A 139757-nucleotide genomic window follows, 5' to 3' on the forward strand; every position below is an offset into this window, starting at 1 on the left:
TAGGTTCATCGGAAACTGCAAGGAATCTGTTTTTATAACATTCAGCCCTAGCTTTCTTGAGGTCAGAGTTTAACTTGTTTCTCACTTTCTTACACTCGTTAAGAAGCGCTAAGTCTTTTGATTAATAAATTGATGGTACATATCTCGTGATTTAATTCTCTGATGTAGCTCTTGTTACCCATGGTTTTCTACTTTTTTTGTGTATTTTCGCATAACGTTTAGGGAAAGCTTCCTCGTAGCAACGCTTGACCTCTTTCAGAAATATATCGTATGAGATGCTTGGGTTTTCTTCCTCAAGAACATTTGACCAGTCGACAAGCTCGATCATTGAGCGAAAAGCAGAGAGAGATGTTTCATCAAACCTACGATAAGGAATAGGAGCAGTACGAGTTCGGCTTATTCTGTTTTTTCTAGCAGGAAAGATGCAGAAAATGGGTAGGTGGTCACTCAAATCGCTCGCAAAAATTTCAGAAATAACATCACTTTAATCAAAGTTAGTAACACACAAATCAATCAGGGTTTCACTTAATCCTGTAATTCTAGTTGGCGAATTTATTACATTTCCACAGGAGTATGATTCGATCAAGTTTAATAATTGATCCGATTGTGGAGTGTTTCTCAATATGTCAATGTTAAGATCACCAACAAGAACAATAGGCAACATTTCTGTAGACACATATTCAAACAGGGAAGTAATATATTCAAAAAAAGGTTTAGTATCATATAAAGCGGGGCGGTAAACCGAAGCAATACCTGTTCCCACGCTCTTTACAACAACGGATTCATAATTTGCCGTAACACCCGAAAATTCACCCAACACACCATAAGTAATACCATCCTTAATGTACAAAGAGGTTCCTCCACCTCTACGATCGAATCTATAAACACCTTCTGATCTATAACCAGAAAAGTGTACGACATCCTGATCATTCTGAAACCAAGTTACCATAAATGCCATGAAGTTAAAATTGTAGTCAAGCGACTCAAAAAATGAATCAATTTCTAGTTGTTTGTTCTTCAAGCTTCTAATATTTACATGGAAAACAGACAAGATATCATTTCTACTGCTCACGTAGAGTGACATTGCCTAGTTCCTTCTTACCATGGCTGCAGTCTAGAAACTCGGGAACCAATGCCTTTTCCACTATGCTTCCTAAAACGGTACAAGCTGCCTAGTTCCTTTTTACCATGACTGCAGTCTAGGAACTCGGGAACCAATGCCTTTTCCACTATGCTTCCTAAAACGGTACAAGCTACAAATCAACACATTAGGGAAAAAAATGGTGGGGTTGGGGGGCTGCCTGCCACTGTTGGTCCTGGCTTGCCAATCAGGTCGCTTTGACTTGGAAGCGGCCGCTCCTTCAAACACTGCTGTCTAAAATATGCATTTTGAGCATTACCACATTCACAAGCTCTGGATCATGCAGGGGATGATATTCACAAAGCCATAGTGCGTATAACTTAATTAGCACAGCAACTGCACCATGTTCAAAGGCGCGTAACTGCAGTGAGCACCATGATGCACCTCGATGCTGTCTAGCCCAGCCCTAATGGATCAGCTGTGATTGATCCACAGAGCTGAACGGATGGGTCGCGCCAGTGGGGCCCTGGAATAGGGGCAAAACCCTGCCGGACAGACTTCGCTCTTCACCCTGTATATTCCTCGGGGCACTGGAGTTCAAGCCTGTTTGGATTGTGTACATAATAAAGTTTTCTATACTACTGCTACTAATTCTGTTCGCTAGTCACGCCAAACAGGAGCACAAAGAAACGCTAGCCTGCACCGGCACTAATGATATTTAATGCAAGCGACGCGAAACGCGCGGATTTTACGTTTTGCTGGCCGAACTTGTTGCGTAGCTTCCACAGCGTTGCACCTGGTGTACGAAGCGGATAGTTCGTAGCCATTGATCGTCGGTTTGGCGACGTTCTACGTTTCCGTGAGAGGGAACGCTTCTGCATTGGTTAGCACGGGATCACGTTCGATGTCTCTGGCGTGTGCAATGAGTGACCAGCTGTCACCGGAAGCGTTAGTCAGGTAGATGTTCTGAATGGTGGGGCACCTGCTTATTAAGGTGACGTAGACTAGTTTCTGTGGGTGCCGTTCACCATCTCCCCGCTGCTTCGCATCCACTCATGGTTTTCTTTCGCGGAAGCATAGGGTGTAATTTTTTTTACTGCATTTTCTTTACTTGATTAGCTGAAATTCTGAGCTTTTAATACTACATGTGCGGGGAGAACAGCATCGACATGTACCAAAAGTCAAAGAACTGGCAAGATTTTCGTAAGTTATTTATTTTCAGTGCACATATTGGGCATTTTAAAACATTGGAGAGGGTGGGGTGGGGGTGTACTTATGTGAAGTTATGTACAGTGTATTCATTTCTGTGGTTTCACATGTACCGCGACCACGATATGAACATGTGGCCTGCCGCAGTGGACCACTCCGGAAGTTTCGACCCCCCGAGAATCTTTGACGTGCATCAATCGTTTAGAATCCGTCTAAATGCAAGCAGCGCTGGCATAAGTACGGCGCTCGAGACTCAACCCGCGGGCATCAGAGCACTGTGCCACCGCAGTCCATGGCTGCGTGAATGTGCGTTTATTTCTTAAAACAAATACACTGCACCGCATCTACTTCCTTTTTTTTTCAACACGATAGCGTTAAAGAGTTCGTATCGCAGAAAGTCTGGTCTTTTCGTCAACTCTTGTGAGCCAAAAATCATCTTATGCGTGACCGAAAAATCTAGAACGATGCAAATAAAATATATAAATGATAAAAAAAAAGTCCTGGAGCAGAGTGGGGACCGAGCCAGGGTTGTTTGAGTCCGAGTGAGGACCACACCCGGGTCGTTTGCGTGGCCAGCGGATGTTCTATAGCACGGCCACGCCTCTGCTTGTGATAACAGGGAAAAGAACTTAATCTGCTTGGAAATGCACATAAAGTAGCTTTCATGCTTCTCAAACACGCGCATTCTGTATACACGCTTCACAATTGCAACGTGAAATATTGCAGTAATGCGTGCACAAGCGTCCAGTGCCAATGGGCATCAGAATATGTGATTATCATAATGGCTCCGTGGTTGAAAGCTGGTACCCCACTACAAGAGGCACACACACGATGCGCCTATTCCCTTAAGGCCTCGTAGAGTGGGTGCATAGCAAACTCGAAAAGGTTTCATGCCCAAAGTGTTTGAAATACGCACTAGAAACAGGATGTCACTATCGTGGAATTCAACTCCTAAAGGCGACGCTTTAGGTTACGCTAATTTTTTTTCCGGCATCGTAGTTGCACGTGTTCTGCAAGGTTCATTGTGGTAAGCTGCTGGTGCATATAGCTTGAAAGCACGATGAACCCAGCCTGCGTACATAAAAGAAGAAAATTTCACGAACACACGGGCTGCGACGAGCAACACTTGAATGAAGCACCGCTCGAAAAGGAAACGAAGGCGCACATGCACCGTAACTTTCTTCTCCTTCATTAGGCTAATGAGTTATTTAAGAACTATATATTCCTAAACATCTTGAGAATATAAAAATAATTCATACAACAAAGCACCACCCGTTTTATGACTGATCACCCGTGATGGGTTGCGCCAGAGTAATAAGGATCAATAAACCAATGTGAAAGTGCTGTGCGACAATCCATCAATTTTTACCAAAACGCCCACGTAACGTAAAATTCGTATAGATAAAAACGCAGCGTATGATACCTTAGTAATGTTTCTCTAAAAAGGTTCAACCTCTTTTCGTGATAACGATATAAAAGGTGCACGATCATGACCATTTCCCCTTTAGTATGCTTCAATCGGTGTCCTCTCGTATTTCATGACTGCGTATCATTAAAAACGGGTGAGCAAGCGCAAACTCTGCAGTGAGCTAACAAGTCTGCCCCATCCGGTTGTGATGGACGTTTCGTGTATTTTTAATGCCCGTCGGTCCTACGTACGCTCTCTACAAGAAAATGACTCGTGACACATGACAATAACCATATTTCGAATTCATTCAGTGAATATTTGGTGAGATGGAGAGTAGCACAAATGCTCCTTGACTTCTGCTTTTCAGTTAATCAGAGATGTATTTAGCCATTCCACTTGCGTGAATGTTCCTCACTTTCACGGGCACCTGAACGGGAACCATGAGGTGTGTTTTTTTATTGCAATTATATGCACACTCTCGGCTGGATTCTGCCGCCGGCGTCACCGTATCTCACCGTATACGTATCTATATATAAAAATGCAAGAAAGAAAAATGTTGAAAAAAAAGACTCCAGTGTGCGGAATCGAACCTAAGACCTTTCACTTGTGAGTGCGAGGCGATAGCCACTGAACCACGAAGGTTTTTTTTTTTGTTTTATTGCCTGTTTATAGGTGCGTACATAAAACCACAAGCACAACAAAAACAAGCAGTAACAGTCCGACAGAAATTAAAATTCCCTAAGTGCTGTCGAGGGCTCTACCCTCGACAACCACTCAGGTAAAATCTCCTGAGTTTTCTGCAGTTCAACAAACTTGGCCATACATTCACGGAAATACATTCGTGCAGGCTGTGCATCCTGATCGCGATAAAAATTCGCCATACGGGCCCGCCATAAGCAGTGAAGTCCACATAGCATAATCAAATCAAAAGGCATTCCCTCTTCGTCCACTATTGGCAGAAATCTTATACCATATGAATTTAAAGGCAATTCTTTCTTTAATGTCATTTCTTGGGACGTCAAACCCCACATATCTTGAACGTCACTTGAAGTACATCACAAAAATATACTCCCCCCCAACAATGTAAGAAAACATGGTCAATAGTTTCCGGTTTTTCACAGATAAGGTAATTTGTCCCCCAAGGTGAGTAAAAACCACGGTCTGCTTCAAATGTCCTGACAGATAATGTACCCGTGTGCAGCTTGAAAAAGAAAGACTTCGCGGCAGGAGCCACTTGCGTTCTCTTCACTCGTTTAAGCACATCTTTCCCTTCACCTCCAGCGTACAAGGCACGGTACAGGGGTTCAGGTAAAGCAACATCACATGCATCTTTGTACAACTTCTTTCTAGTCACTGAAAACAAATATTCATTGGAAAATCTAATAGATAAAAACCGTACACTTAGAATAACCTCCTTAAGATACTCGCGCACAGCACCGGTCATGTCATTCGTGCTAACCACATATCCAGGTAAAGCCCGCATCAGCCTTATTTGGCACGCTGTACGTATGAAAGGGTCCCTTGTGTAGCGAAAAAAAAAAAAAAAGAACCTGTTTACGACTTGGCGTATGAAAAGATGTGTTAAACCCAGCCCTCCGTCTTTCACTTTTCGAAACAGATTAGTTCGACTGCATCTCTCCCAGTTCGTAGCCCACATGAACACTGCAAAAATGCGATGGAGCTTCTGTATGTTTGCCCTTGAACAATGCAATACTTGCATCACATACCAAAGTTTTGAGGCACAGAAAAGATTACAGACAGTCACCCTAGAAAACACTGACAGATGATTACCGTTGCATCTATTGGCTTTCGTCCGGATTTCTTCCGCTTGTTCTTGCCAGTAGTTCTCATTCTCTTTATAAAATTCCAGTGGCACCCCAAGGTACTTGACAGGTGTGGTCACCTATTAACAATTGCAAAATAGTCTGGTCTTGACGACCACACTCCATGCTAGAAACCCAGACACTTTCCCCAGTTTACTAGACTGCCAGTTGCATTGCCGAACCTTTTAACCACACTGATGGTAGTGGTAACACTATCTTGATCAATACAACAAACAGCCACATCGTCGGCATATGCCAAAATTTTAACTTCGGATTCTTGTAATCTAAAGCCACGAATGCAACTGTTTTGAGTTATTGCTAAGCACAACGATTCTATATATAAACTGAAAAGTAGGGGACTCAGCGGGCAGCCCTGACGGACAGAACGCTTTATGTTAATTGTATCTCCTAGCATTTATTGATTACCAGTCGGATTGGGCAGTTCCGGTATGCCATAGACTCCATCTCTGATTACAAAATCAACGTTGACATGGTCAAGAATGGCAAGCAGAAGGTTGTGGGAAACACAATCAAAAGCTTTCTCGAGATCAATCTCTAGAATGGCTACCCCTACTTGATTGGCATAGCTACACTCGAGCACGCAGCGCATCTTGTGTATATTGGTCACAATGGAACGTCCCATAATCCCGCATTTAGTGAGGCCCTACTAATTCTTTGATTACCCTTTGAAGTCGCCGTGCTAGAACTTTCAGTAAAATTTTGTAATCACCATTAGTTAGTGATATAGGTCTATACGAAGAAAATAATTTTAACTTCTCCGAGTGTTCTGTCTTAGGTATCAAAACTGTATACGTGCTTCATTAAAGGACCTAGGGAGACCATTCAGTTTATATCTTGATTGAAGACATCTGCAAGTACTTGGGATAATTCATTTTTAAACTGCTTATAAAACGAAGCACAAAGCCCGTCCGGCTCCGAAGATTTACCAAGATTCATTTTATCTATAGCCCTTTCTACTTCCGTTGGCGTTATAGATAGCTCTAAAGCTGATTTGGTGTCATCTGGCAACTTCGGCATTCTGCTAAAGAACTCTTGCTTAAATGCCTCTGAATCAATGGGCGTGGCAGCGAAGAGTCCTTCGTAATGTTTGCCAAACGCTCGTCCTATGCTCTCATTGTCTGAAACTTCGATACCGTTGACTTCAATGGCATCTATATGATTTCGTCTGGCATGACTTCTCTAATCCAAGCGCTCGCTTCGCTGGGCGATCATCCACAGTCATTGATGTTGCTCTTTCCCGCACTAGCGCTCCGTGATAGCGTTCTTCCTCGTATACCTCTATCCTCTGTTTGATACTCCGCAAATCGTCACCATATACTCCAGGTTTTTCACATTCAAGAGCTGTTAGCCTCTCAAGTGTTCGTCTAAGGTCTTACTCATTCTTTTTAGATTCAAAAAATGAAACGATAGATCTCTCTATTGCTTTTATTTTGATTCGCTGCTCGAGTAGCTCCCATTCTTCTCATATTTTGTCCGTACACTATGTTAATATTGCCAATTTCTTTAATAACTGATGTGCTAAACGACTCATCCCTTAAGAGGTTAGAGCTCATTTTCCACTGTTTCCAAGAAAAGGCGTTCCTTTCTTTTTTTTTTTTGACCCGATATTTCATTTTACAAGACAGTGATCAGAAAAGGAAACAGGGACAACATTATAACTGCTACACTGGGCTATCGCATCTGCAGTAAGGTAAAGTCGATCCAAACGGGCATTACTTGTGCCCTGACAGTGGGTATACTTCACATATCGGGAGCTATACAGACAGTCCGCTACATCTACTAATTCGTGTTCAATAATCACCTGTGCCAGGACATCACTGTTTCTGTCTTTAACGTTGTGACTGCTTGATCTATCACTTTTGTTCAAGACACAGTTGAAATCGCCCACCAATAAGAGTTTGTTGCCGTAAATTGGAAAAAAACAACAACGATCTTTCCTGGCCAATAGTTGGAGCATAAACACATATAATGTGCCATTAAATGTCGCAATAAACAATATCACACCATACTACTCGGCCTGACGAGCAAGAAAAGACTTTTATTATGACTAATCCTGGCAGTTTTCTAACAAAAAGAACACATCCCCCAGATGTGCCTATGGCCGTGCTCACAGTGGTGAAATACCGTGGGAGCACCATGCTCCCAGTCTCCCCCTCGCCTTCAACTTTGGTCTCCTGCACTGCAAGTACATCCAGATTTTCTTCCAACAACAACTGATAGACTTGGCTTATATGGAGGAGTTAGGCCCGGAGCATGGCGCTTACCTTGCACGTCTAGCGCTACGCTTACGCCTCCAGGACCGGCCGACCGCCCGGTTTCACTGCACAGTAGAATTAATTTGTTCACAGCTTTCTTGTCCGTGGTGCCACCAGTTCTTGCTCTAATGCTGGAGCGGAACAGAACGCACATGTTCTGTTCCGCTGCAACACAGGCATTGCATAGGCCGACCTGGGGCTACCACTAAGGCTAGTTCACCGGCAACTCGTATCTGGTACTCGTATCTGATAAGGCAGGTCCTCAACTTTCATACCGCTTTTCAGCTCAATGAAAACAGTGCGGGTCGTCGAAGTCTTCTCATTTACTCCTTCCACACGCCAGCGTTTCCGGGTCACTTCTGTAACTTTCCCGAACGCTGCCAACGCCGTGTAGCAGCCAGTGAAGCCGCAGCCTCACCTGCTGCTCCTGAGGGTCGATAACGAGGCAGTGGCGTCCCTTGACCTACCTGGAGTTCTTTCAGTTCAGTCAACCCCTTCGTCGCCTCCTGGCTGTTAAAGGTGACGGCCCACACATGGTTGATCTGGTAGGCGCCCAATGCAATTACGTCGGGAAGCAGTCGTTCCTTGTCCAGGGCATCCCGGAAATCTTCGACCTTGAAAGGCCTCACTCGACTATCACCGTGCGAAAACACTGTGTTCAAAACAACACGTCCTGTTGGCAGATTCGGCAAGATGATCTCAAAATCCTTGTCACTTTCGTCTGTAATCCTGTTTCCGCGGCCACCATGGCAAGAACCGCCTTTGCCGCTCCGCGGGAGCCCATGATTCCTGCGTCCGACATGTGCGAGTGCCGGCGAAAGAATGACTGACCCACGAAGATGCGCGTTGATACGGCAAGCTATTTGTACTTATACCACTCATGGCTTCTGCCGGGCATCCCGGGGGAATTATCGTGTTTTCAGCATTACCAGCAAGATGGCACAATGAGCGCGCGTCACCACATCGTCATGACGCGGCGGTGCGCGCTCTCATTTTTCACGCGCACTTTTCTCTGCAGAGAGGAGGAGGGGGGTTGGACGCTCACTCATGCATCTTTATCTCGCGGTAGTGAGGATCGTACGTTTTAGCCGGCCTTGGCATTTCACCGGAACAATTCTGTTATAATTACCGGGCCCACAAAGGTCATTGCAATTGTTGCACAGTCTCCGTTTGCGAAAATGGCGCGCTTTTCAGACACAGCAATGTAACTACTGAAACGCTTATTCACGTTCATCTGTACCTGTTAGTACGTTTTGTGCGTCATTTGTGGGTGAGAATTTCGGGGCACGTTTTTATATGCTTTCCATTCTGCGCGTGACCTTTCCATTTGTTGTTATCGCGTCCATTGCTTCGCCTTTGCGGCAAAGCTGTGACTTTCTTAAACTTCAATTTCATTACGGCTCAGCGCTGCATCCTTTAAACGACGGCCTCCCAAGTGCCGCCTCATCCCCTCCATGATGTAAAATGTGTGAACCTCAAAAAACGCACTGCGAATCGAAGCAATGACCAATGACATATTACTTAAATTATTTATTTATTTATTTATTTATTTATTTATTTATTTATTTATTTAGTATACATTAAAGGCTCCCTGCAGAGGGCTTTACATGAGGAGGAGTGGGTGGGCAAACAATATAGAGTTAATAAAACAATTAAGTATTCTATGGAATTTCTAAATTTATCTGTATTGGTATGATGGATGTGGTGCAAGCAGGAGTTGGGTACACGACATTGTGGTGGTGTTTGTGGGCTGAACTACGATGGATTGGTTGAATGGGGAAGTTATCATGAAACGCATTATACATTTCGTAATACAAAGACAGTCTAAAGATTTTACGGCGGGGAGGGCCTAGAACTATACCTTGTGGCAAAGCGGATGCTGGCGTTAGAAAGGATGAGGACGTATCGTTAGCTTTTACAAATTGCTGACGGTTAGTGAGAAAGTCCTGAATCCAATTGTAGAAGAGTCGTTTAAGGCTTAATTCAGAGAACCTAAGTAGTAGGTGGTTGTGGGGAGCATTGCCAAAAGCTTCCTCAAAATCAATGAAAATTGTGTTAACTACTATGTTTAGCCTACGCCAGTGTTGTACACGTTTCTCTAAAAAAAACGAGAGCTCATTCCACGTTCCTTGCTCATTTCGTAACGAGTTCCCTTTAAAATTTCCTGTAATGTGAATGGTACTCGTTATAGCTACATCTGGAAAATTAGAATTTGTCGTTACACTAGCGTTACATATGATTTTTCATTAAAAATGTAGTGATAAATAATGGTCGGGAGAAATAAAGTGAGCATTTTAAAAGTGACATCTATAGACGGTGTTGTGACTTTCGTCCATGGGCGCCATTCTGTCCATGAGCAGCACAGCCGGGCTGCGTTCCCACGTCCTGGAACCCCGGTGCCTTTCTGTCGGAACGAGCGTCAAGCGGCGGGAAGGAACAAAGAGTTCAGAATGTGACAACCTCGATGGTCCGTGAGCGAATGTCTCTGCATTTCCTCGATGATGGCTTGTTTGGAGAGGCGGTGCGGCCGACCCACCGCTCAGGTCGTTACTAAGCGATTATGTCACTAATCCTTTGCTGCCCTTACAGGGTGGTGGTTGGTGGTTGTAGTTAGAAAGATAACTTCTGCAGCATCTGCCACCTTCCTGTAATTTACGATATTGTTCGTTTAGTGACATTCACTGCTGAAAAAACTAATACATTTATAAATGGTAGCATATTCAAAAATTACTTGGTGTCAAAAATTTCTTCATTATCTGATGCTTCTGATGAACAAAAGTCAAAGCGAATTTGTGGTGTTTTAGAAACTTCTATAAAAAAAGTCGAAATTTACTGTTCAATCAAAGAAATATCATTTGTTTAAACCTTGGTGGAACGCGGATTGTTCATGGCATTATAAGAGAAGGAAAGCAGCCTGGAAAAGCTCACTACATAACGAGTGTCCGAAAAATTGGAGTGACTATAAATTTTACCGAACCATATTTAAACAAATATAGACCTTTTCACTCAAGGCTCCCATGCCGCCGCCATAGGCCTCTCTGGGCTGTTGTTAGGGCGCGTGACCCCCCGAAAATGCACTGTCCAGGCTGTGACGTTGGTTTTTGTATTCTCATGCAACAGTCCAGAAAGGAAGAAATCCTCCTCTCCGTAAAAAGGTCCATAATAACTAAAGCAAAAGATGCGTACAACACTAAGCATTATGATTTTCTATCAAAAGCCAAAAATAAGAGCGCGCTTTTCAAATTTATCTGCAGTAGAAAAATCCTTTCTAGTCCAAACATAGATTCATATGTTCTAACTTACGAAGAAATATAACAAATGCTAATTGATAAAGCGAATGATCTAGAAAACAGATTCTCATCTCTCCTATTACCTTACACTAAATGTAAAACACGGAGTGATGATTAGTGAGATTTAATGACTGAGATATCCACTGTTATGCAAGGACTTTCAAATTCTGCACCAGGCGGTGACGGAATAATTACAAAAATGTTCGAAATTCTTTTCAAAGAGGCTCCTAATATTTTGTTACTATAATTAACAATTCTATGAAATGCTCATGCATTCCTTTTAGTTGGAAAACTGCTAAAATATTTGTAGTTTTTAAAAACAACTGCGCAAGATACACCTTGGATAATATTAGACCAATTATGCTAACTTCTAATCTGGTTAAATTATTTAAAATAATTTTTGATGTTCGTCTTAATACATTAGTAGAAGACAAAGAAATTCTGAGCTTCTTTCAAATTGGTGTGTGACTTGGATGCTCTATTTGGCATGCCCATGTGGTCTTGGAGAGCCCAATCAATCTAGCGCGCCGTCGCAGACAAATAGCAGCCATGGCAACATTGGATATTTCAAATGCCTACGATAGCGTAGAACATAAAATATTTTTGTATCAATTTAAATATGACATCCCTAACTACATGGTGAGATGGTTTAGTGAGTTGTTAAGTGGAAGGGTGTTTTATTGCTCACTAAAAGGCCATTACTCAAATATACATCCACAGTCACGAGAAGTTCCTCATGCAGCAGTTACTTCACTTCTTCTTTTTAATATTATACTAAGCACCATTCCCAGCCATGATAGAGTATGTACACATATTGTTATGGAAATGAAGTAAAGGAAGAGGAAGGGACCACCAGCTGTACAGCGCAAGGCACCGATTTTTGGCTTTTCTTTCTGCATAATTTTTTTTCAGTCCAAAATTACTTTATGTTTGTAAAACCACAAGCCTTTTACTTGAAGATCTTGCCGCCCAGTTCTTGGCCGATCCCCATTTGTGGGTGTGCGCCAATGTAACAAGAATCATCATCGTCGTCATCATCATTATCAAGGCACCGGGTCTGGTCAAGGTCGAGTGGCAGGATCCTTTTAGCTAAGATTTGTTTGCTTTTGATTTTTGTGTTCCTTGTTAGTTTCTCTCAATTGAAACATTGTTGCAGACCTTTGGAGGTCAGTGGAGACAGCTACGTCCCTGTGGCTCTGGTTTCTACAAATGGGGGTTTCATTGCAATGAAGAATCTTAAGGTGATACTAGTGGAGCTTCAGAAAGCCTCGTCGCTCTTCCAGAAGATCACTGAGGTCCGCCAGTTCGGCTGAGGGGGTTATCCTGTGCTGCTCTGCAGACCAGGATTGAGTCCGAGAGCTTCTGAATTGCTCTGAATTTGCTGCACAGCCAGTGAGCCCGTTTGTTCCAGCTCATCTTGCATGTACGAAGGACATAGTCCATTGGGTGGATACGAGTCTGGCACCTCAAGGAATTCTGGACTTATTTGCTGTAGCTAGGGCAGTTTCAGTCTATCGGTGCACCCGAACGACTGATAAAAGAAAATCGCCTACTGGGTCGGTTATAGTAACTTTTCCAGGAAGAATCAGACCAACAGAAATTAAGGCATGACTTTCCCCGAAACCTTTGCAGTGCTCGAAATGTTGGCGATTTGGCCACAGCATGAAAGGATGCAGATCAAAGCCTAGATGTCATCTGTGCGGAGAGAGTCATGACAGCCGCAATTGCAAATCAGATGACCAGGAGTGCTGCTTGTGTAATAGAGCGCACCCTGCAGACTCTGCTGAATGTGGCGCAAAAGAAAGAGAAATGGGTGTTTAGAAATCATAGAACACAGGCGTTGCTCTAGGAGGGAGGCGGTAACAGAAATGTATGAAAGATCAAAAGGATACGCAGGCATAACATCCCGGCACACATCTGCAATGGATGCATCGCTCGCAAAGTCGATGACTGAGGCTATTGAAAAATCTACTGAAAAGGCAATGCAGCGTCTGGCAGCTTCTCTTTTTGAAGCCTTAACTAATATGTTAACACAATAGCTGAGACAAATCATTGGTACAGTTTGTGTGCGAAATAGGGATTCGCAGGCACTGTTGATTTCAAGAAGTACAGAGGAGGAAAATCTGACAGTTAATCATAGATCTATCTCTCCGAAAGCAGGACCTTCTAAAAATATAGTTCAGGCTGAGTCAGAACCTGTGACAGATGATTCAGGAGACTTTACAGATATGGACACAGAATCTCAAAAGACTTTGAAACGTAACAGATCTCTCCCTTCAAAAAAGTCTCCCCAGAACCCAAAATCCAAGAAATACTTGTCAAAGAAAGACTTCTTTGAGAACCTTTCGAAAATGATTTCTTGAAAAAAGATATTCTCGATCAGGCAGTTTCTACTGCTATCGAAATAGGTTCACTAAAAGTTCTGCAGTGGAATTGCCGGTCTATTTGGTCGGCAACTACAGATTTACGATATATTTCTTTGCAAATTTCTCCCGATATAATTGCCATTCAGGAAACCTGGCTTGCTAACGGTAAAAAAAATTTACATGAAAAATTATCGATTAATCCGGCTGAATCAGCTGAGTAGAGGTGATGGTCTGGCTTTCTTAATATCAACGAAATTTAGTCACAGAGCCAAGCTATCGTATCAGTGTATGGATACGAATTACGAAATTCTGGTGTTTGACATAGCACTACCAGACTGCTCGCCTTTTTCTTTTGCAAATCTATACTTTCCTGCAGGAGTTCAGGACACGAGATTCCTCGATATTGTGTTAGCTTCATGCAGTAAAGAAATATTACTGTGTGGGTGATTTCAATTCACGCAATGTGTCTTGGGGCTTCAGATCTGATGTATGTGGAAGACGTTTGTGGGAATGGACACTTGATAAGAACTTTTCCTGCTTGAACTCGCACGTTGCTGCTTTTGTAAGAGGTAACTCTGAATCGACGATTGATTTACCATTTTCCACCTCCACTTTAAAAGCATATCCTTGTGGAATATCTTAGATTGTGCTACAATCAGCGACCACCTTCCCATTAATTTTAAAATTAAGTTTGCGAGGTTTAGTTTGGCCGGGAAAGTTGGCTCATTCGTAAATTATGCTAAATTACATAAAGACTTAAAATCTACGTTAATTTTTTGCGAGGAAATGCAGGAAGACCTTATAGGCCATGAGTCTATGTGCGGTATTGAAACTATCGTTAAAAAATTCAACGTTTACTATAAACTCGAACACAGCGGGATTTTTTAGCCCGTGTTGGAATGGGTCAGGGGGTATAGAAAGCGAAAAGCGGCTTGGAAAAAGCTGTTAACTAACCAATGCTCCCAAAATTGGAGTGATTTTAAATTCATGGCCACTGATTTTAAGCGTATAGCGTGCAAAGCAAAAGAAGACTATGATATGAAAAAATATATTATCTGTCTAAGTCTAAAAATAAGAAAGCGCTTTTCAGGTTTTTGCGTGCGAGAAAAATGATTCCACAGGCAGAAAGCATTCATTCCGCCATTATGTCTCCTCGCGAACTCTCTGATTTCTTGGAAAATATTGCTTAAGGCTTGCAAACCAGGTTTACGACAATTATGCCAAAGCCCATGGTGAAATTAAGGGTGGATGACGATTTCCAGGAGGTATCTTTAGCTGAACTGGCGGATGTGATAAAGAGCTTACCGCCCGCTGCTCATGGGCCTGATGGGATGACCTCTACAATGATAAAAGTGCTATACGAAATATTCCCACATGAAATAAGTTATATAGTTAATTATTCACTGAAAATTTTTGGATTCCGGCAGATTGGAAGCTTTCCAAAATAATTCCGATACTAAAGAAACAGGAAATGGAGTTTACTCTGGATAACATAAGGCCTAATTTATTGACGTCTAACCTGGTCAAACTTGTAGAGAGAGTCTTGAATGCCTTTATAATGAACTATATCAATGAACATACAATAATAAACCCCGGACAAATTGGCTTTAGATCGGGATACTCCATTCGGTGTGCACATGTGAATTTGGAAAGTCGCATACAGCTGGCTCGGCATCGGTGCGAATACTGTGCACTAGTCAGTCTAGACTTAGCTAAAGCGTATGATAAAGTGGAGAATCCTATCCTAGTCCAGAAGATACAAGACTATAGCTTTCCAAAATATATAATATCATGGATTACAGAGATTTTGAAAGACAGTGAATTTTATTGCTTCTTGGGTGGATGCTCTTCAAATAGATATAAGCAGACACTAGGGGTAACTCAGAGCTCAGTATTATCCCCTGTTTTATTCAACATATTACTAAGTTCCATTCCAACTCATCGGGTTATTCAAATTTACGTGTATGCAGATGATATTTATTTCTTTGCAACAAACAGTGATCTGTACTTATCGTATCAGGCATTACAGTATTACATGAACATGCTAGAAGCATGGCTTGACAATATCCATATGTCATTGAACGTCAAAAAAGTGCGCTTCTGCCGTTCTCTTTTAAGGATCGTGTCAACATTTTTCTGATGTATCGTAACAAGCTCATTCCCCAGATCGATTTCCTGAAATACCTAGGCATCGTATATAAAAGGATGCTATATTAGAAAAGCCATATTGACGAGGTTGGCTGTAAAGTGTCACGTGCCTTGGGGTGGTAACGAAAATTGGAAAACAGAAAAACAGGATTGCAAAAGAGTTCGTTGATAATTATTTACAAGATTTATGTGCGGCCTATTATGGAATTCGCGTGCGTATTATTTTCTGGCAGCACGGCATACAAGATGAGACAGGTAATATTATTAGAAAGAGAAGCTTTGCGCTTGTGGCTTGGACTCCCTAAATTTGTTGCAAATGATGCTTTGTATGTGGAAGTGCGTCTTCCACCTTTGTTAACTCGGTTTAGAATACTTGCAGTTCAAACTTTCTTAAATATATACAATTCGCCTCTGAGACAAGTGTCTTACGTTTTTATTCAAGAACCAACTGCATTCTTCGGAACACAATGGTCTAGAATACACTCCCCTCAAATTAGGTTCGTTCAAGCACTGATAGAACCTCTGAATGTAAATATTTATCAGATTGCCTTAACGAAGATGCCTAATTCAAAACTCGAAATTAAATTTGATGATATTTTTCTCTCTAATGCGAAACAAATGCCCCTTCGATATTTAAAGAATCAGTTACAAGATTACTTGGCTCATCTGTCCATAAACAACATTATTGTGACGGATGCATTCGTATTAAACGAAAAGGCTGGAGTAGGCATCTTCTGTACTTCTCTCGACTGGTCTTTTTCAGTTGGATTACCAAATTACACGCCTATATTCATCGCTGAATTATTTGCCATAATTCTAGCACTTCGTAACCTTCCCCCAAGCGAATCAGAAGCAGTCATACTTACTGATTCTCTCTCAGTATGCACTGCACTATCTACAGCAAAAAATTTGACATTATTGAGTATGATTAGCAGTTTATTACCAGCAAACCTGAAAAAATTCCATTTGCTATGTATACCTGGCCACTGCGGGACTTGTCCAAATGAGATGGCAGACTCGTTAGCCAAAGCACCTTTAAGCGGACCACTCTTATTTATTTTTCCTGATTTCACCTATGTAACAGCACTCGGATATAGAAATGCTTGTTTGCACAAGGAAATAGAAAAATTATCATTGGCTAAAGTCAGAGACTTCGTACATCTAAGATTTTGCTGGAACAAACAGTGGTGTGTATCGCGGCAGTTAGAAATTACAATCACCAGATCACGATGCAGAATTCCGCCCCTGAATTATTACCTACATAAACCTGGACTCACAGCATCTCCGTTATGTCTTTTTTGCAAGGAATTAGAATCATTAGATCATTTCTTTTTATTCTGTCACCAATATTATCAAAGGAAGAGATACCTGGTCGAACCAATTGAGAAGCTAGGTTCAAAAATAAACGTGGCAGTAATTTTATCCTTCGGAGGGATCACATTAGGCTAGCCACAGGGAGGTTTGCTCTGCCGTCTGTGCGCACATAATGGCAACAAAAAGATTACCTTGTTAGTCTATTGTTATTATTAGTTCCGGTTACGAGGCTACCTGAATGCCTGACTCATAACTAACTCACTCGATGATCCTGCCGCCCGGTTCTTGGCCGATCCTCCTTTGTGGGCGAGTGTCAGCAAAGCTAAAGGATCAACATCATCATCATTCAAGTAGCTGACAGGCGCGTGGGGTGCCAATCAGCCATTATGACTCTTGCCTGTGGTTTTCCTTCTGTAAATGCTTTTTGTTCAAAAGTCACCAACCCCGAAATATATTGGTGAGAGGTGCTGGGTAACCAACAGGCGACGGAGCTCCGCAGCGGACGTCGCGTCGGTTTTCCAGCTAATGCTGAGCCCTCCGCGTCAACGTCAGCGTCTCCGACGAACACGGCGTCGCAACAATGCCTTTTCACGCCACTTAAGGATCCCAGTACATTCTGCGTGACCGATGGCGTCGACGTTGACGATTGGTTGGCCATGTTTGAACGAGTGAGAGTGCCGAACCGATGGGATCCCGCACTTCAGTTGGCTAATTTGCGGTTTTACTTGAGAGATACGGCCAAGGTGTGGTATGAAAACAACGAAGAAGAACTCACAAGCTGGGACCAATGCAAAGAAAAGATGCGAGAGATGCTTGGCAAAACCACCAGTCGTAAGATCGCCGCCAAAAAGGAATTGGCCTGCCGTGCCCAATCCCCCACGCAATCATACCTCGCATACATTCACGTGCTGGCCCTCTGCCGAAAGGCTGAAAGCGACATGACAGAAGGTGACAAGGTCGGGCATGTCCTGGAAGGGATTGCCGACGACTTGTTCAATCTCCTGATGTGCAAGGGCTGTTCCATCGTGGACGCGATCATCCAAAAGCGTCGTCAGTTTGAGCAATTGAGAATTCGCTGCATTCTGCAAACATTCACCCGACTTCCAAACACCGCTACAACATCGACTTGCGAGGACCAGTCCGCACCACAACGACCGTCGCCGCCGGGAGACCTGACACGCATTGCTCGTCGCGAAATGGATGCAATGGCGCCTTCGGCGTTCTATTCGTGCAGTACCGATACCACACCTGTAACTCTTCTTCTTGTTCAAGGCATCGTGTGCCAGGAGCTTTAAAACACTGGAGTGCATTCCATGTGCCATGTAACCGCGCCCAGAGTCAGGGAACGCCCTTTCGCGATGCCCTACTCCGACCAACCAGACGAAGTGTAATAGACGTTAAAGTAGGCGGCGTACCTGTACAAGCACTTGTGGACACCGGCGCAAGCATTTCGGTCATGAGTTCAAGCCTACGCACACGTTTAAATAAAGTTCTGACACCAGCGGCTGCTCAAATGTACCGTGATGGTGGCACGCCGATGGTTCTCGGTTTGTGCACTGTCCGCTTAAGTATAAAGGACCACACTATTTCTGCCATTTTAGCCGTGATTGACCACTGCCCTCATGACGTTATCCTTGTTCTCGACTTTTTGTCGATTCATTCTGCCCTTATCGATTGTGCTACCGGCGTCCTTCAGCTAGAGCTGCCTCAGATAGTCGCTGAACCTCACACTGCCCGCCGCGCCAGTGCTCTCTTCAGGATGTGCGACTGTCACCTCGGGCAGCCACCTACGTCGTTTTTACCGCACAGCCACAGGTTCCCGATGGTCAATATGTCATCTTTCCTCTCGCCGACGTCCTTTTGAGCCACTACATTGCCATTCCACATACGCTTGTGACTGTCACTGACAACTCTACCTCGCTCCCACTTCTCAATTTCAGCTTGTGCCCTCAAGTCTTCCTCGTGGCATGTTCTTGGCCAGCGTATCTAATGCTGACGAATTCCAAATAGCGGCTCTCGCCAGCGAGATTGATTTAATTCAGTCTCCTGTAGCTAACAGCGCCTGTTCTCTGCCAAATCGTTTCTCGAAAATAATTGCACCCGACCTCAATCCTGCGCAAGCCAACGACATCCATCGCCTTCTCGCGTCATATACCGACATTTTTTTATTTCGACAACAGACCTCTAGGGCAAACATCCACCGTTCAGCACCGTATAAACACTGGTGACGCCAGTCCTATTCGCCGACGCCGCTATCGTGTCTCCCACACTGAGCACAAAGTTGTCCAAGCGGAAGTTGACAAAATGCTCAACAAAGGTGTCATAGAACCATTAATTAGTCCTTGGGCCTCCTCTGTCGTCCTCGTGAAGAAAAAGGACGGTACCTGGCGCTTCTGCATTGACTATCGCCGCCTTAACAAGATCACGCGAAAAGACGTATACCCGCTACCACGCATCGATGACGCGTTTGACTGCCTGCACGACGCTACATACTTCTCGTCTATTGATGTTCGATCCGGCTACTGGCAGATTTCTGTCGATGACATGGACCTCGAGAAGACGGCCTTCGTTACACCGGATGGTTTACACCAGTTTAAGGTGATGCCTTTTGGACTATTTAACGCCCCTGCAACATTCGAACGAATGATGGACTCTCTCCTGCGTGGTTATAAGTGGTCTACTTGTCTCTGTTACTTAAACGATGTCATAGTCTTTTTATCTATACTTTCGATAGCCACACGATCAACCTCGCTGCAATTCTCGCAGTCTTCAGAACAGCTGGGCTACAACTCAATTCCAAGAAGTGTCAATTTGGCCGCCGTCAGATTGCCGTTCTGGGCCATCTTGTAAACGCCGATGGCGTCCAACCAGATCCCGAAAAAATCGGCGTGGTCCGTAGCTTTCCGGTGTCCCGCTCTATATCCGACTTCCGGAGCTTCATCGGCTTATGTTCTTACTTTCGTCGTTTTGTGAAAACTTCGCTGACGTTGCCAGGTGACTCACAGATTTGCTGAAGAAGGATACCACATTCTCATGGGGCCCTGAGCAGGCTCAAGTGTTCACCGCTCTCATCGGCTACATAACTATGCACCCCATACTTGCTGTTGTGACTCCGGGTCCCGCGGGTCTCAGTTTGGTAGCGGGCCCCCGTCCTAGGACCCATCGTCGAACATGTCAGGTGAGGCGCTCGTAAGAACGACAACAATTTATTTACATAGTTAGTAATTGAGAATTAGAAAGGAGGTAATCAAGTGATAAGAACTGTACAAGAGAACTGTTGAACTATAGAATTAAGATATACAAAAGTATTCCACTTATATAGCACCGCGTTGCCAACCCAGGGCGCATTGTCCGTGGCTTCAGCCAATACGGCGCTCGATGGTTTAGGTGCTCTACCCACGAAGGCATGGAAAAACACCACACAATGCACGCGGAGAAGGCACAGTATACACGATGCCCAAATATGGTCACAAACGCACTGCACCGACGTTTCGCACACGCCGGTCACCAAGATTTCCCGCACATCCGGTGATCTTAGATGACCTTGGTTTCCAAGAACTCTTCTGGCAGTTGGGTGAAGTTCGAAAAACCGGCTCCCGGTACACGTGCCGAACTTGCCTGACTGTGTTCGGGTAGTGGTCCGCCAGCTTATCGTCAAAGCATGCCACTTCATTCATCCGATTCTATAGAGAAAGGGGAAAGGAGGAGTTGTCAACTAATCCCTTGTTGTTGAGGCGCTGAGGCGGGCTCCCGCCAGTGCTTCAGCAGATAGTGCCCTTTCATTTCCACACATTCAATCCCTCGTTGTTTGCTAGAAGCTGCGGCTTAGCAGCGAATTTTCGGGGCTCCGCTTCTCCTCGCAAGGTGCAGTCACAACCAGTCTGGTTTTAGCTTTCAGCCCAAACTGCAAATACCACACTGGTTCCGTTCTTTTCAGACCCTCGGTGACCTCGAAAATGGCCCAGCTGCTTCGTTGTTTGCCTCGAAAGCCTTGCATAGAGTCGAGCTCACAATGGCCTTTCTTGACTCGTGGGTTTTCTTTGCGCGAACCGGTCCTGGACCTCTTGTTCAGGTTTTGCTGACAAGAAACCAACCCATCTTGAGGCACATCCTTGCTTGGAATGCGTCGAAATATTTTCGCCCCGTTCACAAAGGCTGAAAGTCTTCAATAATGATGACGGTCATAACATTGCCAACTTCAATCCCTTTACTGCCAAGAAGTTTGCACCGACGCCACTGACCACGGTATCGGCACAGTTCTCGCTCAGCGGCACCACGGCTGACAGTGCGTGATAGCTTACGCCAGTCGCCTGCTTTCACCCAGAGAGGAATTATTTCATCACCGAGAGAGAGTGTTTAGCTTTAGTTTAGACCGTCGCCAAGTTCCGGCCATATTTATATGGTCACATATTCTCCGTCGTTACGGACCACTACGCCCTCTGCTGGCTGACTTCTCTGAAGAATAACAGTACGTTATGTTGGGCTAGTTGGTACATATTAGGCTGGCGCGGGAGTTACTCGAAGCCTTTCACATAATGAAGACAAGTGACTTGTGCGTCAGCGTGCCTTCAGTTGTGTTGTATAACAGTGAATTCCTACTGTTGAAAAAAAAGGGGGGGGAATGGCGTTCTTTCTGTCTCGAATTTTTTTCCCTTTGTCAACCTTGCGCCACGTTTTTCAGCCTTCTCTGAAGGACCCGACTGGACGTCTGGGTCGCTGGGCTCTGAAGAAATATTTGTTTACCGTCAGCTACAAGTCTGGCCGTTTGCACAAGGATGCAGACTGCCTTTCTCGTCATGCGGTGGATCTTCCCGATTCTGTTGCACCTGACCTGGAGAGCAGTTAAAGGTGTTGACTGACATCAGCGATATGCGCATTAAACAACGACGGGATGAGTCAGTGCGCACTATCATCGACGCCATCCAGTCTGGCAGCTATGACGCTGAATCCCGTATGTTCGTGCTGCATGACGGCATCCTCTACCGCCGCAACGTCAGCACTGAATGCCTTGAGCTTCTGCTTGTCATTCCTCCTCATCTACGGCCTGTCATACTTGAACAACTTCAACTTCACGACGCACCAACAGCGGGACAATCGGTGTTTCCCGCACATACGACCGCGTGCGACGTCGGTTCTCCTGGCCAGGACTGTACCGCAGCGTGCGTTGACATGTCGCCACTTGCGACCTCGGCCAGCGCCGGAAAAGACCTTCTTTGCTGCCAGCTGGATATCTTCACCCAATTGAAGTTCCCTCTGAACCATTTCATCGCGTGGGACTCAGCCTGGCCCTTTTCCGACGACGACGCTGGGAAATAAATGGATCGCCGTCGCCACAGAATATGCGACCCGTTACGCAACAAAAAGGCCCTGCCAACCAGTTGCGCCACTAACGTTGCGGATTTTCTTCTTCATCACGTCATCATACACCATGGTGCACCCCGACAGCTGCTTACGGACCACGGCCGCTCTTTCTTGTACAAAGTTGTCGACGACCTCCTTCGATTGTGTGCCACAGCGCATAAGCTATCTACCGCCTACCACCCACAAACTAATGGCCTAGCTGAACGTCTCAACCATACGCTCACAGGGATCTTTCGACGTACGTTTCCGAAGATCACCGTGTTGGGACACCATGTTGGCCTATGTGACTTTCGCATATAATTCCTCTCGACATGACACCACGGGATTCTCACCTTTTTATCTTTTGTATGGTCGCGACCCCATATTGTCATTTGAAACCACCTTGCCTCTCAAGCCATCTGCTTCCGAGTACGCTCGCGAAGCCATTGATCGGGCTCACATGGCTCGTCAAGTTGCCCAGTCTCAGGTCACAGGATATGCAAAAAGCTCGCTACGACCACCGGTATCGTAATATAACATTTGCCCCAGGTGACCGCGTGGTCCTCTGGTAAACGCGTCGCCGTGTAGGTCTCTCCGAAAACTTTTGTCCCGATACGCAGGACCCTACCTAGTCTTACGTCAAGTTAGCGACGTCAACTTCGAGATAGCGCTATTGCACTCCAATACGTCACCGAGCACGTCACTAGTTGACATTGTCCATGTTTCGCGCATGAAATCTTACTTCTGTCGCACTTCTCCAGACTCGCGCCGAGCTGGCGCTCCAGCACCCGGGGGTCCTGTTACGGAGATAAAGTAAAGTAAGAGGAAGGACACAAGTAGCTGTAGTAGCTGACAGGTGCGCGGGCTGCCAATCAGCCATTGTGACTCTTGCCTGTGTTTTTTTCTCTGTTAATGCATTTTGTACAGAAGTCACCGATCCCGTAACAATATGTATATGCTAACGACATAGCCTTTTTCACTTCAGATACTGATATACATTCATTATATAATCACTTACAATCCTACATGTGTGCCATTGAAAAATGGTTAAATACTACTCATTTATGTCTTATGATGTTAAAGGGCCAGTAAACAGCTCCGACTTTTTTTACACCCCCTATACAAGCTCGGCAATTCGTAGATTATACTGCAGCGATCACATTTTCTGAATATTGCAGCGCTGCTTGCCGCGCAGAGCCTCTACTTCTAAAAACAATTCCCGCGCATCTTTCCTACGTCTGACCGACCCCCTTGCACGCGCAGGGACGCCAACTCTGCGATCGGCGACGTGACGTAGCACGCAGCTCGTCGATTGGTTTAAATCAGCTGTGAAAAAAAAAACAGTAGTGAAGTCAACGTAACTTTCTGTTCCTGCCAACAGCTACGAAACTGCCCGTTGTTTCGTGGCACTGCAGTGAAAGTTGTCGCGTGCACGTGTACACTCCTTGCTCAGCTACAGCGCCTGAGTGCACGTACGAACGACCTCCTTCAACCGTGTGGCAAACGATCGAAGGAGGTCGTCGACAAATTTGTACAAGAAAGAGCGGCCGTGGTCCGTAAGCAGCTGTCGGGGTGCACCATGGTGTATGATGACGTATGAAGAAGAAAATCCGCAACGTTAGTGGCGCAACTGGTTGGCTTGGCTTTTTTGTCCTATAACGGGTCGCATATTCTGTGGCGACGGCGATCCATTTATTTCCCAGCGTCGTCGTCGGAAAAGGGCCAGGTTGAGTCCCACGCAATGAAATGGTTCAGAGGGAACTTCAATTGGGTGAAGATATCCAGCTGGCAGCAAAGAAGGTCTTTTCCGGCGCTGGCAGAGGTCGCAAGTGGCGACATATCAACGCACGCTGCGGTACAGTCCTGGCCAGGAGAACCGACGTCGCACGCGGTCGTATGTGCGGGAAACACCGAAGTGTCCCGCTGTTGGTGCGTCGTGAAGTTGTTCAAGTATGACAGGCCGTAGATGAGGAGGAATGACAAGCAGATCAGGGCATTCAGCGCTGACGTTGCGGCGGTAGAGGATGCCGTCATGCAGCACGAACATACGGGATTCAGTGTCATAGCTGTCAGACTGGATGGCGTTGATGATAGTGCGCACTGACTCATCTCGTCGTTGTTCAATGCGCATGTCGCTGATGTCAGTAAACACTATTACACTGCTGTCCAGGTCAGGTGCAACGGAATCGGGAGGATCCACCGCATGACGAGAAAGGCAGTCTGCGTCCTTGTGCAAACGGCCAGACTTGTTGCGGATGGTAAACGAATATTCCTGGAGCCTCAGAGCCCAGCGACCCAGATGTGCAGTCGGGTCCTTCAGAGAAGTCAGCCAGCAGAGAGCGTGGTGGTCCGTAACGACGGAGAATATGTGACTATATAAATATGGCCGGAACTTGGCGACGGTCCAAACTAAAGCTAAACACTCTCTCTCGGTGATGGAAAAATTCCTCTCGGGGTGAAAGCAGGCGACTGGCGTAAGCTATCTCGCACTGTCTGCCGTGGTGCCACTGAGCGAGAACTGTGCCGATACCGTGGCCAGTGGCGTCAGTGCAAACTTCTTGGCAGTAAAAGGCTTAAAGTTGGCAATGTTATGACCGTCATCATTATCGAAGTCTTTCAGCCTTTGTGAACGGGACGAAAATATTCCGACGCATTCCAAGCAAGGATGTGCGTCAAGAAAGGTTGGTTTCTTGTCAGCGAAACGTGAACAAGAGGTCCAGGACCGGTTCGCGCAAAGAAAACCCACGAGTCAAGAAAGGCCATTGTGAGCTCGACTCTATGCAAGGCTTTCGAGGCAAACAACGAAGCAGCTGGGCCATTTTCGAGGTCACCGAGGGTCTGAAAAGAACGGAACCAGTGTGGTATTTGCAGTTTGGGCTGAAAGCTAAAACCAGACTGGTTGTGACTGCACCTTGCGAGGAGAAGCGGAGCCCCGAAAATTCGCTGCTAAGCCGCAGCTTCTAGCAAACAACGAGGGATTGAATGTGTGGAAATGAAAGGGCACTATCTGCTGAAGCACTGGCGGGAGCCCGCCTCAGCGCCTCAACAACAAGGGATTAGTTGACAACTCCTCCTTTCCCCTTTCTCCATATGATCGGATGAATGAAGTGGCATGCTTTGACGATAAGCTGGCGGACCACCACATTGTCCTAACCGAACGCAGTCAGGCAAGTTTGGCACGTGTACCGGGAGCCGGTTTTTCGAACCTCACCCAACTGCCAGAAGAGTTCTTGGAAACCAAGGTCATCTAAGATCACCGGACGTGCGGGAAATCTTGGTGACCAGCGTGTGCGAAACGTCGGTGCAGTGCGTTTGTGACCATATTTGTGCATCGTGTATACTGTGCCCTCTCCACGTGCATTGTGTGGTGTTTTCCACGCCTTCGTGGGTAGAGCACCTAGACCATCGAGCGCCGTACTGGCTGAAGCCACGGACAATGCGCCCTGGGTTGGGAACGCGGCGCAATATAAGCGGAATACTTTTGTATATCTTAAGTTCTACAGTTCAACAGTTCTCCTGTACAGTTCTTATCACTTGATCACCTCCTTTCTAATTCTCAGTTACTAACCATGTAAATAAATTGTTGTCGTTCTTACGAGCGCCTCACCTGACATGTTCGACGATGGGTCCTAGGACGGGGGCCCGCTACCAAACTGAGAGGCGCAGGACCGGGAGTCACAACAGCAAGTATGGGGGGCATAGTTAAGTAGCCGATGAGAGCGGTGAACACTTGAGCCTGCTCAGGGCCCATGAGAATGTGGTATCCTTCTTCAGCAAATCTGTGAGTCACCTGGCAACGTCAGCGAAGGTTTCACAAAACGACGAAAGTAAGAACATAAGGCGATGAAGCTCCGGAAGTCGGATATAGAGCGGGGCACCGGAAAGCTACGGACCACGCCGATTTTTTCGGGATCTGGTTGGACGCCATCGGCGTTTACAAGATGGCCCAGCACGGCAATCTGACGGCGGCCAAATTGACATTTCTTGGAATTGAGTTGTAGCCCAGCTGTTCTGAAGACTGCGAGAATTGCAGCGAGGTGGGTCATGTGGCTATCGAAAGTATAGATGAAAAGACTATGACATCGTTTAAGTAGCAGAGACAAGTAGACCACTTATAACCACGCAGGAGAGAGTCCATCATTCGTTCGAATGTTGCAGGGGCGTTACATAGTCCAAAAGGCATCACCTTAAACTGGTGTAAACCATCCGGTGTAATGAAGGCCGTCTTCTCGCGGTCCATGTCATCGACAGAAATCTGCCAGTAGCCGGATCGAACATCAATAGACGAGAAGTATGTAGCGTCGTGCAGGCAGTCAAACGCGTCATCGATGCGTGGTAGCGGGTATACGTCTTTTCGCGTGATCTTGTTAAGGCGGCGATAGTCAATGCAGAAGCGCCAGGTACCGTCCTTTTTCTTCACGAGGACGACAGGGGAGGCCCAAAGACTACTTAATGGTTCTATGACACCTTTGTTGAGCATTTTGTTAACTTCCGCTTGGACAACTCTGTGCTCAGTGTGGGAGACACGATAGCGGCGTCGGCGAATAGGACTGGCGTCACCAGTGTTTATACGGTGCTGAACGGTGGATGTTTGCCCTAGAGGTCTGTTGTCGAAATAAAAAAATGTCGGTATATGACGCGAGAAGGCGATGGATGTCGTTGGCTTGCGCAGGATTGAGGTCGGGTGCAATTATTTTCGAGAAACGATTTGGCAGAGAACAGGCGCTGTTAGCTACAGGAGGCTGAAGTAAATCAATCTCGGTGGCGAGAGCCGCTATTTGGAATTCGTCAGCATTAGATACGCTGGCCAAGAACATGCCACGAGGAAGACTTGAGGGCACAAGCTGAAATTGAGAAGTGGGAGCGAGGTACAGTTGTCAGTGACAGTCACAAGCGTATGTGGAATGGCAATGTAGTGGCTCAAAAGGACGTCGGCGAGAGAAAAGATGACATATTGACCATCGGGAACCTGTGGCTGTGCGGTAAAAACGACGTAGGTGGCTGCCCGAGGTGACAGTCGCACATCCTGAAGAGAGCACAGGCGCGGCGGGGCAGTGTGAGGTTCAGCGACTACCTGAGGCAGCTCTAGCTGAAGGACGCCGGTAGCGCAGTCGATAAGAGCAGAATGAATCGACAAGAAATCGAGATCAAGGATAACGTCATGAGGGCAGTGGTCAATCACGGCTAAAATGTCAGAAATAGTGTGGTCCTTTATACTTAAGCGGACAGTGCACAAACCAAGAACCATCGGCGTGCCACCATCACGGTACATTTGAGCAGCCGCTGGTGTCAGAACTTCATTTAAACGTGCGCGTAGGCTTGAACTCATGACCGAAATGCTTGCGCCGGTGTCCACAAGTGCTTGTACAGGTACGCAGTCTACTTTAACGTCTATTACACTTCGTCTGGTTGGTCGGAGGAGGGCATCGGGAAAGGGCGTTCGCTGACTCTGGGCGCGGTGACATGGCACACGGAATGCACTCCAGTGTTTTAAAGCTCCTGGCGCACGATGCCTTGAACAAGAAGAACAGTTACTGGTGTGGTATCGGTACTGCACGAATAGAACGCCGAAGGCGCCATTGCATCCATTTCGCGATGAACAATGCGTGTCAGGTCTCCCGGCGGCGACGGTCGTTGTGGTGCGGACTGGTCCTCGCAAGTCGATGTTGCAGCGGTGTTTGGAAGTCGGGCGAATGTTTGCAGAATGCAGCGACTTTTCAATTGCTCAAACTGACGACGCTTTTGGATGATCGCGTCCACGATGGAACAGCCCTTGCACATCAAGAGATTGAACGCGTCGTCGGCAATCCCTTTCAGGACACGCCCGACCTTGTCACCTTCTGTCATGTCGCTTTCAGCCTTTCGGCAGAGGGCCAGCACGTGAATGTATGCGAGGTATGATTCCGTGGGGGATTGGGCACGGCAGGCCAATTCCTTTTTGGCGGCGATCTTACGACTGGTGGTTTTGCCAAGCATCTCTCGCATCTTTTCTTTGCATTGGTCCCAGCTTGTGAGTTCTTCTTCGTTGTTTTCATACCACACCTTGGCCGTGTCTCTCAAGTAAAACAGCAAATTAGCCAACTGAAGTGTGGGATCCCATCGGTTCGGCACTCTCACTCGTTCAAACATGGCCAACCAATCGTCAACGTCGACGCCATCGGTCACGCAGAATGTACCGGGATCCCTAAGTGGCGTGAAAAGGCATTGTTGCGACGCCGTGTTCGTCGGAGACGCTGACGTTGACGCGGAGGGCTCAGCATTAGCTGGAAAACCGACGCGACGTCCGCTGCGGAGCTCCGTCGCCTGTTGGTTACCCAGCACCTCTCACCAATATATTTCGGGGTTGGTGACTTTTGAACAAAAAGCATTTACAGAAGGAAAACTACAGGCAAGAGTCATAATGGCTGATTGGCACCCCGCGCGCCTGTCAGCTGTCAGTAAAAGATACAATACAGTAAAAAGAATTATTTAAAAAATGCGCAAGACAGCCAATCGTAGCGACGTTTCTTGCAATATTTAAATAGATTCATAGGAAGTTCTCAGTTTCAGAAGGAAGGACAAAGTGTCAATGTCTTCGTGGTTTAAGGTGGTTAATAGGTAAGGTAGCCTGTAGGACAATGTTAATCCTGAACGCTTCTAAGAATAAGCAAAATTCACATTTAATTCTTTGTGACTAGTAAGACAAACATTTGGGTTTACGTTTGTCACACTGGTTACGTTTGCCAAATTAGTTCCACCTTGCGCTTCCAAGAATTGATCAGCCAATCCAAGCATTCCTTCAAGTGACTCAGCCTTCCTCTCTTTCAAGTACAGCGACAGGCTTGGGTGGCAACTAGTAAGAAATTGTTCTCTAATTAGGAGCTCTCTAAGCTCATCGTACTCCTGTGCTGTCCTTGAAAGTTCTATCCATCTGTCGAAATAATGGCAAAGTCGGGCTGCATACTGCGTAGCCGTCTCCCCATCAGCTGGCTTTCCTGTCCGAAATCTGTCCCGGAATCCTTCCACAGTAAATCTAAATCGCTTCAGCAAAGCAGTTTTCACCTTTGCGTAGTTGGCTGCATCGGTCGGCGTCAGCCTGCCGTACACACTGAGCGCTTCACCACTCAAGCAGGTACTCAAAGCAGTTGCCCATTGATGTTCCGGCCAATTCTGGCTCCTTGCAATCGTCTCGAATCTGTGAAGGTACGCGTCAAGGTCGTCCTTCCTTTCATCAAACGCTACGAGCAGCTTGCTTGGGTTCAAGCGGAAGCCATGATTTTCCCGTTCGCTGCTTTCAACTCTAACTTGGACGGGAGTTTCGCTTCGCTGTTGCAAACGGAGCCGCTCGAGTTCAATTTCGTGCTGCCGCTGCCGTTCCCTTTCAGCCATCTCCGCTTCTCTTTCTTCTCTCGCCCTTTCGGCTGCCAACTTTTCTCGTTCCAACTCAGCTGCTTTTTCTTCCTTGGCTCTCTCTTTTTCTTCTTTTTCCTTCTGAGTGACCCACTTCCGTAGTTCGGCGCCAGAAAGACCCATCTTCTCACCAAGAGCGACTAACTTTTCGAGATCCATTGTGTCTCGCAACTCGCAAATAAAACCTTGCCGCGTGCAAAAAGTATCTGCCTAAATCAGTCTATCGGAACACTCCCCTGCACTCGTTAACGAGAACACTGAACAACACACAAAATCGTTCCGATAGCACTATCAACAACTCGAGGCTCTTTCTCACTACTTTGGACACACTGTGCACCAAAATGTCCTGTCGTGGACGCCAGATTAATTGTCACACACAGGTCCCGATAATTAGGGAGGCGATCGCCGGGCTAATTCCAAGGGCCGAAGTATCAGCCCCCCGAACCGCACCACGAAAGCGTGGACAATATAGAAGTGGTCCTTTTTGGCGCGCCAGCGGACGCCGGCTGTGGCCCAAAGAACAAGTCAGAGCCGAGAGTTGATAAACAAAACAAATATTATATTCTCAAAAATGGCAGATCGAAAACAATACACAAGAATGCACACTCCACAATAGTTACATACAATACGTCACCAATCAAACAACGTACTACACAGTACAATCAGCCACACTCAAAACAACGGACACAGACAACGATACGCACTACAATGCAGTCACATGCATTGAACAACCAAGACACTTAAAGACTAAAAAGATAGAAAACCTATTCAGTCCAAAGTCCTTGGAACAAAAGTCTGAATGATATTCTTCCGAGAATCACTCACTCAAAGCCCAGCGTTGTTGCTGTTCCGCTGCCCCGAAGTTTCTCTTCCAGGAAACCTCGCGTCTTCAATTGGCCACTCTCCAAGCTTCCACTTCTTCGCCGGAAACACGTGGGCTTCACACACGCAGCTGTTGCCACGCGTCCTCGCTCGATTGCGGTAGACACACGCTCTTGCCTGTAGCTCGAGCCTTCACCCCTCAGGTGGAAATCCTCTTCATCTCCTGCTTCGTCCCTACGGACAAAACCTTCGCCGACTACACGGCGGGATCCCTTCGCACTCTGGCGCAACTTCCGTCTTCTCCTGCTCTCTCGTGTCGGCCGCTCGATTAAATACCTTCCGCGCCACATTCCAGAAAGTTCTCGTCATTTCGTCGGCGCGATACGCAGCGAAGGCTGGGGAGAGGCGCGAGACTGTACGGGGGGCCGTCCCCGACAGATGAGTCAACCCGGCATACACGCCCCGTTCCTTCTGGAAAAATCGAGTGCTTGCTCGGCGGCCGTTGTGGGGTGAGGAGGTTTGTCGGCGAAGCCACGCTTCTGCGGGGAGAGCGCGTGCCCGAAGAGCCTTGGATGTTTGTTTTCTTTTTTTTTTCTGTTGACCTCGCGGCGTTTCTCCCGCCCGTATCGCAAGAATTCGGCGGCGCGCCCATCTTTAGCGCTCGTTCTGTGACAACGTTTATATTAGCAAGATCAATTATGGTACTACAACCATGTAAAACGAATGCTTTATGACATGTCAATTATAAATACGAGGTTTATTAAAATGATATTCTGGCTCCCGCAGCGCGGACGCATTGATTCAAACTTCTATCTTGGAGTATAATCGATAAAGAACCCCAGGTGGTCGAAATTTCCGGAACCCTCCACTACTGCGTCTCTCATAATCATATGGTGGTTTTGGGACGTTAAACTAAACATATCAAGGCCTTTTCAAGAATGGTTTTCATAGATAAGACTTTAAAGAGCGTAGGTGTCATGTACTGCCCTACACTTGCTCGATCAAAATGATTTTGCCGAAAACGATTCACCACCACACAGCGTGGGAGCAATTTTTGTGAAGAGCGGTGCGTGCTGTCTCGTTTGTCTCCTCCGCAAGGTTACCCTGGATGGATGGATGTATATGGCTGTACTCTTTAGATCGGGCGGTGGCTAGCGCCACCAAGCCGTAATACTTAATGAAACAAAAACTAGATTTATTTTTTCCCTTAAATAGTTAGGTTGAAGATTCGTACTTTGCAGTGAAGGGTTTAATTTTCACTCGTGCCTTGACTTTAGCCACCAATCAGATAACCTCCTTCTAGTTAATTCTACCCGCATAAAGTCTATTTTGCCCTCACTGTCCCTAAACCCCAGTGCTTTGAAAAACTCTGCGCCATCATCCTGAACTATAGGGTGAAGCCCTTTACAGAACATTATCAAGTGTTCCGCAGTTTCTTTTTCCCCTCCATACGCACTGCATACCGTGTCTACCCCTTCGTATTTGGCCCGATATGTCTTGGTTCTCAATACTCCCGTCCTGGCCTCAAACAGCAGAGAACTACCCCGAGTATTATCATAGATCCTTTCCTTGGCAATTTTCTGCTTAAAAGTTCGATAGATCTCTAGTGCAGACTTCTTAATCATGCCAATTCTCCACACATTGGTCTCGGCTTCCTTCACCTTCTTCTTAATCGATAATTCTTTTTGGTTTGGCCCCCTGCTGTTTTCCAAGTATTTACCAGTCAATTTTCTGGTTCACTTCCGCCATTTTGTATCGGCATTCTCCATGTACAAGTAGCTGAATACCTTCCTAGCCCAACGCTCCTCCCCCATTTCTCTCAATCGCTTCTCAAATTTTATCTTGCTGCTAGCTTCCCTGCCCTCAAGTGATGTCCATCCCATATCACCTTGTACTCCCTGAGTTGGTGTATTCCCATGAGCTCCTAAGGCAAGCCTACCTATTCCACGTTGCTTAATTTCTAATCTTGCTTGAACATCTGATCTCATGCACAAGACCGCATTGCCGAACGTCAGACCAGGAACCATGACCTCTTTCCGTATTCCTCTCACAACATCATACCTATTGTAATTCCACGGTGCCCTGTTTTTCATTACCGCTGCGTTCCTGTTACCTTTCGTCGACACGTATATATCGTGTTCCCTTAGGTACTCGGCCCCATCGCTTATCTATACACCCAGATATTTGTATTTATCTGTTATCTCTAGCGTGACCTCCTGTATTCTAAGCTCACTATCATTGTCATTAAAATCATGACCGCTGATTTTTCCTTGCTGAATCTGAAATCTAACCTATCTCCCTCATTACCGCAGATGTCCAACAATCTCTGCAAATGTTCCTTGTTGTCGGCCATTAGCACTATATCATCTGCGTACATCAATGCTGGTAGTGCCTGTTCAATGAGTTTTCAATGAGCATGCACCTCGCCGGTGCATGCAGCGCCCCAAGCTGCATCGGTTCGCTTTGGGGACCGGTTTCGGCGGCCGCTTTTCACACTTCCCCATTCTAGCCACCCTAACCACGTGGCACACCTCAAGTTGCAACTGGTTGCAACCGCCCAACGTTGGCAACCGCCATCGTCTAATCGTACACAGCTTCGTCGCGTGTGCTCTACGTTTTTTCGACGAGATGGTGACGCGACGGGCCGATCATTGGCGTTGCCAGAAGGTGACACACAATGTTTTTTTTTTTTTTGCATATGGCATACAGCATAGGCGTATATGTACAGGGTGGAAGGTGCTGGGGGTCACTCCAGGCTGTTTCACGAGGCCCCTCTATTTTTCAAAGGTTGCACGAATAACTCCTCCTTTCAGAGCAGTTCCCTCCTGGCCCGTCACTGTCAGCCGCCATTATCGGGCGAGACTCGCAAGGCGCGTCCGGCCTGCAAGCGGCGCGTCGAGGCCTTTGCTTGTGCTTTCTTGGAAACGCGACAATAGGTGACCAGTAAAAGAGCGAGAGATTGTGGGATACACAGTCTTTTGCCGGCTTCCGGTTCGAGAAGAGTGGACGATTGCGAACCGCCCTGCCGCAAGCCTCAAATTATTCGGGATCCACGCGCGCGGTCACCCGTTTATCTTTGTCCTGATAAACCATGGTCGGTTGTTGAGACGTTGACTGCTCCAACTCGAGCGTGAAAGGCAAACGCATGTATCGATTTCCATGGAATGAAGAAAAAAAAAATGAGGTGGGCCGCGGCTGTGAAGTGAGCCACAGCGACAGGTAGCCTTTGGGTACCGAACGTTGAAGGCAGAGTGTGGGAAGACCATATTATTGCACGAGCGTGTGCATTCCGCACTAGTAAAAACCTTACGCATGAATTTGCTATATTATATCCAGAAATAAATTGTCACGCAGGCGTGTCTAGCAAAGATATTATGGGAACGTGCGGGCAAAATCTATCTGCCATACGAGATGAGCGCCGGCCATTGCACCCATATATATGACAAAAAACGCGAAAACTTCACTCAAGAGTAAGTTTACTCGAAGCGCTGGACGAGTCCGTTTGCGTTTATTTTGGTCAAACTGGGCGCCAGGACAGCACCCAAAGGAAGAAGCGCGTTAAACAAGCAGAGCATTTCGGTTATTCGGCGCCATCTAAGTCTGACTGTATTGTTTATGTGCCGCTGTGCCGCGCAGCTTGACCAAGATCAGCGTTCAAATAAGCATCTGGCTTTGACTAAGAAATTCATCTTATAGCGCGCTGAAGGCTAGAAAATAAAACAAAGATATCTCAACGCGCTCAATAAGTGCTGCGCTTCATGTCGATCGACCGACAATGTCGGCCGAAGCAGCGATCCCAAAATGAACTCTTAGCACACTGCTACAGTCATCCCCATCCCCTGAGATATATATGGTAATTTTTTATCTGCAGTAACGTATAATACAATGAAAACTGTCTTCTGTATTGACTGATCTGCTAACCAAACTGTCAGCACCACCGAGCAGCATAAAAGCATTGCAGATCATTTTAGTGCGATAAAAAAGTTTTCCTACAGTTTATGGCTTTCGTAGCTTGTCATCGTCGCAGTCACGGTTAGCAAAAGCAAAAAAACCAACTTCTAAATCACTGACATTGCGCGGAGAGGTGCTTTTTTCAACGGAGCGGTACAAGTGTTCGCACATGCCAAAGTCGACCTCAACAAATGCAAAGTTGTCTTTGTTACCACGTAGGACGACGAGTTGGTGCTTAAGTACCCCATGCACATACGAGCATCCAGTCTTTCGACTGCGTTGGAGAGTAATTGACTGTCATTAAAACAAGCCCAGTGGCTCATGCGGCTGGCGAAAAAATTGCCATCCATCATGCAGTAGCATCATGCAGTAGCATGAAACTCGCACTCCCTAGCGTTAGCTAAAAGGACTGACAATTTTTACTCATTGTGCGAGAGGTCGCGTAGGTTTTTATACCGTACGTGACGCTAAAAGTGGGAAAGCGGTGCTAGTGTTTTTTTTTTTTGTATTGAGTCAGCCTTGCCCGATGATCATTTCAAGTATGGCGCTCTTTGGCCAAACCTTGTCATTTCGCCATGAAAAACCACATAACCATCATGATTGTCAGGTGTGTTCCATGGTTAGACAATTATTGAAAAGAAATTTTGTGGCCTTTACCCACACACGTTACAAAAGTATATATTCATTTTCTACTCCATGTCACTGGTATTTAATCACAAAGTAGCAAGTACTGCATGTCTAAAAGGTATACCCCTGCAGCTTCACCACGTTTTACATGTATACGAATGGGTATTTTTATGTTCCGGAGCACAACAATCATACATGGCGCCCACCAAAATCAGGCTATAATAAACCAGCGTCGTTGGTGGGCATGAAAATGTCGAGTGGATGATGCTCGCAGTGAAGTCACTAATTATTGTGTTTTGAATATTGAGCTCCTATCTCAGATTATCTCACTTCCTATCTGACAGTTCAGAACGTCTTTGTATCATATGCTAACCAAAAAAGTACGGACCATCTCCCCCGAAGGAAACCATGATGGGATGCGAAGCAGCAGTGGTGCGCACGCCATAGGCATCGCACACTGACCAGAGGGATCTGCGTTGCTCACACTGCCCCGTCTCGAAGTCTTTAACATTCGTCGTTAGAGGCACGCAGAAAATAGACGCGTGTGCGCGTCCCCTATGTATCCCTGACACAATCTGCCGACAGATGCAGGGCGCGAGACGCGCGCGTCGCGTTCCATTTTCGCCGACGCCGTCTCAAGGTTGCTTCTTTTATCCGCTAGACTATGTATTCTGGCGCTGCAGTCAGACTGGAAAACTAGAACGAAACGGACGTCGACGCGGGGTCTGGAAGGAAGGTTTGAAGTGACACTCATTGTTGCCTCTACTCGAGTAAACGTTTCTGTGAAATGCAAACACACGGGAGGCGGGTAGGGTTTCACGCAAGTTTGATCGCATATAAACGAGACAAAAGGGTGTTTCCCCTTAACGTGTCATCGAGCGTTGCGGGCGGCGGACAGGGTGAAGCGAGGGAGAAGTGTGTTGCGAGTGGACGGAGGAGCCGGCTGCTGCGGCGTTACGGCGAGCGTGCTGCGGGTGAGGGAGAGAGTGACGTCAATGCGCATGTGCGACTTGACCTACTGGCACAGCAGGAAGGACTTTGACTTTCCCACTGTGCCATCTACGTCAAGCGGGACTTGCTGCAGGCGGAGGTATTCGTGGCCGACCTGGTCGGAGGGCCCTTCGAGTGCTGCGCCGTCCGGGTCCGCCTCGACGGTGTTGACACCACGGCGGCCAGCGTCTACATCAGACCCAAGGAACCATGGGACCCCGGGTGTCTTCGGCAGCTTGCGCACCAACTGGGGAAGGACTTCCTGCTGTGCGGAGACGTCAACGCCCACCATCCAGCTTGTGGCGGCCGCAGGACCGACGTACGAGGGCGAGAGGTGCAAGACGTCCTGCTGCAGTTGGGCCTGGTGATCCTGAACACAGGGGCCGTCACCTACCTGCGTCGCGGAGCAAACAGCACCACCACAGCCATAGACCTCAGCGCGGCTACGGAGGGTTGCCGGTATGCCTGGACACCTGGAGTTCGGACCACCTGCCCATCCTACTCACCCCTTTCCGAGGCAAGGCCACCAAGGATCGAGAGTACCGTGTGGTAGACTGGCGGGTATACCGGTAGCTGCTCAGGCAGGACACCGGTGACAAGGACCTCATGCAGCTGGTGGCTGGCAGTGCCCGGGCTGCAACCGTCGCTGTTAAGGCGCAGCAAGGGCAGCCTGTTCCAGACATCCGGCACCTAGTCTTGAGAGCAGCACGGAGGCGGGCAGAACGCCAGGTTCTGAAGAATGGACAACCAGAGCTCTGGACACTGTTCCGGAAGGTCGACGCCACCTGCAGACGCCACGCCCGAGCGCGCAGGAAGCAGGGCTGGTTGGGCGTCTGTACCTCCATCGACCGATCACGGGATGGCACCAAGGCCTGGCGCCCGCTGAAGTGCCTGCTGATGGTGCCACGGCCGTTCAACCAAGTGATGTCCCTGGCCGTCCACCTTTCCATCCAGGCAGCGGACCTGGCAAAACAGCTGGCCGACCAGTTTTCTGCGAGGGACATTGCCCAGCTGCCTGCTGCACCTCCCCTTGCTGCGCTGCCGTATCCTGCCACTTGCCACCATCCTGGGTGGACAGCCACACAAGTACAAGAGCTGCGCTGCGAACCCATCAGTAAACACGAGTTAGAGGCTGCCCTTGCAGGATCGAAAAGACGAAGTGCCCCGGGAGCTGATGGTCTCACCTTTCAGATGCTCCGTAACCTGGACGGAGCTGGCCGCCAGCACCTGCTCGAATACTACAACGACGTCTGGAGCAGTGGGGTCGTACCGGAGTCATGGCGCATTGCGGTCGTCGCCCCGATCCTGAAGCCCCGGAAGAAAGCCATGGCCCTCTCCTCGTACAGGCCAGTCTCTCTCACCTCGGTACCCTGCAAGATGCTGGAGAAGGTGGCCTTGGAGCGACTCGAGTGGATTGCTGGCCAACTCGAGTTCTTCCCGGAACAACTGACTGGCTTCAGGCGCCACTGGTGCACAGCCGACTCCATTTCCGACATTGTCGCCACCCTTGAGGATGCCAAGAGCTGTGGTGACGTGGCCATGCTGCTCCTGCTGGACGTGGAGAGTGCCATTGACAGTCTCGCACACGAGGTCGTCGAGACGTCTCTGGACCGACTTGGCGTTCACGGGTGCCTCCGCAGCTCCGTGACTGCCTTCCTGACCGGCAGGGACCTTCCGGGTTCGAGTTGGAAAGGAGACCAGCAAACCCAGGGACATCGCTGCAGGTGTACCACAGGGCTCCGTGCTGAGCCCCTTCCTGTTCAACCTGGCGATGGCAGGGCTCCCCGCTTCTCTTCCGACAGGCACCAGGTTTCCGGCCCACTGCTCTGTCTATGCCGACGACGTGGCACTCTGTGCCCGGGGACCGAGACGGTCCATTCCAGCCATCAGGACGTCACTGCAGGCGGCCCTGGATGTGGTGTCCGCCTACCTGAGTGGCATCGGACTCAAGGTCTCCGCAACCAAGACCGAGGCCCTGCTGATCCACCCGCTGGCCGCAGCACGACGCTACGTGAAGCAGCTGAGGGTCGGCAACCACAACCTGCCTCGGAAGCTGACGGTCAAGTACCTGGGGCTCACCATCGACCACCGTCTCACCTGGGTCCCAGCTGCCAAGGTCGCCTGCACACAGGTACGGCGTGTCCAGGGAGCCATCAGCAAGCTGCAGCAGCGTGGATGCAGCTGCTCAACCAAGCTGGCGCTTCGACTCAACCAGGCTTCAGCGTCCTGCTGTACGCCTTTCCACTGGTGGCCCTGACGCCTGCCAGGAAACTGGACCTGGAGGGACATCACAGGAGATCAGTGAGGGCCATCCTGGGGCTCCCCAGATACTCCCCCGTGGCAGCGACCCTGGCCGAGGCTGGAGAGTGGCCCCTGTCCCTGCACATGCTCCAGCGTGCTCTGGGGCACGTAGACCGCCTACACCCTGCTGCCGACGGCAGAACCCTCCTGGAGCGACTTCGCAGCCAGCCGAGGTCACGGATGGGTGGTCTCTGCGCACTCTACCACCAGATGGTCCCGGACCCGCCAGTCCCGGTGGCCCCTCCACCACCCCACCACCAGCCGCCTGAGGTCCACCTGTACCTGGACGGGGAAACCAAGCGCCGAACATCTGCTGCAGCACTGCAACAGGCCGCCGTCTCCAAGCTCTGGCAGCAACTGGCAGGGCGGCTCCAGGTCTTCACTGACGGATCCGTCAAGCCAGACGGTTCAGCGGCGGCCGCCTGCGTCATCCCATCCCGGGCCATCAGCAGGCAGTGACGACTACCTTTTCCGGCGAGCTCGACGGCTGCGGAGCTGGCAGGGCTACACCTGGTGGCGGACCTGCTGGCCGAGGACGTTCCGGCTCAACTGGTCGCAGTCCTGTGTGACAGCAAGGCAGCCCTGCAGACACTGGCCAACCATCGCCGTGCCGGGCTCACGGGAAGTCTCCTGGCAACCAAGTACCGGGCCCTAGCAGCAGCTGGGACGTCCATCTCCTTCCACTGGCTGCCCTCTCACGTGGGCATAGCTAGCAACGAGGAGGCGGACACGCTGGCCAAGGCAGCACATCAGCTGGGAACCCCCATCACTCAAGCCGTGGCGGTGAGAGATTACTCGCAGGCCCGTATCAAGAAGCTCCTCGCCTTGGTCCACCTGGACCAGAGGGTGGCCAATGGGCGGGGACCCAGGCGTCTTCCTGAGGCAGGCCTCACCAGGAGAGAACGAGCCAACCTGCTGCGGCTGCGGACCGGATGCGTGTGGACCGCGGCCCGGCGCTACCTAAAGGGATGCTGCGCCTCCCCAGCCTGCAGCCGCTGCGGCGACCCCGAGACCCTCGAGCACCTCCTCTGTGCCTGCCCTGCCTTGGCCCAGGAACACTCGAGGGTCACCGCAGCCTACCGGAGACATGGCCTCCCTGCCACCACCCTAGAGCACCTACTGTTCCCATCTCGTCCCCATCTACCAGCGCTCCGGAGCCTGGTGGAGTTCCTGGACGAGACGGGAATCGTGGCCTACTGCTGAGGACGGGCCCCTTGCCACCCCTACCCTTGCTTCTGGACTGCTGCTCGTGTTGATGACGACCGTGCCACTGCTCACTTAATATTTCCTCTTCTTTCCACTTTTCTCCCTTTTCCCTTCCCCACAAACACTGCGCCGTGCTCCCGACCGGGTTGCAGAAATTAAGTGCCTTTTCTCATCTTCTAACCACTACCACCACCTACTTAGCATCGGTTCCAACAACTGCGGCGGGAGGAACGTGGTGCGGCGCCTTCACACGAAGACACGGACGGACAGCGTTACACAGTCTAGTCAAAGAGTTGCTTCGCATCTAATATAGAGTTTACTACCGAAATCTGTCTGAAATGTTCGTGTCTGGCACAATGTTCTGGAGACAATCCGCCTATTAATTATAGCAGAAGGCTGTACGTAGGTACATGTTTATGTGGTGGGGACTACGCGGATCCACGGATGGCATATGTATGCACTGTGTGGAAAGCGACGTGGTGCACTCGCCAACGATGACGCCGGGGACCCTGTCCTTTCTAAAACAAGTGCGCTTATTTCAGAGCTTCACCAGAGCATTCGGTCCGTAAAGAGTGAGGCCACACGTTCAGTTAATGGCTTCGCAACGTTTGCACAAGCACTGTCTTTCGAATTTCTCGTTGCGGGCGTTGCTTAAGGCGCGTTTACACTAGAGCGACACGACGCTGACACAAGCCCGCCGAAAACACGAGGTAGACGCAAACCATCGGCCGACGAGTCGCACGCCGACGAAGTCGCCAGACCCCATGGTCACACTAGGCCGACGACGACGCCTCAAAAGACAGCATTTCATCGTAGTGTAACATGATGAGAGACCGAAAGCACCCGCAAAACGCATCGGTAGACCTGTCGTCGGCGTGTCTTTGGGAGATTAGCGGCTGAGCGAAAATTCACCCTATGTCCTTGCTCCAAACGACCATGAAGGGAGCAATCTTTGGGGAGTTAACAATGCCCTCTCCGAGACTTCCGCGGCGTCTGAATAGGCAGCTCGGGCATCCAACGGAAGTCTTTTCTTCGCTTCCCTATTGTGTGCACCACCCCCGTCCCTCGTTAGCATGGATTATGGCGGGGGCTGCACCGCGTAAACGGTAAGGGACAATGGCAGAGCGGCGAACATGGCTGAAAAAGGTGCAGGTATGCAAGTTTAGTCGGTGTCGCTGCGTGTTCCTCCAGTGTGACTACAGAATTGGCCAAGGAAAGGCTGCGAGCACGACAAGGCACGGACGGGGTCTTGGAGAGACCACCCGCGGACTAATTGTCTTTGCAGTGTACATAGGCCGACGACAAGAGAAAAGACACTTCTAACGACAGCCCGCAGACCAAAATCGGTGTCTTGTCTCTTTAGAACAAACGCGCCTTAACCCACATGGTGCATCAAACCGGATGCCGTCGTCTCCCACAGTTCCCTGCGATTGCCCATGTTACCGGTCACCTATTGTGAGCGCAGATTAACCGAGTTGTTCGTACGTAAGATGCGTAATAACCATAGTTTGCGGTTAGGCGGTACCTTAGCTCTCGACTCATGTTATACATCATGGCACCGGCGTCCCAGGACTTGGAATTTTTCATGCAGCAAGGTGGCAAAAAGTGGGCCAGTTGGTTTACATTCACGTTCGAAAATTGGGTTGAACAGCATTAAAAATCACTAGAACAACACTAGCAGCAGCAAACAGGAGAGCGCTGTCCTGTCTGCTTCTTCTAGTCGGTGTTTCTGGTGCACTTCTACCAAATTTTTTAACATGAATTCTTCGCGTCTTTAAACCCAGAGCTTGTTTGAATTGATCTTGGGTTTGCTCGCCATTAAATAAAAAGCTGAAGCAAGGGCACATTCAACGCATCGATTTTCTGACAGGTATCTTGCTTTTTGTTCTCGTTGCTTGCTGCTATCCACTTATGCAGCTTAAAGCAGACCTAATGAGAAAAAGCTAATTTTCGCGAATAATAAATTACCGTCTTGCAATGCGGCAACACCACTCTAGCAGCGAGAAGACACTTCGTGAGCGAGAAAACAGTCAACAACAAAAAAAAGCAGCTGTCGATGCCACACTGAAATTTCTGCACGAACTCCCACTGACATCATAGATGATAGTTAATCAGCAAACATGAAGAATATGGTCCTCCGAGGTGTCCAGAGGCTTTACGTACCAAGTTTGGGGAATGTGGTGAAAATACAAAGGGGAAAAAGGTATATTTGTGACCTCGCACTCAAATTCTAATCTAGATTTTTTTAAGTGCTGCGAAAATAAGTGACCTGTCGTCTTCTACGATGAACTCTGCATCGAGGTGAAGTACTTACCCACTGCTAAAGTTGTACTGAAATGACTAGTTAAAGCATGTTTACACCATAGAGAGACGACACCTAGTTTGGTCTGCGGGCTGTTTTTAGGAGTATTTTTTATTTTGTCGTCAGCCTATGTACACTGCAAAGACACAAACAGTTCCCAGGTGGTCTCTCGAGGACCCCGCTTGCGCCTTGTCGTGCTCACAGTATTTCGTTGGCCGATTTTGTAGTCAAAATGGAGGCACACGCAGCGACACCGACTAAACTTGCACACCTGCAACCCATTTTCAGCCATGCTCCCCGCTCTGCCATTGTCTTTCTACGGCTAAGTGGTGCAGCCCCCGCCATAATCCATGGTAACGAGGGACGGGGTTGGAGATACACAATAGGGTAGCGAAGAAAAGACTTCAGTTGGGTGCTCGAGCTGCCTATTCAGACGCCGCGGAAGCCTCGGAGAGGGTATTGTTAACTCCTCCAAGACTGCCCGCTTCGTGGCTGTTTGAAGCAAAGACATTGGGCGAATTTTCGCTCAGACGTCGACGACAGGTCTGCGAATGCGTTTTGCTGGGGTTTTCAGTCTCATCATGTTACACTACGATGAAGTGTCTCTTGAGGTGTCGTCAGCGTCGTTGGCCTATTGTGAGCATGGGGTCTGGTGACTTCGTCGGCCGATGGTTTGCGTCTGCCCCGTGTTTTTGTCGGGTTCATGTCAGTGTCGTGTTGCTCTAGTGTAAACGCGCCTTAAACAAACACTTTATAACCACCTTATAAATCACCAACTTGAAGATAGAAAATTCATTAAGAGGGGGTAGGTGCTGGAGCCGATATTTCGACAAGTGGACTTGTCTTGTTCAAGGCTGCAACTGATTCCTTTAGTCTTGGAAGGGCAGCGCTAGTGAACACAGACTAAAGGAAGATGCACGAACATATAGACGGAAGAGAGCCTGTGTGCCATCCTTTAGCCCATGTTCACAAGACCAAGAAACAGAACTCTCATTTCCTTAACGCTTTTGTGTGTATGCTTCGCACCCTCTCCTCCAATCCAAACGAAGCAGATGAAGGCAACTGTGAAAGTAGAGGTGGAAGAGAATGAGAGACCACAATGGCAAATCGGCTGAATTGAGTTCGGTGGGTGCACCTCCTCTCCCCCTTTTTCTTCCTTCCATTTTTTTTTTTTTTGCAGAATACCTTCTTACTCACCAATTGCCTACATAAGTAAAGGTGCGAATCCTTAAATTTACATTACACTCTCACATAGTAGCACAATCACCCTAACAACCATGCTGAACACATTTACTTTCTTTTTACTACATACCATATTCGGCCCGAGGCCCACCATTGGAGGAGCGAGCGCTGCAATCGCGGTGACGTGCAGGGTTGGATCACATGATATCGCCTCGCTCAGGCGAAGGAAAGCTGGCGGTTCGGTGCATTGTTTTTAATGGCGAATTAGCGGTGTGTTCACTTTTGGACAGCGTTGCTCTGCCCTCACTTCATGTGTGCCGACTTCTACAGACTACAAAATCCGGAAAGTTGCAACAAAAGTTATCGGCGGTGCGCCACAGCGCGCTATACGTACGCGAGGACACTGTCATGGCTGCTGGTTGTACCACTGCCACCTCTATCTTTTTATGATGTTGTGGCTGTTAATTCAAGCCCATAAGTTTAAAATGAGCACCGACCACAATCGTTCACTTGAAAACAGAACGTTTCAGCTGCTGCACGGGAGCCTCGTTCGCAAGGTAAAATGAATGCTCAAACAGTCCGATTATGTATATTTTAAAATATGACGTGCGTGCGTACATGTGGGGGAAGTTGCCGTCATTACATTTAAGAATGTGCATCGTCGTCTCAATTATCAGTCAATATAAAGCCCGGAATTCGAGTTCTTTCCCTTAAGTTTAGTTGACCACATTGCAGTCTATATCGTGGCCAGTTGCTTCTGCGTGTTTGGCGAGTGCGTTCGTCGAAACCTCCATTCTTGCATCAACATCATACATGTGCCGCTTCAGTGTGCTAAAGATACTTCTCTCTTCAAGGTAACTTCTAATACAGTCTGCGCCACCCCAACTCTCCTCCCCGACTGTCGGTCCCCGCGTGTGTACTCGACCACACGGGTTTCCGTCCACCAATGGTGTAGCCAGGGGGTGGCACACCGAGCCCGTTAAGGTACTCGGCTGCTGACCCACAGGTCGCGGGTTCAAATCCCGGCTGCGGCGGTTGCATTTCCGATGGAGGCGGAAATGTTGTAGGCCCGTGTGCTCAGATTTGGGTGCACGTTAAAGAACCCCAGGTGGTCGAAATTTCCGGAGCCCTCCACTACGGCGTCTCTCAATCATATGGTGGTTTTGGGACGTTAAACCCCACATATCAATCAATCATCAACTGCCCATCGGAGGGACACAACGCCTGCTCACTCTTTCGGGAGGAGGGAATGAGTGAGCAGGCGTTGTGCCCCTCCGGGTGGCATCATTAATAATTTTCACCCATATGTGAACTTAATGGCGTTCGAAAGCGCACCGTGTGACAACCGTACGTAATTTTCGCAATAAATATTACGATCATGCTGCAGATAAACTTTTCCTTTAGTGAAATTTCACCTTTACTTACAACTCTGAATGAGGCACGCGTGTGCGTGTGACTCACTCGTTTGCCCGGTATCTTAACAGAAAGATTGCGGTTGTAAGAACGCTGTGTTGCAGTTCACAAAGCGGGGAATACACTTGCGCTGTGCTTCGTAAGGCTATGTGTGCTAAACAATAACGCTAATTTGCGTATCCTTGTCGCGTCAACTGTGACCTGTCTTTAGATACAAACCTATACAATGAATGGAGAAGCGTGGTTGCGCGCCTTTTCTTCAGCAAAAAGAAGTCTCTTTGCCGCAAGCACGCGTGGATATCCATTTGATGCTTCAATTCGGCACAGATTGAGTAGTTACCTTTTACAAAAGCAGCACGCTCGGCCACCGTGGTTTTCACATATGTGGCCATAGCAGACGACGCTGGCCATCGGGTATTATGAGAAGCGTGAAACTTTTCCGGAGCAGTTATTTAGCATTTCAGACAGTCAGTAAAGAAGCTGTGCCAGAATTTTTTGATTCCCTTGAGTGAAGTACAAGAATAAGAATAAAAAAGGAGAGGCAAAAGCGGCTGCGGGCTGCGCGCGAAAGGGCTGGCGGAGCAATCCAACCACGTACGTCACAGGGATGCGTTCGCATAATGGCGCCACGGTATGTCCTCGCACCCAATTGTGGAACAATGATTATGCTAAATTGAATGTTAGATATACTCGTGCCAAAGCTGCTGTAATTTGCAGATAAGTGAAAAAGCACAGGACTTGGGAGTTAATGAATATAAGTGGCTAACACACAAGCGAAACTGCTAAATAAGCCCCCAACATTTATTATCCCAAGTTTTCCTTATCTTACAAAGTGACCGTGTGCCCAGCAAGCATAAAACCACATTCATTCAAAAAAGAGAAGGGGGAACAGTGTTCCTGGCCAGAGAACCACAATTGCAAGCCTCTTTTTCTTCACCACACCATATAAATGGCCAATAGAGCCATACTTAACACTGGCTACATATACAAAATAGACGCAATCTGAGATGATGTGACCACCAAAGCATCAAGTCAGACTTCTAACTGCGATAAGCCATTCTCTGAAAGCAGAGAGCCAGAGCAAGCTATGCTCATTTGCCTTCTCATAACCAATGCTGGGCAGTTTTAATTTGTAACACCTAAGACAAGGGTGGTCACCTCTAGACCACTACAGACAGTGCAATTACTTCCTTATATTACTATTTTGAATTAATACAAGTTGGCATGAAAACAAAAGTCTCACTTGACCCAATGCAGTTTCCTGCATCGATTTGTACATTACATAAAGTCATTGAGAAGTGACAGTAGATCCCCGACTGTAACAGCATAATAACTGCTTTGCAATAGGAATCTTTATCCAAGCTCCCCTTCACAACTGTGTCAGATATTCACTGCGCATTTGGCAGATGAAAAATCTTGCTGTAGCATCTAGTTTTGCTTATGCTTTCTAGCACAAGGCCACTGTGGCCCTGAAAATTGAAAAAGTTCAAGAAAATGATAAGAGTGCTGCTGATAACTTAAACTACGTCGATCAAAAAAAGGTGTTGGGGTTTGTGATAGAAAGTACTGCATATAACTATACTGTTTATGCTCGAGAATAGTCTGTGTACAAGTGAAATGATTAGTTTTGGTAGACGGAAACTAAGAAATCGCTTCTATAACAGGAGAAGACAGAGCTACCTAATAACAAGCCAAAGCTGTCAGATGAATTCTTACAAAGCTCTAATGAGTGCCTGTTACACATCTTTAAGATTAAAAAAAGAAAGAAATAAGAAGAATGAATGGATAATGATATGTTATTCTGTTACTGCAAAGAAACAGTCGTGCTTTCTCACAAAGAAACACTGAATGGAAGCAAGGCAGCTTTGGTAGGCTAAACGACTCCTGCCCTATGCATGTGTGCACCTGATCTCTTAGACAAAAAAAAAAAGAAACTATAAAGAATGAATAACCACCAATAATACCACTGAGTAATCAATATTCCAATGCTACTGAACAGCCCAGTATTAGATCGAAACATTCATTATTCTTTTTTACGTGCAAATTGCAAAAGTACATCACTTGTTTCTTTATCACTATTACATTTCACGATTTCATTGCCTATGCCGTGTATCAGAATGTTAAAAGTTTGCTGTAAGGAACAAATAATACATCCTAAGCCTCCATTCAGCACAGCCTAAACTGGTGCACTAGAAGTATAAAACACGAACTCTGTACAAAAACAAGTACAGCCTTTCATGCTGCTTGTTTTTCTGTTTTTTACAGTGTTTTGCAGAGTCTCCGCATGCTTTATATAAATATGCATATAACGACAGGTTCGCTAACAACAAAGAGAGAAAAAACAGGCAAAACGGCGCAACTGACATCTGCAACAATAACCCGAAATTAATAATAAAAAAATGCTATGGACGCAATGTGGTTCCTGCACTAAAGTATAAAAACCAAACGCCTTAAGAAAACCAAAGTGCAGCCAAATGCTGCACTTTATAGTAACGAGAATAGCCATGGCTTCCTATCATTTTGCAACAAATATTGCACAAAACAGACACATGCGGCCAATTCAACAACTTCAAAGGAGATGTATTCAACAAAACTCTTTAAAAATGAGCATGAGCCAATGGAATTGAAGGAATGAAACAGGGGCATGTAGTCCATGAGTACATTGCCAAAATCACACTATCTTAATCACAGCACCTGTCGGCAGTAGTAAACATAAAAATAATTGAAGACAACACTCTAAAACATGATTTTCTATTTCTCTTTCTAAACCATTTTGTGCTCAGTGCTGCAGGCCTGTAATCAAATCTCTTAAAGGAAAGAAAAAAAAATATACAAAGCACTAAGAAATGTTTACTGCCATAAGCTTAGCAATAACCACACTCCTCACATCTCATGACCCTAGAAAAATGCAGTGACCATTAGTCGGACTGTACAGTTTCTTTCTGATAGCTCTACTACAGTTCATCCTTCAGTATAGTGTATCGTTGCCGAGATGGAGCCAAGTTCTTGAATGTAGACTCGGGCGGATCAGTAGCCTGCAAATAAACATTACTTTGTTGAACAGTGCAGAAAAAAATGTTGCATAGTACGTGTCGAACATCACTTTCTAGAATCTAGAACACTCTGTGGCAGTTTGCACATCAATGCACGAAGTACGAGCATACAGAGAGATGTCAGAGCAAAAATCACACAAGAATACCAAGCAAAGCCGACTTCAATATAAGCGGCAAGGTATCACCATGTTGACATCCGCACTGCACTGACAGAGTTTAATGGTGACGTTCTGCACAATGCCCATTTGATAGAATAATGTCCCAAAGATTTTATAAACCTGCCAAACGCTACAGGCTTATGCATTTTTTTTTCTTTTTTCGATTCTTTGACAGTTGATGCTACCTCCTGACATTGATAAAGAACACATTTCAAATTAAAGTGTATGGCAAAGTCAAAAGACCAAAGTATGCTAAGCACTAACCAACTTAGCATCATTCACATATGTCATTCCATGTAACATGTGATATCACAGTTTTGCTTGAAGCAGATTGGGAAGCACTGCAGTACATCAGCGCATGAGTGCAGTCACACAATATTATATTTCGCAGGCTTTCTTTAAAAGTAGAAAAATATTCACCGTGCAGCATGCACACCACCAAAAAGAAATTATGTCAGTTCTTTTTAAATGCGCAACTGGCCAAAAAGTTAATATTAAAAAATTCGGCAGATCCCACGTACCATGCCAATCGATGTCATGTGAAGCATGTAGAGGAAAGGTGACTGAAGTGTAATTTTTTGGTTGAGCTTAACATTACGAAATGACGCTAAACATATGCACTAATGTTTGTTGTATGTACAGACATATACTGTAAACATCCGAGCAAGTGCCCCAACCTGTGAAATTCCGAGCAAGCCCCCCTCCTCAATCCAATCCAATCCAATCCAATCCTGCTTTGCACTGCAGCCCGATTGCTCCGCCATGCCTATGCAGTTCTACACAGTGGCCAAGAAAATCGTTATTCAATGGCATCGAGAAGACGAATAGAACATTCACCAGATGTTTTAACATTACAAGCTGGACCGGAAGCAGATACGGGAATGGGAGAAGAAGTTCGACAATTTGCTACAGCTAAACAGTGGAAAAGCAAAACTTCAAAGGAAGCTCAGTAATGGCGCACCAGTGTACAGCGAACACTTGAACGATGCCTCCCTTCGAGTACCTTGACCGTGAAAAATGTGCAGGATGAGCCGTCACCAACCGGATTCTTTCCGAAGAGGCCATCAATATTGCCAACAGCATGCAGTTGGGAAACTTCGTAGCCTCTAGCCATTACATAAATTGCTGAAAACAGCAGTACGGCGTTGCAATGCGCCGCACTACGAACGAGAGCCAGAAGACGCCTGATGTACTTTCAGAGGCAGCAAGTGCCTTTTGGTCTTCCGGGAACTTGCTGCGACGACCCAATGCCTACATTTTATATAACATGGCCAACATGGATGAGATGATGGTTCAAATAGACAACCCTGCCAACAGGGCGAACAACTTGGTTCGCGAAAGCACCATATTGATTGCGAACACTGGATGTGCCTGGCGAGGTTTCACGGTTAGCCTAGCTGCTTGTGTCAACGGCCACAAGCTCCCGGCCTTATCTTCAAGGAGCAAAGTGGAAAAATTCCAGCCAAGGCCTTTGCGGGCCTTTGCATACCAGGTGTGAATAACTTCATTTTTTTTATGCGGGCGAAGGGTCACATTGTCGCTTAGTTCATTTTATCACAAAGCTGACTTTTTTCTCATTCGTAGCAAATGTTCGTTTCACTGGCACAAAAAACAGCTGAATAACACCGACGACGTACGACACTTACTAGTGTTGGACAAGGTGCCCATCCATAAGACACCAGAAATTCCTTCGAAGAGTACGACACAAACATGCTTTTATGTGCCTGCGGGGTGCATGAGCATTCTGCAGCCTGCTGACGTGTATTGAAATAAGCTGTTTAAGTCCACCTTGCGGAATTAGTGGGAGCAGTATATGCGTGAAGAAGCATGAACACCAAAAGCAAACTTGAAGAACCTGTCACGTCAACATGTGCTCGATTTTGTTGCCGAGGCGCGGGCTGCTGTACCTGAGGAGACAGTGGCACGATCCTTGAACGGATGCGGCATTAGTAACGCACTCGATGGCTCGGAGGATGGCAACAGGCACAGCAGACTGGCCGATATTGGAGCTGTGGTGCCATAAGACAGCGGCAGGCATCAAGTGGAATGCTGCGACCCATTTTTTGCAATTGACTCGGAGAAGTCTTTTGACGTTTCAAAAGTGATTAAAAGCTACAATGAATTCTGGGCCTAAATAAAGTTCACTGTAATAAAATTTGAATTCATGCACGCGGCGTTTTTTTTTTTTTTTTTTTCTGGAGTGAAAATTTTGCCACCTCTTGAATTTTGGTGCCATTCCAAGATGACGCCCCCCCCCCCCCCCCCACACACACACACAACTTTGCTAGAAATTTCAACTTCCATGGGGGGAGGCGCTTGCTCTGGATTTTACGGTATGTTGAAGAGTGGCATATGATTGATATAACCAGTTGTTTACAATTGCACAACAATGCCAATAGCAACGTGGGCATTAGCAACACCAAAACGGTATGTTAGAATGTAGTCCTTGTGAGGAAGGTAGTCATGGATAGTGCTCAAAGACCAACTTCAGTGGATGGTGCTTAATGACAATTGATGCTAACCGACACGACGCCTCCCTCATTATAATGTTTATAAAATTAGATGAGCAGCCCTGCAACCAATATTGGTGTTTCACCAACATCACGCCAGCATAGGTCTTTTTCTAAAGTACTTCCGAGACCTGGCACGGCTCTGCAGTAAAATACTTTATTGCCACGCAGAATGCTTGGGTTCGATTCCTACTGGGGCCATAACATTTATTTTTTGCATTCATCAGGTGAAAGCTGCCGATGTTTTTTCTTAACACTTTTGTATTTAAATTAGCGATGTATGTTCTTGCCGTTCATCAGTAGATATAAACTGTCAAACACCTCTGGCGCATACACACATACCACGGTATATGGGTATGTGCCACACGCGTCTGCAGGAAAGAGTTTCAACTTTTATGCAACGGCATTTTCACATTATTCATCCCATGATTAGACCGTCAAACTCTTTTACCCTCCCGTACTAATTTTGGTCTACCCCAGGTGATCGCGAAAGCCCCAAAACGCAGGCGGCTAGATGGACGGCCCGACGGCCGGACAGACAGATACGTAGATAGAAAAACTCAAAGTGTCTGCAGTACACGAAGAAATGCTTCAAATTTTAAAATATTGCATAACTGATGTTAGTTGAAGAATTAAGAGAAATATAAAAATACCATTACGAGCTCCACATGACGATTTCATTCAGTCAAGGTTAAGAACTTTTCAAAGATTTGGTTCTACTAGCGTAAAACACCCAGTATGCTTATTCTCTGCGATTCTTTAATACAGAACCACCTAGCTATTTGACTTAAATATACAGTCGAACCCAATTATAACAAGAATGAAGCGCCATGAAAATTTCACTATAACAAATAATTGTTAAACGGGCTGAATAAAAAACAAAGAAAAAAGCAAAATAGAGTCCACTGCCAACTTTTAGTACATGCTTGAAAGTTAGACGCTTTCGTAGCCCCATCACATGACCACATAAATGTCAATGCATAAGAACGTCTGAAATTTTGGACACTGCAGCTCTTCAGTGTCTGATCTTTCCTACTTTCTGGCCAAACTACTGGTGCAAAACGACATTGATTGAAACCCCCACCTCTGCCATGTCAGTAGGTTTGAATCAGCGCTTTCACCAGTTGGTCCATTCGTGGCTTTAGTAGAGTTGAAGGTAGTTTTGCCACAATGCCAAATTGCACCTGAGCTAATAAAAAAAATCTAAAGGGGACATTGTAATGGCACAATGCGGCAATACTATAGATAATCAGCGGAAAAGAGTGGAGGCGTGATAGCAGCAGGCAGGAAACATGCCAGTAAAGCTTAATCGCTGACAAAACTTACAATAGGGGTACCTTCAGCAAAGTGCTTGGCAATGCATGTGGCCTCACACAGTTGTATGTGTACGGTACACATTTGATAAGCGTTCACCCAAATGCCCCGGACCACCATTCATGCTGCCTATTTGCAGAAACTGCCAAGTGCACTGCACAGACGCGTTTACAGAAGACGCAGTCTCTTTGTTTTGTTAGACCGAAACTACACATAAGGAAGTGATGAAATTTAATCAAGACGAGCCGAAGCGAGATTTGGTCAGGAAAAATGGAAAAATTTTGAAATAAACAAGTAAACAGCTATTTTTTTGAGTGAGATTCATAGTGCTTATCTGTTTATTTATTATACTACAAGCAGGAGTGAACAACTATTTTGTGTATCTGAAACAAGACAAAATAGTTGTGGTGGCTGCCACTGTGTATTAGGCTTCATAGAAAAAGAAAAGATGGATATTGTCGTTTACTTGTGTACAGGTAGAAAGAAACAAATGAGTACCAATGTACACATGCAAAGATAAGGTGCAAAGCTAAGGCAATCTGCTGGTGCAAGAGAGATGACTTACCACTTTTCACAAAAAGATATGGCCATTCAACCTCATTTGATTTTCAAGGGCACGTGATAATTCATTAACGGAGTGGGCATGCCATAACACGGTTTCGCGACAAATGCCTGCGTATGATACAGCAAGCGCCCTGGCATTGACTGCATAACCTTCATAGAACACGTGCTGCGCGCCTGTTGCTGCAGCTTGAGAAATGCTAGGGTGAGATTGCCACAAGTGCCATGCCATTGTGCTTTTCACTGGCTAGCATGAGGAATCCTAATGTCCGCCAGCCTTGAATGTTTGACCCAAAGTTCGTACAGCTGCACGAAATGAGGGGCGAGCGAGCCGACTGTGATCGCAGGTAGTGCACTTGGGCCACACCACCAAGAAACTTCTAGGGGGTGTTGACTTGGGGCAATCCATTGGCATTTTCAAGGATAGCACAGTATAACCTACTGATGTTTGGAGGGGTGGAAAGGCAACAGAAGAGGCACAAAGACCTGTGGATTATGAGAATAGTGCAAGACAGTGTACGAGTGCGAGACGACCCTTGGTAGATGTGTAGCGGCTCGAATTTTTTGCTTTGTTCTTTCCTTACAAACGTTTCATGTTCAAAAACTTTTCACTTCACAGAGCTGGAATAGGATAAATGAACTTGAGAGCAGTCCTAAGAACATGTAGAAGTCCCTTTTGTAGCAGGCTTGGAACATCCAGAAAGACTTTTTGAAGCGGGCTTAGAGCAACCAGACAGACCTTTTGGAGCAAGTTTGGAGCATACAGATTTTTAAGATCAGATGTAGCCCCGGTTTCACAGACTTAGTGAGCAGCATTTGTCCAAAGCAACATTTCGAAAACACTAAGCTAAATTGTGCAGTTGCCTTATTTAGCTATATACACACATTTGTGTCATCCTTTTCCTTCCGTTTTACAGTAGAAAACGTTGCCCCCTCGTTTGCCTCCCTCTTTTTTTCCATTTTTTTCTGTACCTCGTAGGGCTTGCTGAGACAACTTGCATAGCCAATCACAGCCTTGATGAAACCAGAAATATGATCTTTCAGACATGTTGCCAGGCTCAATGCTTGATGGCTGTCACACCTTGCGGTTCAATTTAAGTACCAGCGCACAAGACAGCGCTGATAAACGATTTTGCCGCAACAGGGGTTGTTTGGTGCAGGATGGTGCAGGTAACCAACTTTCATGTAAAATGGTGCGAGTGGCGCAGCTGTTCCACCACTGCTTTCAACAAAGACACGTAGCAGCCAGACTTCATTGTTAAAACTGATGATTCAGCATGGGTGCATTGTAGTAAGCAGGTTATTATAATATACAAAACATATAAACGTTGATGGCACAACAACCGATATAGTTGTTAGAAGCAGAACGCTATGAGTGGGTTCGACTGTGTTTTTCTTTTTATATCATGGTTTAGTTGCTTTTCTTTTTTTTTCACCGCTCCGAATCAACAGGGAAGCAGAGCTATAATTGGCAATAGCGTGAACAACAGTGATATCTTGTGATGCTTTATACCACCACAGTACTTTATAAACGTTACTGGGCGGCCCAAATTCTCTTGGAGAAAAAATAATAAAACCAAAACTGACTCTGGTAAAAGACTGCATGTTAGTGAATACTCTATGATGTTGGCGAATGCTTTATGCCAGTAGATCAGTAGGACATGAGAAATCTTTGCCGATTTGTGTTTTTAATGAATTGTTAGCGCTGACTATAGTTCTTGTCTTCACAAAATAAATAAGAATAAAACACACACACACGCTATCAGCATTCTTGCTGCTCTACACCTATCGGAGCATGCAGTATTAGAGAAATGGTAATATGCTTACAGACAAGGTAAGATTTCACAGAAGCATTTGTGCCATTGTGTGTTGGAATTCCTAACGCTGTTCTTTCAAGTAGGTTGCAATCTGCTAGCTTGTCGGCAAGTAGAGCAGCACTGTCCATCAATTGCAAAGGTATCACGCAAAATCCACTTACAGCACAATGTATAAAGAGCTATCATGTTCAGGAGCCAGACAAATCCAATCCATTGTTTTGGATTCAAGCTAGTACAGTCGATGTCAAATTTCTTAGACACCCGAAATTCCGGACATGCTCGATTTTCCTGACTCATCTGTGGCACCGTCAAGTCCCCCCATAGAGTCATACGTATTAAAAAGTCTGAAATTCTGGAAGCTTATCGCTTTCGGCGTCCGATTTCCCAGACTTTTTACTGTTAATCACCGACCCAAAATCACCGCCGCCGCCATTTTGGTTGTTTTCATATTCTCGAATCCACCATACTGGCATCGCAGGTATGGCCAGCAGCACTGCCACCAACCGCCGCACTGCGCCGCGGCTGCCATAACCTTGAAATCACACGTGTCAATCCGTTGCCAGCCGTAGCTTAGCGGCTTAGCCAAGCCAACCGTTCAAGTGTTGTTTTCTCAGCTCTGCGCTCATGTCTTCGGTTGATCATTTGCTGCTGCGCGCTATCTTCAGTAATCACGTTTCCAGACCTTCAGCAACCCCCGAGCTTTTAGCTGTGTAGTGCTCCGCTTTTTGTCGAGCGAATTCGCCGTTTACAGCGATGGCACCGACTGCTCCTCCGTCTTCGTCCGCGCCTTCGAAGCGCACAAAGCCCCTCCGTAGGCTCACGATGGAGAAGAAAGCCGCTATCATTGAACAGGTCCAACACCGTTGATCGCAGGGAGAGGTGGAGAAGGAGTTCGGAATTTCAAAGCAAACTGTTTTAGACTTCATCAAAAACAAGGCGAAGATTTTGGAAGTGGCTGCCAAATCAACCGGGGCTGGAAAGAAGAATGCGAGCCAGGGTGTTTGCCCTGGTTCGCATTGTGCATGACCACTGCGCTGCGCATGACCACATCAAGGACCTAAAGGCTATACAGATTGAATTTCTGCCACCTAAGACCACAGCAATCCTGCAGCTGATGGACCAAGCCTCAATTCCGAACTTGAAGCATCATTACAGATCATGCGTGCTCAGCCGCATGGTGCTCTGCTCCGACAACGAGAAAAGCTACGCTGTTAACCTCAGGTCTGCCGTCGGCATGCTAGTTGAATCGTGGAAGGCGGTTACGCAAGAGACTATGCAGCACTGTTTTCACCACGCGGGTTTCACATTCGACGCGGAGACGGCTGTCTCGCCCTAAGTGGACAGCATGTGTGATGATCTGCCATCCGCGCATGTTGTCTTCGACGATCTGCGCACATCCGGCGTGTCGATTCCAGCTAGGATAACCCTTGAGAGCTTTGCCAACGCTGACAAAGACCTCGAGCTATGTGCGGACTTGACCGATGATGAAATCCTTCGTCAAGTTACAGAGGATTCCGACAACTTCGACACTGAGAATGAAGAACCATCTCCTACACGGTTAAGCTCGGAGTTGATGCGAGCACTGATGACACTGTCATCGGTGTACAGCGGCAACATAACATTGACTGAAATTGAGGCAGACATAATCGCAGGCAAGCGGAATGCCGTGCAAAAGAAAATAAGCGACTTCTTTCTGCTGACCTATGAGGTAGCGCCGGCCACGTCTGATATTTTTTTTTATATAAATGGCTCTTTTCAGAGCCACCTAGACGATTCATTGAATGAATTGCGTTTGGAATCTTGTATTTCAGCCGTTGGCCTCTCCGTCTGCGACAAATACCTACAAAAAAATGTGCGTGTTCACATGCATTCGTTTTTCTGGACTGCCCGATTTTGCGGACGTTTTCGCGGTCTCTTGAGGGTTCGGGAAATTGGATGTCGACTGTATGCCATTATCAATAATAAAGACAAAACTTTCGGGCTATGAACAGATATCTCATTAGAGTTAAACAAAGCTGGTCCCACTTAAGAAATAGGCATTAGCTGCTTCGTTATAAGGTCTATATTAGCAAATAATAGTCGACGAGTTTTGCGTTCCCTACTAATGGCAGCAGCATGAGCAGCCGAAAGCCACCAACAAGACGCGTCGGGCTTTTCGCGAGCCTACGAATGGGAAACATCCGCCAGTTTGAGGCGGCACTTCTTGATTTCCGCAACGGTCTCTGTGTTGAGACCTCTGGGATACTGTTTGCTGGTGGCTTTAGTGTCTGCAAATAAATCTTGATTCGTATTGAACCTGTGGTGTTGTTGCGAAGTCAATTAGAACTTCTCAAGGCTTGTAGTTGGCTGCATAAAAATCCCAATCTGCGGCCGCTTCGTTTTTATTTTTTTTCTTCTTTTCTTAGCTCTCAGTATGTTTTAGCGGAAAATTTTCTCTCATTTACTCTCGCACCCACAACTTTGCATCAGTTTTCCATGGGGAGGGGGAGCGAGAGGATCATGCGAGTAAATACAGCACTTCTTGCCAGAGTATCTTGTACTGTATCACAGAACTATTTTTCAAAAAATCGTCGCTGAGCCTTGATTGCAGCAATGTATACTGCGATTGATTATTAAAATTCTTTGAGGAATGACTAGGAACAAAGTTCATGTGAAAATAAAAGTCACCAGCTAATTGTCAATGCAAGTGTGTTTACTGGTTCGATTAACCCTTACCGTATTTTTGCGCGTATAACCCGCCCCTGCAATAATCCACACCCCCACTTTCAGCTCACAGAGAAAGAAAAAAAAAATCCTCGCGTATTGCCCGCACATTTGATATACAGGAAAGGCTGTACAAAAGCTACTGCTCAAGCAACATAGCACATATGTAGACAGAAAATGCTTTATTTAGCAAGCAGAATACGCTGGCTGCAAGGCCAGTCACAATTCACTCACTGTCATCACTTGAGCCGCAGTCCTCACTATTATGTACAAGGTCATCTTCGGTTCCATTCATGTTGTTTGTGATGCAGCATTTCTTGAAACTTTTTCGCACCATCTCACCTGGAATGGCCTTCCATGCCTCGACAATCCACTTGCACAATAGGGCAATATCAGGCCTTCGAACTCGTTTTGTCGGCGTCAAGTCGTAGCAGCCTTGGGCCATCCACTCGGCGTAATAGTGCTTGACATGCGCTTTGAAGGGCTTGTTAAGCGACACATCTAGAGGCTGCAACATTGACGTCATTCCACCGGGTATAACAACCAAGTTGGTGCCGTTGCGTGAAAGGCGGTCCTTCACTTCCTCAGCTGTGTGGCCGCGGAACGAGTCAAGAACGAGCATGGACCTCTTTGCGAGCATCGCACCGGGCCTCTTCTCCCATACCGTCTTGATCCAGTCTACGAACAAGTCACTGTTCATCCATGCGTTCTCGTGTGCGCGCACCACCACACCGGCAGGAAAATGAACCTTTGGTAGAGTTTTCCTTTTCAAGATGACGTACGGTCGCAGTTGCGTGCCATCGGCGAGGGCACAAAGCAAGACTGTGATGCGCAGTTTCGTGTTCCCGTCGGTCAGCACGCTCACCGAACTGCTGCCCGTCTTCTCAATCGTTGTGTCCAACGGCATTTCAAAATAAACAGGAGTTTCATCCGCATTGCCGATTTGCGAGAAAATGTAATTGTGCTGCTTTCGCAGGCCAATTACATATCTCTGGTACTTGAACAGCTTCTCTTCATAAGAAGCCAGCAAGCGTTGACATATTGTAGTCCGCCGTCTGATTGAGAGCCCTTGCCGCTTCATAAAGCGGTGCAGCCATCCGCGGCTCGCACGAAACTAGTGAGGTAGGCCTAGCTCTCTCGAAAGTCGCCCGCTTCCACTTGGGCCATCTCGGTCGATACGGCGTGACCCCTGCTTCTCACATCTTCGATGAACTTTACTGGCTCCACCTCCAGCTCAGGGTAGGCGCCGGTCTTGGGGCCACGAAATGACCTACGGTCGCGGTGCGCAGCTTATAGGCTCTCTTTCTTCTTTCTCCACAGTCGCACGCAGGACTCGTCCACATCGTGCAGTCTTCCCGCTTCGTAATTTCCAAATTCCTTGGCAACGGCGATGATCTTAAGCTTTTGCTGTGCCATGAAGGCCTGCCCCCGTACGCTACTCATGGTGACAGAACAGATCGACTTAGGCTTGGCGAACGGGTCGAGATGTGGAGAACTAGCGGTATCAGCGAGGTAAAGAGCGCTCACACTCGGCGACAACTTGACAGCACTACCCCTTTTAGTACACTGTAACAGCACCCTGGAAACAACATAACCGAAATGCATGCCTGCTACCGCGTCAAAAAGTAGTACATTAAATTTACTGATAATATCTCTATAGGCACTATAACATCTCATTTGCCTTGCTGAAATAAATACTGCTTTATTTATTATGGAACTTACTTTATTTATTATGGAACTTTCTTAGACAGCACCACCTTTTCGGCAAGCCCTTTCCAAAAGTAAACATGGCGTCTGTGACGTAGGGACATGTGAAGGGTCACTGAGCGGCCGCGAACGTCTAAAAAATATACTTGTGATGTGACAGTGAGATTTTACACTGAACAATCGAATTGTCTCTCCCCAAATGTTTTTCTAAATGCTTCAACGATGCAAGCAAGCGAAACCAAAATCGGCCGCAAGCTGCCGTGCTACTTGCGGAGCAACACGAATTTGCGGAAACCACCTCCGTAGCCTTCGCTACACTGTTAAGGGGTTTCACAGCACAACACGTATTGCTGTGAAGCAGCACTATAGGAAAAAACCCCGCGTATTATCCGCACCTCTACTTTGCCACTGAAACTTTTGGGTTTTTGGTGCGGGTTATACGCGCTAAAATACGGTATGCTGTCTGCTGTTTCTGGCCGTGACACACTCTCCGCGTTGACTATGAACAAGGCTCTTGCGTGGGGTGCCGAAACATCAAGTAAAGGTTTTGTTCAGTGTATACTTTAGTGTCTACACTAGGCATTTCCCGATGAGATGGGTTGCTGTCAAACTTAAGATTTCAATCAGCAGAGCCTTCACCATTACTATTTTCATCATTGTGCTGTGCATGTCATTCTTAATCGTATTTGTAGTGATTGAGGCGAGGGGCGCAGTAAACATTTAACACACACACACACACACAAAACACACATACACAAAAAAAAGGGACAGTGCAACGGTGCATTCCACTCTATTCACTCGAAAATGTTTTTTGGCAGCAGCTTGCAATGTTTACACATAAAAAGTTGCGTATAATCCTCTCTCAAACAATGTTCTTCTATTTAATTTTTCAAGGATATTGCCAGGTGTGTCCATTCAATGCATGAGGATTTCATTTGAATTGAAACTTTAACACAGCATTATTTATCTAAATTGCATAATAAAAACAGTCTATTACAATGTGAATATCATTACATCGAGGCTCGTTATTTTGAGGTTCGACTGTATTTGGAAGCATACCTGAGCTTCAGTTTCAGCCCCTCCTACCGTGGGATCAGGGCCATAATGGAACTCTCGATGAAGTTTCCCAGAATACAGGTCATCTACAAATGCCTTGAGCTTTCCAGGTACTCTGAAAATGGCCAACATACAAACACAAAAGCATAAATGCATTGCATTAGGAGGATAATTTGCACTGCTGACTGCCAACAATACAAAAAACAGAAAAGGGAAAACAAAAAGATAGTAAGCTTTTTCATAACACCTGTGCTACATTTTAAATTGTATGACAACCTTTAGAGAGCCTCGTTTTGAAGTTTAATATATCATTATAAAACATGGACAAGCGCAATAAAGGGACACTTATGAGAAAACAATCTCTTTCAATTGAGTAGTTACCCTTTCACCACATCGAAAGCATCCCACCTGTAGTGAAAAGACGCTTGCAAGCTAGAAAACCCAAAAATCTGGCTGATGTTTAACTGCGTAAATTTAGTTATCATGAACAAAAGCCATTATGACTTGGTTTTTCAGACTATGCACACAGTGTTTCATTAAGGTTAAGCTCTATTGCAAATCTTGTGGAGTGTCTATTAGTGCTATTCAGTCCTTTCAGTGATTCCTATTGGAATCACATGTTGTAGGTAAGTCAGCAAGCACATGGTAAAAATAGAGCGTTCTTCCTGAAGAGCCCGTATTTAGCATCTGCCCTACATGTAGTTTCCTACATGGTACACACAATCAGGCGAAGTCACGTGTGAGCAAAAATATTACTGGAGCAGTCATGCTGTTAACCCATTTCACTGAGACAGCTTGTTTCACCATGCAGAGCTAGGTAATTTATTTTTGTTTTGTGCCGAAAATTTGAATCTTGTTTAATGGACATTATGCAATCCCAACAAAATAACTTTATAAGTAATAAATTAGGCAAAAGTTACCATATTATTGTTAAATAATAATTGTTAAATTATTTGGCACTGTAATAGCTATCTATTAGGTGTGAGCAGTGATTTTTTCAGTTTTTTTTGTACTATCATAACCTTGCGCATCTCAAAATGTAAAAACCAGCTGCACACATTGGAAATAAGCGATTTGAGATGAAAGGGTCAAATGCTAACAAGGATAGTCTCCCGGTACCCAGTGTAGCAATTGTGGCATGTTTGGCTTTTTTATAACGTGCTAACAAGGCTAATCTCTGCTCCAATGTTTCAGCAGACTAGCCTTTGCTTGAGATTTCACAGCCAGTCTTCTAGCTTTGTTCACTTGATGACTGGATTCCGCATGCTGCTTATGCATGTGCTCCGACGGCACACACAGCTCAGCAAATGCACCATCCACAGCAAGAATAAAAATTAACACAATACAATAATTGTTAGGGTTTTTACATCCCAAAAGCCATGATACGATTATGAGGAAGGCCGCAGTGCAGGGGTCTAGAAATTCTGACTATCTGGTGTTTATTATTGTGCACCTAAATCTTCAATACAGTAAAACCTCATCAATTTGTACTCGGTTATTTTGAAATCCCACTTAGTTCGAAGTACTTTCGCAGTCCCGCATTTCGCAATGCAATTTTTAGTAAACTTGAAGCACCGGTCAGCACCAGTCTGGCTGATTCAAAAACTCTGGGTGCAGTGTGCCGATCCCGATTTCGCCGCAAATCCACGAAAAAAATGGCATTCCTTGAGAGCAACCAGGCAATGTACTGTAGCGATACTGATGAATGGCAGCTGGAGCACCCCAGCCTCGGTACTTCCAGCACAAAAAATAAAATTATATAAAAGAAATAGTCTCCCAATAAGCTGAAATGTGTGCCTGCTCAAAAACAAGGCATCCTTCACTGCATCACAGCAGTGACGTGCAGGCAGTATGTTGCATGTTTCTCACACCGTCAGCACGTCATGATTTACTCTTTCTGATAAAAAAAAGCAATTGATAAAGGACAGTCTGGCAGAATTCGCGATGTATGCGAACCCCCAAGTGTCAGTTGTTCCAGTAATTTGAGCACTGCAGGCGGAGTTCTTGCCTGCATTGCCTCCTTCAAAAACTCTGTTTGAAAGCTTCAATGATAATGTTTACCGGCCAAAACACATCTCGAATTGCGTCACAATGTCCATTATTTCAAATCTTTATTTTACCAGAATCTAATGGTCGCACCATGGCGTGCAGACGCAGTAAGATGCAGATGACATGCTGCCTGCATGTCACTACTGTATTGCAGTGAAGACGTCTTGTTTTTCACAAGTGCACATTTTATAGTTAATCACGTAGTTCTCTCTTTTTTTTTTCGGTGGCAGCAGCAAGGCCTGGCATTACCCTTAGTTTGCGGCGAAATTGTGACCAGGCATTGCTGGAAAACATAACGTTTGGAGCTGCAAACTATCCAGCACAGCAATCGACCAGCCCCGATTACCTTGAATAATTTCAAGTTTCTTGCATCCCACTTTTTGTATGTTCTGTTATTTCGACAACCTGCTTAATTCAAACATTCATCATGGTCGCAGTGACTTCAAATTAACAGTGTTTAACTCTACAAGGGCCTCAAGCATTTTAATTTTACCCCTACCAAATTTCGGAACGCCACAGCCGGGTTTCAATCCCGCGACGAGAGTATAACTGCAGGTTTCACAATTATATGCCTTTTTCTGATGGGCGCCCATCTACAGAGCATTTTTACGCACACTCACATGCACAACGATTACACAATGGCTATGTGTGATGTTTTGAGAGCAGCAAATGAGTCGAGTGGTGATTTTCTCAGTAGCATACTAGATAATGAATTATTAACCAGTTCAGATTCAGAGACCAAGTGAACACCTTCTCTCAAAAGCGTGCATGGCACAATGCCCTTTCATTGAAATGCAACAATTTAGGGCTAAGTTATGTATTAACCTTCATTTAGATCACTTGAAGTTTGTTTCATATCAGTGCGATTTCAACTTGAAACTTTACGTCAGATTCAACACTACCTTAGTGGCTAGATTTGTAGCGACATGACATCATTATCTTGACGTATTGTGCATTCCAGTTGTTACACTGAAAGCTTTCATATCACATTTCAATATACAAGCACCTCACAAACACAACAGCAATGTGCTGTGTACATCTTTTTCAAAGCAAAATTATAATTATATAACAAGCTTACAAAAAGATTTTCTAAGGTTTCACCTGACATAACCGTAATAAGATTATAAGGCATGCCATAGAGGTACTACAGATTAATTTTGACCACACTGGGTTAGTATTTAGCACACATCCAAACCTAAGAGCTCCAGGCGAGTTCTTGCATTTTGCATCAGCACTGTAAAATGAACACATTTAACATAAAGATCTAGGTTCTTTCTGAATGCATATTTAGTTGTGTTCAAAGAAGCAAAGAGAATACAAAGGAGCTACTCACTTTAGGTGAGCAAAGTCTGGAAAGCGGTACATATGCCTGAAGCTGTCGATGGCAATGAGAGGGAGGTCTTTAACTGTTTTGCCCAAATGCTGCAAAGGGTGGGCAAACTTGACTCCATCCGCAATGAGGGGGTTAATGGCATCTGTAATATCAATACGAGCAGCACTAAAGCAAGCATAGGTCAAACCAGCATAAACTAACATGGGTATTGGCATAGTTATACTTCATAAGCCCATGCATACAAACTTTTTGGACTGTGGCAACCATCTGTGGTGCACCTGCTGCTTTAAGTTAAGCTCAGTACTACAACCAGCAAGCTACTACCAATCTATTTTCAAACGTCTGAATACTCATGGAACATTTTCTGCAAAGATGTAGACGTACATACAGATAAGTATTCTTTCACAAGTTGCAAAACCTAAACTGCAATTAATACTTAGTCTAGTGCTCTCAGCAAGCTACTACCAATCTATTTTCAAACATCGGAATACTCATGGAACTTTTTCTGCAAAGATGTAGACATACATACGGATAAGTATTCTTTCACAAGCTTCAAAACCTGAACTGCAATTAATACTCAGTCCAGTGCTCTCAACATCCCAGTTGCCACAGGCTGAACAGCTAAACCAACTCGTAACAATAGTCAAATGATAAGTTACTACATTGTTATACCCAAGAACTATTACAGCCAGGTACCTCAGGAGAAAAAACGGTAGGGCATTCACAAAAAGAATAGTAAAGGCATGACCATACCTCCTTCCTTCCTTCTTTTACATTGTAGGTTGCAATAGCAAGTTCGAGAAGGTGTGGTGCATCACACATTTCTTATTTTCACTTTCAGACCTTCAGGTAGTTGATCTTTTCAGGCAGACACACCCAAGAACCAAATTTAATATTTACGGCTTATGATGCATCACACTGTCCGACAAAGTCAGTTCTGCTGGCTCGTAAAGCTCATTGGAACTCTAAGAAGCATAAAATCCAGGGTGCATAGTGTGAATTTTATCTGCTAAAATATTGAGTCTAGCAACATGAGCCAACAGCATATTACTGGGGGCATCAGTAAGGTACACAGTAATACACTATGAACATGTCCGGCAGTTCATATTCACAATGAGCACATGCTTTGTCTGGTCTCATCATATAACTGCATTCCCCAATGCCTGGGAATGCTTTCCAGTCATCTGCCTGTGTTTCAAGCAAAAGACAATAGCAACGACCCTCGAGTGCCATTTTACTCACAGTAGTGTAAAAGGGAGGAAGATACAATAATACACTTCATACTAACCCAATTAGTATCGTGATGAGTTTCTTTTCTACAAAGTATTGGGGCACTTTTAGCTATGTTTTCCTCCGTGACTAAGACATTATCTAACATGAGGTGCAACAGCCTAAACAGAATTGGGAGCAATTTTTAGAGCAGCAGAATCTTACATTTGGAGCACTAAAATGCAAATTTGGAGCAGGTTAAGTGAAATAAAACATCTATTTCTTTTATCACAAAGACCAAATTTGGGGCAAAAAAGGCTTATATTTAGAAAACAAATGTATCTTCAAGCCATTCAACATCACCTAAATACTGCAGAATAAACATGAGCACTTTTCAATAAAACTAGCATTTCTATTTACCCCACTGACCAAACAATGATAAAGTCCACGTTAGCACTGGCCGCATCAGTAAAACCCTTTTACAGAATCCGTGAATTAAAATGTAGATCTGCCAAACTGGCGACCTTGAAAATCAAGAGATTCGTGAAACTAAAGAGTAGGGGTGGCAAAAAAAAAAAAAAAAAAAAAAACGTGGACAGTTTTTTTTTTTTTAGGGCAGCAGAAGTGTCATACACTGCTCCAAATGATTTCCAGTAACTTATTCAGACATCAGCGATCATACTATGGCTCATAATTATGCAGTAGTATACCACTGAACGAAATTTTCTGTCCTGTGTAGTGTTAACAGCCCCTTCCGAATGATAATACGCTTTTTTGCAGGACACCAGTGTCTTGCGGCAAAGGTGGTTTAAAGGAGCACTGACATGAAATTTCAAGATCAAGATGTGCCCACCATTCGATCACTTGGTATGCATAGGTCTTCTTGGCCAAATTGCAATGGCATTCATCGCCTCAAAGTTATTTTATTTCAATGGGACGTCAAACAGCGTAGAAAAGCTAAGGAGAAAAAACGAAAAATAGACTGCTCTGCAACATCAACACTAGTGCTACGTGTTCGGTGTGATACATTCCACAAATACCATCCTGAGTGACGATACACTAGTAAAGATGACGTCAACGATCTCCGAGTGTGTTTGGAGCCGCCTCCCAGCCATGCTCTCACTAGTGGCTCTCATTGCTGTGTTAAAGCGTGCCTGCGATTCATCGAGTCGCATCGACTGATTTGCGTTTTCAGAGGGACAATACGTGCCAGAATGTCGGGGTACTACTGCATAGTGAAAACCTTCACGTCTAGGCGCGGAAAGTGCGTGGCGTTTCATGCCTTTCCAAGCCACGAACCTAAACGCAGCCAGTGGGTTGACTTTGTACGCACCATTGGACAGAGGGACTGGACGCCTGTGAAGAACAGCCACATTTGCTCTCTTCACTTTGCGGCGAGCTGCTACAGGGTAAATCTTGTGTTGGCGAACACTGGCAGTACGACGCCTCATCTTGAAGCCAGGGCTATTTCTACCGTGTGCCCTGCTGCAGCTGAAAGCAGCGATTCACTCGCCAAACGTCCACGATATGAGGTGCGTAGTTGGTGTTCCTGAGCTCTGACGGTACGGCCGAAACTGATAAATACATTGTATTTAACGCGGAGCTTGTCAAGCAAGGATCGTCACGAATCGCGCCGACACCCAATTCGAGGACGCTGTTATCATCACTTGCCAATGTTGACCGCGACGACGGCGAGGACGACGATGTTGGCGACAGAGGCATACCTAAGCTTTCAGAGACATAGCTGGACTGACTGTACGTGCGCTCCTAGCAGACGAGACGCCAGTGTGATGTCAACATTTTTTGTGGAAACGGCATCAGCTGTGCAGTGGCCCCGACGTGGCCGCGAGGTAGCGCTTCCAGCACTACAATTTGGTGGGCTTTCCACCCATTTTGAACCGCGTTCGACAGCGAATATATTAATCAATATTACAGATACTCATTCGTCACTCAGATGTGTTTTAGGTCGCGAATTGCTACTAGGGGATCGATCGCTACTCGTTGACGCAAAAACCTTGACATGAGTAAATTCGATGTCAGTGCTCCTATAAGCGGCGTTCTGTACGAGTTAGAACAAGGCCAATAAATTTGTGCACACTGCTACCTCTCCCCCCCTTTTTACGATGGGCATTGGGTTTAGGGTAAAACATCTTGGTTCGCTTGCAAGTCGCATTCTACCCGATAAAATAACAGCGGCGCATGCCCGTTGGTCCAGCGTTAGCACCAGATATCGCCGGGACGATGCAACTAGTGCAAATTCAAAACAGAAAAATGTTATGAGCTGTTGCTATGGCGACCAACGTGGTCGCTGGAAACGCCGGCGTTCGCAGCTGTGTTCGCAGCACGTCGACTCTGCTCATGTGCGAAAAACGCAGTATGCGCTCCCAGCTTTAGTTGCTAACATGCCATAGCGGCTTTTGCTGACTGGGAACTTCATATTTCCTGTGAAGCGTTCGTGGCTACAGCAACGCATTTTTGTCTTTAAGATGCGTTGTCTCGCCGATAGATATCTGTTGCGATCAGCGGACTGATGGGCGCACAGCTTTGTTACTTTATCTGGTCGATCGCGTCTCGCGAGTGCCCTGACCTAATGAGATTAAAATTAGCGTGGTTAAGTTACCATGGTTTAAGGTTTGAGTCTGCACGCTTGGATTGATTGACGACTCAAACTGCAGGTGGGCAACGTACATGGCCTCTATTTCTCTCTGAAATTAGCGCAACTGAGAAAATTTTGAGGCTGGTCGGGCATTTTGGTGCTGCATGGTGCAAAAATGGGGAATTGCATCAAATTGGTAGAATTGGCGCAGTTGTTGCACCTCAGTCCGACAAAAAACAAACATCTCACAGGTTTCTGGAAGGAAACCTACATTTAGATTCCATATTGGTATACTAAAACAAACTTTGTCACATTAAGATGGTGAATTTTGAAAGTTCGTTCATAGTTTGTTTAGAGCAAAAAACTATATGGTCATTTAGAATATTATTGTGTGTCAACGCATGAGTATTACTTGTTGCAGAGTGTATTCTCGATTTTAGGGTTGTGGCCTAATCTTGGCAAGTTTAGTGCTGTACCACTGTATTTCCGAGTGTACTAATGTTCCTGCTTATGAATTAGCAAGAATTCAAGGTTACAAACTGGCCATATCGCCATCATTCAGCATAGCTCATTCTGTCTTCAGATTTGTCAGGTCAGTACTTCAGTTGTGAATGTTATTTCCCTGCAGCAGCTTAATTCGCAAGGTTTTGGTGATCTCCAATCGTCTCCACTTCATGGGCAGTGAACTGGTGCTTTCGCAGCCGCTCCTTGCTATTTTTGCTTGATGATGTAGGTGGCATGTGATACAAATTTGGACAATGAAAAATCCGATGTGCTTGCAATGAAGCTACTCCTACGATGCACCATGTAGTGAATGCCCTACAGGTAGAGCCCAGCCATGATGCACAGCCTTAATGATATTCATCACTACTGCCGTATGCAGTAGCAGCGCAGAGGTTAGTGCACTTGTCTAAGAGCGGTAGCAATGACAGTAGGCCTGAAGATCAAATAGTCGCTGTGGAAACTTTTTTTTTCTTAAATAAAAAAAAATGAATATGACCCAACTTTTATGCAGCTCTACCGCAATGGTTTTTCAGCCACAGATTTTAGATAACAGTAGTGTTGCAAAATGAGTCAGGTAACGCTTTCACATTATAAGCACAAGCTACTAGCCAATCAAGTCACTACTAAAGACCAAAGCACAAATAAAAGAATCAAAAACTCATTCAGTTTTCTGTCCCAAAAACCTTGGCTCAGCTAGAAACGCTACAATCAATGAACACTTAATTTACACCACAAATTTACTAAACGTGCAATACTCTAAGTAGAAACCCTCAGAAAAAACATATTTTGTCCTTGAACGGTAACTGTTATTGGTCTTGCTTTCACTTATTCATGCTGCTTTCCTGTTTCTCCAAGGCGGTTGAATCATAGATACAGACATGTTTGCGCCATGAAAGCATTGAGTGTGAATCGTTTCAGAAAGGCAAAAAGATTCACAGCAATTATTGATTAGGGATAAAAAAAGCTCCAAAGCATGCCAATTTCCCTTGTGTAAGGTTTTTCTGCCCCCATAAGAATCTGACGGCTGCGATTACGAATTGTACCTGCAATTTCGTAGCAGAGCGCAAAAGCATCTGAGCCTAAAATAAATAGAGACCATAAAAGCAAGTGCTTGCTCCACATATTTTAGTATACCAGTCGGCACATTGCTTCAAAAGAAAGCATGAGATGCCAGTGTCATGAGAAACCACTACGGTAATACTGTTCTGTCACTAAAGCTCGCATGCCCGGCATAATGTTCTGTTGCCAGATTCCTGCATAGCCCCACAAGAGAAATTAGAAACTCCTTAATTGCACCTGCCGTGTACCCTCTTCAAGAGTACAGTCTGCTTGGCTGCAATGCATTAACAGCGGCTGAACTTATGTCATTACTTTCACTCACACAACCACTTTTGAGATTTTGCATTTCCACCATTAACCATTAACAAGCACACTGCTGTCAAACAGGGCAAGAGATGTAGTGATTTATAGAAGCCAACAGACACTGATTTCATCCTAGAATTTGGATAATTGAAAACATAGCCCCTGGTGTGGCGGTTGGAATAAGAATGCTAGGTCTGCATCGTAGGTGCACATGCATAGCCTGTGTATTTTGTGTTAGCTCAGCTTTTTGTCACTTCAAAGCAAGTGAAGTTAGAAGATTGCTTAGTAGCTCCCTTACAGTTATTAGTTATCGTAACGGTATTTCGTAGGCATTTCACGCTCCTTCAAGAGAGATTGATGTATAGATGAGACCACGCACATCTCGCACCCAGGCGCCTTTGGCGGTATACTCTCGCTCCCAGAGACGCCATAATTTGTTTTCAACTGCCAAGGAACACCTCGCTAGCATGGCATGCAGTGGCTCTGGGAGTTTCAAAAGCGAAAAAGCGCCTGTTCACGTTGCGCCTGCTTATAAAATGTCATCTGGGTACCACTGCACTATCATCTGATGCGACAACAGCCAGCGCAAGAGGAAAAGATTGCTGAGCACTGCCTGTGAAGTTCACAGCGCATCGCAGGAATCATGCCGGTGCGGTGTTTTGCGATTGCACAGATTTCTGTCCACAACGAAAAACGCTGAGCTCTGCGGCCTTAGGATATAATCGCAATCGGCAGGAAAAACTACGAAACCAGTAAAGTGTATGAGTAAGTATGCTTATTGTGTTTATTCAAGCACGACTCCAGCTGTACCACTTTACAGCAGCGATTCGCGTGCAGTATGCCTATAGTATGCCACACAAAACTATTGCAACACTTTTTCGCAGGCCGCATGTCAATAATAGGGTATACATATTACGACTCGCACGTGGATGCACACACCACGCATGTTTTACTATCACGATGCAGACGTGAACGGCCCGGAAATCATGACTTTCGACTCGGTCAAACTGCGACATGCCTTGACTGTCACTAGGCGAATCTACATGTGCTTTCGGCTGGCATAACCCATAGCATTTTAAAATCTTGTTCTGGCTGGCACTTTTGCACCGCGTGTGTGTTTTGAGTCCCCGGCAGGACTACCAATAGATACACATGCGGTGCATGAGCGTAGGTTGGAGCCAGATTCTAGCGCTACGTTGACGCCGGCTTACAGCACAAATTCTACTTTGTCACAGCCAAGGCACGCCGCAGTTAACGCTTTCCGCTGTTCCCATTTCTTTCATTCGGATAATACGTACCTGATGAAGTTGCTTCTGCAGCCTGCAATGCATGTGCTGCAGAGATTCCGAACTGTCGAGGAAGGTCTCCTCGAGGTTTCACACGAAATCAGCATAAAATTCCATCAAAGGAACAGCGCGAAACATGCTTACAGCCGGACTCAGGTTGTGAAGTTTCACGTTTGATTTGCAGAGCGTCTGCTGGCGTGGCAGTTGAGGGTGTTGCTTCGCCGCGCTTGCAACAGATGGTGCCACGCACTTTTCAATATGGCAGCAAGCACTGAGCTCGCTGTGTTCGGGTGTATAAGCCAATAAATTTTCGGAGGGTACACTAAGTGAACAACACTAGGAATGGCATGAAAAACGAAATTGAGAAGCCTCCATACGTTTATCATTTTGGAGTTGTTCATGGACAACTTTTGTGAATTCTTCGACGCTCTCTTTGTCATCTGGATGGTGGAACAAGATCAGGAATGGCAGGCCTTCTTCTGTCAGCTCCTGCATATTATCAAAAGCAACAAAACTTGTACCCTCTGGTAGTGCTAGAACAAAAAGTGAAATTGAAGACATCCCACTTACCTCGGCATTCTCAAAAGTGATCTCGCGCACTAGCGGAATGCATTTCTCCCCAGCCCACTTCTTCAGTTCTTCATAAAGGTGAGGCAGTGATGGATAGGTTTCGTGCTTTTCACCAAACTGCGTGAGAAGATGACAAGATGAAAACAGTTACAATAAGATTTTGCCAGTTCACACCACTAACAGTTTAATGGCACTGAATACCTGTACAGCACCGCATATGAAAATGCTGATGGAACTAGTTGATGCATTTTAAGGAACAAAAAAAAAGAAGTACAAATGGAAAATCAGCCCGATCTAGAAGTAAATTACATACATCAAACTTCAGCCACAATTTCGAATGAGCACATCAGTAGCATTGGCATGCCCATGCCATGAGGATTATCCATGTGGTATTATCATACACGATAACGCAGACTTGATGCATGAAGGAAATGTAGGTTTCAGCTTAGATCTGATACAAAAGTGAAAGCAGCCTGCCACAGTGGAGCAGTGGTTACGGTGCTGAGATGTAGACTAAGTTCGCGGGTTCGACTCTAGCTGCTGCAGTCGCATTTTGATAAAGGTTTTAGCGACACGTATCCCGAAGGAGTACAGCCACTAGCGTGGGTCAAGTCTTAGCGAGCCGCAGGGCACGCATTAACCGTCGCCATGGCGAGAACACGATACTGCTCAAAGTCGCAACACTTTATTGTCTGTGGCAACACCAAAATGCAGTACAGCCCGTTGCAAAGGTGCGGCGGGAAAGCAAATGGGCTTACCCACGCCACAGGCATAAAAGTACACAGGGTGCCACGAGCACGTCTCCATGGCAAAAGTGATCTACATTAGGAGAGGGGGATGTGGTAATTGAGGCTAGCCCGCTGCCTTTGCGCGGGCTTTGCCGCCTTTTCTGCCGTTTTCATGTCCCGACATGTCTTCTCCCCTCCTCCGCTGTCTGCCGCGCTGAGGGATCGGTGACGTTTAACCCCCTCACCCGGTAGCGGATGAGGACTGTGGCGCGTTTCCCATGTCAAACACATAAATAGTTTTCTTGCAATCTTGCAAGTTGCATACTTTTAGCTTTGCAACGCGACAAAGTAAAAACCTTAAGCCTTTTGCTCCCACTGTTTTTATTACTAAACTTCCGTAATTTTTTTGCCATTCATAGTTCACAATGCTTCAAATGAAGTATAGTGTGCAAATAACTAATCAGAAAGTGCATACAAAATATGTAATAAACGTGGAAAATAAGAGATGTGAAAAAGTCCATATCCCTCCTACCCAAGTAGAGATTTACATAGAATTTTTTACTATATAAAGAACATATTGAAATTTAACCTAGATAATCGCATTTGTCATACTTTGGCCAAAATTTCATGCAGATCTGAGCGCCAGAAGTACCCAAAAAAGGAGGGGCACAAAAAAAGGCATAAGCTGTGTTATGAAAAAACGAGTTTTAAAGTTAAAATTGAATTTCTATTTATGAAAGATGTCATTAAATGTGATGAAATTTACACACCAAAAAGAACAATCCTTCTTGTAGTGGCCACTGCCACTAAAATGCACCAGCACCACAAGTTTTTCCCTCAGGGATCTTTCGAGCCAACTCCTCACAGACATTTTGCTTACAGACAGAGGCCATGAAATGCTTGCCAAGCTTCTTTCGCTCCATCTGGCAGAGCCTTGTGCCAACTGCAAGCTAGGGAGAAGTTCAACAGGACTTCGAGATCTAAACTAAGTTTTGTGTCGAGGAACACAACAGTGCTGATGCCATTGTGGCCACATTTGTGCCATGTACCATCGTACATAACGGCAATGTCATCCCCGCTAACTTCCCTCCCTGGGAGCTCCCTTGACCTCACATAACTGGCACAGATGGTATCGACTGCTGCATAATGACTTTCTGGCTAATGGCTGCAAATGAGTAATGCATTGGCTTATGCAAACCAAAAATCGGACCAGCTGCTCGTAACCCATTCCTACAGAGCACACCGTAGCAAATGCTTCCACACTGACAGTGTAGCTAATGCGCGAGCTACGTTTTTTTTTTTTTCATCCATAATGGACACAAACACACGAAAAAAGCATTGTTCGACGAGACAGGGACCCTGCAAGTAAGCTTCACAGCACATACAAGCGTGCAACAGCCAATGACAGTACCCAATCCGTACCATGTAATTAATTTAAAAGCCACTTGTGGCGCTCGGATAACGCGGCAAAAGCGTGCTTCCTTTTATTATTTCTTGCGATGCAGCAGCACAGAAAACCGTCATTATTTGAAGAGTGAGGCCCGTCTCTTTGCCTCAAGCGATCGACCATTGCCGAGCAGTGACGCATTGTCAGCGGCAAGGTGCTCGAAGACTGCACTCTTTCAGCTTTTTAACAGCTACCTTGTGCTCTTTGAACACAATTTTGAAGCCCTTCTTGTTGAGTCTCAACATAGATTTGACATTGAATTTTTTTCTTTTTTTCCAGAATAGTAGATGTACTAATCTCATCAAGACAGCTAAAAAAATGGCATTTTTTAGAAAATTCACTTTTTTTCAACTCCCATCTCCCTTTGAAAAACACCAGATGGCCAAAAATTTAACCCTTCATTACGGCATTTCTCATAATCTATCTCGGTTTTGGGATGTAAAACCCCAGATATTATTATTAAAAGTGAAAGCCCACAACTAAAAATTATGTCACCTCCTCAGAATGTCTGCTGATACTGTTGAAAAGACCATGCCATGCATTGTTCTGGACGAGAAGTGTTTGAACACTTTCTTCGACTCTTTCTGGAACTAGACAAATTTTTTGTGTTTGGTCAAAAAAATAAAAATAGGCTTACACACTGGGAAATGCTGCGGGTGGACTTGCACAGCACTTCGAATCACTGGCAATGTGAAGTCAAACAATATTCACATAAATACATAACCAACACTGGCCATAATATGAACTCGCAGTTGTTACATTTTCAGTTTAGAGCAAGCAGTAAAGGCATAATTTAGAGAAAATCCGTTACTTGCAACTCCCTGAAGTACTGACAAAAGCACAGAAACAGATCATTTAAGGATTGCATAAACCACTAACACTGTACACATAAACCTCATTATAACAAAGTTGCATTTAGAAAAAAATGTTTTTAATATCAAAAATTTCCTTATACGCGTATATTCCTAATACTATATTGCACGAGTATTCCTAATCTACTTCATTATAACCAATATTTTGTTATATCAAGCTTTGTGTTTATTTTAATACTTGGACCAACTGCTTTCAGCATAGTGTTCCAAATTGAAAAACTATGCCCATTATACAAGCATTTACAGGAGCTAGCAGTGAAGCTGAAGCAGACAGTTTTCATCAAAGCCAAAGCCTGCCTCATGCGAAATTTGACCGTCCGCAACATATTGTGTCCAGCAGCATTGGGAACGAGTGATGCAAAAAGTAGCATCAAAAAGACGCCCCTATGTGACGACACGATGACACTACAGATCGCCAGAACTTGTGAACTTGTGATCACGTCACATGATGATGTCATCACATTGCATCTTAGCTTGGTCATAGGTGGTCCGATCACGGAGGCCACGTAAAACCAGGTGCCTCCGATTTTGGAGACAGTGCAAAATCACCTTAGATGTGGAGCGTTTTTAAAAGGATGGGGCAGCATCAATACATTGGCTGAGGAAAAAGAAGATGGCTTTTCTCTTCCGAATGGTTTCAAAGGGACCCTGCAACACTTTTTAGAGTAGCCATGAAATAAACTCGTAAAGGAGCTTATTTCCTTGCACATTAACTGCCAAAAAACTTTTTACAATCCATCCATTACAAGCAGAGCTACAGAGGTTTATTGCATGCTGTAATTGCTTTCTCCTTTTCTCTTGTCACAACGTGTGATAAGATTAGTTTAACGTTCTGGCGCCCGAGAGCGTCGATGTTGCAATGAAATAAATACGGTGCACTTGACGAGTCAGTCAGTGTGAAACCCGCATACGTATGTGTGTGCGATTCGGTCCGGTCACTGGCATGGCCCCAGACTACCCGGTTATCACAAGTGGCGGTGAGGTTGACTGACGAACCAGACGAGCACGGCACAATCACACGTCATGTCTGTTGTCGGGAAGCTGGATTTGTTCAACCCGAGTGCATCGAAGTGGGCGGAATACCGCGAGCGGGCCCATCTGTACTTCATCGTGAACATCCCGAGCGACAAGCAGACAGCTGTATTTTTTACATGCTGCGGTCCAGAGACTTACTCTCGGCTACGAGGCCTCATAGAACCAAGCAGGCCCTCCTAAGCAGAACTGACCGAAATTTTTACCACCAATGGCAAGCACTATGCCCCTCGCGTATCAGAAGTAGTGGCAAGTTTCAAGTTTTTCTCAAGGTATCCAAAAGAGGGGGAGACCATAAGTGACTACATTGCCTCGTTGAAGAAATTAGCTGAAGACTGCAATATTTCAGATAGTCAGCGGAATCAATGACGTAACCACGAAAACACGGCTGCTAGAAACGTGTTTAACCTTCGAAACTGCGAAGGTCACCGTCGTGGCTATGGAGGCTGCGTGTAAAGATTCACGTGCATTGAACTGTCAGCAAGCACAGCTACTATCTGACGAAGCTCTGAAGCAAGTGAACATTGTCGCCTCGAGGAAAAATGATAGCTGTTGCTTTCGTTGTGGGAGAACTCATTCTACGCGTCGCTGTAGCCACGGCAGCACGGTCTGTCACAACTGCCGTCAAAAAGGGCATCTTGCAAGAGTTTTCAGAGTTCAGCTGGGCAGCAGAAATTTCGACCGGAGCCTGTCTAGTCACAGCCGATCTAGTCACATGAACAACCTGGACGATCTGCCTGTCGCTGCTGAAGAGCCTGCAGGTTTCGACTTGTGGACGCTTCGCACAGCTAGTCCGGAGCCAATGCGCATTGTGGTTGAAATTAACGGCGTAACGCTCGATATGGAGTTAGACACCGGCACTAGTGTGTCGACCATTGATGAAGGCAAGTTCGCCGAGCTATTTCCATCGGTGCCATTGGAGCCATCGAGTTTACAGCTGAGCAGTTTTTTCAGTGAATATGAAACGCGCCCAGAAAAAGCTGGAAGCAATGGTCAAACTTGGCGACAAGGAGCGCCAGCTACCACTATTTGTCGTGAAAGGGGCATGTCCTACGCTGTTTGGATGAAGCTGGATGAAAGCCTTCAAGCTAGGCATCGCTCAGATGGTGGGAGTCAACATCGTGAAGTCTATAGAAGACCTGGTAAGCCAATATCGCGAAGTTTTTCTGAGCAGCTTGGCACGTTTCACGGCATTGCAGCTTCTATATCAGTACAAAAGGGCACGAAGCCACGTTTTGTCAAGGCACGTTCAATACCATTTGCTTTGCGCGATCGGATTTTTGAAGAACTACAGAGCACGACGGCCGGGTTCGGGTCTGCGGCGATTTTAAGACTACCATAAATCCGGTCAGAGTCGTCGAGTTCAACCCTATTCCTAGGATTGAGAAACTTTTTGTGCGGCTTACAATGGGACAGAAGTCCACAAAGCTCGACTTGCAAGACGCCTACCACCAAGTCCCACTCGATGAGGAGTGCCAAGAGCTAGTCGCCATTAGCACTCCGAGTGGGTTATACCGATTCACACGGCTACCAATCGAGGTTTCATCAGCTCCAGTTATATTTCAGCGATAGATGGAAAATCTTTTGCACAACCTTGACCATGCCGTAGTGTACTTTGACGATATTCTAGTGACAGGAATGGAAGAGGCATTTTGCTTTTTGCAGCAGATTCTGGAGCAGAAAAAATGGTGCTTTGGAGCAGGCTTAAGTGTCCTCGGAGCAGAAAAAAATGCTATAGCTTAGGGTTGCCATTGGCGTTTTCAAAGCAGATGCGTTTCTAATGACTCCTGCAGTATAAAGCATCACTTAAAGATCTAATAAATACTTATATTTATTATTACGTGCACCGTATAGTAGTATCATTGGCGTAAATAATGGGAGGGGGGGTTAAGGGAGCCCGGACTTTTCTTGTGTTCAGCTAGGGGGGACAGCCCTCGCAAGTACCCTCCTTGAGATTTAGCTTTAGCACGTGATATAATTGAGTTAACAGTTCAGTATAGCACAATCAACTTTTTAAAAGGCTTTTTATATGTTACTGCGTACAAGTGTTGAATAAAAATTGCAAAAAAGTAAAAAAAAAAGAGACTGAATAGAACAATCCAATTACTCGAGCTCGGACCCGATGCTCATTCCTTGAAATACTATTTGAGAGCATGATTTAATTCTTACATAAATAAAAACACAACCCATAATAAAAATACGAATTGGCCACCATGGCCTTATATGTGTCACGCCTTGTAATTTTTCTAGACACGTCACTGAGTAGCATGCAAGGATGACAGTGTGTACAGCTTGCTCTTGGTTTCGCTTAGGCTCACGGGATGGTTACATGGTTCAACTTCATTCTTTTTAGTTTGCCAACATCCTTTCGGAGCAGGTTTGGAGCAGTTACTAGTAAATATTGCATTTTGGAGCAGCATGGAGCAGCACTGCGATCACTGCCAGTGACAAAGAGCATTGGGAAAATTTGGACCGAGTGTTGGATCGCCTGAAAACTGCAGGATTGCGACTGAAGTTATTCAAATGCGAATTCTTCAAACCAGAACTCCTGTATTTGGGCCATATCATTAGTGGGGCTGGGCTGCGTCCAAACCCGGCTAAGACTGAAGCAGTGCTGAAAGCCCCCGCACCCCGAACGGTCAAGGAACTACAGAGTTACCTCGGGTTGGTTCATTTCTACAGAAGGTTTTTGCCTAACCTTTCGGCTGTGTTACAGCTGCTCAATAGTCTGTTGGCGTCGGGAACACCATGGCGCTGCGAAACTGAGGAAGAGAAGGCATTTCGGAGAAGGAAGGAGATATTGGCCTCAGCTGCTATATTGGCCCACTTCGACCCAGGAAAGCCAACTCTGCTCGTCATTAATGCATCTCCCTTCGGTCGATTGATATGCGAGGTTTAACCTCCCAGAACCACCATATGATTATGAGAGCCGCTGTAGTAGAGGACTCCGGAAATTTTGACCACCTGGGGTTCTTTAACGTGCACTCAAATCTGAGCACACAGGTCTACAGCATTTCCGCCTACATCTCCCTTCGGTATTGGAGCAGTACTGGCGCAACGAGAGTGATCTGGAGAAAAGCCCCCCATTGGTTTTGCCTCCCGCAGCCTGGCAACTGCGGAGAAAAACTACAGCCAATTAGATAAGGAGGCATTGAGCTTTGTGTTTGGCGTTACAAAGTTCAGGCAGTACTTATGGGGCCAGCGTTTCGAGGCCCATGATGATACGGGGCGCGAAAAAACGACACACAACAGAGAAGAAGTACACAGACGACGCGCTACTAGCAACTCGGTTGCTAGTAGCGCGTCGTCTGTGTACTTCTTCTCTGTTGTGTGTCGTTTTTTCGCGCCCCGTATCATCATGAACCAGCACCAACTCGCCCAACTTTTCACTTTACTGAGTATAGTTTCGAGGCCGTCACAGATCACAAACCACTGCTCGGCCTGCTCGCAGCAGACAAACCAGTTCCTGAATCCTGTTCTCTAAGAGTGCTAAGGTGGGCCTTGGTGTAGTATACATAGTGTTCATGTGATGTCACTTCCGCAGTTGTCGCCCTCCCCCGCCATGCCCGGGTACCTCCCTGGGTACCTACAGCAGTTTGCGTGCTGCAGCGTGGTTTGTTGAGGGATCGTCATCTGTTACTGTGCGCAACGTTGAAAGAGAAGCCATGCGTTTTTTTTGTTGTACTTTAACGAGCTCATCGGATTGAGAAGGCCTCGCTCTTTGACTCAATAAAATACCAGAAAATCAAGATATGTGGCACGTGTACAAGCCACCGCGTACACCGGCTGGCCGCCACGACCTACGAGAGCCCATTATTTCGTGTTCACTACAAATTTCGTGGCACAAGAACAAGTGAAAGCCCAAAGTCTCTCGAGCTGCAGCAACTCCCATAGAAAACGAGTCGTCACGCAGTGCTGGGCAAGTTTACAAGAGATATATTTTTAATAATCATTTTAATATATTGCTGCGGCCCACGCCACCAAAGTAGCAGCGCGGCTCCCCAAGTGTTTTAAACAGTGCTGATGCTGAGCCTCTTTGATTGGAAGTTGTGGAAACAGCCGAGAAAAATATTATGCGAGGTAGAGAATTCGCATGGTACGTGCAGCGGTAATGCCGGTCACTTTTTTTTCTCTCGCTTGTGTCTCGACACATTTTTTACCTGTATTTTACTTTTGTTGTTTTGCCCTAATGTACAGTGCAGTGCCTGAAAATGGTGGAAACCATTTTAGATAACCAATTATGGACCAATTTTTAAAGAGCCCGACACCCCCAACTCGAACCGATCGGCTTTACTTCAAACCGTGAGTGAATGAATACTGTTTCACATCCATTTTCGCAGTTTGTTTCTTAACCACCTCCCTGACAAGCTGATTGTGCACGCAGTGGTCGTGGACAAGTTTGCATGTACAGTATCATGGTAAGCTATCTCTGTTTGCAGGTACGTGCTTGGAGCACTTATCCGTAATGAAGCTACACCTGAAAACGCAAAGATCACCGAGGTTCTTCAAGTTGTTTTTGTTAATCTACGCCAGCCAAAGACGCTGGGGCTTTTCGGAAAATCGCAACGGGTGTTCTCAATTTCAGGTCACAACTTTCGCCAAAGAGAACACCCGGACGCTCTAATCCCTCTTCGTGGACCACTACATCAACTTGCCTCCCCAGCAGCTGATATTTGCTCAAACTTGCATCGTGCGGCAAAACTGAACGGGCGCAAGAACGAGGAAACAACACAGCAGCGGTCCGCGATGGAGTCGGTAGGTATCCGGGCATGTAGGTGGCGCATTTTGGAAGTGACGAAGGGGCGCTACCTGACGCACATACACACTATGTATAGGCCGGGTTCAGAAATTGCACATGCCGAAGGGTTAAGTGCCGATTTTGTCATTGACTGCCCTGCCGAAGTGTTAATGCTGGAAGGAGTATACCCAGGGGTCCTGTCGTGAAAATGCTGTTGCCGCAGCCACCACCAGAGACATGATGCTGTAGCAAGTAAGAGCAGCGTTGTGGTCAGGCTGCCAGATAAACCTTGGGTCAGAACCTACGAGACGCGCTTTCAGGAGATGAGTGTGCAAGGGAATTGTCTACTGTGGGACAACAGAGTTATTGTTCCGAAATTCTTACAAGGGGAAGTCCACCAGTTGCTGCATGAGTGTCATCCAGGACTGTCCAAAATGAGGGCAGTTGCGCGAAGCCATGTGTGGTGGCCTAGCTTGGATAACGATATAGTGATAACCATTCAAAGGTGCTGTATTTGCCAGGAGCATCAAAGAGTGTCACGACCACTGCCTGTCATGCCCTGGCCGTTCCCGGAGAAACCGTGGTCATGACTATTTCCTGCATGCGAATTATGTTCGCAAATCAAGGCCTTCTAGATGTGGTCGTGTCGGATAACGGGCCAGCATTTACCAGTGAGCTCTACCCCACATTCCTCAAGAAAAACGGGGTGAGGCGAATTCTGGTGCCGCCGTATCATACAGCGTGTCAAACGGTGCTGCAGAAAGGGCAGTGCAGACTGTCAAAAACAAGTTGCGAAAGGCTGGCCCTGGAGATATTCGCACTCAAATTTCTCGCATGCTCCTGACTTACAGGTCCATGCCTCACGAGGCCACAGGTTGCTGTCCGTCGGAGCTGTTGTTAGGATGGAAGCTGAGGACTGCGATCGACCTGCTACACCCAGACCTCCAGACTACGGTGCTACAGAAGCAACTTAAGCAGAAAATAAGGTGCGACCAAGGAACAAGGCCCAGAGTTTTGGGTCACCCTGGTGACCAGGTGTTTGCAAGGAACTTCCGTCCAGGTCCTGCGTGGCTGCCTGCAGTCGTCACCGAACAACGCACTTCGTTCATGGATGTTCTACAGGAGGACGGACGGCGGCTAACTCGACATCTGGATCACATCCGCCAGCCCCATAAGGAACTGAGTGCAGACAACCAAAAATCAGGCAGCCCCGTGGCTACAGGTCTTGCCCCAAGCTTAGACGTGGGTCAAACGCAACTAACTCCAGATCACCTTCACGACACAGAGTCTGGGCAAGATCCCAGGGAAGACATGGTGTGGGAAACTAAACTTGCGGTCACAGCACCCCGTACTCCTGTCCTGCATTGAAGTACCAGAATTTGACGACCAGTATCACACTACTCACCTTAATCAACTGTTTGCATCCATTAATAAAGGGGATAGTGGTCATTAATAAAGGGGAGAGTGGTGTGATAAGATTACCATTCTGGTGCCCGGGGGCGTCGATGCTGCAATGAAATAAATACAGCACGCTTGACGTGCTTTCAGTCAGTGTGAAAGCCGCCTATGTACGTGAGTGATTCGGTTCGGCGACCGGCATGGCCCTAGACTACCCAGTTATCACAAACGAAAGCACTGGAAGTTAAGCAGAGAGGGATGGCACTTTCTTTCTTTGAAAAGGCAGCTTTTCAGAGCGATCGAGCGCACACATGCCGACAGATAGTTACCTTCTGTGGCGGCCCCGGTAACTCCCTAGAGTGCCATGCTCAAATCAGCCAATGGTGCAATACTTAGGCCGGTGATGCAATATCTTTTTAATATATACAGCCGATCCCAGATATATCGAACTTGAAAGGGATCGCGAAGTAGTTCTATATATATCGGTAATTCACAATACAAAATATGCATATTTAAGGCCTGAATTAAAGCATATGAGGCCTCCAAAATCATTGCGAGCACTAACATAATAATTCGCTCACAGTATAATGAACAACCAGGTGTGAACTGCAAGTTGCCGCACTTTATTTCACTTAAAAATGGTCCGTTAACTTTTCTTGCTTCTTACAAGACGTCAAGTTCCAGTCGTCCTCAATATCATTGAAGCTTTTCAAATAAGCGAATTCAGCACTTTCAGCCACAACAGTGTTAACTGATGCAGAATGCCGACGCAAGATTTGTATCGTGGCAAAAGATTGGTTAGTGGTGACAGCGAAGGTGTTTACATATTCATAACCGCATGGGTACACTTCCATAGCACCGGCAACAGCAGCCATGACCTCGGCACTGATGCACTCAGAAACAGGTACATCGTCATCTGCACCGATGAACTCACTCACTGTGCGAGGTGGTGCCCAGAAAAGCCGATAAGCCGCAGATTTCACTGAGGCACTGCACGCTCTTGTCAGCAGTCATGACGCACCTGAAGTAGTCACGTGGCCCGCAAGGAGAGTTTACGACGGTGCTTTACTTGACGTCGCTACAAGTGCCAGTCAAAATTTTTATCGCTATGTGCGAGTGAACGTTCACTTCAACTCCTGAATGAGGATTTATGTGCAATGAGGCGAAAAGTAGACAAGTCCACAGGGCGCAAAAGACAACGCCGAGTTCCCACAGAGTTCCCACCATCGACATGTTGACGACATCGACGTCACTTGTGGCTTTGTAGCTGGCAGTCGCTGCTTTCGACTGCTTTGATGCCAGAAGCTATAAAAAGCGTTGCCTCGGAGACATGCGTTTTAAAACCGAAAAAAATCACGTTGCCCTGAGTGCGGGAAGCATGACGACAAAGGAATGCAAGTCTATAATGCTAGAAAAAAAAGGCTGCCCTTGTAGCGTTGTGCCCATCTTGGCCAGCTGCCTCACTAAAGAAGAAGACAGCAGCGTGGCTCGTGATGCGCGAGCCACAAGAAGAGAGAGCAGCTGAGTTCCTGGCCTGGCTAGACGCTTCAGCGGCGACTCCGCCTATGCCTACATCCCGAATAAAAGCTGCGACCTCAGCACGAGCTAATCGCCGCGGTCTCGCCTCTCCATCATCAAGTGGTGACCCTGGACCAACAGACAAGCGACCGGCGCTGCACCGCTGCTTCTGAGCTTCGCGGCAATGTTCCAGCCAGCTCACGCCTTGCAGCTGCACTTTGACCCGCCTCTACCACTGTTCCGCACTACCGACATCGAGTCATGGTTCCAAGAGAGCCGCCTTGAAGCCCAACAGCATCTGGCTCCAAGAATTCATGTTTGAGGTCCTCGAGTATGTTCTTCCACTTGACCTCAAATGACGCCTCACCTATTCCTTTTGGAGCTCTCACCCATATGACTGACTATGGGACGCCGTCCTACGGTTTTGCGGCGCTGAACATCGCCTCCGACACGGGACCGACCAAACGGATGGTGCTTTTTCATCGACGCTGATCAAGCCTTCCTTGCGGTTTTCCTCAATCGCATCTCGTCCAGCGCTATGCCACAACAACGAGGTAGGCGACCGTCCTACGACAAACTGCTTCACAAACATATCGCAGCGTACGCCACTCGCCTTTGGTTGACCGGTCGGCGCCTGTGAACACACCGGTGAACACGACTTCAGCGCCTACTGACGCAGTGTGCGACACCCAAACCGGCGCCGTAACCGAACCAGCTGGCGTCTTCCACGCCAACACCAAAGCTACCGCCAGCATGGCAACCAACGTCTGTGGAAGACGCTCCAGTTATGCTCATGTCCAAGTTACCCAATTGCGACTCGCCTGCTAGGCAAGCATATGACCAGCATGCCGCTCCGCACCCAAGATCTCTTGTGGCGGCTGCCATAGGTGGTGATGTAGCCACATACGTGGCGTGCCATGGTCTGGTACAGCACAACTCTCTTGCAGATCCCGACTTGCTGCCGACAATCTCTGAAAACAGCGCTGAAGAGCTTGAAACCGATCAGCACTTTCCGCACGACATTCGACGACGCAGTGGTTCTGATCAGTGCTGCTCGAGTACGGGGCTTTTCCTTTCAGCACATGCCAGACATGTGCCAGCGTCGCTGCCATCCATGTACACTTTGCACTCATGCCATCAGCCCATCGCAGTTCTACGCACTTGCCCGCCGCCGCGTCTGCAGCCCGTCTGAAACCGCAGTGTGCATCGCACAGCCTTTCTTCCGGCATGCTGTTTCAGGGACCATCGACTAGCGTGCTTATGCCCGCACCTCATGCAGACAGTGTCAATTTCTCAACGACGCTCGCGCCTACAACGACCATGCAACACTTGCGACACCTGCCCATACGAGTCATCACTGCACGCCGAACCATCTGCACTGAGGAGTTATCCGATTGGCGACCGATGGTGCCGCCGACGCCCATGGCCACAAGGTCCTCAACAGGTTGCATCACTGCTGCCTACATCATGTGTTCGGCGCGCACTTCGCCCTCTCCTCGCCCCACCAGAACTCTCAGATACCCAACATTTTTCATGGTAACAACTTGGACTTTCCCATGAACAAACCATAAACTGCCGCTCATGTACATAGTGTCCACCCCTTTTTTTTCTTTAGTACATGTTTGAAATCGTGCAAAGCGCTAGGTGGGGAGCCCATGTAGCGTTGCACCAGTCTTGGCCAGCTGCCGCACTAAAGAAGAAGACAACCGCATGGCTTGTGGTGCGCGAGCCACAAGGAAAGAGATCGGCTGAGCTCCTGGCCTGGCTGGACGTTTCAGCAGCGACTCCGCCTATACCTGCGTCCTGAATAAAAGCTGTGACCTCGGCACAGGCTCATCGGCACTGTCTCGCCTCTCCTTCCTCAACACCCTAATTAAGGAAGTGGAGAAAGGAGGCCGAACAAAATGGAGCATTGCGCAGGAGTTCAGCATGCCTTTGTGTACGCTTTCGACAGTGCTGAAAAATAAGCAGAAGGCGCTGAATGGATTTCATCAAAACTTCTCCAGCCAGCGGAAGCGAGTTCGAGTGTCAAAGTTCCCAGACATCGGGGCGGCATTGATGGTATGGCTTCAGAATAAGGTTGAGTGCAGCGGTGGGGAAGATGGACTGATGCTATGCGTCAAGCAGCTAGCAGACGCCTTCTTAGGCCCGAGTACGACCACAAAGCACACGAGCGTTAGGCAGTTTTTCTTTGCTAAATAAAATGGCAGTGCGACAAAACCCAGCCGGTTAAAGTCTCTTGTATGTTATATAATGAAAACGCCTCTTCACTGCAAGTATATTTTTCTCTTTTAAATCTGCAAGTGAAGAAACGTAAGAGATTTCCACTGAACAGCCAGTAAGAAGTAGCCATTTTTCTGAAAAGAGCTCATTTTTGCCGGGGATTAGCGCAACCTTGCTTATCTTGAAAATATGTTTATCTCGAATTATTCCTGGTTTTTTAGACAGAGTTAACAAGGTATTACTGTACACATATCATGACATATCTGCTCTAAAGTGAGGACCCACAGATTGAGAGACTGAGAAATTTGTTTCATATGTGCTTTCAGATGTAGCAAGCATGGAGAAACAACCTTGGGTGGCCTCCTGTTGCATGCTGACATTTAAGGGGAGATGCGGGTCGAAAAGCGCATTTTTTTTTTCTTTAAAATTACCGTTTTTTTATTTTCGCCTGTTTTGATAAGATTAGTACCTCTACTGTTATGAAAAAAATAATAAAGGCCGAGACTTAGCTGGAAATGCTTTAAAATTTCATCTAAAGAGCACAAGGTGCCTGTTAGAAGGTCGAAAGTGTGCAGTCTTCGAGCACCTTGCCGCCGATAATGCGCCGCCGCTAGCCATTGTTGATCGCATGAGTCGAAGGAGTCGAGCATCACTCTTCAAATAACAACAGCTTCTCTCGCTGATTCAGCGCAAGAACTAATAAAAATAATCGCTCTTCTGCGCGCTTTTCGAGCGCCACGACTGGTTCATCACATGGTACGAATCGGGGACCGCCATTGCCCGCTACGCACCTGTATGAGCTGTGAAACCTATTTTCGGGGTCCATGTCTTGTCGAGCAGCGCAGCTGAACAATGCTTTTCTTATGTAATTATCTCCGTTATGAATGAAAAAAGCCATTGCTCGCAAGTGAAAGCCGTTGTGCGGCGTAAGCTGTAGGAATAAGCTACGAGCAGTTGGTCCGATTTGCGGCAGTTGTTGGCTTGCAAAAGCCAATGCATCAAAGTCATTCACACCCGTCAGCCGGAAAGTTCGTGATGCGGCAATGGATGACGTCAGTGCCAATCTTGAGAGGTCAAAAGAGCTCGCAGTGAGAGAACTTAGCAGGGACGACATTGCCATTCTTTACAACGGTATGTGGCACAAACATGGCTGCAAACTGGCATGACACTAGACTTAGTTTGGATTTCGCAGTCCTGTCGAACTTCTTCCTAGCTTGCAGTTGGCACAAGGCTCTGCCAGATGGAGCAGAAGTTTGGCAAGCGTTTAATGACCCTGTCTGTGAGCGAAATATCTGTAAGGAGTCGGCTTGAAAACGCCGAGAGGGACAAACTCATGGTGCTGCCGTATTTTAGTCGCAGTGGCCACTACAAGAAAGATTGTTGTTTTTGGTGTGCAAATTTCATCTGATTTAATAATATCTTTCACAAATAAAAACTCAATTTTAAGTTTAAAACTCACTTTTCTCAAAACAAATTTTGCCATTTTTTCCAATGTGCCCCTCCTTTTTCAGGCACTTCTAGTGCTCGGATCTGCATGAAATTTCGCCCAAATTTTTTCCAAAGTATGACAAATGCAATTATCTAGTTTAAATTTCAATATTTTATTATATAATAAAAATGTATGTATACCTTTACTAGGGTAGGTGAAATATGGACTTTTTACGTCTATTATTTTTCACGCGTATTACATATTTTGTATATGCTTCCTATTTAGTTATTTGCACTCTACACTTTATTTGAAGCATTATGAACTATGAATGGTAAAAAATTACACAATTTTAGGGATGAAAAGAGGGTGAGCAAAAGGGTTAAGGTTTTCACTTTGTCATGTTGCAGAGCTAAAAGTGTGTAACTTGCAAAAAGACTAATTTTATATCTGAAATCAACATAAAAAGTTCCATAAACAGCTCAAGTTACATTGCTCTAGAGTGAATATTAAAGAAGAAGTGTCTTCGAGTAGCATCTCCCCTTAAAGTACTAGTTTTAAAGGGACACTAAAGTCAAATAACAATTTATGCCAGAGTGAAAGCTCAATGTATGACAACATCTAAAACGACAACAATATCAACAACAGTGCCCTACTTGCAGAGAAATTACGGTAAATGCACAAGAACCGGTAAATGCACAAGAACACATGCGCTGCAGTAGGACATTCTCAAAATGATCTGATGACATCACACGAACCACCAACAATTAATCACTAGTAATCGATCTAGCTGCACTAAATAAAGAACCTTTCGTGCATCAAGAAACAATAAAATGCTGCTTGTTCATTTATGTTTGATTTATGAAAGAAAGAACCACCAGACGTTACTATGGGGAAAGGCGCGAGTGGTTCAAAAATTCAATATTTGTGTAGTTACACTGGATAGGTGGTGCCATCTAGCAGGGCACAGTTGAACCAAAAAAATGTCTCCAATCTCAGAGCCAATGGTGATTAATTGATCAATAGCCGTTGTAGCTGCTGTGGCTCCCGCTGCTTTCGGTCTGCTGCTACTAGTGCAGTAAAGCCGGGCAACATTGTGCATGGCAACAGTGACGCGAGTCGGTCCTGTCGGTCCACTTTTTGAGGTGGGTAATTTGAAGTGCGCTACCGCAATGCGAACCACTAAAGTGTGATTTTGTTTCAAAATAGGCCCTTCCTTGGCACAAAAAACTACAAGGTTTCTGGACCACTATTTCAACAATCAACGTTGACTTAAATGTTGCCGTTAGTGTCCCTATAAGTTCTGTTAGAGTGTAGCATGTGACGGGTTAACCTCCCTGCCTTCTCTCTCGTTCTTCCTCCCTCCTCTGTTAAAGTACTACTCACAAGGTATCAATAATACTTATTGTAAGCTCTGTTAACAGAAGGCACTGTGCAATGTAAGGTATGCCTCATAAACTAATCTTGTAATTGGCAAACTGCACTAAGCTAGATTTCTATACAGAGGAAGTCAAAGAATTTGCTGTTTTAAAACGAACTATCCGTGAAACTTTTAGGTCTCTCTAAATCAATCGGCAGGCAGGTTCTCACCTTTGCACGAGGTGGTTTGAAGTGAATAGCATCCGCTGTTACTGTGAGATTTTCTCCTGTAGGCCTGCAAAGTACCATTGCATGACAAGTTGGTAACATACCTCACACGTGACTTCATGCTCATACAAGTACATGCACAGGCACTAACATGATGGCCAAATTTGTAAATTCGACCACACAGTGCCCAGTGGTTGCAGTAAAAGCCCTAATACATGTGGCTTTTTGCCAGTGCCTGCTTGAGTGATGAACGTTGTGTGCCAGCGAACGCCCAACACACGGTGGCGTTCGGAGCATCTGTCAAGACACAGTGAAGATATAGCGTCGTGCAACCCCGCCTTTAATGGACATGCCAAAGTCATTGTGGAAATTCACTCCACGTACTTTGGCCAAATGCAACCACTGCAGGGCTTGAAAATGCTTAAATTGAAATAGGTAACCGCAACAGATATATGCAGTCATGATAAGCCAGAGAAAACAGCTGAAGTTTCAAAAAATCCCAGCCTCCACTACTGTAAAACCTCATTCATTTGTATTCGGGTATTTCGAAATCCTGCTTAATTTCAAGGATTTCTGTAGTCCCGTATGGTGCAATGCAAGTTTGAACGGGTAATTTGAAGTGGTGGTTAGTGCCAGCCCAGTTCATTCAAAAACTAAGTGCCATGCGACAATTCCCTATCCCGATTTCGTCGCTAAGGCAGTGTAGGGTTGCGATACTAACGAGCGACAAGTGGATCACCCCAGCCTCGCAGCTGCTATTGAAAAAAAGAAAAAAAAAACCAATCTCATTTCCAGCGAAAACGTGCACCTACAGAAAAGAAGACTTCCTTTGCTGCAACACAGCAATGACATGCTGGCAGCATGTCGCATGTTTCTCACTACGTCAGCGCATTGTTATTCACCTATTCTTTCTAGGATTATAAAGCAATTAATAAAGACAGCCTGATGAAATTCGCAATGTATGCGAACCTTCAGCAAACCACGGGACCAATTAAAAAAAAATTTAATAAAAAAATACGCCCCTTGGATCCGCAATCTAGCCGGCACAGCCAAAGAGGACATGAGTTCCTTGCATCCCAAGTTTCGTACGTTTTCTTCATTCGAAAACCTGCTTAATTAGAAGATTTTTCACAGTCCCAGGGACACTGAATTAATTAGTTTTTTTGCTATGAAATATGAATGACACAATGAGAAAAATGAGTGCCATAAAGCATGGCCAACGACTTTATCATCCTTACACAGTTGAACCCTTTCATAAGAGACATGCACGAGGGAGCAATTCTTGTGTTTTATATGAGGTGTCTGTTATAAGCAGGATACCGAGTTGTGCACTCCCTTATCAGCCCGTACTTTTATGCAGCACACTAGTGCTTCTTAGATCCCAAGTGTCTGTTACATAAGTGTTTCTTATAAAGTTGTTCAACTACTTATTAAAGCTTGAAAACAAAATAATGTGTAAATACTGCTTATAACTATCGTTACTTTAGCAATGGTTCAACACAAATGGAAACAGCTGCATGAGTAGTACTCCAACATTCCAGCAAGTGATTGTGGTAAATCGTATGCTTCATGACTTGAATATAAGCACGCAACTGCTTCAGCAGGCCATGCTTCAACCCCCTCCCTACAAGGTCAGGAGCGAGACACAAATTAAGTGCTTTAAGTAGAACTATTTTGTGAGCAGCATATGGAATTTAATAATGTCAGTTAAAATAACAACAAAGAGTACTGAATAAGTTGATGGTGCCCACAACTTCGTTACATATTACTAGCTCAGAAAAGAGCCTAGCTGTTGCTCCTGTGTATAACATGACAACAGTACTCATGGTTGGGCCGACACGGCTGGCTTCTAAATGTGTTGGCTTGCCAAGGCTGGCTGCGTGACGTAATGCTCCCTCCAGTGATTTTCTTCCTCCATGGGTGCCAGACTCTTCCATTTTTTGAACTCTTCGAACTTTTCAAACTTTTGCGCCCGTGGTGTCTGTTTCGTCTTTTCCATGTGTATGTTGGACAAAAAATAGCCATGAACTCGCCGAACTTTCTGTACTATGGCAACAGTAGCAAAATTATCCAATTGGAATCCATGCCAAAATTTGTAAAAGCGAGCTTTTTCTCCACCCCTACCCTATTAATTAATTATTTTGTGATGAGCATCTATGGCAGCATGCAGGCTAATGGGAGACCTTCTGCCCACCTATGAACACCTTTATGACAATGCTCTAACTTTCTAATGCTAGGTACCTTTTCTCATTGATTGATACGTGGGGTTTAACATCCCAAAACCACTACATGATTATGAGAGACGCCATAGTGGAGGGCTCCGGAAATTTTGACCACCTGTGGTTCTTTAACGTGCACCCAAATCTGAGCACACGGGCCTACAACATTTCCGCCTCCATCGGAAATGCAGTCGCCGCAGCCGGGATTTGATCCCGCGACCTGCGGGTCAGCAGCCGAGTACCTTAGCCACTAGACCACCGCGGCGGGGCGACTTGCTTTTTCTTCTCTCGACAAATGATGCTACAAGCTTAAAAGGGCCCTGAAACACTTTTTCAAGTAACCATAAAATGAATTCACTGGAAGAGCTTATTGCCTCACAAATACAACGCGGCAACAATTTTAAGAATCCGTCCAGTGCGAGTAGGGTTACAAAGGTTTGTCGCATTCTGCAATTGCATTCTCTCTTCTCTCATCCTGACGAAAGTACTGGAAGCTAAGGAGGGAGAGATGGCAGGGCCACAGAAAAACGTCACGTGTGCTTCGCGACCTTGAGCCCCCCCCCCCCTTTTTTTTCTTCGAATGCGTGGCTTTTTTAGTGTGACCGCGCGCGCACGCGTGGACAAGGACAAATCAGCCAATGGCTGATAGATGGGTCATTGACGCGTGATTTTTGGGCTTATAACATGTTTTGTCGAAAAAAGAAAAAGCAATTTTTAGCTGACATTGATCATTTATTGCGAATTCCAGGCTGCGTTGTGCTATAATATTTGGCTTGCATGTTGTCGGGAGCCTCTACTACCGATTGGCAGCGTTTTCTGACCATGCTCAAAAAGTGTTGCAGGGCCCCTTTAAAAACCGCCCGTTACAGCAATTATATAAGCCATTGACCGATTTGAGCCGGGCACACTCGGTCGTTACTGGGGCCGCCGTGGGAGGCCGAGACTTTTCGACGCTTGCATGCGCGATCGCACTGAAAAAAACGCATATTTGAAGAAAAAAAGAGAAAAAGTGCTCAAGATAACGAGGCACGCGTGACATATTTTCTTTTCGCATGCTATCCCTCCCTGCTGAACTTCCAGCGCTTTCGTCGGGAGGAAAGAGAGAATGCAATCGCAGCATGCGACAAAAATGTAAATCCGCTTGTACCGGACTGATTCTAACCATTTTTGCGGCGTTGAAGTCGGGAGGCATTAAGCTTAATTAGTGAATCCATTACATGGCTATTTGAAAAAGTGTTGCAGGGCCCCTTTAAATGAACATATCACCTTGAGATTGATTTATAACTTTTTTATAGTTGGAAAGCTTGTTAAGCCAACTTTGAACTCTAAGTACAGTCAATTTTAAAATGTTATATATTTTATAGATTATTCCTTGCATTCTACCGAAAGTCAAACCCTGCGACTACTCAAAGCTATTTAGACTTCCTTTGAAATATAATTTGAAAAAATGGCATTTGCACAGAGGCCTTATTTCAATTTTTAAAAAGTATTGTGCAGGTTAGTGAGCTCTTAAGATATATATACACTATTTGAATTCGATTCGAAATTGTTTGACCAAGATCACTATTCACTTGGCACCTAAAATTCACTATTTGCATAAGCCATTTGCGAGTGGATCTCGCAAAGGCATTTTACTACCTCACTAATTTGTAAATGACCCAACATTTCACCGAGTAAACTAACTTCCTTGAACATATAATTGAAAAGCACTTAGAGAATAATTGTATGGTGTAGAAAACTTTGACCAAATACTATTACGAGTTTCACCTGCTTTATTAATCCTTATTTTGTGAACCTGGACATACAGTTCAACAACTTCATAAGAAACAAGCATCAGAAAGCAGTTCTTGTCCTTCATATGAAGGGTCTCTTATAAGCAAGGTACCACAGTCTCGTTTTGAGGTCTAATCCTATATCGATGTTGGCACATAGGTGCCTCTTTGAGTCATTTGTCCATTACATCAGTGCCTCTAATAAGGGGGTTCAACTGTATTACAGGTTGACGGTAGCAGAATCTTGTCAGTAGGCCTGCTATGATGAGTTATCCCTATCACTTTTCAGTTTTAACACAGAGATTTGTACCACTACAACTTTCAGTTTTAACCTGCACAATCAATTCCAACAAGAAAATAATTCATGGGAACATGGAAGCTAAATATGGTGAAAAGTTGTCAAATAAATAATGTCACTTAAGGAGCCAACACTTCTAGAAAGGGTCTTCTCTTTGTCGAAAGCTCCGATTGAGACTAGTCATCTCGTTAAATCAGTGGCTCCAGTGAACTCTGCAGGTTAGCAGCAAGCTACTCAGATATCAGAGAGAGTCATAATTTAATTTTACAAATGGCCCGGCCTGAAAGTCTTGGTATATTTGTCAAATGCATTCTTGTACACAAATTTCCTCGATGAACAGCATCACAGCTCATACAGTAGGCTCTCTTTAAAATGAACTCGAAGGGACCACGATCATTTGTTCGTCTTATCGGAAGTGCCCCCAAATACCAAATGCTAATATGCAAACTACACCTAAATATGTTGCTTGAAAACACTGAATGAAGTATACTTATACATAATGGGGAGGGAAGGAACAAGAAAAAAACATTTATTTGGCTCTGCTTGATAAAAACTATGCTTTAAAGTAGAGTACACTAATCTAATGAGTACTTGATTTTGCAAGTTCATAATAAATATGATCGTGAAGAAATTGCTACCACATTTTAACAATAAAACTATAGCACAACCCTGTTTTAAAGATTAGAAAAAGATCAAAAGCGAGCTACAAGCCTCATTTTCCTTCAATTAATAGAAAATTTATTCTTCTGGCTCTTCACCTGGCTGTTTTACTGGCAGTTTTACTGGCTTTGCTATCACTTTTAGATATGCCTTCATTGCATATCGCTACCTTGACAAAGCCAGTATATACGCCAAGTTGCTTATGAAAATCTGCAAGCTTTTCTTTGAGCTTCAAGTATTTTCTCATTTTCAGCCTGCACTAACTTTTCCTGAACGACATGTAGCTGAAGATCTTTTACGCTACTTACGATCACAAGCCTTGGGCACACAAAAGAGACGCAACACAGCTATATTTAGTGTGCAAATTGACCTTCCTTTGACGTGCACTTTCATCATGAAGATGGCACCTCACAATTTGCTGTATTTCATTGGGAACAGATACGATGCGCAAAGGCCCTATGCAAAACAATGCAAACTGACCACAACGTGCGGGAACTAAAAAACATGAGGAGAACACGAAAGAACGAATGCTTTGTGTTGCTTTCTTTGCTGATAATACTAGCTCCCTTTTTCCACCTACAGGCTAGATGTGAGGAAGACACCAGCTTTATGCACTGACCTTTTTTTTTCACTTACCGTAATTACTCGAATCTAACGCACACCTTTTTTCCGATTAAGCGAGTTCATAAATCGCATGCACGTTAAAATCGAGTACGAAAAAAAAAATGAATACGGTCATTCTATTGCCATCGGCATTTCCAAAATGGTTGCCCCCTACGTGCGTCGGCCAAATCTGCCTATTTGTTTCCCATGTGCGGCACTTCGTACGTAAGCTGAAGAGTTCGTCATCTCGTAGTGCATTAGCATCGACGGCATGGAAGGGCCGACTCCAAAAACTCGACGAGTGCACCACGATGCCGCTTTTAAAAAAAATGTCATCGCGTGTGCCGAAACGGACGGAAATCGGGCCGCATCACGGTCGTTCGGAGTTCGCGAAACGTGCGAGCAAGACTGGCGGAAACAATAGCAGAATATTGTCGACAGCAAACATTCACGCAAAGGCTTCAGTGGACCACAGCAGGGTCGGTTTCTGCAAATTGAAGAGCTGCTCGGCGAGTATATGATTGAGCAGTGAGCGGCCCGTGACGACAGAACTGCTCCAAGTGCAGGCTATGCAGTTAGCCTTAGAAAAAAGTCTAATGTGGAGCCAGTTTAAAGCGAGCAGGTGCTGGCTAACTAACTTTATGAAGAGGAAAGGCTTTTCCCTCCGAAGGCGAACGGGCGTATGCCAAAAGTTGCCGGAAGAGTACGAAGAAAAGCTTTACAGTTTTCGGAGGTTCGTCCTAAACTTGCGGCACAACAATGGCTACCTGCTTGGGCAAATCAGGAATGCCGATCAGACGCCTCTTGGACATGCCTGGCACCGCAACCGTCCAGAAAAAGTGGGCGAAGCAAGTTCACGTGCTGACATCGGCCACGGTAAAACTAGAGTGATGGCAATGCTCCGTTGCACGTCAGATAGGCACAAGCTTCCCCCGTACCTCATATTTAAACAGGAGACGCTCGCGAAAGGAGTCGTTTTCCCGAGTGGTGTGATGTGAAAATGGGTGCGCGTTACAATCGAGGGGGCGGTAGAATCGAATAATTACGGTATCTCGATTTCTCCCTCCACGTCACAATTTTCTTTCGATTTGCTTTGAGTCATTGCACCAGGAAGTCTTCTTACTTCTCCCCATTTTGTTTTTTGTCGTTCACCCGAACACCCTTATTAAGCCTATAATATTCAATGCGCAGAATCCCCGTCGTCGGTCACTGCGAGAGTGTCTTAACAGAAGAGGCCTGTTACGCAGTTGATCTTACGCAGATTTTTTTTTGCACTGAGTTTATGGGCAACCAAACAAACACTCCCGTGTTGTTCGCCTGAACAGAGTCCATCTTAAGGGGAGTTTACTATACTTTGAATACTGCATGCCGAAACATACTCAGATAAAAAGTTCTTCCAAGTAAAATTTACAAAGGTCACATTGAAATTCAGAACTAACCTGGCCACGAAGTAAAAATTGCAGTCGTCTCGCAAGTCTGACGCAACTCGGCGGAACGTTGCATATGCCTGAGTTTCCTTGCCAGCAAAGTAGCCAAGCAATGCTGGCTTCTTTTCCTGAAAGAAACGAAGGTGCCACAGTAAGCAGAAAATAAGAATAAACCGCTGATGCTACAATGCAACAATATTTTCCACGGTCTAAGCTAAATACCGAAAATAAAGTGGTGCAGGACACACATTGGTGCAAACAACAAACAACATACTACCTCCAAGTTCCAGTATTTTAGGCAGAGCATGCGGACGCAGATGAGCTCGTATAAAGAGCCACATGATGAAAAACAATAATGGCAACCTATATCAAAAAGAACTTGTCATTGAACGTGCCAATTGTTTCTGAAAATGCCAACGCAGAAATCAGGTTCTTGCTGCTGCAAAAGCTCCCCTTTTTCATGTCAAAAATACAGTTTCATCATCATCTCAACCAAGCACAAACAACAGCACAAGTGACTTGCCCTAGAAAATGCAATGCAGCGCAGTAGGCCAGTGAAAGTAGGCGGAGTTATGGCCACTGTTCTGTGGCCATAACTCCGCCTACTGTCATGGCATGCAGAAGAATGTAGAATGAAATGCTCTGGCACCTGCATCTTCAACATTTCTGCTATCTCACCAAAATACACCATCGAGTGGACAATACAAATCTGTTTTTTCAGGCTGTCTGTTACAAATATTAAACAGTGCCTTTCGATGAATGAAAATGTGCACTAAACAAAACTTTGAAGAAAACATCTAAAAGCATGCTTCACATTCACACTTTGACGTTCGCACTATGCAGACGGCAGGTAAAGTAAAGGTTTATCTAAATGCAATCGCTTCAGGATATGATTAACAAGTCTAAGGTGGTGATGTCTTAATTTACTATAGAGACTGCACACCTATGGCTTTACTGCAACAATATTCAAGTACCATTACTAGCATGGAATCACTGCATAAGATACTTCCTTCCACAATGGGCAGCATGCAGTAACCAAACAAGTCCCTTATGCCCAGACTGTCCCAAAACTACCATTTGTGTTAAGAACTAGCCAGATTCAACTCGCCTTCAATCCTTCATGATGTAAAGTTGCACTTCTTACCTCCACATGCTGTGCCTCTGCTTCGTGTGGTATTTCCTTCACCTGGTCCTTTAGCATTTCAATGATGTAGTTCTTCATGGCTTCTGCAGAGCGCTGTCCCCGATATTCTCGTTTCATGACCACACCATTTCGCACTAGTTTTAACGTAGGATACTTTGTTATGCGGTGTTTTGCTGCAATAGATGCTGCAAAGAGACAAAAAGTATGGAAAAAAAAAGGTGTATCACTCGTGCTCAAATCAAAGTACGCCTTCCTGGTATAGACAACAAATTTACAGCACAATGAATTTTACCGTAAGTCCCTGAAACTAGCACACGCACAAAACAAAAATTAGTCTGGTTTTCACAACAAGAATTTAGACCCTTTGCTTCCTCTCTTCTCATTCAGGTTTACCACAGCCTTATGCGTTCTAGAAAAAAGCAAGTTAGCCCAGATCAACGAGGGCACAACTAGACATTGTGCAAACATCAAGTCAACATTTATTGCCGATATAGCCGTCCAGAAACTTCATAGTGCTACTTTTGTGCCAAGAAAATGCTTATTTTAACCTGACACTGACACACTGGCTTGCGACATGGCGCAGAGGCACAGCACTCAGCCATTTCAAGTGTAGGGGTTCGTTTGCAGCACTCAGTGGAAAGCCATGTCGGTTTCTTTGCTGCAGCTCGAGTGGCATACACCATTCCAGCATTCGGCAACATTACATGCACGCTGCATGAGGAGCTTTTAGCTTGTACGGATTCTCTTTAACAGTGCCCTGTTACCAGAATACCGGATTGCATTTGCAATGTTACCCAAAAGCAAAGCTTTAGCACACCATACGTAAGCATTAATGTATGTACATAAACATTTATGTTAGTGCTAACCATTAAATGATGATGATTATAAGTAGACCTAAACTATATTTATATTAGACAAGATTGAATCACTGCTGCAGCAAAATCATAAGAGAGGTATTTAGTGTGTAAAGTATTCACGCATATGCAAAGGATTGTAGAAATGCAGGGTTACCAGACGATGGTGCTGAAACTTGTAATGCTTTGTGAAACCACAATCATGGACATGTTTGCATTTGCCTAGCATTTTTGAGAAAAAAATGATTAAAAACGCAACCCATTTGTAGTTATGCCACTGCAAGCTATTCACACCAGAAATAAAATGCACAATATTTTGTCAAAAAAACATTGTGCTTGCCTGGTTCAACTGAGCCTTATTAAATGGCAGAACATATTTGGCCTAACCAGACTACATAGGTTGTTTTGAACCACTCTTGCCATATATCATGGCAACACCAAGTGGTTATTTTTTCCACGAAGTAAACAGAAATGCAGATTTATTACGTGTTGCAATGCGTAGAACTTTCTCTTTTTATTGCGACTTGCTTGATTACTGGCAATTTATTGTATCAAGGACTTTGACATCATTGGGATGTTTCCAAAATGGATGATTCTAAAATGTCCCACTGGTGGTGCATATGGTGTTCTACATTTACCTAAATTTCTCTCAGTAGATCTCCGCTGCTGATAATATGAATGTTTTAGACATTCTCAAACACTGATCTTTCAGTCCGACAGATTGTTATTTGCCTTTAGTGTCTCTTTAAAGTTTGTCATCAGTCCTTTCATGATGAAAAAGGTAAATTATTTCCGAATGCTATTTTGTCTTAGTGCTTTGTTTCTAATTAATGTTAGACATTGACAGTATATAGAGAGCACACAAGATAATATTACAATTAACTCTTTCACTGCCATTTCTAGCTGCAACACAGCTTTAGGGTCAGCTTGGCTTCGGGAATATCAGGGATGCTTGAAATGCAGAGAAATAGCACGTTGTGAAGTAAAGAAGACGCATTAGAATGGAAAGGGCCTACAACTTTGTTTTCAACAGGTAACCACAAGCAAAGCCGTGGTGAAGGAGCGAAATCAGCGATATAGTCGTGCTTTTGTCTATTGGATAGACAACAGCTTAGGCCGTTGAACATCACATGCCGTAGAAAATACACTAACAGAATACAAAAACAGCAAAACCTGCTAATCTACGGCAGATTGCAGAACAACTCTTGTACCCATGGTGGCAAGAGCACCACGCGCTCGCTCAGCCCAACTAAGGAGTGCATGCAAATGCAAAGCTACCATACCCCCCCCCCCCCCCAACGGGCATGTATGCTCCACACTTTTCAATACACATACCAACAAAGTGTGAGGCGAAAGGAGATGCTTCTAGAAAATTTTGAATAATCGTAACGACAAAGCCACTAGACTCTCACCAAATCCCGCAAGCTTTGCACTTGGGCACGAATTTTTTAATGCACAATGGAGAATGTGCCGGCACCACAGTGACACTAGGTGGAGGGTAGGGAGAGATTGCAAAAACGCACCAATACATCAGTGGCAGCGAAGGAAATAAAAGCTCTCCTCTAATGCTTTGCACCCCAAACTCTCCTTTGAACACAGGGCACATCCCATTGAAGTGATACATAGGATCAAGAAGAGTCCTTAAAACAGTAATGGAGCAGCAGGTGTATTTTTATAAAAGTAGCCAATTGAGAAGCTTCAAAAGAATAGTCAAAACCACATGAATATTCACATACTTTCCCTGTCACAGTCCACCTTAGCAAACAGCACTTTGCCAACCTGCCCCTGAAAAGAAGATTTGAAATTTTCAGAGTAATACTGTACTTGACCACAATATCTTCCAGAATAACAAAAAAAAAAAAAAACTGAATATGCTAGCATTCACAGCCTTTCCATGCAACATGAAGGTAACGGATGCACTGTGTGCAGATCTTAGCCCTCAAGTTAAGGCTGTCTGCTTAGGCTGCACTTTCAGGCAAGTGCGCACAAAAAGCAAGAATGATATAGAAGCTATTAGCAAACAAGGCAATGAAAAAGACAATGCAGAGAACGCAACTATGCAGTCGAGAGCATGACGAGAAAATTAAAAAACACGCCAAAAGGTCGGTCAGTTTATAGAAAGTCTAAAGCACATAAATCGACTGTCAACATCTATACTTGGCTTATACATTTGAAAATTAAAGAAAGCACCGGGATATCCAAAACCCCCCACACCCCTGGATATGCCCATGGTCATAATGGTGCTTATCGATCACTCTCCTTTTACCTTAACACAGTAGGGGGGCCATGTGGAACTCTACATTGTTTTGCCGATTTCATTTGCATGGAAGAAAATAAAAAGCCTCAGCAATTCAAATGTAGACCAATAGACCAACCTTTGTGTGCTCCTGGACATTCTTTGCTGCTTCTTCGAAAACTGGTGCCAATATTTGGCTGAACCGACACCAGTCAGCATAAAAATTAAGAAAGACTAGTTCGTACTTCCCTGGTGGGAAAAAAAACAGAACAGTAAACACAAAATGCGCTCGCGAATTGCAGAACTAAATACACAATGGAGAAAAAACATGTTTTTGAAAAACATACCTATATGCTCATCAAAATTTGAAGATGTTAATGCCACCACACTTTCAGCAGAGACTTGTCTAGCACTTAACAGCAACTGAAACAAGAACAGAAACATTTTTAAGGCTGCAAAAAGTTAAGGAGAGTACTTATAAAAATTGTGAGACACAAACAACAACAAGCAAGTTTTAGAACCAACAAAGTGTCATTTACAAGAACTTGTGAAGCTAAGATACAGTCAACAGCTACATAGAAGCATTGACACAAAATCTTGCGCTTTTTTTTTTTTTAATTAGGTATCCTATAACTAAAGATCTGCATTTTCGGAGACGCATCTGAAAAATCCCGATACCCATCCACTGGCAAAATTTTTAGCAATTCAGATTTAGCCGATAAACTTTAATGGGGCAAAATTTTAATGGGGCATTCTAACATTCAAAAGACATTTTCAAAGCTGGGAATCGTATATACAAAAGAATGAACCTTCACAAGCGGCAGCAGTACCATGAAGTATGCCTGCATCTATTACTAAAAGCTTTAGGTTGTAATAGAAACAAACACAGCTGTTTTATATTCAAGTATTTATGCTTGTATGGTCAAATGTACGTGCGTTAATGCATTTCAGACATTAACACTTTTTATATTCACATGTTTTCGTGTTAAGATATCACACCTTCTAAGACTCCAAAGTATTAATTGAGAATAGTAATATTAATAATAGGTCCTTTAGTTTTCACCACAAAGCTGGGAGAGGCTGGGAGAAAAAGCCGAGAATCAGCTTGCGTATCTTCTCTCCTCCCAAAGAGGGACTGGCAAGTTTGCAGCACTGCACATCGACAGCCTCATAACCAGGGTAAATGTACAGTCGAGTGCATAATTTTAGAGACCACGGGAGCGCGTGCCGAGACGCGTTGCTGCGCCTTCTGGCGGCTGCACGGCTCTTTTCGGGAGCGCGTACTGCGCACGCTAGTCCCATATCACCCGGCAGCCTGCCCTTTCGCTTGTTTCAACAGCGCGCGTCTCGAAACGATGCGGACTGCGCAAGGTGCCACTTCTGCAGTCCCTGTCCAAGCACCGGTACTCCCGAGTGATAATATAACGGCAAGAATGCCTCTAATGTAATAGCATGGCTCGAGCGCGCCATGCAATACGCTTTGTTCCTAGCTGCAGCGCGGAAAACATGCAGTTTCTCAGCTTTTCTCGAATGGAGTTGCGTGATATGCTCATCTTACAGTGATGAATTTTGTGCTCTGTCTCGGAGATGCTATGCCAGCTTCATTTCTAGGTGCGAATATCGCGCGTGCAGTGAACCACTGAATATCCAGAATGAATAGCCAGGAAACGTGATAAATAAACAGTTTATTCTTATAAGCCATAAAATAAAAGAAAACGATAGCTATAACTGCTATCTAGGAAAGATCCCTACTTTCAGCATTTAATCAAACGCCCATCGGCGGCAATCACTTGTGCCACACGAGATGGCATCGAATTGTAAAGCGCGGCCACGATCTCGGGGCGTGAACGAAGTGCTTCCCACTCCTTCTGTATGGCCGTGAATAGGGTCTCCTTCGTTGAACTTCCAAGATTCCGCGCCGCAAGTCGGCGTTTCACGAGACCCCAGACGTTTTCAATGGGGTTCAGGTCTGCTCCTACAGGTGGCCATTCCAATGTGCGAATAGCAAAGCCCTCAAGCAAAGATTTCACATTGCGAGCAGAGTGAATCGGGCTCTTGTCATGCTGGTACATGAAACAACCATCCTTGAACGGCCAATTCAAGACATAGGGAAGCAATTCTCTATCTATTATAAGAGAGTACGTGGAGGCTGAAAGGTTCCCATCGATAAGAACCAGTGGTCCAAGTCCTTCCCTGGTCATGGCGGCCCAGAAACTCGCAGAGCATCGGCCACTGGCCAAGACCGACTGTGTGTACTGTGGTGAATGCTCGAGCGACGAATGTTAATGGAGGCAGTCTCAATTCCCGACAACTTCGCGTTCGAGAATGTTCCGTGCATATGCCATGGGTAGAGTTCTATTGAAACACTGAAAGCGTTGACGCCCCTTTCAAACTTCGTGCTTTTCTCTGGTTTCCGGAAAAAACATGCCCAGATATCCCCAAATATAAAAAGACTCGAAAGTGAAAGCCTATGACATCTCTTGCACGTCTCAATCCGCATTAATTCACGCTTACTTGTCTTAATCTACTATAATGCATCCAATTATTGGGTTGACTTCAATCGGGGTTTATGGCTCGAGTAGAAGACGACACATGAATATCTGAAATTCGAATCCTAGAAACTATTGGGTTGAGGCTCGACTCCTACCAATAATAAGTGCGGGCTCTCGACGTGACAGAAGCACGATATAGAGAAATAAATGTTATTATATAGATATGACAGAGCTCCATCAAAGTAACGTCTTGGGAATGTTTGCTCATTCGGGGTTCTTTAACGTCCACTCAGTATACTAGTTTCAAGAATCTCTCCTCTATCGAAATATGGCATGCGCGACTAGGCTTTAAGATGCGTCTTTCGGGTCAGCAGCCGAACATCGAAACCACTGCACCATCGCAGCGGCCTTAATAAAGGATTTATCCTTAATAAACCGAGTTTGTTTTCATCTTTCTTCCTCGGCTCTTTTCTGCAGCTGTTGGACGTTTGGTGGTTTCCTGCATGTTCATAGACGCATGATATTTGGACCGAGTATTACGACGTGTGTTAGTTCGGCGAATGAGAGCGCAAAAGGCAACTTTTTGGCTCTGCTTATTGATTGCCTAACTCGACATTCAACATGTGATCACGCCGCGGATCGCCTAGGAGTAACGTGCACTATGTGCAGAACGCCGAAACCCGCAAATGATGTGCTGTCGTCACATTAGCACTCGGCTTTGTTCATTGTCTTCACAGCGACTATAGAAGTGACACCTTCCACCGTCCGCATCGTTTCGAGATGCGTGCCGTTGAAACGAGCAAAAGGGCAGGCTGCCGGGTGATATGGTACGAGCGTGCGTAGTACGCGCTCTCGGACAGAGCCGTGCAGCCGCCAGAAGGCGCAGAGACGCGCCTCGGCACGCGCACTCGTGGTCTCTAAAATGATGCACTCGACTGTGCAGGAAATGAAAAAAAAAAAAAAAAAATGGAGAAACAGGATTGTCAGCCACAATGCAACACATTTTCATTGGAAATAAAGTTAACAAGAACACACTAACAATTTGCAATGCACAATTAAACTACAAATTTCGAAGAATTGGACGTTCACGACACTTCGATCAGTGCCAAATCCCTCCCCTCTCAAAAAAAAAAATTTCCAAAAACACCCTCCCTATTTCAAGAAAAAAAAAAAGACTACCAGTTGTTCCGTTGTATAAATACAACCAGTGAGTGAACCTCCTTAGAAATGGGACGCAAATGACTATGCTTGACCTCGCTATTCGCTTTCATGAAGGTGGTAGGGTCGGGCAACATTGTTAGAACCAGTACAGTTTCGCAGCTCTGCTAGTGAGCAGGCCCACACGGCTGACACATGAACTTACAGCGCTGCTGTTCCAGTATGATTCACTTGTGAGCCACGGAATTGGATATGGCAGCGCACCGTTGCTCTCAATGGCACGCTGCCAAAGCTAATCGCAGAGGCAATGCATATGCTGCAGCAAGCTGGGACATGCGAGTAGCCGCTTGTGATGCGTTGTGTGTTTCTCCATGCTCACTTTTTTCGTACTTCGGGCGTGATTTGCAAACACATAAGGCATGATGCAAGGTGGAACATCAGCATTGCTAGTTCTTGTGTTGGCCGTAGCGTCCACTTCCAAGAGCAATCGTGTCATGAAGGAAGTAGAGTGGAGAGCCAGTAAAGGAGAGCATCTGCTGTGCTCGGTGGCAGGAACAACTAGGCAAGTGAGTGTACGGCACGCACAGTGGGAGCCAGCCCAACAGAGAGGGTGAAGTCAAATAAAGAGGGAGAGGGAGACATGCGGGAGAGGGGTGCGAGTGGTCTTGCAGCAGGGAACTTTAGACGATGGGGTGTGGCCATAAGGAGCTTCACTGCTAATAAACTCTGAAAGCATGGAGTCCTACTAATAACCCACTAACCGTGGCTGGAAACCTCAATTACTAGAGTGTGCGACAGTTAATTATTCAAAGGCATTTTAAAAGCACGGAAATGCAGTTTTGGTTTCAAAGAACACTGAGCTGGGAAGAATAGTTCTGGTTTTTCAGGTAAACACAGCTGGCCACATGAACACTAAAATCTGTGACATAACGCTTCGCGCGAGAGCATGAAGGTTAGCCCAATAGGTAAAGACACAAGTGATGAAATGGAAATTTGTAGTTTTTAAGCTGTGGTCTGGCCCATCCAAATTTTTCATTTTCCATTAGCTCTGCCTTGGGTCTTTCTGAGAGGCAAGTAAGTCAGACGCTATGAGAGTGGTGAAACGTGTGCTGCTATGCTAGCTAATCCTTTCATAAAGAATTATTTTAGTTGCTGAAACATGAATTTGCCATATCAAAGAAGTAAATTTAACTGTTGACACAGCCACAAACGACCACTCAGTCTTATCTACTATGCTGTGCTTCTCTGTAACAAGACTAGGTGGCATAAGGAACCTGATAAAATTCTTTCGAATACTTATTTACCTTACAATTCCAACACAGTATTTACCTTTGAAGACAGAGAAAGTACAGCAATGTTTTTTTTCTTTCAAAGAGAACAGGCCCAAAAATTTTGCATCTTTTATTTTCTGTCGCAAGAAGTAGCTAAAGACTCACTTATTCTGGCTAGAAGACTTGCTTGCTTGAGCACATGACAGTTAATTATTTTGAAGACGGCTCAGTTGCAGTTTTGGTTTAAGAAGAGCACCGAGTGAGACAGGACCCAGAGTAGTTTTCATGTAAACATAGCTGCCTATGTGAGCACACAAAGCCGCTTGCACATGAGTAGCACATGCTATCAGGCTGAAATAAGTTATTTTTCACTTTGCAACAACTTTTCGAAGAAGGCTTGCCGTCATCTCCTCCGAGAAGTAAATATGCAAGTGTGCATCCTCTTACAGTTGAAAAGGTCTGCTCGGAAGAGAGCGCTCGCGAGAATCGCGGCAGCCAACTCAAACTCGTGACACAGATGGCAGTTAGTTTAGTTTACACAAAAACCACATGCGCATTTTGGCTGCAGTGGTGCTACAAGCCCTATTGAAACAGATTTTAAATTTGTTGTAGGCTATATTATCTGTAGAATTTTACACCTGATGCGGGTTTATCCACACACACCTACCTCACATGTTATCCAGTCTTCAAAATTTTTTGTTTGAACACTCCACAGAACAAAAGTTAAGATGCTAATAGTTCAGTAAAGCCTTACACGTCTCAGAAAACATCATTATGCACATGCACAAGTATTTATTATTATAGAAACAAACACGAAAGAGGCATGCGTTTACTGCAAAAACCCTGCCTTCTGCTGCAATGTCATTTTTCGATTACGTTTTTTTTAATGCAACTTCAACGCACAGCATCACTTTATTGGAGCCATCCAAGGAAAAATATATTTGGGAAGTTGATTCATGTTTTCTATTTGTTAATAGGCCCATGCCGTCTCTTAATATTCTCTCCCAAGCTACGGTACGAAGGAATCAGCCTTAAATACGGCGGGAGCAAGTACTCTAGCCTATCTTTACAAAAGCAGAAAAATGTGGCCATCTTTCAGTTTTTGAGCATTGATGGCCTTGAAATCAACAAAATAAACTTCAAGCTGTAGTGCTTGAAATGAAGCATGTGGTAGCCATTTGCTTAAACAACATGAAGCCACATCAAATGTATTTGACAATATGCTTCTCAATTCACTTTATTGGCAGGCTCATATATGGCACAGCACTTTAATTTACTTTTGGTAAGCACAACAAACTAGAGAAAGTAAAGAAAGCTGAGTACAGCTACTTGGAAACTAAGTGAATTGTACAATGAAGACAATCATTTCACACAAGTCCAATATGGTGATATTTGTGTAATTCAAATTAACAGCATCTATAACTACTCTGGACATCAGATCCATCACCATGTCTTTCACAAACAGCTTTACACATGTTATTACATTAAAGCCTTGGTTATTGTAGTTGCATGCAAGCAATACGAGTAGATTAGAGCTCACACGGAAATACATGTAAAATATCCAAGAAAATGACACAATAAATACTTTTAAATTTCAATTTAGAATAATTACACCACTGATGGCACATCACAATAAAAAACTGGTATACTTAATGTGCTATATTTCAACGCCATGAGGCTTCTCTTTGGAGACAGTGATGGTCAAATTAAATGGTGGGTAAAAAGAAATAACACATCGGATGAAAGTTGCGAGAAAAGCGATGTGCCTCTACTCACCCCCAACACAGAAAGTCAATTAAGTTTCAACGAAACCAGTATAGGGTGCAAATAATGCTTACAAATTAAACTTCAAATACCATTTTATAATGTGTGACAGAACCATGGCCCAAAAGCATTAAAAGTTAAGATACCACCCATTTAAGACATTCTCCCGCATCGACATCACAAAAGGTGACTACATTAGCCAACGAAAAAATGCTAGACATATGACACGAATCACAATGGCCTTCAACAGATGTAATGCACAAACTTGAGATGGCATGTAACGGAATTTTTCAGAGACTAGGCTCAGATATTTCAATGCCTCTCCATTTTTTAACTACAACATTAAACTATGTAGCTGCAAACATTAAAAATAAAACTGTAGTGCAAAGGGCAGAAGCAATGCTTCGGTTTTCTCAGGCCTGTTCATGCATAGGACTGAGAAACTTTCACGAAAGACTGCTTCAATGGGCTGAAAAGCTGAGCTTACTTTCAGAAAAAAAAAATACTAAAAGACAGAAAAAGATATGTGCGTATATAAATGTAAGATCTATATAAACTCTATGCCACAAATATACACGTGGTAGATTTTGCAACGTCAGCAGACGCGCGTACGTCTTGCATTGGTGGGTGCTCTATCAACACCTGCGCACACGTTGCTTGCAGCTGTGCTACATGGAGGCCGTGTGTGGCATTTTTATGCCGCCGGTGTCCAAGTACGGCTTGTCAACTTAAATTGAAACCGACTGAGCACGCTAGAGTGTCGTTGTGAATGTCTAAAACAGCATAACTTTCTCGCAATAGTGACGTTTTACTCGTAAATCTAGCACCGCAATCTTTCGATTTCTGTTCCGTGAACACCAAGGTCGGCTTCTTGAGCAAGCATGCTACACCATATTTTAAACGGTACCCAAGGGTTTCATGAGCCCACAATCAGGGCGACATTCTGCTAATTTCCGACGAAAGCACATCGCTTCAAAGCTAACAGAATGGTTCAACAGTTAACGGCGTCTTTCTGTTGTCGGCGATCAGCCGCTCACCAAGTCAAGCAATTTCTGCGAGCGCGAAAGTTGTCGAACCGCTTTACGCTGACTCAAATAAATTAGGGAAAAAAAAAAAAAGAACGTTCCCGCGGAAACATTTTCGCAGGGACTGCGAAAGGAAGCTCGCTCACTGCGTTGGTTGACAGGGTCCCACACAAAACGTACGCATCCCAGTAATGAACACAAATAGCATGTTTTCCATTCAATTACCGCCCGTGCGATGTGTTGACACGACGGGAAGTGCCACCAAGCTCTCGCAGAATGTGTCCGAGGCAGGCATCCCTATCGGAATATGTTTGTGAGCCATACGTATGCTAAGAAGTAACGACTGGCATCGGAGCCTGGCTAATCGCCAGCAAATGTCGAGGAAAACTGCCACCGGCGACCACTTCGTTAAGCCAGAGAAAATGAAAGAGGCCGACAGCGAGATCGTCGTGTACACAGGTGCAACGTGTACCGGCTTTTCGTACTCGCCCGACATGCACGGGTTTCGGGCAAACAATCACGAAGGCCTACACACAGAAACGTAACGGCAGGCACCACGTGTACACATATGCATAAGCGAAATAAACGGAAGTTGCAATGCTTCTCACAATAAAGCTGAAAACTACACCCGGATTACTCAACCAGAAAATATCCCCGGAAAAGCCCACCTGTTTGATGAAATGGTACTCACCAGAACCAAAAGAACACCTATAACTTTGCAAAATATGTTCACGACGTTGCAATTCATTTTTTCATGACAGAGATACTACGTACGAACAGCTCTAAATTAAGGGTACAGCTCCACATCCACAGTTACATTGCCATGAAACGAAGACGTCGGTACGTGTGAGAATATACTCTCAAACTCAACGTAAGTAAACAACAAAAATACAATACAAAGCACTGCTGTGCACTAAATAAAAAACAAATAATGTTTAACAACCAAAAATATGTAGCGCAAGAAAGCGAACATTAATTAACTTCTTATTAAGACAGCAAGAACTAAATTTTTTTTGTAACTAATGTTATTGTTTTGCTGCAATACTTGTAACAAAATAAATTACTAAAAGACCTTTATCAATTTTGTATTGCAATTTGTGAATTTTTAAACATACTATTTCTAATTCATAGTGAATACTTATTGCGTTTGAGGGTAACAACCAAATGGCGCTAAATACAAAAAGCGCAGCGCTTGCGTACGACGCGACTGCGTTATCGTTGCCATTGCTCCTCTCAAGTAACTTTGCCTCAAGTTCGCTTCAGTTGCAGGTTTAATTTTTTTTTTCACTTTTAAAAATGAGCATTCTTTAGCACAGTGCAGTAATCAAAGATCACACGGTGGCCGATTCCTGGCACGTATGTTTGGCTGTACTTGCTTTCAACTCGAGCTTTCGTCACTCGTTTTGGAATAGGATGTGGTGCTTCAAATGGGACTAGGTGCTGGCACAACGTATCGCTGACTCGAAATGCTGCTGCCTGGTGCGTTTTGTTCAGTAAGTTCGTCGACATCGGTTTCACACCAATGGTGGATTCAGCAACTCATTATAGGCAGCATGTGTGGATGCTGAAATGGGATTCCAGCATGCCCAAACTCATGTGATTTCAGGTTCTGATTGATTAAGCTGCTAGTAAAGTTAATAAATTAATATTCCGGGTCACCGAGCTTCATCTCTGACTTTCCTAATTCACTGCGCTACGTCTAGAAAGCGCGAATATCGATTATATCTACGTATCATGGAGAAACCAAACCAAGTGCTATTGGTATAATGTGTGCGGACTCATTTTAGTGATTTAGTAGATGACATTTTAAGTTGACAGTTAATTGCGCTGAGTGGACTGCGAAGTTATTCAACGGCAGATGGAGTGTTGCAAGGAATGTATGGCTGGATTAATTGATGTATCCAAAAGTGCCCCGCCGCGGTGAACTAGTGGTTAAGGTACTCGACTGCTGTAGGCCCATGTGCTCAGATTTGATTGACTGCACGTTAAAGAATCCCAGGTGCTCGAAATTTCCGGAGCCCTCCACTACGGCGTCGCTCATAATCATATGGTGGTTTCGGGACGTTAAACCCCGCATATCAATCAAATTGATGTGTCGAAAAGTGAAGGTGGCACTGGTAGGTCACGACTCAAATATTCTTGAACTCAAAAAGAAGACCATCGAGTGGCGGTGGTTTTCATCTAAACGCAGCATATACGCAATCAACTTTGGCTGACTGTGTATACATTGCATATCGCTCGGAAATAAAATAGTCCACAGAAGGTGAACACGTTCTTACTCGCGACATACAGAGCACGCTGACCGCGGATGGGGAGGTTCAATACCACAAGGCCTGCGGAAATGCCTTGTTTTTTGTGCCGTTAACCTTTGCTTTTGTTTTCAAGGTTTGTTGAGGCGTGGTTCTAGCCGGCCCGCTGAATATCACTCGCACCTGCACGGTGGCGCGGCGAAAAGTTTACCTGGCGGGTGGTTTCCGTTGAATCAGGGCTGAGCAGAGGTGCTTAGCAAATATTACCGAATTCAGACATTGACAAACACGCGCTGGGAACTTCAAATAGAGATACTGAAGTACCCTGTCGTTCTTTATGTAAGGGACCACGCGATGGCGTGACCTGGTCTCTAAAATGGCTGCCCACAGTATCTTGCAGTGCTTGTTCGGCGACAATAACTCGGTGTTTTGTTTGTCAATAGATGACGCCAATAGCCAATGTCTTTTCTTTTGCTGTCAGTCGATGATAGTCCCGTAGGAAGCAGCCGCAGAGCGCAGGTCACGTGCTCACGTGTTCCCTTTCATAAAGGACGACAGTGTAGCTTGTGTTTCAACGGGGTATTTCGAAAAAAAAGTGTCGCGCAAAGAAGAAAAAAAAAGAGTCCCGGAATAAAAATGCAGGAATACCGATAAGCATGCAGATATTGAAACACTTTTTAGTTATGTGGGGGATGATGTTCCGCAAATACTTTAATAAGCGCTGAACATCGCTCGAATTGGTAACGAAAACCATCTATTTTGCTGAGAAGGTTGCATTCATCACACTTAAATGACATTAGCTTATCAAATAAGCTGTCTTCTAGACAGTGTTTCGGCTTCAACACAAGACTCGCGAAATATATGTTTCGTCACCACTGTACACGAGGACAAGCTTGTGTTATTCCAAATTCCGAAATGCTATAATTAATACTAAAATGCCCGGCCGGCCTTAAAAGAGATATAGTTTCGTCAGCGCCACCTCCTCAATTATTCGTATCGTGAGCGGCATATAGGACGCTTTACTACATTGCACAGTCTGTGGGTATGCCTAACCCTTCGCCGATGTCATAACTTGTCGCTGACCGACGGCGTGCCTATTCTTGGCTTAGCATAAAAACGACTTCTTTCCTATCTTCGAAACGCATCAGCTTTATGGCATCAAAAAAGTAACGAGATACTCGTGTCCGGCCTAGTGTATGTGTTTCACCGTTCAGATTACAAATACACTTTCAAATTATCTCGATACAGAAATACATATTTTCAATAGTATATCAACGATTCTGGACACATCGGCGCAATTAAGCACGCATCATTAGTTTTAGGTATTTGTTCACACATAATTATGTAAATATCTAGGCGCACCCGCTATTTATGACGCTTCATTACTGACACTTAGGTCGCAGATACCCACGCATAATTAAGTGCATGTTTATATTTAAACCCATATGGTCAAAATTTCTTGAGCCCGCCGCCACGGCATTCCTTGTAAGGATATCGTGACTTTGGAACCCAAAACCCTAACCATTGTACATTTATACAGGAAGACAACAAAGAACACTGTAGACATGGTTTTGGGTATTGATGCGGAACTATCGATGGTAGTATCGATACTATATCGATAAATGAGTCACTATTGAACTAACGACGGTAGAAGCAACTGTAAGTTTCATATTACTATGGATAGTATACAGGGTGTCCCACGTAACTTTAGCCAGAGTTTAGAAATATGATTGATCGATTGATATGTGGGGTTTAACGTCCCAAAACCACCAAATATGATTATGAGAGACGCCATAGTGGAGGACTCCGGAAATTTAGACCACCTGGGGTTCTTTAACGTGCACCCAAATCTGAGCACACGGGCCTACAACATTTCCGCCTCCATCGGAAATGCAGCCGCCGCAGCCGGGATTTGATCCCGCGACCTGCGGGTCAGCAGCCGAGTACCTTAACCACTAGACCACCGCGGCGGGGCCAGAGTTTAGAAATATGCTGGAACACATAACTACGACGTGACCAAACGCATGTTGCTCACCGTTGCCTGGAGTTAGTCAGACTATATTTCTTGTTCTCAAATATTGTTTAATTGATATGTTTAATTAACTAATTTTGAAGGAACGAAGCTAGGTAAAAAAATTCAATCAGAAAGTTAACTGTTGATCGGTTGGCAAAAAGGTCAGATTAGACAGTTTTGAACTTTACATCTATTAGGTAGTCGTGTTTTTCTGCCAATTAGAAATGCCCGCGAAGTTCAAAAAAAAATATCACGTGACAAACCCGCTCGTGCGCCATATCATTCTATAGTGCTCCCTCACGTTCCGCGTACAAACGACCATAGCATTTGCCACATTTTGCTGTCTCGGCAATGCCGCAACGATGGTGGTGGCTTTACGATGAACACGTTTCGCTATCAGCCACAAAAACAATAACTGCTGTGACTGCTTATCGCTGTCACGAACCGGTGCGACGGAAGCGGGTCGTTCGTACGCGGAACGTCACGGAGCACTAGAATCATCGTGCGCACTTACACGCGAGCGGGTTTGTCACGTGGTATTTTTTTTTTGTATTTCGCGGGCATTTGTAATTAGCTTAAAAGCATAAATACGCAACATATATAAAGTTCAAAACTATCTATTTGGACGTTTCGTAAACCGATCTACAACTTTCTCATTGAAGTTTTTTTTATCTAGCTTCGTTTTTTAAAAGTGAGTTAATTAAACATATCTAATTAAACAATATTTGAGAACAAAAAAAATAGTCTGACTAATTCCAGGCAATGGTGAGCAACATACATTTGGTCGCGTCGTAATTACGTGCTTCGGCATATTTTTAAACTCTGGCTAAAGTTACGTGGGACACCTTTTATAACCAACCGCGCCAACTCACCGCTGCAAAAACTTGATTCTCCAAGTGTGTGGTTTATATACTAGTATGCTGTAGCAGAAGAGGCAGGCTGAAGGGCAAAAAGGTTGACATGCTTGCGTTCCATCAGCAGAATGACTGACTGACAAAAGATAATTAAGATCAACTATTCAGCTTTAGCAGATAATAATAATAATAATTGCTTGGATTTACCGCCACAAAAGCACAATATGATTGTTACAGATGCCGTAGTGGAGGCCTCCGGAAATTTCGACCACCTGTTATATATATATATATATATATATATATATATATATATATATATATATATATATATATATATATATATATATATATATATATATATATATATATATATATATATATATGAGTACCTGCCTTACCTGAACCATGGCTGCCAGTACATCATTAACGGAGCGTTTGTCGCGGAGATATCCAAATTACCCTACGAAGTGTGCCGTCATCGGGGACTCAATCATGCGGTACGTCCACACGCACTTCAGCCCGAACGACTCACCGACGCCGTGCTTCATCTCCTATGGTGGCGCTATGTTTTCGGACATTCCGGCGCTACTTGAGTACCTGCCTTACCGGGTGGACACGCTGTTTCTGCATGTGGGCACCACGGACATCCTGAAGACGAGCTCTTCAAGATCACTGGATTCGTTGAGGGAGGCATTGAAGCGAATGAGGCAGATGCGCCCGAACATAAAGACACTGCATCTTAGTCTGCCACTACCTCGCGCACCCAATCGCCGACGGTGGGACTCGAACTGGCGATCAATGAATCAGTTTAATATGGAGGTACAGCGATTCAGCAGAGAGGCCCGCCGTCTCTGCCACTACGGGTTGTTGGGAGCAGGCGTCTATTACGTCGAACATGGTTTCTCAACACTCCCGCTGCGCCGCTTCCTGGCTGCTGACGGCTTACATGCAAGCTTCGAGGGAGTCGCGCTGCTGGCACAGCACACGAGGGTGCAGCTGCGATGGACGTCGGCGGCATGGAGATCGGCGGCAATCGCTTGCACGGACAACTCCAGTGCCAAGCCCCCTCAACAACAAGGAGCCGAGCGACACACAGAGCCATCCAGAGCACCAGCAGTGACGATGTCGCCACTACCACCAGCGAGGCCAGCGAGCCAGCGAGTCCCACCAGTGAGTCAGAGATCGGCGGCAACGGCTTGCACGGCAAACTCCAGTGCCAAACCCACTCAACAACAGGGAGCCGAGGGACACAAAGAGCCATCCAGGGTTCCAGCAGTTACGACGTCGCCACTCCCGCCAGCGAGGCCTTACAACACCAGGCGGACGAATGCGGCGAAGACCAAGGCGGCGGCTTCCAAATGACACGGGGAAACAAAAGGTACGGGCAGTCTTAAACACGCATGGTCCCACTCATTTCTATCGATTAGGAAAATCATTGAAAAGCGGGTGCAATACGAAAAACACGCAGAACAACTAACCAAATATCTATCTCACGAAATTGCACCTAAGGGCCTCCGCCTAGCATGCAACCCCTCAATGTCTACACTAAGTGAAGCAGAAAGGGGGAAGTGGGAAAAAATATTACTAGAAGCGTCCTTGCAACTGACTCGGGTCATTGCGGACCATAGTGAGCGTAAGGCCGCCGAATACAGTGTCACGGAGGCCACGCAGAAATTGGTATCTAATCTCGGAGAGCATGAGGCAAGAGAACTGGAAAGATATGAACTAAAGAAGAGATGCGAAATTTCTGTAGCAAAAGATAGAAAATTCAAGCGGGACTGCAGTAGCTCCACTGCTCTGCAACAGGAAAATAGGAATGAGGCCGTACAAGAACGCCAGGGACCACCCGTACCACAACCTAACTTTGAGGAGAAAAATGGGAACTCAAAACTACAGTGCAATCCTAATCAAAACATCCTTACTCTCGAATATGACGCTGACACTCCCATGCCACGTGATAGCCAAGAGCAGCCGAAAACTTGCGAGGAAAATGTCCTCAATCTGTCAAACACAACACTCACACTCGCTCAGCTTCAACTTTTGTCGAGAGGCTTGACCTTTTGTCCATCATCCGGTAGATTCAATGAATTTGAACTGTATCAAGACCTCGATAACTTTGCGCGTAATCTCCGCCTCCGTGAATACTTTCATGATCGCAAGGACTGTACGGACGAGAATAGAGTGATTGGTGGTGACAAATCATGGTGTCCGGGTGAGCAGAGGGACAAACACCTCGATATGTATATATCAGCAGTTCGAAAAGATATCATCAGAGCGTATGAAAAAAATTGGCCATTTCGAAACAACATATCAAAGTCAGAACGAAGGGCACTCGATGAACTACGAAAAAACACTGGAATTACTATCGAACCGGCTGATAAAGGGGGCTGCATAGTAATTCTAAACACGTCGGACTACTTAAAGGAAGGGGAACGACAGCTATCAGACACAAAATTCTACAAAGAACTTCCAACGGACCCGACTCCCGAATTTGAAAGGGAGATAAAAGTAACCCTAAACAATCTCCGCCGGGACGAGAAAATTACCGGCAAAATGTTAAAAGCAATGTTACCGGCCCATTCTGTTCCCGGTCGATTCTATTTGCTCCCAAAAATACACAAAGCAGGTAATCCGGGACGTCCGATAGTATCCAGTAACAGCACATCAACAGAAAATATATCAGAATTCATCAATTCCTTAATAAAAAACTTCCTCCCAAATTTTCCCTATTACTTAAAGGACACAAACCACTTCATCTGCGAAACTTCAAGTCTCGACATCCCAGGCGGCAGTTTTCTGGTGACAATGGACGTCTGCTCACTGTACACCAACATACCCCACCATGACGGAATAGCGGCTATGGTTTCTGAATATGTAAAATCTGACTCATCAACTAGTGTAAGTGGCGAGGTACTGTTTACACTTCTTGAACTTGTACTAAATTATAACCATTTTGAGTTCAACGGCAAGCATTTCCTTCAGGTCAGTGGCACTGCAATGGGCACGAAAATGGCCCCAAACTTCGCGAGCACCTTTATGGCTTCACTTGAAATCCCATTCATTGAGGGACGCACCTTGAAACCTTTCTACTACAGAAGATACTTAGACGATATTTTTATGATATGGAACCATGATGAGGGAAGTCTTTTCCGCTTCATAGAGGATTTTAACAAATGCCACCCGTCAATAAAATTCACGCACAAAATTTCCAAAACTAGCATTAACTTTTTGGACGTCACTGTCACGGTCGAAAATGACCGCTTGTCAACAAACCTTTACAAAAAGTCTACAGACCGTCAAATGTACCTACATTTCAACAGCAGCCACCCAAAGTATTGCAAAACGGGTATTCCATATTCTCAGGCCTACCGGTACCGAAGAATATGCACCGATATGCGGGAATTTGACAAACACGCGGAACACCTAAAGCATTCCTTATTGAAACAAAATGATCTGGAAGACATTATTGACGATGCCATACTACGTGCTCGCAACGTGAACAGGAATGATATAATTAAGGGACCAAACAGAGTATCTAAAACGACTTCAGAAGTGAACCTTGTACTAACTTACTCCTCATCAGCGCCACGAATCAACAACATACTTTCCCGCCATTTCAACATAGTCAGGCAAAGCAAACGACTAACTTCTATTTTCGCGAAGCCACCTCATGTGGTGTACCGCCGGGATAAAAATCTGAAGGACATTCTTGTCAGGGCAAAAACAAACACCCCCAAATTTCAATCAGCGTGCCATCCCTGCGGAAAAGCTCGATGCAAGGTATGCCCACAGATGGTCACAACACGTGAATCCAAAGCGAACTTCTCGGATTTCAAATTCTGCATAACTGAAAGCCTTAATTGTGACTCCAGTAACGTAATATACATGCTACATTGCAACATCTGCGGACAAGAATATATCGGCCAAACAGACACGCCATTTCGGCTGCGGTTCAATAATCACCGGTACCACGCCACTTCACTGCCGAAGCTACCTTTATCTAGACATCTGCGCCTGCCAAACCACAGTTTTGAAAATATCAGCGTAACTCTTTTGCAGTCCGGTTTCTCAAACAGACGTGAGCGCGAACAGCGTGAGGCATATTTTATTTTCAAATTTCGTACAGTAGTAGCCGGCATCAACGAGGACCCCGGAAAACTCAACTGCCTCCGAGAAGTAAGCCAGGAGAAAATTGGTGACAAAGATTGATAGCTGGAGACCATGCTTTTTTCTGACTGACTCGTACGTGTACACTGTCCTTTTTTTTTTACATGCACATACAAAAGTGTTTACGTTCGCCTACCACTTCACGACCATTGAAGGGAAACGGACGAAGATTAAAGGTAAATAGCCGACCGACCCATTAACGAGAAACCTTTCCTTTACGCACGCCGTCCACCGCCCGCCGAACGACCCATTACGGGGAAACTCCTTTCTTTACGCGCGCCGTCACGGATCCTCCCGGCACAGTTGGCTTCGTTCTCAGTGTTGACAGTGGTTCTTCCTCTTTTTTACTTTCTTTCTTTTCTTTCTTTTTTCGTCTTTTTTCTCCCCTTTTTTTGGTTTTTTTCCTTTTTTTAGTTCCCTCTCACTCTCGCAAACGTCTTTCAAGGCGAGAGGGACGCGGCAGCAACGAAGTTTGGAAGCTCATGTCAGTATAACCAAAGCCACCTAGAACAGGTTAGGAGGCGCTGGTATAACTCATCCCCTGATGAAGGGAGGACCCTTCCCGAAACTGTTGGGAAATGAATATATTTATCCTTGTTGACAACGCTCTCGTTGTACCATATCCCATACCTTCACGAAGACTAACTGGTCCATTGAATTATTACTCCCACTATATATATATATATATATATATATATATATATATATATATATATATATATATATATATATATATATATATATATATATATATATATAACGTCCACCTAAATCCAAGCACACGGGCCTCAAGCATTTCCGCACCCATCGATGATGTGGCCACTGCCGTCAGGATTTGCTTCCGCGACACTCGGGTCAGCATAGAAGTGTGGCAGCTTGAGCTAGCACTCGTGTCTTTCGTGTCCTTCTTGTCTCTCTGTCGTCGCTTTGTTCTCGCGCTATAACTATCGTCGGGTCAGCAGCCGAGGGCTTTAGCCACTAGACCACCACGGAGGGTGCAGCTTTAGCAGCAAGGAAGCCGTTACATGTGGCGCAACTGCACAGCTTCAAAGTCATATTGTGTTTTGTGATTTCAAAATATGAATACTGCTACGCGGCGTATGTGCCTGACTTAGAAGAAGAGGAAGAAGCGAAGAGGGTGAAAGAAGAAAATCTCTAAGAAATAAAAAAGAACGACAATTTAGAACATACTTTCTCTTGGTGCTTCGAACGTGGCCTCCAGCCACAAGAACTGTTTTGATGCCGTTTGTACTTACCTTTATGAAACTAAACGAATTAAGTATACTTGCGTGAGTATTAATAATGCAGAAATATATGAACTCAAAAAAAGTTTTTTTAGTCATGCTATTACCTGTGCAAGATAACGACTACGCTGGCTGATCTGAACGAGTGAAAAACTATTGCACTCGTTTTGTTTTACGTACGTTGTTTTTCTTTTCGATATAGATATTGAATACCAAAAAAGGCTCACTTAAATGTATAATAAGTTCATGGCCGATCCCCTAAAGTGGACATGAGCCATGCTTGAGGATTCATCGTCATCAGCAGCAGCTTGTTCCTGTACGGCTCATTCGTCGTCCACGTCTTCAGCAGCCCTGCTTACTGAAAAGGATCAAGGCTCCTTGAGGTGTGTCCAACTAGTGCTGCGCGCGGGTTCCTCAGCGTCTCCCTGTTGGACATGGCAGGCAAGGTGGAGGCGTTTACTTTTGACCATGTTTTCGACTGCCCCTCTGAGCAAGAGACATTTTACAACTATGTCCGCCATCTCATCGATGGATGTTTTGAAGGATACAACGCCGCCGTGCTTACTTATGGCCAAACTGGACACGAGAAAACTTACATGACGAGCACGGGCTGTGATCTGCGCGTTCATTCTCACGAGCAGGGAATTATACCGCAATCTGTGCGTCACCTCTTCGATGGCATAGCGGCTCGCCAGCAAAAGGCCCGAGACCAAGGGAAACCACACCCCGAGTTCGAGATCAATGTACAGTTTATGGAACTTTGTAATGAAGAGATCTTCGACCTATTGAGCCCTGGCAAGTACTCTCATGAACCAGGAAGGAAATCTGTGAAAGTTCACGAAGACTCTAAGGAAGCGATCTACAGTATAGGGGTTACAGCAAAAACTGTACAGAATGCACAACAGGTGATGAAGTTCTTTGACTCAGGGACTCTCTCGCGGAAGACTGCCAGCACCCAGATGAATGTGCTGCCATCCAGTTCCCATACCGTCTTTACATTAAACATGCAGCAGCAACGGGTGGTCAAGCTATACTTGAAACATGGTCTTTCAAAGGAGCAGGAAGAGGACTACCCCCTTTCCAAGGTCAACAAGGAAAGTTCATCAATGAATGTACTTGAAACACTGAACGCCAAATTCCATTTCGTCGATCTGGCTGCCTCAGAACAGCTTAAGTGCGCCAGTGCCTATCAGAACCAGCCTAAGCAAAACATCTTCATAAACTGTGGGCTCCTTGATCTCGCAAACTTCATATCCGCCTTAGGTGTTGCGTCAAAGGGGCTGCACGTCCCATACAGTGACTCCAAGTTCACCAAGATACTACAGGAGTACTTAGGAGGCAACAGCCGTACCCTAATGATCACCTGCATTTTTCCTTGTGATCTAGACTTCCTGGAAAGGCTGAACAGCCTGATATATGTGAATCAGGTGAAGAACATCAAGAATCAGATCATGGTGAACGAAGAGAAATCGAATGATACCATCGCAGCCCTCCGAAGGGAGATCCAGGAGCTGAAAAGGGAGCTGAAAGAGTGCAAGCAGGGCAGACCCTCTGTCGGGAAGAACGCCACGCTCCAGTCGGAGAACAAACTCTTGCGCACTCGTATGAAGGTCCTCCAAGAAACCGTAGATATCCTCACAGTCAAGAACACGGAGCTCCTGGCTGAACAAGCAACTGAGGAGTGGTTTGGCGGTGGTGACTCTGACACCGGCGAAGGAGTCAAGAACCTCATCCAGGGATACCTGAAGGAGTTTGAAGAGTTAAGAACCAAGCTCATAGAATCTGAGGAGGTGGGTGTCCAGCTTCGAAGGCAGCTCCAGAGGTACCAGGCACGCACCTGCATGGGTCCTAATTCGACAGTGACAGTGACTGGAATGTACAACATGAGCTGCAGTGCCGAGGACACTAGTGTAGAAAACATACATGCCGAGGCAAAGCATGACGTTGAGAACCTGAAGCGTCAGACTAAACACTTGTCATCCAAAGGGAACAAAGAGGATGAGCGCAGTGACAAAATATCAGACGTAGACGAAGACACCACTCTGAACAGTGAGAACGAAAGCTCAGACTCCGAAGCTGAGGAACTGGAGGAAGACAAAACTATTGACAAGGACCTGGCCACACTCACTATCGAAATCTCCTTGAAGCAGAAGATGATAGGTGAACTCGAGAAGTGTCAGCGCAGGCTACAATCTATGCGCATGTGGTATGAAAGCAAACTGATGCAGCTGCAGCAGAAGATACGAGAGACAGAGATGGAAAATGATCGAATTATCTCAAACATGAGCTCTGCTGGTGCATCCAAGGATACAGGCAAAAAAGAGCAAAAGATCAAGACAGACATTGAGTGCAAGTTGAACGACCTTCAAGGCCAGCTCAAGAAGATGCAGTCGGCCGAACATGAGCATGCCAAGCTTATGAAAAACCAGAGCGAGTATGAGCTACAGGTCCGCAAGCTCAAAGAAGAAGTGGCGAAAATGGAAAAAAACAAGGTAGCGTTGGCGAGAAAGATGAAAAGGGAAAGCAGACGAAATCGTGAGGCTGAAAAACAGGGAAACCAGCAGACAGCGCAGATGCTCAAGGAGAGCCGTCAGCAGGGGAACCGCACCAGTTCCCTTGGGGTCCAGAACCACAACAAGGAAACGGTCCTGAAGCGGTTCCCTGAGGATATGGCCGCCCTGCGCAAACAGGCACCATCCTTGTCCGAGCGCATTGTTGGGCCTGTTCCCCAACAGAATCCTGCTGTATCAAATGGCCAGTTCTGTCCAAAAGTGGCCAACCATAACTGGCAAAATCTTGAAAAAAACATCGAAAAACTGGTCTTGACCAAGCAAAGTGTCTACACCTTGCAGAAAGTGAAGCGATCATTGTTGGAACGGGAGAGACTCACGCGCTACCTGGAAAGATTGATGCGGGAGGAAGGAAGTCTTCTTCAAGCTGGGAAGGACATCCGGGACTTGGACGACGAGATAGATAGCGTGAGGGCGAATCTAGACTACCTGAACGACAACATTCGGGAATGCCAGGCTCTCATCCTCCAAGTGGAGGACACCAAAGACGACACAGACTGCCTGGAACTGCGTGCTGTTTTGGAAGGCATAGTGGAACCACAGGGCCGGTACCTGCTCGACAAGCTGCTGCACATGGCGATAAACCAGTCATCAGGCAGCACAGAGCAAAAGTCAGGTCCAGGAGCTGGAAGCCAGACTGGAACAGGTAGAGGCTAGCAACGCAATGAACCAGAACCTGCTGCAGCACACCATGGATAAGATGCAACTAGAACCCTTGGCACCACTTAGCTGGTCGGAGGGGCCAGAAGGCGCGCCCAGCTAAGGTATCACCGACCGACATGTCAATACAAGAGGCCCAGTCGCAATGCACGACAGCCACATTTGGAAGGACGCGCCTGTTCCATTCAACTGCTTGTCGATAGTAGTTGCTTTTGAATATGAATGTGGCAATCATTTGTTTCTTTCGCCAAAAGATCACCAATAAAGTAAGTGAATCGAGTACCCCCGATAGTTAGCTATACCACAAATCATTTGGCAAAAATTTGGGGACCCTTGATATTTGCCTTTTTATAGGAGTTGAACGCGATGGTGATGAAGCATGGAAACTTGAGCAGCCCTATTGAAAATTTGCCCAATGGTGGGAACCCACAACCCACAATCTTGGTGGATTATGATAATGGGTAATGATAGACGGATGGTGGGCAGATGGTGGAATGTGGGAGTGATGAACAGATGGTAGGCATAATGGGATTGATGGTGGACGGTAGGAGTGGTGGACAGATGGTGGGCATAATGGAACCCACCATCTTGGTGGATTATGGTAATGGGTAATGATGAGCAGATGGTAGGAGTGATAGAGGGATGGTGGACAAATGGTGGACAGATGGCGGACGATGAGAGTGGTGGGCAGATGGTGGGGCAGCGGACGGATGATGGACATACGATGGGTGGACGGAGGACGATGAGAGTGGTGAGCAGATGACGGGTGGACGACACTGGGTGTATGCCAGGGTTGGGCTGGTAGATAATGGTGAGTGTTGGAAGCCAGATTCACGAATTAATTAAAAATACATTGCACTTCACAAGCTCATTACAGATTCCCTGCTACCACTGATCTTCACAAGCTTTCTTGTCTGTGTCTATATGTGACTAAGCATGCAGACACATGTTGCTACAGCACAAAATCAATGCTCTTTCTTGCGAAAAAAAAAAACGTGTTTATTTGTTCCTTTTGCTGTGGGGCCTAACAAATATGCCTTGCTGGCTTGCATAATAAAGCAACTTCTTTTGGAGCTTGCAGATGGGAATGAAGCAGTTTTCTTGAAGTGGCACAGCTGGCCCCATGTGGCGTGCTTGAAGTACATTCCCAGGCATGCTATAACAAAATGGAATAAAAACAAATCAACTGCTTTTGTTGGAAAATGGAGCAATAACATTTATTAAACCAGTCAAAATCAGTTTAACCAAAAATTAAATAATCCCTGACATAAAATTGAACCCTGAAACACTTTTCAACGATTTTCAGCACCAGAAGTTAGCCAAGATATTTTAAATTGCTTATAAAGTAAGCATAAGTGCTCATTCAGGTTTGCGACATCAGAACTGGTATGGGTACAACGAGCACTGGTATTTTTCTCTGGCATGCAAATAAAGACAGAAGAGGAAAGTGGCATCAACGCAAATGCCAATAAATGAAAGGACGTACACTAGTGGAAAAGAAAGTGGACACAAATACCTTCGAGGTAACACTTATTTATCCCGCACAGCAGGGGCTTAACGGGAAAAAAACAGTTCAGAACATGATTTTTTTTCTTTAGGCATGTTAACTGACAGCTGGCTCACACATGCCCTCAATTACTATTCAATATGCGAGGCCCCTACCACCACATGTTTTTACACTTCTACACTTTCAGAAAACTGCATTAAATGAATGTGCACAAACAACAAAAATATTGCTGTTTTTACATGAACAATGATGAAAGAAGTGGTTAAGGGGACCACAAACTTTGAACTGTTCATTCAACATATAGGCAGACATGTGCAGCAAGGTCGAGCAGATACCAACCTAATAACCTATGATCAAGAACTTGCTCTCTGTCTGCAAGAGAGACAATGAAATAACAATGATGCATAAGCAACACAGTGCTTATAATGGGATGCTGTGAAAAATGCATGAGTGGTAGGGTCATTGCTTCTATTGGAGATCTACTTTTATTCAGGCGCACCTCAAAAATACATGAATTGCAGTGAGCCCGCAAATATGCCCCATCTTCACACGTTAGCCAAACGTCATGTTCCTATGCATGCTCATTTACGTACCATCCTTTCCGACTGATATGCGCCTTGCCATAGAATAGCATAGGTTCATCAACACCGGTGGCACATTTTGTGCACAATATGGCACGTTTCTTCCAGTAACCACTTTTGTTGCTGCTTTCAGGTAATACTATTGTGGGTAATGTTTAAACAGCTCCCCTCCCCCCCCCCCCCCTCCACGCTTCTAAAGAACAATCTGAGAGCAATGTCTGTTTGCAACTTTTTTATAGCTTGTGTACAACCCGGTGCAAATAAGGCTCAAGCTCAGGCTTCACAGTTCACAACTCCTGCTGAACGTGAAAGGGAAACCAGCCATGCACAACCGATCCAAATAGTTTTGAAAAGACTTCTGCATACCTCGTTTGTGCATGACCTTGCAAGTGCAGACTTAAAGGGACAATAAAGTCAAATAAGAATTTACGTCAGAGTGTGTATGACAACACCTAAAACGACAATATTATCAACAACAGTGCCCTACTTACCAAGAAATTAAGGTAAATGCACAAGAACACAAGCGCCACAGTACGACATTTTCAAAATGATCCCGATGACATCAGACGAACCGCCTACAATAATTCACTAGTAATGGATCCAACTGCACTAAATAAAGAAGCTTCCGTGCATCAAGAGATGCAATAAAATGCTGCTTGTTCGTTTCCGTTTGATCCATAGAAAAAAGAACCGCCGGATGTTACTATGAAGAATGACGCGAGTGGTTCAAAAATTCTAGTTTCGCATGGTTACACGGGACAGGTGGTGCCTTCTAGCAGGGCGCAGTTGAAACAAAGCATCTGCAATATAGAAGCCAATGGCGGGGAATTGATCAATGGCCGATGTTGCTGCTGCGGCTCTCGCTGCTTTCGGTCTGCTCCCACTAGCACAATAAAGACTGGCAACGTTGTGCCCGGCAACAGTGACTTGAGATGGTCCGGTCGGTGCCCTTCCTGAGGCGGGTAACTTGAAGTGCGCTAACCAAACGCAGAGCACTAAAACATAATTTTATTTCAAAACAGGGGCTTCCTTGGCATAAAAGTAACACTAGGAGGTTTTTGGACTGCCATTTGAACAATCAACGTCGACTTATTAGTTGGCTTTAGTGTTCTTTTAGGACAAGTCACACGGCAGTAATCCTTTCGTTGACCTAGGTAAGTAAAGCCAGCAGGTGTGGCAGCTCTACAGAGTAATGTTAAAATCCAGAAACTTCCAAAGAGTTACAAGCTGTGACCTCATGTGCAAGCAGCGCTAACTTCCGAGTTAGAAGAATGCACAGAGAGATTGTTAGTAATGGGCTGATTTGCAGCAGTGGTTAGTTGCTTTTATATAATGAAAAACAATTATCAGCATATCTGAAAATGTTGGAGCAAGGCATGGTTAATAGAACATGAGAACAAATTGCAAAAAACAGGAGTGACAGAATAGCCTATGCAAATGCTTTGTCATAGGACATAAAAATGTCCAGTAAATTGATGAGGTGTCTGTCACAAAGAACTTGAGAAGGGTCATAAAAGCTTCAACATCATGGCAGCAGCAGTTCGCAAGGCAACACCTCCACTCTCGTCTATGCCACTTCTTACACAGAAAAACAATTCACTATGCAGGTCAAAATAAAGTAGGTCCTCAACGTCAACTCAGATCAAGTATATACCCTATCAAAAAGTCCAATAAAGTGGGTGACAGAGGGGGAATTTTCAGTCATAAACTGGTCTTTTATGGCAACGCTTAGCTGTTTCAATAAAAACTGACTAAGCCTATTCTGCCACGTACCTCATTCACTGGAATGAACATTTGGCTTGTGGAACATTTGGTAGAAGGAACATTTGGCTTGCGCATCTTGACCATGATGCACACAGAAAAGCATTGTTCATCCTATCTGCAATAAAGTGTGCAAGTTTCACAAGCTCAAATTTTTAGACAGGGCCACTACATTACATTGCTCTTTTTTTTTTACTGGTTTTACCTCAAAGAAGTTCTTGTAGACTTCCTGCTTTGCCTCGAAATTGTACGTATCTGCGCTTTTGCCACAAAGCCAGCGCTTTTATCCACTTGAAGCACCAGAAATTATTGCATATGACAACACAACAGCTGCCATAAAATCTGTGACGTAAAAAGGACGGTTGTTTACCGGTTATGAAACTTTTATGCCCTCTTGTATGAAGCGGACCCTACCAGTCACATTGGCTTATTCAAGGACTTACTGGTTTATAAGTAATTTGTGAGCTATCATACATGACTTGTAACTAAACTTCGGATCTTTGTTGAGTACATGGCACAAATTTTCTGGAATAGGAACATTTTTCAGCTTTTTGTTTAATCCCCAAGAGCCTCCTCGTAACGCCCGAGAAGGCTTCGTTGTGCTAGAAAATGATCCCATTCCAGAAATTATAAACTGTGCACTCATCAAAGGTGCAAAACTTAGCCTTAGCCCCAAGGTCTTTGCCAGCTCACGAATTACTGGCATTGTACCGATGAGTTGCCAGAAAAGCTGATGTGGAAGTAAGGCATCGTTGCTTATAAAAAAGTGTAGAAACATTTGCACGAACCAGGAAAAATCTTCCATTTTATGTCACAAAGATCCTATCGCAGCTGTTTTGTCATTGTACAAACGAAAAAAATCGTTAAAGCTTCAAAGCAGTGGCTTTGTGGCAAAGATGCAGATTCATATAATTTCATGGCACGACGGGCAGTCAACAAGAACCTCAAGATAAAAGCCAGTGAAACAAGAGTGAAAAGCAAGGCGGTGGATCTGTGTAAAACATGGAACCTGCAGAACTTTCCACAATCTATTGGAGCTACCAAGAATAACGCCCCTTTTCTGTTTTTCACAGCCAAGACACATAAGCAGGTCGTTCCTTTCAGGTCGCTTATGAGTGAAAAAGGTATGTGCTAGATTGTGATTAGTCTTTTTCATGAAGTAGCTCAGCTGTTGTCATGAAAAACCAATTTTGGACTGATAATTTCTCGTATATCACCCACTTTCTTAAAACGAATTTCTCGATAGGGTACTTGTTCTCAGTTGATGTTGAGCACCTATCTTAATCGGCTCCGTACAATGAACTGTTTTCCTGTGCAAGAAGTTGCCTAGATAAAACTGGTGGTGTTGCCTTCCGGAATGCCGCAGACATGATTGTAGCTTCTCAAGCTTTTAGAGAAAGTCCATCAGTTCTAATGTAGATTCTCATGTCCAAAGACAAAGCATTTGCATAGGCTATTTGGGTTGCTCATATGCTGTGCAGCTTGTTCTTATTTCTATTGACTGTGCCTTGTAACACCATTTTAATGGTGCAAATTTTGAATGTTTTCAGCTATACTGACATTTTTTTATTGCAGAGGAACAAACCACCGCTACATACCGCACTGTTAACAATGCTTTAGTGGCCTTTTGCAGTCTCTGGAAGAGATTGGTGTTCATGCATGAGTTACCGGGTTGTGGCTTGTTGAAATTTATAAGCTTACACATTGCCTTACAGAGCCGTAACACCTGTTGGCATTATTTAGGTCTACAAAAAGATTGCTGCCATACAAGTCATCGCATTTAACAACTGTAAAAAGGAATGCAGCTTACATCACCTCCAGTCTGCACTTGAAAAGTAATGCTCTAACAGCATAGAGAAAGCTTTTCAAAACTAATTGAATTGCTTGTAAACAAATGCCTCCCCTCACGTGCTCCTTATCGTCGTCGCCAAGTCGTTCTTCCAGAAGTTCAAAAGTGAACGGCACGGAACTTGGGTAGAACTAGAGTGGAGAAAGATGAGGCCTCATCTCGTGCCTTAGGTGCACTGGGCTACACATAACCTACAAAAATGTTTCAAGCAGACACATAGCATGCCAATTATCTTTTCTGGGTTGGAGAAGCTGTTTTAACTACGCCCACCTATACTATCTAATGGGAGCAACTAAAATGGTTGTGACAAAAGCACAACAAATGGTGTGCAAAATTTGGCACCGGTGCTAATGAATTTCTGGTATCCTGTGGCAAGATGCGTGTCAGTCAGATGGGAAGATGCATGAATGAGGGCACGCAGGAACAAAGGCTTTCAATAAAGGATATAGAACTCGTCCATATTTGCGACCCGCTGTAATTTACAGTGTCAGCTGTGGCTGAATAAGGTTCACATTTTCATAAAAAGCAGGGACATCACGGTTCTACAAATCTCTTAGGCATTGCATAGATGAGCATGGGTTCCTTATGTATCAGTGATACTTTACTGTTTCTTTCCCAGGTGGAAAACAAGTTTTTAGACCACAGGTTGTCATAAGTGTAGTATGTGCTCAATGTGTGCCCAGCTTGCTGCACATGTCTGTGCATATTGTATATACTTCATTGCAGTATATGATGAATAAACAGTAAAAAATTCGTGCTTCTTTCGACCCATTTCCTCAATATTTGTTCACACAATAAGAGCCCTACTTTTATGCTTTCACATGAACATGGACCAATCAGCCAAGCAAAGTGTGCTGCTTACCGCATTCATGAATTTGGTTGTGCATTTACACTTCCAACTATATAAGCACAGACTAGGTAGTAAACCTCAATTTTATGACTCTTGATGTTCCTTATCAACTTAGAGGCGCATTTTCCCTATGAAGCAGCAATAGCTCAGGGCACCTTTATACCACACTTGTGCACAATCACTGGATTTGTGGGTGTGTTCTACAAGATATAGTAATATCAGAGTCCTTGAATACTTTTACTGGTCATGAAGCTTCGGCAAAAGTTTGATATAGAGACAGGAGCAACCGCTAGGGGCACCCTCGTCCACGACGCAGCATCGGAGTGGCCGCGGCACTGTAATTGTACGGCACGCGCCGGAGCTGTGAAACGTTATTAAATCTAGCCGTAAAGGTTGCATGGTTGCAAAGGTCTTCAGAGTGATGTTAGCCTCAAGTGAATTCGGGACAGATCTAATACAGTGAAATTTAGAGTCGAAAGGGGCCTGAAAGCTAGATATTCGACGGCATGCTGATTCCACTGTCACATATGCTACCGTTATAAAAGCATGCTCATTTTTTTCCAGAAGCATCTAGTGAACAATTGTGTACAATCGAGAGTTCTTCGATGGCGCTGGTGGTTTTTAGCGCATCGCGTAACTGCAGTGGTTGCAACTTTTGACAGTGCATATACAACCTTCTAGGCTACATATACATTGAGTGTTACTATATACAAAGATATATATATATATATATATATAAAATTGTGTTGCACGTATTATAGGAAAAAGTCAACACATATTGTAAGCAACTCAACATTCTGGCACATTTTAAATCCACTAAATATTATCTTATGTCACTAAATAAAACAAAAAGCCAAGAATAATTCCAATTCTACATAGCTACTCTGCATCTGAAAACCAACTTGATACTAACGTGGTGGGTGAAGTGGGGGCAGTAATCAACTCTTTTAGTTTTGTAGAGCACTCATTTTGTAAGAGAAGTTCAAATCAACACCAACTCTTACTCTATTAACAAACACGAAAAGCAAGATGTCCAAGAAAGTTTCACTAAGCCGTGCATTGCAAAAATTGGTCACTGAAAAATAACCCGGTCAAACACATTAGCAGCAAGATCAACATTGTACACCAAACCAATAGCTTTTTTTCTTTGTTTGACTGGGGGGTGGCATGGGCTTCTCCTGCACATCCTTCCCCTCCAAAATTTCACTTGGCTCAAGTCTGTTCATTTTTCTTTTTCTAATGGGCATTGCCTGCTATATGTTTATGGTGTGGGCCAAGGATTTGTTTAGCTTTTCTTAACTCACAATAAAGAATGCAAAGTGGAAAGCCTTACATGACTCCTCAAACGTGAAAATTGATCCACTGCGTCTCGCGCAGGAGGCGTCAACATGACACAAAAAGTTATCTTCTCGTGCTCATGATGCATTGATATCAAAAATTGACTTTGCATGCTATTATAGCTTGAACAAGTTTTGCACAGCATTGTGGTGCAACTGCTCTTGCGCCGTCACCCTAGCAAACATCAATTGGTAGCACTGAAGTCTGTTGCATGCAACAAATGTGTGTTTTGATTTTTTCAAGTTGTGAGGAGCTGCCTGTAGCTCTGCCTGCTTGGCATATCACCTCTAGATTTTTAGTAACATCAGTGTGTGTATTAATGAAGACAGTGAGCATTTCACTCATTGGGGTTCTGTATTACCTACTTGCACAGGAACGAGGAAGAGGCGGCTGGTATGCTTGTCTTCATTAAATGCGTCATTATTCAATGCAGCCATGTCAAGAGGGCTCATGCACAGTCCGAATAAGCATCAACGTTCTTCATTGTGAAGTATGAAAAAGCAAATCCTCAGCCCACACTATAAACATACAGCAGGCAATGCCAATTAGAAAAGAAAAATGATCAGGGCCGACCCAAGTGAAATTTTGAAGAGGAAGGATGCACGACAAGTGGACTCAACCCCAATCGAACTGGACGAAAAAAAAAAAAAAAACTGCTCATTTTAGTTTACAGTGTCGTTTATGCTGCTAAGATGTTTGACCAAGTTAGTCTTCAGTGACTAACTATTGCGATGCACACCTTAATGAGGCTGTTTTAGAGTTCTTGCTTTTCTTGTTTTGTGTGAGATTAGGAGTGTCCTGTTGACTTGAAGTACTCTTCCTAAATGAGTGCTCTGTAAAACTAAAACTCTTTATTACTGCCCTCCCTCCTCCCACCACGTTATTATCAAGATGGTTAGTATGGTTAGTGTCATATTAGTTTCACTACTTTTTCCTAGCGGCTGTTGCAGAGTAGGTACGTAGATTTGAAATTATTCTTGCATTTTTTTCATTTTTTATATATGATGATATTTAACAGATTTAAAGTGCAACAGAATGTTGAGATGCTTACAATATTAGTGGATGGCTTGTAAGTATTCATTACACTTTTTTTCAAACTTCAGAGATATACTTGCTTGATTCTAAGTCTGAGGAAGAAAATTTTAAATTGTGACGGACAGTCCTCGATAGTTGTTGGAATTTCACCCTTCGTGGGTGCAATGTATATAGTTTTCAATATTCTTGCGCCAAGTTTTTTTTCATTATATTTTTTTATCTCTTAAGGCTTTTTTTTTCTTTTTCCTCTTTCGATCTTTTTTGTTTTCCTTTCCTCTCCTTTTTTTTCTTTTCTGTTCTTGCTCAGTTGTCTTTTTTCCTTTCACAATGAAAAATTCTCGGATTTTTCTTCTCTATCTTTTCTTTTAATTTTATTCTTTTCCTTATAGTTTTTTCTGCTTTTTTCTTTTTCTCGTTTGCTTCTCTTTTCTCTCATGGATTGTTTTTTACATATTTTTTCGTTTACATCCATTTGACCAGTTTCAGTTTGACAGTACCTGAGCATTGACCACCATTTCATAATTATATTTTTTTTCTTGGTAAAATGAGTTAGGAGTCAGATGGAGCATTTGCTTTTAATCTTTATTATTGATAAATTCAGTATAGTTTTAATATCTCCCCTCCCCTTTTTCATGAACAGTGATTTCATTATGGGAAGAGTTTGCATTTGCAATCTATTATTTGTGATTTGCTTTGAAAACCTCATTCCTGTAAAGGTTCTCCAGCTCCCACGCTTAGTAGGCGAGCAAGCTCTGTATCTTTTTGCATTGCATACAACTACCGCGTGAGGCCGTGAAAAATTCTCAGCACAGCGCCGGAAAAGTTTCGAAATGTCGCGCGTTGACTTGACCATGCCTCCGATTAACCACTCGTTCACGCGAACAATGTCGCTCTCATCAAAGTGCTTTTCCCACTCGTGCGCATTCGGGGAAACAAATGTGAAATGACCAGTTTCTTGTTGCAGCGTTTCACACTTGCACTTTTCCCGCCGATCACTGTGGGCAGCGAAAACTCCGAGACTTTTTCGTCTTTTGTTTTTGTAACCGGATCCACAACCAGGTACCCAGCAGCTATGCAGTATCCTACCCCATATTCAGGCAGAGCACACAAGCCACAATAGTAATCATAAGGTGAAAAACTACGCGATGGCACACCACGATATTATGCATTGACGCCATAGCGCACCAGTAGCCAGGTTTCCTCTGGTCTGCTTGATGCCTCGCAGTCTCCGCTCCCAGCGCACAAAGCTCTCCCATAGGGTTACGGCGATGCTTCACGACCAGTAAAAGTAAAAGTATTGAAGGACTCTGGTAATATCTCAGGTTTAGGTCCGAAAGCACAATATAATTATGAATGACGTTGCGGTGCTAATCTTCTCCAGCTCAATGCAGCTATAAAGGCAGTGTTTGCACCATATGCCCTTTCTACTTTCTTTAGCCTATGAAATTTGGCAAAAAGTGTAAAAAATATATATGGCTCCCTTGCTACTGCTAATTATTGCATCTATGTTTAGATGTAACACAGTGAGCTTCTTTATACATTCAGTGAGAGTGGCTACTGCAAATTGAGGATAACCTACATCTACTAGATGCGTGACCACTGCGTCAAGGCTGACCTTCATTTGTGTACAGACTGTAAATTGTATGGCACCAAGCAGTGCATGTTAGTGACACCCCAATCAGCCTACAAATAATTAAAGGAACCATACTTTAAAATAGTGGTAATTACTATAGTTCCAGAGAATGCATTCTGATAAAGCCGACATTAATTAATGTTCTGACACCATTTTTATATGAATGACAGATTTAAAACTAAAAATAGCCTCACAAACAGTTCCTTTGCAATTTTTTTCTAGTTCTTGGATCATCATACTGCATTGAGCAATTTTCGATTTATGTCGCATTCCAAGCTGTTAGTTTTTTCGGAAACACTGGTGAGACGTGTTTCTGCCTCGGAAATGAATGTAGTAAACCAACAAAAAAAAGAAATTATCAGTATTTTTTTAAGGGTTAAAGTAAATGACCTTAAGTAAGAACACCCAAGAAGCCAATTTGCAATGAAAGAAATGAAAAAACTAAGAAAAGTGTTCCAATCAGAACTCAAAATTGCATAAATAAAACAAAAACAAAATGACTAACATTATTTGTGTGCCATCGCTTTTTTAAAGAACTGCATAACCATACTTTTAATAAGAAAGAATAGACCTCTACCGGGGTACATCCCGGCGTGACGTCACTGATGCACGTGCAAGGCGGTGGTTGGCAAAACACTTGCGCCGGTGGCTCAGTGGGGTGCAGTTAGCTCGGTGCTTGAGGCAGGTTTTTTTTTTTTTTGCTTTTTGGAAGCTATATCTTCCTCTCACAGTGACAACATTAGCTGTGGTATGTGTCAGAGAACATCTAGGTGTTTGGTGAAGTAAGTGATAAAATATTCGCCACGCTGACTGGCTGTTCATCTTGAAGAAGTGGCCACGCGTGAGGGCCTGTGCGAGGAACAGCGGCATCATCTTCAAATGTGCAGTGTTGACTGTGGCATGTAGTGTGCGTTGAAAGGCATCGACAACATTGGTTCACCTTTACGGATGATGAAAGTGGGAATATTGTGCGTGGCGTGTGCAGTGTGGATAACGCGATGCCTCCTGTTCACGAAAACACTGGTATTGGTTGTGGGCCCGTTGCAGTAACCGATAGTCAATGGAACTTTACAATCTGACATTTTAGTCAAAGTAAAAATACATTTGACACGATCATTTGCGAGTGGGTACATCTCGGCATATGCGCGACATGCAGAAAATAAAAGTACATGATCTATGGGTGATATATACGACTACGCATGCAGAATCAACAAAGCTACAACATGCACCAAGGCTATAATTCGTGTTATCGGATACTTGATATGTGTTAATAAAAAAAGCGGAGATTTTCGTTTCTCATCTACTTTGTACTTTTACAGCTCGATCCTTACAAAGTGACAATGCCCATAAGAAGTATTTGTATCAAGCCTCAAGAAGCAATACAGGTACGAAAACACGTTATAGGTGTCAAATGCAGCAAGGCAACTGTGCCAGACATTATTACATATTATTAAGTTGTTGGGTTTTACATCCCATATAAAATCAAACACATCACATTTTCACTGGGTTATTGAGAAACGCAGCGGAGGAATTTTATCACTTGAAATTTCACGACGATATGTTAACCTCAGCCTAACGCACAGCAAGAGGTGTTTTTTTTTTTTTCATTCATCTCCAATCAGGCTTTTGCGCAATGAGTGAGAATTTTATCAGTGACGTCACGCACAGCAGCTCAAAACCATGCTGCGCCAATGCTGTACGTCGTTTAAAACTGCATTGCACAAGCCACGATGGAAATTGAATAAGTTTACATCCATGACATGCGAATGGTTTGAAAGTGCCAGACACCGCGTATTTTCAAAACGTTCGCTTTCGAAAAAGATCAGACTTTTTTATGACTGCCATCTGAATGGGCAAAGCCTACTGCGTGCTAGTCGCGTCTCTCGGTACTCTAAATAAAGTTTATCCATCCAACTACAACGAGCAGATTTCCACACTATGAGCAGTGACCCTTTCGCGACCCCCTTTTTTCAAAAGCTGCCACTTTAGAACATACCAATGTAGAAATTTCTGTTGAAGGAATGCAGACATGCAGCTCTGCTATGCAGAGAGATGCCGCCGGCGGAGCTTTCTTCTCAACGAGCACCTGCTCCGAGAGAGGGTATGGTGGGCGGGGTGCCCACAGTGACGTCACACTGTTTACAAACAGGGAGAAGTCTATTGACAGGTCACACACCAATGAAATGCTGTGTTTCTGTTGTGTATTTGTAGCATGTTTTTTCAATATGGATTGGTTTAAAGCCAATCGAAACAATACAGATATGCCACTGTTAATTTCTAGGTTGTCAAACACATTAAATCTGCTTCACTTGGTATGTGTGAATCATTACATTAATAAAAATTGTAACCTGGCTGGAAAATTCGAGCCACATATCTTCATCCTCGTGGTGATTTCTGCGCTAGACAAGTTTATACTATGGTACACGTTTACCTTGATGCAACAGACTGGTACCAGGCGAATGGCAATAGGAGTAATGTATTAGTTCTGTGTTGCACTTAGCCCTCATGACAAAAATCATACGCTTTTGAAGATCCATGCACAAAAGATCAACAGGCGCTGTATGCCTCAGGAAGCACTACTCTGCATGTCTATCTAACATAAATACATTTTTGCCAAAGGTATCTGTGCTGGCATAAGGTATGGCCGAATACTGCAAGTATTGAACAAGTATAAGACAATGTTCACAGCCATACATAACAGTGAATCAAAGCAACAACGAAAACAAAGATTAGCTGCAAGCCTGAGTGGTTCACGATGAGAAGCGCTACGAAGGTATTTAGAGTATGTAATCACACTTTTGTATAGCCCAAAACTGCTGTAGCATTCTAAAAAAAGAGCAGTGTGAAAGCACCATCTTACTTTCAATACGTAGGACCACTTCAATATGGTGCTTCAGGCAAGTTCAGACATGTTGAAATGAGAACAGCATAAAAAAATTCAATATTGCACTAAACATCACGAACCATGGCATCATTGGCTTAGGAAAAAGTTGGATTTCGAACTCCCTCAAAAATTAAGTGCTCCAGGTGTACATAAACATGCACACAAATGCTGCACAAACATGTGAAATAAGGCTGGAGCAGAACCTATTAAAAAATTTCTTGGCCCTGCATGGCCCTGCATACCATGCCCCTGCATGGTATGTAATATGTATATGTTATTCTGTGCTACCTTCGTTACGATGCTGTAGCAATAACGCAAATCTCTGCTGTATTAAGGTGCTTACATAAATAGCCAAAAGTGACAGCCAAATTGCCTGAATGCAATGTCATTACTCCACATGAAAATTGGCGTAATGCGTGTTACACATGGTCACATGACCAAAACACTCTTCTGATGTTTCGGTGCCTGATATAGGTTGCTTTTATGGATTAAACTAAACTTGAGCCAAATGACAAATTTTAGCACCTTCAGAACTAAGTGTATTTGAAATCTGATAGTGACTTGTGGAACATATCCAAACGTTCAAGGAGATTCCTATGCTACATAAGCACTCCATGTTTCTTAAGCAGATGAAACCTCACTACATATGAGAAAACACACATAAATAGCAAATGCTTATTCAGTTGAAATAATGCCAGAAATGTTTACAATAAAGCCTGTGACTTACCTGCATTAATTCATAACTCAGGTTCACACCAGCATTGGCTGCATGTGGACATCACCAGGTTCACCAGGCCAGGAGGAGGCTGCAACGATTTCTTCGTTAAAGCATTGCCAATAATTTGTTCTGATTTCTTCCCAATGAATTCTGGTAAAACACTTTGAAAGTTGTGCAACAAGGCTGTTGCCAGACAACTCGAAGCTTAGACCAAGCAGGCGTCGTCTCATCAAATTGTAACACTATATAAATGACACCGACAAATCCAGTTAATCTTGCTGACCATGGCAGTAATGACTGACTGGCCGAATACTACAACTCGTTCATTTATACTTACGAAAATACCAGCAGGAAAAATAAAATATTTCACTAATAATAAAAAACATCACCATCAGCCATATGCTATAATGAGCCTTCGACAAGCAGTTATCTAAAAAATGTGAATGTTATCTGAACCGAAGCTTCATGGTTTATGCAATTATTGCTCGATTCTATTGATTGAATTTTTGTGGTCTACATGTTTGTTTACAGCCAACAAGCTCAGAATGCCAGTGTTGCACAGAGCATGTCAGTGAATTAACGCTGCTTCTTGGGCGAGTTGGCACATTGACATGTTCGGCTGCCCGTGCGGCATGGTACAGATGAGCATGGTAAAGGTTTCGATGACACTTCACTCCTCATCTGTGCCAAGCTGCATGTTAACCAAACAAGCCATGCAAGTGCTATATTATCTATTTTAGACGCAGGATGGCTTATGGCTGTGTTTAGCGATATACACAATAACCGAATATATTTATAACATACTTTATCCCCGTGTAAAAGTAAAATTTATGGTACCGTAATACGGCCTGAGCTATAGTTAGTGGGTACGATAATAGTGCCACTTTATGATACTTGCCTGGGTCAGGGAAAACTGCTGTCTACCTTTAGTTCTACTTGTCGAGCACAAATAACCTAAAAATACTTCTGCATATATGTCTATAGTATAAACACAGTGATGAGTGCTTACTACAAGCTATACAGTTGCGCAAATTAGGAAGCAAGTAATGCCAATCCAATAAAGACAGAAGTTCAACTCAAAGTAAAATGAGATGCAAAATTCGTGAACACGGCGTGCAGGCGACGCCCTGTGTTCACGAATTTTGCAAGAAATACCTAGTCGCATGTAATTTCAGCGCCCGAACGCACGTAGAGCGCCGAAATCAATCGAAAATTCAGCTGATAGTAATATTAACACACTATCTAGAGTTTTACGTCCTAAAGCCACGTTTTGTTCAAGAGAGACACTGTAGTGGAGGGATTCGGAAATATCGATTTGGTGTTATGCACAATGCGCAAAGCGCGGACCTGTGGCATTTTACTTTTACTGAAAATTGACCGCCCCAGCCGGAATCGAACCCGCGATCTTCCGGTGAGCAGCAGAGTACCAAAACCCCTGCTCCACCACAGCGGACAGCAAATTCTGCCGAGAGTACGGCTTAAATTTGGTCAACATGCATGAAGGTCCAAATTAGGCACTGCATTTGTACTAAACACAGTCCAATGCCGAAAAAAATTGCATTTTTAGCAAATGTTCTTCGCTCGCTATAGCTGGAAAGAAAAAAAATGTCCGAGTGATCTCCTGAAGCTTTCGCAGGTCAGGTTACACAATAACGCACAAAATGCACGCCCAAATAAAAAAAAAATAACGTAGAGCAGTTTGCGTGCGGGAGCTAACTGATAAACTATTGATCGCACTCTTTAAAAACGTCGCGCGCTAGCACAGTGTACACAACTACAACAGCATGCAGTAGCAACACGTTATGCGATCTTCTTAAGCGACAACTACAATTGCAATAAGAACAACTCGCAACGTATGAAGCGTGACCATCAAAATTACTACTGGCAAGAAAGCACGCTGTCGGCTGACATCCACTGTTCAAGTGATGCGCCGAGTAAGGAACGGCCACCGATCCCCGTCCACCACATCGCGTGTCAAAGCATTTTGTTGGGCCACAGAGAGCGTCGTCGAGAAAGGATTGCGGCGCTGCTACTCACTGATGCGTGAGGCGCCTCGATGGCAGCGTGGCTTTGAAGAACGCTGTCATTGATGTGCGGCAATATTTCAAGGGAAAACATTTCACGCCCGTCAACAGTGACAATGAACAGAGGAGCCGCAGAGAACGGTGTTGAACGGTCAGTATTAGGCGACTATTTGCCTGGCACCGCTAATAATACTCAGCGAAGATTGTGTGCTTATGTCAGTAACTGCAACACACAGTACGCAACGCGATGCAGGGCAGTAAACGTCGACGACACGAAGAAAACTGCCCTACGAAATTACCATATAGCACGTGCTATATAGTATTCAACGCCGCCATGTCCAAGAAAAAAAAAAAAAACGCCAATACAGGGCGATCGGGGCGTCACCAGCCTCTCAGTTTCAGTTTCGGTACCGATTTGTCATCTAAAAATTGGTATTTGTGTTGCTAGAAATAGCTTAAACACGCGTGATAACCCCGTCATTCGCGAATGCACTATCTTATATGTTTGTCTTGTATATCTGTCTGTAAAATTTATCTTACAATAATAATAATTAAGCAAACTCTTTGGAACAGCTTGTCAAATTGTTCAGGTGACGTTTGCCTTATTTGACTGGTGATCACAGGCGTGCCTAGGGTTCCCCTTGAATAATAAGGGGCAGGGGTAAGGGGACGGTGAAGGTAGATTCATCACAGTGTCCCGCTTACTATTAAGTCAATAAAAAGTGAGGACTGCGCCGCTCTCGACTTCCTCTCTCCCGCGCACGGCGATGCTCGCAATATGATAACGCACATCATGCATTCACGAACGTTTTTTTTTTTTTTGCACCTCCGCAGCCTTTACTGCGTTTCTTAATTCATCTCTCTTGCTGATTGAAGTGAAAGCCACCACTTCAGATGTTTAGCTGCTAAGCCATTGTTTTTGAACAAAATATAGTGACTATGTTATAAAGCACGTGGTTTATTACTTTATGCTTGTTACCACTCTACGCGTTGTGCTCTATCGTACAACGTTCACATTGCATTTACATTACGTGTAAACGCACGATACAAAATTCAAATGACCATGATTGCTTTTTCGAGTGTTGTATACGGTGTACAAATGACACGAAAACGTGTTCATCTCGGCGTCCACGTCATCCACGTAGCAAATGTACTGTTCAAAGACACAAATGGAGTTTTCAGGCACGTTCCTTAGTTCATGCGAGATCACCGTTCGTGCAACGTGACCAGGAAGTCGTGACATAGCCATAGGCTGCAGCGATTCAGCAGAAGTGTGTCCGCAGTGAAGCACGGGTAAATAGCATAAGTCTGGTGCCTCGCCACTTCGCTAATGTTGCCACGCACACGACGCGCCCCTTGACATAATTACCTTTACATAATTTTAGGACATGAATATAATTCCTTTATGAAGTTGGGACGATCCGAGATCGCCCTATTGGAATACTAAAAATACCAGCACAAATAACGTGAATACGTTGCGCGAAGTTTCGGACTGAAATTGTTACGTCGCGAGTGAACGGCTCAGTAACCAAGCAAGAACAAGGAAGGTTTATTTTGCGTGTCTCGCTTTTATGTGCTCGGCGATGGCGATGACGTCATGACATGATTGGCGACACGCTTGCATGACGTAGCACATCTCTTCCTTTTACCAGTTGAACCTTCGAGGTGGTCGCCGTAGCCTGTTGGACCGGCGAAGCGGCGGCGGTGCCTCAGGTTGGCTAGAGGGCGGCGACCCCGCCGGCGTGGGGTCCGCCATGCCGGCTGGCATCGGCGAGGTTTCGTTAGCGGTGGTGGTGGATGTTGTAGCGCCCCATGGCTGTGTCGTGTTCGAGTCCTTCAGAGTTCGCAGCCGCAGTTGGTTCGCATGACGACGTTGCTCGCCGTCCGGCGTAGACACAGTCGCCATCCGAGCCCCTTGTGTACTGGTGACCACTCCCGGCAACCATTTTGGCCGGCTGTGGAAACTTCTCAGCCACACCGGCTGTCCTGCACAGAATGGCATGGTGGAGCAGCGCTCTTCAAGACGTGGTTCCCCGCCTGCACTCGGGAGGCAACAGTCTAGCCTGGTCCGTAGCTGATAACCCAGCAGTAGTTCGGACGGAGACTTTCCAGCCTTTACCGGTGTCCGTCGGTATCGGCATAAAAACTGACTGAGACGTTTAATGAATGTGCCACCCCCTTGGCTTTTTCGAAGGCCTTCCTTGATCGTGCGAACCGCGCGTTCCGCCAGGCCATTTGACTGCGGGTGGTAAGGCGCCGTCGTCACGTGGTTGATCCCGTTCATTCTTACGAACTTCTGAAACTCGGCTGAGACGAACTGTGGCCCATTATCTGAAACAAGTGTATGTGGCAGTCCGAACCTGGCAAATATGGGCCTCAACGCTTCCACGGTGGCTTCTGATGTACTCCGCCTCGATATGGCCTCCAGCCACTTTGTTTCAGCATCTACGACCACCAGTAGCATGTGTCCTTCGACGGGGCCTGCGTAGTCGATGTGCACTCGAGACCATTTCCGGCCCGTTTCTGGCCATGGCGCCGGAACCTGCGCAGGAGGCGTTGCACTGGTTTGAGCACACCTCTCACATTCGCGTACCATTCTTTCGATGTCGGCATCCAGCCCTGGATACCAAAAAATGGTTCGAGCAAGGTTTTTCATTGCCGCCATCCCTGGATGTGTTTCATGTAGGAGCCTCAAAAGACTCCCAGCAGCCGCCGATGGCACTACTATCCTATGTCCCCAATAAATGAGGTCCTGATTCACCGTCAGCTCATCCTTTTTCTGGAAGAACGGCCGGAATCGCTCCTCGGACTCTTTCAGGTACTGCGACCAGCCCTGCAGGATCCACTTTCGCACCTGCTGTAACATAGCATCACGAATGGTTAGAACCGCCAACTCTTTGGCACTGATGGGTGCCACGTTCACAGCTTCAGCGTATAATACATACTCGGGAGCGTCGTCTTTTACGTTATCGGGCTGCCCCCGAGGAATGGGGAGTCGGCTGAAGGCATCTGCGTTTACGTTTTCAGATCCTTTACGATAGGTTAGGCTGTACCGATATCCACCCAACAGCAGGGCCCAACGCTGAATGCGGGCAGCGGCCATCGGCGGAATTCCCTTGTCTGGACTGAACAGTCCGGTTAACGGTTTGTGGTCGGTTACTAGTTTGAAGTGGGTCCCATACAGATAGTCTCTGAACCTGGTCACGCCAAATACGAGGGCGAGGGCCTCCTTTTCCAACTGGGAATAATTTTTCTCGGCTTTTGTTAATGTTCGTGACCTGAATCTGATAGGGTAGTCAATTCCTCCGACTCGATGCGACAACACTGCTCCCAGGCCTACGGCTGACGCGTCGCACTCTAGGCGAATGGGATTGCTTGGGTCAAAATGCACCAAAAGTTTTGCATTATTCACTGCTTGTTTGGCTGCCTCGAAAACATTCTGCTGTTGTCTGCCCCAGACCCATTTTACGTCCTTTGCCAACAATGCGTATAAGGGCGCTAGTAAGGTCGACACATTGGACAAAAACTTGCCGTAGTAATTTAACAGCTGACCTAAAAAAGCTTTCAGTTCTCTTACCAAAGTGGGCTGGGGGGCGTCGAGCAGTGCCGTGATGTTGTCGCTTTTGGGGCGTAGGCCGTGTCTGTCGATGCAGTGTCCGAGAAAGGTGACTTGCTCTTGCCTGAACTTGCATTTCTCCCGT

The 139757-nt window shown here is 45.1% G+C and overlaps 2 protein-coding genes and 1 pseudogene across 2 annotated transcripts; 2 read left to right on the forward strand and 1 right to left on the reverse strand.

The window, feature by feature from the left end:
* Positions 1–46997: 46997 nt before the first annotated feature.
* On the reverse strand, positions 46998–106979 carry ERp44 (Endoplasmic reticulum protein 44). Its single transcript, XM_037427173.2, has 12 exons — positions 106810–106979; positions 98756–98831; positions 98548–98657; positions 97909–97957; positions 95319–95503; positions 94187–94302; positions 87199–87262; positions 70227–70343; positions 70034–70145; positions 62700–62841; positions 59321–59432; positions 46998–47473 (listed from the first exon to the last, which is right to left on the reverse strand). The coding sequence occupies exons 1-12, from the start codon at positions 106864–106866 to the stop codon at positions 47393–47395; spliced, it is 1221 nt and encodes a 406-aa protein (XP_037283070.1). The 5' UTR covers positions 106867–106979; the 3' UTR covers positions 46998–47392.
* LOC142775326 (uncharacterized) lies at positions 48343–49269 on the forward strand (annotated as a pseudogene).
* Positions 106980–116959: 9980 nt separating the features above from the next.
* On the forward strand, positions 116960–120890 carry LOC119176697 (kinesin-like protein KIF21A). The gene has a single exon (XM_037428058.2). The coding sequence runs from the start codon at positions 117081–117083 to the stop codon at positions 119871–119873; it is 2793 nt and encodes a 930-aa protein (XP_037283955.2). The 5' UTR covers positions 116960–117080; the 3' UTR covers positions 119874–120890.
* The last annotated feature ends 18867 nt before the right edge of the window (positions 120891–139757 follow it).

This window comes from Rhipicephalus microplus, chromosome X, assembly GCF_043290135.1.
Source record: "Rhipicephalus microplus isolate Deutch F79 chromosome X, USDA_Rmic, whole genome shotgun sequence".
In the NCBI taxonomy this organism is placed as follows: domain Eukaryota; kingdom Metazoa; phylum Arthropoda; class Arachnida; order Ixodida; family Ixodidae; genus Rhipicephalus; species Rhipicephalus microplus.

Excerpts from the sequence above, each read along its gene's own strand:
- ERp44 (XM_037427173.2), bottom strand. The coding sequence starts at position 106,866 with ATGAATTGCAACGTCGTGAACATATTTTGCAAAGTTATAGGTGTTCTT. Across the intron at positions 95,504-97,908 it reads GGTGGACTGTGACAGGGAAA|CATCTATTGCAGCAAAACAC; the intron begins GTATGTGAATAT and ends GTCTCTTTGCAG. Across the intron at positions 87,263-94,186 it reads AATTTTTACTTCGTGGCCAG|GCCTACAGGAGAAAATCTCA; the intron begins GTTAGTTCTGAA and ends GGTACTTTGCAG.
- LOC119176697 (XM_037428058.2), top strand. The coding sequence starts at position 117,081 with ATGGCAGGCAAGGTGGAGGCGTTTACTTTTGACCATGTTTTCGACTGC.